Source organism: Phodopus roborovskii, unplaced genomic scaffold (assembly GCF_943737965.1).
Source record: "Phodopus roborovskii unplaced genomic scaffold, PHOROB, whole genome shotgun sequence".
Lineage (NCBI taxonomy): Eukaryota > Metazoa > Chordata > Mammalia > Rodentia > Cricetidae > Phodopus > Phodopus roborovskii.
This window is the reverse complement of record NW_026126408.1, coordinates 11,941,517-12,063,412: the sequence shown is the minus strand read 5'-3', so window position 1 is coordinate 12,063,412 and position 121,896 is coordinate 11,941,517. Positions and strand designations below refer to the sequence as shown.

Below are 121,896 nucleotides of genomic sequence, written 5' to 3'. Positions count from 1 at the left end.
TGTGATTTGTGCAGCATTGTGTCAAGAATGTGAGAGGGTTCATAATAGTCAAAACATGTTTTTAACCATGACATCAATTCTGACAAACAGGATTGTCTCCAATGAAAAGCCATTTGCTTCAGTTAAGCAATGGGAGAAGCATATTATTATAACAAGGTGGGATATTACATTCCTGACAGTTTCACAATCAACTGAAATAGAAGTTCCAAATGAGTAACTAAAGGCAAAGCTGCCCTTGAGTCAAAAGGGCTGACTTCTCCCACTAATAAAGAGACCACAAACAGTCCTCTAATCCATTTCTACTTTATTAAAGTCAACCAACATGGTATTTATATATCTAAGCATTTCAGTTTTCAGAGATGTTTAGACTATTATTTTTTCCATAGTAAGTTAATTTAGGCACATCGGTTTGTATTTTAGAAAAAATAATTATCTCTATGACATAGACAGGAACAAGGGGAATTGCAAATGTTACAAAGATGGCTTCGAACCTCAGCTAACCTCTCTTCAAGCTGCTACCAGCTATTAGTCTTTGTGACAGAGATAACAAGAACTGTGTGCACAACTGTGATACTCTGGGATTTAAAGAACAGAAGCTGAGATTATTGGAAAGCTTGGAACACTGGCAAGTCTTGATTGCAAAGTATTAAGAGAAGGCCACAGGTTATTTTCCTAAGAAGCACTAGGAACTACCGGTGTCACTTGTTGGTGCATTGAAATGGCATTGCCCAGTGTAGTGCTGCACACAGAGATCAGGTCACTTCCTTTAGAGCAATCATTTTGGATAAGCTTCCACTATCATAGCATGACCCTATAAAAGAAAAAAAAAGTTCAGTCAGCCTAAGGAAAGCAATGAAAGGTGATGAATTCAGCCAGCACGGAGGCAAGTGAACAGTGCAAACACCTTCCAACTACTGCTCCATCCTGGGAGAGCAACCATTCTGAACCCCCATTTCCTCTATAAAATGGAGTTCATGCTGCCTAGTTTAGGAAGATTTCATAACTGTTAAATCAGACAGAACCCATTACATAGACACACATGTATTTATATACATACAACTGGCTAGACACATATACACACATGGCTACATATATGCATTAGACTAAGTCTAATATAGACTGAGAGTCCTAGTAAATGCAATAAATGGTTGCTTTTATTTTTGTTTCTGTGGTTCTGGAGATTGATCCCAGGCGTTCTAGGCAAGTACTCTATTACTGGGCCACATCTTCAACCCAAGTAGGATTAAAAGGTTCAGTGACTAAGTCAGACCACAAAACCATTGTTAAGAAAGACCAGAACCCAAAACAGTTGTGAGGATTCTGAAGCCTGGGCTCAGCTCTTTATTATTCTCTGGTTAAGAAGATGAACTGAACATACATAAGGGTAGGAAGAAAGAACAATGTCCCTTCTCCAAAAATGCTGCTCTGGGTACTAGTTATGACTCAAGCTTAAGTCTGACATAAACATTAGGATTTCCTATCTGATAAATACAGTTATGCTAACTGCTGGACTGCCATCAAACCACTAAACAGCCTAATGAAATGTCCAGCTTCTAAGTTCAATCCAATTCCCATAAATATGTATTAAGAAACTATTAAGCCAGGTGTGGTGGTGCATGGCTCTAATCCCAGCACTCAGGAGGCTGAGGCAGTTGGATCTCCATGAGTTCAAGGCCAGCCTGATCTACAGAGTGAGTTCCAGGACAGCCAGGGCTGTTTCACAGAGAAACCCTGTTCAAAACAAAACAACCCAAACAAAACAAAACAACAATAACAAAAAACAAATTTAAAAAAGAAACTATTATTTATAAAGTACCAAGTTTAATACTATGGAAGTTTAAAGTTCTGATACAAGATCTTCATCTGGAATTTAGCATATTACATTAGTTCAGAAATTTGACAATGCATAAGCAAACAACAACAACAACAAAAAGAGCAGAGATCAGTTATACCTGTAACTAACCTGGGGGTTATCTAAAGGACTCAGGAGGCAGAACACTCTCAGCTTTACTTATAATGCATTATTTTCATGTTCCAACATGATCAGTGGTTATCAACTAGGAGAAATACCTCCCACTCTCTCCAGAAGACATCTGGCAATGTCTGGAGGTACTTCTATTTGTTTCAACTATGTGCCTTCATGTGGGCCAGAGTAGGATTGGCAAGAATTTGTTACTATTGGAATCTCATGAGTGGAGGCTATGTTAAAACATTCCACAGTACACAATCAACTGGGCCAGAACATTAACAATGCCAAGGATGAAAACATTGCTCTTGGGCTAGAGAGATGTCTTAGTAGTAAGAGTATCCAGAGGACCCAGGTTCAATTCCCGGCACCCACATGGCAGCTCACACCTCTCTAACTCCAGTTCGGGTTTCTGACATCCTCACACAGGCACACATGCAAGCAAAACACCAATAAACATAAAATAAAAATAATTTTAAAAACCTACTGCTTTAGATCCACAAAGTGAAGTTTTCTCTTTCTCTTTCCCTCCCTCTCTCCCTCCCTCCCTCCCTTCCTTCAAGACAGGGTTTCTCTGTAGCTTTGGAGCCTGTCCTGGAATTTGTTCTGTAGACCAGGCTGGCCCGGAACTCAGAGATCCACCTGCCTCAGCCTCCTGAGTACTGGGGCTATAAGCATGCGCCACCAACACCCAGCCACAATAGTGAAGCTGAGCTCCAATTTCCTAACCATGTTGGTGTCACTCTATTGGCTTAATGAAACCAGTTAGTGGCAAGTTTAAAACTTCTAGAAGAAAGACAGTGAATACTCTTCTTCAATCATTCACAAAATCACTTAATGTTACTTACATTCTATGTAATATCCATAAAAATTGCATCTAAAAGGAAGAGACTCTGTGTGGACTACATGTGAAACACTCTCCCTCAAGGGAGCAGGCAGAGATAAGAAGCAGGCTCTCACCTAAATATGCAAGGTTTCAGATGGGAAAGTCACCCAAACAGTAAACATTTCTGAGTTAGGGGACTATCCCCAACAGAACACTGTCTAGTACATGTGGAGCCCTGGGTTTAATCTCCACAATCACCAGAAAGTTTCAGGCCATGAAGCAGTATGTTTCAACTTTGTTGTTGTTTTGAGACAGGTTTCTCTGTGTAGCCCTGGCTGTCTTGGAGCTCTCTCTGTAGACCAGGCTGGCCACTAACTGACAGACATCCACCTGCCTCTGCCTCCTGAGTGCCGGGATTAAAGGTGAACTAGCAAACAACCCCATTCTTGAGGATGGTTTTGTTGCGGTGGTTCTAGGACTGAATCCAGGACTTCAAACCTGTGAGGCAAGCACTTTACCACTCAGTTAACAGCCACAGAGACTGTTTCTCTTAGAGTTTACAGATGAAGTATTGTAATTATTAGATGAATGAATAAAAGTGTATTGTTAAAGAAGAAAATACATTAAGATACTTCTAATGCTAGTACCTGGCAAAGAAGTTATAAATGGTTTTTTTTCTCTATATTGTACATGGTTTCCATAATGACCATACATTAATATTGTAAACAAGAAAAGTAAGCATTTTAAAGAAAAACAGCTTGGATTTACAGAGCATCTCCCTTTCAGTGAAGTATCAGAATTAAAATCAATAGTCTCCCCATCTTCCAAAAGAAAACTGTTGTTTTCTGTTGTCTGTCATCAGAAATAGAGCTTCAAGAATGTTTCAAACAAAACTTTCTTGGGATGTGAATTCCTAATGACAGTGCTGTGACGTACCTGTCCTCCAGCTGCACAGGCAGCCACTAAAGCATACTGGCCTCCATCCTTCCTCAGTCTGTTGGCAGCTGCCATGACCAATCGACAGCCAGTAGCTCCAAAAGGGTGTCCCAGGGACAGTGATCCACCCCAGATATTAAACTTCTCTAGAGGAGGTGATCCAACCTGGCTCCACAAAAACAAAGACCAATTTAGAGGAAATTTTACTTAAGACCAATCAAGTCAGGCTCTTCTTAAAGGAAACAAGCAGCCCAGAGATAAGTAACAAATGCTAACTACCTCACAAATCAGTGCATGGCATGTGAATGAGATGAACAGAAGACAACAAAAAGGCTTACCGTTTTCACAGGGAAATTCAAGCGTATTCTTTATTAGAAACTTACCTTGGTTTTCCTGCCCATGTAGTTTTGTGCAAACCAGTCAGAATCCATGGCTTTAAAGTTAGCCAAAATCTGACCCTAGAAGGGAAAATAATTCAAGACTTTATCAATGCTCTTGTGGGCTTATCCGAGACATAGACTTTGTAACTTTGAGCAAATCTTTACATCAATTCTCAGTGAAAGAGTTCTAAAGAAGTAATTTAACACTTCCTAATGGGCCTCTAAGAAACAGCCTCCAAAGGTATATTTTCAACACCACAAGTGTGACCCAATTCCCTGACCTAGCCCTCCCTTTAAAGAAAGCCACACTCCCTACAAGAATGGGCTTCATTTTTAATGGTCCTACTCATTTCAGATGTGTCTTAGAGACAACTTACTGAGAAGGCTTCATGAAATTCAAAAGCATCAATATCGTTCATGGTTAATCCTGCCTTTTCTAGAACTTTTGGAGTAGCATATGTTGGTCTGAAAAAGAAAACAAACAAAAGGTATTAGTCTAAAACTTTCCATTTTAACTTAAGCATTTCCTAGTATACTCCAAATTGAGTTTTATATTTATTCATTGGTTCTATTTATTTTAAAAGTACTAATTAAGTTTTAAGGATACAAAAAAGACATGTCCTTCATCTCCACTATATTGTAAAACTGGAAAAAAACAGATAATCAACACACAAACAATAAAACATAATTTAAAACTAAAAGGAAAAAAAAAAAAAGAACAAAATTCAAAGGGGCAAAGCAGTGGAAAGGTCTTGGCTAGTCTCAAGGTTTTAATGAAGCCAGTGGAGACCAATGGAGAAAAGAGAGAGAATTAGAGGCATTTATAAAAGACCCTGTGGGCTAGGGACAAAGCCCAGTGTTGGGAGCACATGTCTACTGTGAGTGAGGACCCTGTTCCAATACCCTGCAACACACACACACACACACACACACACACACACACACACACACGGTGGAGGTGTTAGCTAATTATATAGCACAGTGGATAGTGATATGAAAACAAAATGCTTATTATGCTAATTAAGGCTTCACATACTTTCAAACCTGTGTAAAAATGTGAGCAGTTGCTCCCTGGGCCCATATGGTAGAAGGAGAAAATCGACTGCTGTAAATTATACTCTGATCCCCTTCATACACACCAAATAAATGCAATAAAAAATTCAAATACTTTAACTGAAATCCAGAGATATGCACTGCTACTTACCCAAGTAAAAGCTGATCTTTTGGATCCTGGGACACATATATAAAATCCCTAGGCAAAAACAGAGAGGTTAGCACCAATAATAAAATAAAGAAGTCACAGGCAATTCATCTGAATATTTACTTTACCTCAAATATGCCTTTGGCTTATAACCCATGGCCAGAGCTTTCTCCTCTGACATGATTAGCATCGCAGAAGCGCCATCAGTCTGAAATGGCAACAGAACAACAATGTTACCTGGAGGTCTCTGTCCCTGAGTCCACTAACAGATCTACACAGACTCTATCTAACAAACCCACTTCCTACACCCACCATTAAGTCACAATTCAGCACACACTCAGCTACTTTGGGAGGGCAATAGTAGCAGGAATTGTTTATAAGACACCATAATTTATTAAAATATACTGGGAGGGGCAACTTTAGAAACAGGGACCCATGGGTTTTTGCTTCTGGTACAGGAAATGAATTTTTTTTATGAATTAAAACAGTATTTTATTTGCTTCAATTATTTATTTTTACATTTTCTGTGCTGATTCTTAGTTGCCTCCTGCCTGAAGCTTTGAGATTTAATTCTAGAGGCAAAATACTGGGAGAAGACACAAGTGGGCAAATGAGAACATCAAAAACATGGTTTTAAAACACACTGAACTTATCTCATATGTTTTTATCCCGAATAATAATCAAGAACAGGACAAAGAGGTACTGCTGGGGTTTTGTTTCTTGTTCCTAAAAAGCCCTTAACCATTACTTCAAGAAGGAAAGAACAGCTAGGTGATAGTGGCCACAGCTTTAATCCCAGCACTCAGGAGTCAAAGGCAGGTGGATCTCTGAGTCCAAAGCCAGCCTGAAAGAATGCCCTACACAATTACAAAGAAAATAAAACCTCCATATAGTATGCAAAAATCAAGTTCTGTCACAACTAATTATACATCTTCTTTTAAAAAAAAAACTGCAATCCTGAAGAGAGCATGTAGTCACTAGTAGCGTGGCCATAAATCTGGGAACATAGGTGACGATACATAAAAAATGGTTTTTGGATAGTACATTAATAGTATGTTCACTGCTGGGAATGGTCATAGAAACTGATTGGTTACACTGTCAAAGAAACATTGAGGGCTGGAGAGACAGTTCAGTGGTTAAGAAAATGTGTTCTTCCAGAGGACCAAGGTTTGGTTCCCAGTAGCCACATGGTAGCTTAGAACGATCTGTAACTACAGTTCCAGAAGAGCCATTGTCTCTTCTGGCCTCTATGGGTACTGCACATACAAAATTGGGTACAGAGACCACATCAGATTCACTTGCTACCTTTGTTGAAAAGCCTGTCTGATACCGACAATGGCTAACCTACAGCCACTCTAGTGCTTCTCACTCTATCACAACTGTCCTTTCCATTTTCAGGGCCTACCATGAGCAATGCAAGGTTGATGAATGGCCAAGTGTGTAAGAATGGCTTCTGTATAGTGAGAGACCAAAGACCTTAAAACTTATGTTAAACTTGGTGTTTAAACATGGTACATGCCTGTAATTCCAGCACTAGGGAGGCTGAGGCAGAAGGACTGTACTTTTGATGTCAACTTAGGCTACATAAGGAAATCCTGTCTCAAAACAAAACTTTATTTGTTGGATTTTTGAGACAGGATCTTGCATACCTAGGCTGGTTCCAAACTCTTGATCTTCTAGCTTCAACATCCTGGGGTTACCAGTATGTATTGTCACACCTAGTTTGTGTTTGTTTTCTAAATGATTTTCCTTTAACATTTTCTTTATAGTGAATAGCTTTATTTTAAGCCTCCAATCACTCACAAGCAAATTTGTTGCAGGCACTCCTACTGAGAACATAGAAAAACCACTATTAGACACAAATAGGACTGACAATTACCAGGAAAGAAGAATTTGCAGCTGTCACTGTGCCATAGGGTTTGATGAATGCAGGCTTTAGTTTGGCCATTTGCTCCAGTGAGGAAGGTCGGATCCCATTATCTTTGGTAACTGTGTCCTTTCCTATAAGAACATAAATTGTTCCTATAAGAACATTAACTCTAAGAAACTGTAAGCATTATATATCTTCTCTATAGCAATATGCTTTAAAAATGATAAGAATGGGTGGAGGGAGAGCTGGAAAGATGGCTCAGTGGTTAACACTTGCTGTTCTTTCTGAAGATCCAAATGCAGTACCTAGCATCCATGTCAGGCAACTCACAACTGTCTGTGACTCTAGCTCCAGGGAACCAATGCCCTCTTCCGCCCTCTAAAGAATCCATATGCAAGTGCATATACCCACACACAAGACACATGCACATAACTAAAAACTTAACAACAAATGGAATGTATGTATTATCTGTTAACTATGAAGAAAGCCTTTTTATTCTTTCCAGTGGTAGGAATCACCCCCCACCATCACCAGAGCCTTGGCTGTCCTGAGCAAGAACTATACTACTGAGCTGTATAGACCCTCATCTTAAAAAGAAAGCCTTTTATGGTTACCAAGACACAATCAAATTTAATTTTGTTTCCACTTATTTAGACACACACACAGACACACACACACCACACCAGGCATATCTAGTACTTTGGAGGCTGAGGCAGGAAGATCATTGTGAGTTTGAGGACATCCTAGGCTACATACCATGTATCAGGCCAGCCAGGATTACATAGTAAATAAAATCCTGTCTACAAAACAAACAACCCACCATCTTATTTCCTTAAAGCATCCACTCAAATTTTGCTCTTTTATACAGAAATCATAAGAATCAGGAATTCTAAATAGGCTTGACCTAGGCTTTGTGACTTATCCCTGTAATCCAAGCACTTGGGAGATAAGGCAAAAGGACTATCACAAGTAAGAGGTCAACTTAGTAACACCCTACAAAAACAAACATGGTCAGTGAGATGGCTCAGCAGGTAAAGGGACTTGCCACTCAGCCTAATGACCTAGTTTGATCCCAAAGACCCATACAGCTGAAGGAGAAAACTGACTTGTTAAACTATCTGACCTCCACTCATGGACTATAAACACGCACAACATACATACATACACACACACACACACACACACACACACACACACACACACACACACACACAAAGGGGAGGGGAGGAAGAAGGAGAGAGACCCCAGCAGTATCTGAAAGGAGGCACTTATAAAATTTAGGAAAGTTGGACATAATAACACATGCAAACAATCCTACCACTTGGAGGTAGAGGCCAAGGATCAGGAGTTCAAGGCCAGCCTCAGCAACATGCTATGAGACCTTGTTTAAAAAAAAAAAAAAAAAAAAAAACAACAACAAAAGGCCTGGCTGTGGTGGCGCATGCCTTTAATCCCAGCACTTGGGAGGTAGAGGCAGGTGGATCTGTGTGAATTCGAGACAAGCCTGGTCTACAAAGCTAGTTCCAGGACAGCCTCCAAAGCCACAGAGAAACCCTGTCTCAAAAAACCAACAAAACTGTTTTGTTTGTTTTTGAGACAGGGTTTCTCTGTGTAACAGCCCTAGCTGGAACTCACTTTGTAGACCGTGTTGGCCTCAAATTCAGAGCTCCACCTGCCTCTGCTGGGATTAAAGGTGTGAGCCACCATGTCTGGCAAAAAACAACAAAAACATTTTTTTTTTAAGTTTACCTGTGCAGGGCTGGACAGTTGGCTCAGCCGTTAAAGGCTAGGCTCACAACCAAAAATGTAAGTTTACCTGTGTTACAGTGTAAATTTAAAGTTGAGTCCATGTTGAAGAATAAAATATGAGTATTTTGGAGACATTATAGTCATTAAAATGTAAATGAATTATAGCACCACAGGGGCAAAAGCAGGCCTCTCTGTGAGCTCAAGGCCAGCCAGGACCACATAGTAAGAGTCTGTCTTTATGAGATTATCACCTAAACTGGGTGGTGGTGGCACACACCTTTAATTCCAGCACTCGGGAGGCAGAGGCAGGCAGATCTCTGTGATTTCTAGATCACATTGTGAATTCTAGGACAGGCTCCAAAGCTACACAGAGAAACCCTGTCTTGAAAAACAAAAATAAATAAATAAATAAATAAATAAGAAATTATAACTTAAGGTTTTTAAGTTTAGGATTGAAGAGATGGCTCAGTCAATAAGAGCACTTGCTTTGCTGCCCTTGTGGAGGATTCAGATCTGGTTCCAAGCACCCACATCAGTTGGCTCTCAATCCCTGTAACCTTGGTTCCAAGGGCTCTAATGCCCTCTTATGGCCTGTGTGGACACCTGTATGCACATGATGTACAAACATATACTAAAGTATATACATAAAACATAAAATAAAAATAAACAAATCCTTTTAAGTTTTTGGAGCAACTGAAACAGTTGAGAACACTTCAGTGAACACCACTGTTTACCTGGTACTTTGAAGGGTACAATATCTGAAAGATGTCCTTCATCCTGTGCCTTCTTGGCCAGACTATGAGACCGCAGAGCATATTCATCCTGTTCCATTCGAGAAACGGCAAAGGCAGCAGCCAGTCGGTCTGCAGAGTGGCCCATGGTCTCATTAGTGGAGAACTCAGCCACTGCAGGGAGCTAGCAAAGGGACATGAGGACAGTTACACTCTTCGGGCTGTTAAGAGGACGCTCCGGATTGCTCAGTGCTACTTAGAAAAGTTGAAATCTATTCATTGACTGGACTGAGGGACACATGCCTCTCTAATCCTAGCAGTCAGAAGGCTGAGGCAGGGGGATTTTGAATTTTAAGGCCAACTCAGCAAGACCCTTTCAAAAAAAAAAACAAAAAACAAAAAACAAAACAGCAATGAAGGAATAAAAGAAACCCAAAAATCTCTTTGTGAGCAAATGTATTTCTGAAGAGGGCTAACAGATACATGCTTGGAGACTGGTCTTATTACATAAATCAGGCTGGCCTTGAACTCATACAGATTCACTTGGTTCTGCCTCTGGAGTGCTAGGCTTAAAGGTATATGCTCAGGTTACATTCAATTTTTATAACAACTCCCCATCCCCACATGCTGCCCTGTAATCATGAGAATATATAACTATTAGAATATGTGTTATAGCTAACTGTAATTTAGCCTCAGGATGCTCTGGAAACCTATCTTTATTTACATTAAATTCACAAGTCTTACCTCAGGTGATAGAAAATTCAATCTGAATTTAGAGAGTAAGGACAGGCGCTGGCCCAGAGTCTTGGCTTTATTGAGATCAAGCATCATTTTCCTCATTTTTCTCGAATGACGAATAGGGACATCAGACATTAACTCAACACCACCAGCCACGACGACATCACACTGGCCAGAAGCTATCAGACCAACAGCTACAGAGCATAAAGTGTATGTGCATGAACAACTTTGTAAGACTAACAAACCGCTGAAATGTAAGCTTCTTCATTAAAAATCTATAGAGGGGGCAAGTGAGATGGCTCAACAGCTGAGGGCAGCCAAGCCTGAGGACCTCAGCTCCATCCCTAGAGCCTATATGGCAGAAGGAGAGAACCAACTTCCACAAGTTGGTTGTCCTGGAGTCTTTAAACTCAGACTCAGAGATCTGACTGCCTCCTAAGTTCTGGGATTACAGGTGTCACCACCACAACCTGGCCTGACATCAACTTCTAAATTAATTGATAATCTTTTATCTATTTTATTTTGTATATATGTGTGTTTTGTTTGCATATAAGTATGTAAACCACGTTTGTGCCTAGTGCCCACAGAGGCCAAGAGGGTATTAGATCTGGAACTGGAGTCAATAGCTGTGAGGTGCCATGTGGGTGCAGGAATCCATACCTGGGTCCTCTGGAAGAATAGCCAGTGCTGAGCCATCTCTCCAGCCCTACTCAAACAATATTCTAAACCTAAACATCTTCTGTGTATTATATGATCCCAGTCTAAGTTTTCAGAAAGGTCCCCCGCAGAGAATAACAATTTCCACTACATGGGGTGTCTGACTTCACAGATCTACAATTATATGGTAACTGGCATGCAATATTCTGTTGATTTAACTGGGAGCCAGTCACAAGCTTCTCAGTGGAGAAGCCCCCAACTACTACCTCTGGTATCATTCCCCACAACCCATGAACTGATCTGCCCAATCTGGTCTTGATATTATAATAACATTAAGAGCTAAGCCTGTCAAGTTTCCCTTCATTTCATTAAATAGAAATAGCTATTTAAATGTCCTAAAATTTTAGGAAAATTGTTATAAGCTGAAACACCATACAGATTGCCAAGGATGTGAATACAAAGGGAAGAAAAAAATGAACGCATTTTTGCATGTGTGAATGTGTGCTCTCATGTGTTGGGGCACACATGGGGAGACGTGTGTGTCTGTGTGTGGTGTGTACATGTATGTACAGGACAGAGACTGGTGTCTAATGTCTTCAATTGTGCCCCATCTTGTATATTGAGACAAATTCTCTCACTTGAACAGAGCTCACCAATTTGAACTGTCTAGCCAGCTTCTTTTGGGGATCCTGTCTCTACCTTCTAAATTCTGGGATTACAAGAAGGCTGTCACACCTACACATTTATGTAGATGCTAAGGATCTGTCCACTCTTGTCCTCATCCTTACTCAGATAGCTAAGCCATCTCCTCACCCCATGACGTAGACCACCTACAGCAGGGATTGACAACTAGGTTGATGTATGAGGGCTGTAGAACTCTGTCCCCATGGGAAAATGTTCATTCAGAATTACCTAAGCAGGATACACCTTGCACGTCCTCCACTGACAGTCCCAGTAACAGCCAGCCCAGGACTAAGGAAGAATACAACTGTCCCCATGGGCCATGAAAATTACTCTTGGAAATACCAAGTTTCATGTAATTTTATCTTTATAAACACACAAATGAAGAGCTCTGTGTTAATTACTTACTTCTCTCAGATTAATTAAAAAGAGTAAAATTAGAAAGCATCTTTGGATTCCATTTACACATACCTGTGGTCATAGCTTGGTTTGAAGAGATACAAGCCATGGTGACAGTGTGAGCAGGAGTCTTGTCAGAGAAGCCAGCACCAAGGGCAGCCTTCAGGGAATAGTAAAGAAAAGAAATACATGTGAGTGTGGCTCTGAGCCCTACTCTGCCTGGTAAATTATGAAGAGGGTTTAACATTCTACAAAGCAATGATTATAATAAGGTTAAGTCCATCACAAAATGGCTTATTAGTTTTGCTTCTAGATGCTGAAACACACTCTCTTAAATTCCTGGTAAGTTTTTTCTTTTAATTTTTTTTTACTTCTTTATTTGTTTGTTTGTTTGTTTTTCAAGACAGGGTTTCTCTATAACTTTGGAGCTTGTCCTGAAACTCTGTAGACCAGGCTAGCCTCAAGCTCACAGCGATCTGCCTAACTCTGCCTCTGGAGTGCTGGGATTAAAGGCCTGTGCCATCACTGACTGGCTACATTTAGTTACTTATGTATTTATTTATTTATGTGTATATGTGTAGGCACATTTGTATCAGGGCAAACCTGTGTAGGTGCACCATCACTGCCTGGCTATTGCTTAAGAGCACTGGCTGCTGCTTTTCCAGAGGTCCTGAGTTCAATTCCCAGAAACCACATGGTGGCTCACAACTACCTATAATGAGATTTGGTGCCCTCTTCTGGCATATAGGCACACACACAGACAGAACACTGTATACATAATAAATAAATCTTAAAACAAAAATAAAAACAATAAAACTGCATCTTGGGGTGGGATTTTAATGCATTCCTGAAGCTATAAAACCTGGCAGCAGAGCAAAAGCATGAAATGTTTCTACAGAACTGACCATTAAAATCACATCAAAACCTTGACCATTTATAAAGAGCCCACTCAGGTCCCTGCCTGCTTTACACTTAGCTCTCTAGGCAGACACACTATTGACCTAAAGGCAAAGTAAAATTAGAAAACTTGCCAAATACAGAAAGAGCTCTGATGAACACAGTTCAGGCTAGTTCACAACTACAACAGAAACTGTCCAGAACAAGGACACAGAAAGTGACTCCAATCAGTGCAGATTTAGGGGCCCTGAGAAAATTTAAGGTCCTCCTCGTTAATCTAACAAAAAGTGGCCTCTAATTTCATGACCCAGTCAAAGTCAAACATAAAACAAGGACATCTGTAATTGTTTTACACTGTTAGGAAAATTTATGTTGCCAAAACATTTCATTTTTGCTAATGTAAGGAATTTAGGTACATTTAGAAAAAAATATTTTTAATACTAAAGTTTTACTTTAGTGAAAAAAGTTCCCAACTCCTCCTACCCTTACTATGAAATTACAAGGAATTATTTTTAGTAGTCTTTATCATGAGGTATGAACTGTATTCGGATATGAATATTATAAATTCCAGATTAAACAGGTTCTGTGTGTCTTAGCTGACCTTTGCCTTTATATTTACACTGTGCTTGATACTATTTGCCATCTGTAGGAACAGACAGCTGTAACTTTGTGTAACCCGTATGACCTTATTCTGCTGTCTCCAGGGAGGTCTGACATTAAATACCTAAATGACTGTGCTAAAAACTACTTCCTGGCAACTGCACATCAAATTCTCAACCTAAACCAGTTGGAAAGGAAATCAGAAGCAGGTGTCAGGGTCAAAAGAAAAGACTCCACAGTGGGACAAGGGTAAGAGCACTCAGGTTGGAACAGCTTGAGCCTCACGAGGGCCATTGCAGCATGTTACCCTTGGCCCCAGGTGACCCAAAAGACTGACGGAGCTTTAAATAGAACTGGTGGCCCTTGTCCAGATACTTCTATTTAAAGACTGACTCACTTTCAAGGCAGCAAGGAGAAAGGAAGAAGTTAAGTTGAAGGAGAAATGCACTGAGGTCTTTCAGCAAAGTCAGGTTTCATAGAGGCACAAGACTTTTTAGGATTTCATACTAATATTAACACAGGTCTTAATGAAACCCTTTAGCTGAGTTTAGTTGGATTTTAAGTTCTACTACTTATTTTCAAAACTGTCCCATCAACTCTATCTTTCCCCTTAGCTACAAAAATTACCTGGACAGTCAGGCATGGTAGCTCACAACTTCAATCCCAGCACTCTGGAGGCAGAGGCAGGTAGATCTCTGTAAGCTTGAGGCCAGCCTGGTTTATATAGTGAGTTTCAGTCCAGCCAGGGCTTCATAAGTGAGACCCTGACTCAAAAAAAGAAATTATACGGAGTACAACATGACTGACACTAGTATGAAGTTGAGGGGGAAACTTCCCATGTCAGTCAACAGTTGAGATGCACATATACATGTAACACTTTCAGAAAAATTCATAGAAAGACAACATGGTTTGGGTTTGAGAAAAGAATAAAAATACAGAGAAGACTGAAACAGATTTAACATTTACCTTTTCAGTCTTATGAAAGTCTCTTCATATTCATTATACAGAAGTTGAAAATATTTTATGAACAGCTTGACGGCTTTATGCACCCATGAAACTCCTCTTTATAAATTTCATAACATGGTTTTTAATGGGCTAATAATATTTCATCATTCTGTTGAATTGTATTTTATTCGACCATTCATAGTTGAACAAGGTTAAGTAGTTCTTCCCAGATTCACCCCCTAGGTTTTTTTAATAGCCCACTGGAACTCTTACTAGGTATGTAAAATAATGTGAAGATACAGAGGAAAAGCAAATACTCTAGGAGAACAGCATCCTCTTCCTGCTCTCAATTCTCTTCTGCCCTCCAACAGCATCCCGCTGGTCACTCTGTGAGCTTGTGCACTGCTGGGACTTCAGCTGTTTTAACATTGTAAAAGTGTGAAAAAAACAAGTCCTTCTATGTTGGCTGACAGTGGAAGTTATTATCCTCACAACTATAATGGACATGGAAGCACAGACAAGAAATAAGATAAATATGCTTACAAGCCAATTTTATCCAAATAATTGAAACAAAGCCCAGAAGACGGGTTTGAACTATTCAAATGCCTGTGGGATACTCTCATTAGTTCCAAGGCCATGATTATCTCCGTTGCTCAATAAACACTAGATGGATGTGTGCCAACTAGGGTAAAGGTAAACTTGTATGGAAAAAAAAAAAAAAAAACCCTGCCTACGTGTCATTTAGTCTAAGGTAAATCATAGGCAAGGCTTCCTCTGACTACAAACGCAAGTTATGAAATAGGTACAAGATGATAAAGTTTAATTAAAGGCCATGATAGCTAGCATTGCAAAGTAACATCTGCCACTCACTGCTATATTGTTTCTCTAACACAAGAGACAGATAAACTAATATTTCCTAAAACCAATCAAATAATTGATCTGCCTTACAGCAAAATGTGGATACATAATAACAGCACACATCATCTGAATTTTAGTTAAATTACATATTTAGTTAATAGATTTTAAGATAAGAGTTTAATGACTTTAAAACGGTAAATTATAGGTTGGGGACATATCTTAGCAGTAGATCACTTGCCTAGAAATGCAAAGCCTTGGGTCTGATCTCTAGCTCCACAGGCAGACACAAACACAAAGAAATAAGTTAAAAAAATATTACTTCAAATTCAAGTTGGTTTTAGGGGAGGAGACAGGATCTCACCAAGTAGCCCTGGATGGCCTGAAACTCACAGATCTGCCTGCTTCTGCCTTCTGAGTGCTAATATTAAAGGCATGTGCCACCAAGCCCAGCTTTGTGGCTATTTTGGAGATAAGGTCCTACTGTAGCCAGACTGATCTAGAACTTACTACATAGTCCAGTAGGCCTTGGACTCCATGGCAATTCTCCTGCTTCTGCTTCCCAAATATAAATTACAAGCATCAGCCCCTATACCCAGCTTTATCAATCACTTTAAACAATATAAGTTTTGCTTTACTTACCTCTCTTGCCACATTGCTTGTTTTTACTTCCTGAATAACTGTGCCAAAGATGATATAATCAACAACATCCTTTGGAACATTGGACCGATGCAACAAACCCCTAAAAGCAGAAATCCAAAGAAAAGAAACAGTTCATACATGAAGGTGCCAGAGAACTGCACATAAAAACTACACATTTTTAAACAGGCATGCCCTGGGCTGGAGAGGGAGAGTGCTCACCTAGTACATACAAGGCCCTAGGTTCAATCCTAATCACCACAAAATCACAAACACAGGCCCTTCTCTTTAAAAGGCCAGACACAAACATTTGGCAGCCTATCAAAGAGGAAATGAGTGACAAATGATGTGAAGTCAATGTCTGATGGTGACTTGGTAATGAGACATTAAAAGGAACTTTTGGGGGGGTTGGAGTGATAGAAGCACAAGGCCCTGGGCTCAGTTCTCAGCTATGGTGCAGGTGGGGAGTAGTGAGGGGCTAATTTAGGAAGCTGGGTATGGTAATGCATGCCTTAATCCCAGAACTCAGGAGGCAGAAGAGTTCAGATCTTTGTGAGGCCATGGCCATTATTATCTACAACTCAACTTATAGGCCTGCCAGGGATCCATATTCAAGTCTGCCTCAATAAACAAAAAATGAATAGATACTTGGGGCCAGCGCAAAAAGTCAGGAGGGAAAGGACTCGGTGCATAAGCTAGAGGGCCCGACCTTCATAAGGAGGAAGAGAACTGACTGATACAGAGTTGCCCTCTGACCTCTACAAGCACATGTGCCTGTCTGAGCAAAGAAAAGGCATATACAAATAAACTAAAAACTAAAATAAATAAATAAAAATAGATTTTTAATAACAACGTTTGCTACAGAAATCAGTACCACAAGAAGAGAGATACAAAAGATCAAGTATAATTGTGGAAGTGCTAGATTTTAAATATCAATATAAAAGCATAATTGAAATAATATACATATATTTTAGTTCTGACCAGGATAAAAACAAGCAGCAGTAACTCTCAAGTAGGAATCAGCATATCATAAAGGCAGACTTGGAACAGGCATACTGACACATGCCTATGATCCCAGCACTTCATGAGTTTTTTTTGTTTGTTTGTTTTTGTTTTTAGCTTATGTATGTGAATATTTGCATCCATATATGTAGATGAAACAGGAAGGTTGCCATGAATTTGAATCCAGTTTGGCCTACATGATGAGCTCCAGGCCAACCTGAGAATACTATAATAAACACTAACCACATCACCATCAAAAAAAAAAAGTCACGTCAAATGCTATGCTATGTGCCAAACTTGCAAAATACAGATGCCTTCCAATCAAAGCTGTTCAAATTTAACATATGAGGTTAAAATAAAATTTAATCTTATCGTAGCACACTCTTCTAATCCCAGCAATTGAGAGGCAGGTGTAGATGAATTCTTGAGTTGAAGGCCAGTCTGGTCTATAGTGAGTTTCAGGTCAGAATTACATGAAAAAACACTGTCTTAAAAACAAACAAAAAACAAACAAAAACCCACAAACAAAAAACCTTGTAAAGCTAGTTAATACTTCTTGAAGCCAGGCAGTACTGGCACATGCCTTTGGGGGGGGGGGGGCAGAGGCAGGTGGATCTCTGTGAGTTCTATGTCAGCCTGTTCTACAGCGCAAGTTCCAAGACAGCAGAGAAATCCTGTCTCGAAAAACCACACACAAAAAAGCTTCTTGCCATACAAAGTTTAATATAACCAAGACATGAAAGTTCTATATAACATGCTACTTTAAATGCAAACACTAGAAAAACATTTTAAATGAAAGAACAGGAAACTTCCTTTACTTACGAAAGTGCAGCTCTAGCTAAGTCATGTGGCATTAAGTCTTTATAGCTAGGAAAAGAAAACAAATAATTTAAACCAAAAGCCTAGTGTTTCAATAAATTTTTAAATTATTTTTGAAATACATACAGATTATCTAAATATACTGCTGAAAAATGCACCTAATTGTGCTATCCAAATCAGTCCATCAGTTCAAATAAAGAAATGGTGTGACTTCGCTGTCATCTTTAAAAACCTGACAGGCTCTAAACTCCTTGAGCATCTGACAAAATAGATGTTCTGACAAAATAGATGTTCTAGTTGCACATGGTGTTCAGGCCTATAATCCCAGCACCCCAGAGGCCAAGGCTGGAGGATGCTCACAAATTTCAGGACAGTCCAGCTATAGCAGGAGACCCTATCTCAAAAACACCAAACACCCAACCCAAGGTAACATATCTTCAAGATGTCAAACCTTCCATGTGAATACATAAGATAGGCCTCATTGTTTTTAAATTGGAACTTAATATTTCCCAGTAAGTTTTTAATGCTAGTGACTGACTGTCCAAAATAAAAATATTAACAAACTAATACCATCTAAACGAAACAGAACTAATTCCTTGAACTTAATCAACAGAGTTCATTGTTAGCTTTTGTGTAGACTGAATAATCTCATTTAGAGGATAGAAAAGCCCAAGAAAAACAGCTGACTAAGAAATTATCAGGTTAGTGCAAAATACTTGGGGTTGAGTTATTTAGCTGTGTCAACTCCAAGTCTCATCATTTTCAGGACCAAGGCAGCAGATTCTCAACACTTCAGAATTTTCACAGGCCATCCTCGGCACAAACCATGCCTGCAGAAACAACATTCCAGAAAAGGACAGCCCTATTGGAAAAAGATGCTATCTGGATCCAATTAGGGCTATTTCAGGATAATACCACAGCAAGCTAGTTTATGGAAGGGATAAAATATTTTGCCATTATATACCACACTGATTTGACTTGTTCTGTACTGATTTTACATGAGTACTCTCCACATGGTCTCCCACTAATGGTACTATTACCTACAAAGACTACTTCAATAGTACCTTAAAAGAGAAATGACTAATATGATTATTTCATACTTACGAAGTGCCAGACAGCAGAAATGGAATGCGGACGCCTTCCACCACCACGATATTCTTTATATTGGGTTTTGCTAAGGTCTTCTTGGACTTGGTCTGGACAGCTTTAGGATAAAGTTCAAAGAACTATTAATTAAGATATATGAACACTTGCCTAGATACGTTTTGCTGTGCTTGTGCTCTCTCTCGAGTCTCCTATAAAAACAGTTGTCCTGTTTATAGTATCTGCCAATGGAGCAATCACACATGGTCATAACTCTAAATCCAAGGCAGAAACTGATCATATTTAGAGGGGGTATGCCAGGCCCATAGACAGATCAACAAAGTATTAGCACCATTTTGCTTTTTGTTTTTGGGGCTTTTTGTTTTGTTTTGTTTTTGGCTATAACAAAATACTGGAAGCTGGACATTAATGCATCTAAACTAACTACACAGTGCATGCTGAGGTCCTGGTGAAGGTCCACCTGGCTATATTATAACAAAGCTAAACATAACACAGCAAAGAAGCAGGAAGAAAAAATGGCTACGTTCAGACGAGGACAAGTACATGGAATGATCTCATTTTAAACCAAGCACTCTCAGAGACTGAGGCCTTGTAACAATGACCAAATTTCCTTTTGAGTTCACCTTCCCCCCCCCCCAAACAGAGAGTATTACTACATATCAAATTCACAGTGTAGCTCATGTTGACCTCAAACTCTCAACACTGCTACTACTTAAGCCTCCCTAGTGCTGGGATTACAGGCATGCACCACCACATCCAGCTTAAGTACCACTTCTTAAAGGTTCTACCACCTCTCAGTATTACCACAAGGACCAGACTCCCAGCTCATGACCTTTGAGTGTACACTCAGACTCTATAAGCCATAGCAATTAGTTATTCATGTCATCTGCAAACAAGTGATAAACTGTGCCAGGCCAGATCCTCTTGGGTAGGAATCCAAATAAAGAAACACAGTAAGAAATACCCATTAGCAGAGGCTGAAAAGATGCCATAACAGGACTAGAGTACCAGTAAACTGAAGTCACCCGCAAGCTAGTTATGGGATAGCACAAATCCTGAGAGCGAAGAAAAGAACAAGAGAGTAAAAGCAGACACGCAGAGAGATGAAAGGCCAAGGAAAGGGCACAGCACAGGGTGCAGGACAGAGGAGAAGCTGGCCAGGGGCTGCCTGTGCTTCCTGACATCTTCCTCCCTTCAGTACACACACCCTCTCAAACCCGAGGGTCCATTACCCACAATAAAGACAGCTTTGCAACTCCTACATAGAGAGGGCAAAGAAGCACAGAGAAAGAAATAAGCTTGGGAGTCATTAGAAGAATCAAAGAACATGATGGGGCTGGAGGGTAGGGACAGGCAACAGAGGCAATATAGGAAGATGTCTCCATCTTCAGGGAAAATGAGAAATAAAAACAGTCCACCAAGTCTGCAGATTACTTGTGATTGACCTTAGAAAGAAAAAGGTATTTTGAGGAAAAGCTAGATGAGACATTACTATGTTATGGTGCTTTTTAAAAAAGAGCTTGTTTATTTTATACAGCTCCAAAAAAATTAAAATTCTTATTTCTCTAATTAATTTTTTGCTCTGCTTCAGTGGTTCTCAGCTTCCTAACACTGCAACCCTTTAATAAAGCTCCTCATGTTGTGTTGACCTCCTACTTCATAACTATAATTTTGCTACTGTTATGACTCATAATGTAAACATCTGTTTTCCAATGCTCTTAGGTGACCTGTTATGAGCACCTTCCAGCCAGCCCTGATCCCAAAATAACACACAGAGACTCTATTAGTTATAAAGCTGTTGGTCAATGGCTAGAGCTTCTTATCAGCTAGCTCTGTCTTGTCAGCTAGCTATTTACTCATTTCTATCAATCTAAGTGTTTCAACATGGTCTTAGCAGGGAGGGAGAGGGAGAGGAAGAGGGAGAGGGAGAGGGAGGGAGAGAGAGAGAGAGAGAGAGAGAGAGAGAGAGAGAGAGAGAGAGAGAGAGAGAATGAATGTCTTATTCCTCTCATGGCCTACATCCATGACTCCTCTCTACTACATCTCCCAGAATCATCCTTGTCTCCTAGTCCCACTTATCTTGCTTTCCTATAGGCCAATGGGGCTTTATCATTAACCAATAAGAGAAACATATATACAGAATGACATCTCCCATCAGTGACCCCTGTAAAAGAGTCATTCAAACCCATAAAGAGGTTGTGACCCAGAGGTTGAGAGCCAACGTTCTACTTGGTTGTCCTAAAATATTATCTACTCTGTTCTAAATGTACAAGTTGAACAAACCCCCTGTCCCTTGCTCAGTTCAACTGTCTGACTGTTACTCAGGGGACATTTGCATATCCCCATTTCATTCAATTTTTCCATGAGTCTTGGGTTTATGTCACATTCTATCCTAATAAAGCTTTCTCTTATAACTACAGATACCTACAGTTCTGCCTTTGAACTTCTATACCAACCTTAGGAGAAAATAATTGGCCATTCCAAATAATGTAGTTCATTAAAAAGCAACTAAATTAATTCTATAAATCATATTTTAAAAATAATGCTGTTATTACATTATGTAACAGTGACCTAAAGAATTCCCTGTTTCATGTGCACACTAGCTCCTAGTCATATAAATTTCTCAAACACAAATAATACAGCTCCTTTACATATATTTAAAATGTGTGTGTGTGTGTGTGTGTGTGTGTGTGTGTGTGTGTGTATGTGTATATGAAGGACAAGCAACAGCAACTAATTCCAAGGACCTCAATTGAGAATAAAAATACTATGGTTTACATTCCTACTTTGTAAAAATTTATTTTGCAAATGTGCAAGCTAGACTACATAACTTGAAAATCTAGGATTCAAATGTTAACCAATGTATATTCTATACTCTATACACAATTAAAATCAAAGATTGAAAGATGTGTCATGCTTTACATAACTGTGTATGTGAAAAACAGGACTATAGACAGAGAAACAAAAATATAATCATCAAATCAGGCACCACGCACAGTTCATGAGATGACAGGACACCAATAAATCCTGTAATCATTTGCTCACATTTCTTCAAACAGCCCTATCAAGCAGCAATACTCAAATGAGTCAAGAGGAATTATATAGTTACAACACCATTGCAACCTAAAACCTGATTGGCACAGGCACATGGCCCTTCCCTACCCTAAAGCCAACTGGTCACATTCCTTTGCTTATCAGCTGCCTTTTGTGCCATTATCATCATCAGCGTTAACACAAACCACTTGTAAGATACTGTTTGACACTGGAGATACAAAACAGGCTTATGCCTCATGACTTCCAGAGCATAGGAAGAAAAAAAAAAAAAAAAACCAAAAAATTGGTTACTGAACAACAGAGAATAGTCTAAATGCCCAAAAACTGCTTTCTCTGCTGCCATCAGAATGACCTTCTACTATTTGGCAAGGGTCAGGACTACGTGGATGACTGTGCAAAGCAAAAGCCCCAGTGAACATTTAATTTAGGGGAAAGGTGACATAAGTCATAAAGGAATTATCCTTTATTAGTCTTTGTGGAGACAATAGAAACTTATATTCTGGTTAGAATTTAGAGGCTTTCTCTAGTTGAGATTAAGCAACAGATGTCTAAGAATACCATGAACACACTGACTTTAATTTACAAAGAGCTTCTTTTGGTTGTTTGCTGTTGTTGCTGCTGTGGTGGAGGTGGGTTGAATTCAGTGTGCTAGGCAAGTGCTCCACCACTGACCTGTGTCTCCAGCCCCAAATCTGTTGTGATTTTGTACTTTTTCTCCACTACAGGGTGGGGACTGACCCTTGAACATGCTAGGTAGGAACTTGACCACTGAGCTATATTCCCAGTGCTTAAAGAACTTAGAGATATATATGCTCACACCTATATAAGGCTGACAATCATAATTTTTTTAGGGATGTCATTTCAAAGCCGCACTGGCCAAAAAGATGCCAAGCTGGAAGAGAGTGTATGTCTTGACCCTAGAAGGTATTTCTATGAAACCACTGCACAAGTTATATATTAATATATAATAAATTTATATAATAAGTCTATAATCAGATATAAGTCAATAGAAGGCCCAGACAAGAAAAAAAAATGTTGACAATTTGTCAGGGGATTTTTGTACCCATCAGTAATTTGCTGCAGTGAAGAGGAGCCACATAACACCATCAAATCAAAGAATTTCCCTACTCCCTCATCTCATGACAGCTAAACATCTTCCTTTACTTACTAGTTTCCCATTCACGTCTATTTCAGAAACGGATCCTCTTGTAGATGAGATAATAAGATATTTAATAGAGAAGCCTACCACTATCTACAAATTGTAAAAGTTAAGGTGGGCCTTCACAATGGTTTCAAGACAGTGTGTAAGCTAATCTTTTCCAGGACTGACAGCCAAGGGCTACATAAACTGACCCAGAAAAGTTTATGGGACTATCATGACTCTATAAGTGCCAAAGCACAGGAAACAGCCTTCTCTTACCATCTTATGTTGATCATAAGAGGAGCAGAACTAACAAAATTAGTGTGAGTCTTACTCAGAATTCACAAACACAGAATTCTAACATTTAATGGAGAAATATTTGTTTTAAAATTACTGTACCTGGGGCAGATCGTAGCTGGGAAGAACAGCTCAGAGGTCTTACAGCTGGAAAAGAAGGTGTTTATCATTTAATAACTATGCACAATTCTTATAAATCTAAACTTTAAAAAGAAAGAAAAAATGAACTTACAAAATCTGAGGGCCCATTTTGATGTAGTAGAAAGGTTTTTAAAAGTGGAAGTCAAGATGGTAGACATTCTGAAATCTGCAAAGAAAAGAACAAAGTATGTCTTGGGTTACTTCAGCAATCTGTAGTGTACACAGTCTATGAATTCTGATGAGGTCATCCACAGCCACCATAAAATTCCATTCATTATCAACTATTCTTTTCTAGTAATATTATAACTATATTGACATAGCTTTCCCATTGTGTAAACAACTATTGTAAGCATTAATCATCTATTCCTCACAGTGAATAGCATATCCCTTCTAAGAGATTAGGAAGGTGAAAAAGAGATTTAGCGATTTGCCTAAATAAAGAGCCACTACCAGTTAAGTGTTAAAATTTGAATCTGAACCCAGGCAGACTATCTCTGGAGTTTGTGCCCTTTTTGCCCTTCTTATTCAACCCAAAGCAGCAGAGACACTGCAGAGCATACCCAGGAAATCACTAGTGTTATCCTCCTGATTTTGAAGGCTGTATTTTAAATAAGTAGAAGGCTTTATGGAATGCTGGCATTTGAATGGGATACATACTAAAATATTCAGAGATATCAAAATAGTATCAAGTCAACAATTTATTTGCAACTGTTACTAGAAACACTTTTAATTTTTATTTTATGTGTATGAGTGTTTTGCCTGTTTGTCTGTGCACTACATGTATTCACTGCCCAGAGTCCAGTAGAGGGACTCGGGTCCTCTAGAACTGTGTTTATAAGTTGTTAGCTGTCATAGGGTGCTGGGACTCCAACCTGGGACCTCTTGAAGAATAGCAGTGCTTTTAATACTGAGCCATTTCTCTAGCCTCCTAGAAAAATTACTGTAGAACTATACTTACAACATTTTTCTAAAATAATTTTATATCAAAATTACCTTTTAAATTATAAATTTGTAATATTTTAAATATATTAACAATGTCAATTTGGGGGGGGATGTTAAAGTCCTAACAATGAGTTCTTACTAATCAATATGAAGAAAACAGCAAATAAATGAACACAAGATATGAACAGATAGCTCATAAGAAAGGAAATACAAAGGGCTCTTAAATATATGAAAAAGGAGGCTAGGGTGATGGCTTAGTCAGTAAAATGCCTACCACACAAGTACAGGGAATGTAGTTCACATCCCCAGAACCCATATAAAAAGCCACAAAAATCAGCGCATGCCTATAACACCAGCCTTGGAGCAGGGCAGGGACTGGAGGTTCCTTGAAGCTTGCTGGTCTGATCAATAAGGTTCATGTTCAAAGACCCTGTCTCAGGAAGTAAAAGTGGAAAGAGATAAAGAGGGGGAAGGAGAGAGGGGCATTTCTTTGACTCCATTCATGAGAAGATTCAGATTAAAACCACAAATATACCATCATCTGTTAAATTAGCAAAAGCCCAAAGGTTTGCTCTATACTGTCTGGGCAGACATGTTCAAACACTCATTGCATCAAGGGTGTGAACTGGCGCAAACTATGCTGGGCAAGTCAGAATTATCTTCCAACACTATGTTTAACTTTTGACCTAACAATTCTACTTCCATGAACTTACATGACAGATACTATGCATAAGACCTGTCTGTATTGATTGTCACTATAATAGAAAAGACTAAAATAACAGCAAATAGAGAACTGGTTAAGTAGGCCATACCACAGCAACCAGTGAAATACTACACTGTATAGCCAGCCATAAAAGATAAGAAAATAGGAGCTGGAGCAATGGCTCAAAGGTTAAGAGCCGTTCTTCCGGAGATATCTGGGTTGGATTTCCTGAACCCACATAGCATCTCAAAACAGTCTAGAATACCAGTTCCATGACACTCAACACTGTCTTCTGGCCTCTGCAGGTGCCAGGCACTTAGTGTTGCATAGACAAACATGCAGGTAAAACATCCATATACATAAAAGTAAGTTTTTATTTGTGTGTATTGCATGCTATTACCCATTAAAGGGGGTGGGAACTTTATATTTCCTTGAGTACAATGTTAAAAACAACTGTTAGTCGGGGCATGGTGGCACGTGCCTTTAATCCTGGCACTCAGGAGGCAGAGGCAGGTTTCTACAAGTTTAAAGTCTACATGGTGAATTCCAAGCCACCCAGGCCCACATAGTGAGATCCTGTTACAAAAACAAACAGATGAAGAAAGAAATAATAGTTGTTAGGATGGGGCTAGAGAGATAGCTCATGTACTAAGACTTGTTGCTCTTTCTTGCAGAGGACCTGGGTTTAGTTACTAAAACCTATATTGTGTCTCACAACCATCCATGTCTCCAGTTCAAGGAGATCTGACTTCCTTGGGCACCAGGCACACTTGTGGAAAATACATATATGCAGGCAAACACACACATAAAATAAAAAACAATTCAAAACCTTGTTAGGGGCTGGTGAGATGGCTTAGCAGGCAAAGGTGCTTGCCATCAAGCATGAGGACCTGAGTTTGATCCTCAGGGCTAGTATGATGGAAGGAGAGAACCAACTCCTGTGGCAGCAGAGAAAGCCCTGAGTAAGTAAAGTCCTAAAACTAAAGTGTATTATTGACATCGACACAACCATGCCAAGGCTCTAGTGCCTTAACCCAGTAAGAGTGGCAATGCCTGCTCTGCGGAGGCTCGGAGGGATGCCAAAGCTTTTCTTGGGGCAGGGCATAGGGAGGAGTCCAAATGTGATAAATTGACCAGAGTGCACAAAAACTAGCAACCTCAGCTTCCTCCTCCTCTATGTTTACAACCTGAGACTGTTGACCAACAGACACCTCCTACAGATACCTCCTACCCAGACAAGCTGACCCCTCCCCCAGTACATAATAGACATGATGAGGTTCCAAGTTCTAGTGTTAGATAGATGTCACTTCAGAGGTGTGCACACCCTGCGTGACCCCAGCTTTTCTGTACGTCCGTCATTTCATTGTTCCTCATTTCTTCATTCCCTCACTGGCCCTAGACAGGGTTCCAGGTCCCAAGCTGCATGTTGGGTTCCAGGACCACAGTAAATTCTTACAAGATGTCTACTGATGGCCACGTGAGTGCCATGGACCTCCTTCCCAAAAAAAAAAAAAAAATTGTTAATAAAAATAATAACAGTTGTTATGTGGAGGGTGGTGAGTGCGCACCACAGCACACATGTACAAGTCACCTGAAACCTGTGGAAATTAGAGCTTTCCTGCTACCAAGCAGTTCCATGACTCAAGACAGAGCCTCTGACTTGGTGGTAGGAGCTTTACCCATGGAGCTATCTCACTGACCCAATGTCTTAATTTTTAAACATGTTTTTACTAAAAAAGCAAATAAGAAACTTAAGATTTACAAGGAGGGCTGTAGTAGCCAACCTCCAAGTTGACCTCAGTATCTGTCTCTCTTGGTTTTTGTTCTCTTGGTCTAACTGCTTCCCACACTGTACTACTCTGCCAGAAGAGATGGCATGGCTTCTGAAATCAAGCTATGAAAGACTGCAGCTTCCGTCTTAATTGTCACTGGCTTTCTGGAGAGGCCTGTATACTGATGCTTCCTGCCAACAGCCACGTGAGCAAGGCTTGGATGGAAGCTGACCCTCTGGCACAGTGACAACCACCTCCTAAGAAACTCTGAAGTCAGACAACCCCACCAAGCAGCCCAGATTCTTGACCCTCAGGAACCATGACATCTATGACAAACATATCTAAAGATATAAGAACTTATAGTATTATAAATAGTATGTTTAAAGTAAATGGAGGAAAGATGGCTTGATCAATAAATTTGCTGGGAAATGACTAATTGGTTGGGAAAACATAAGACCCATAGGTCACAGCATAAGTTTAAAAAATGCCATGTAGATAAAAATCTAAAAGCATTTAAAGATACAGAAATACTGGAGTGGGGCAAGATGGCACATGTCTTCAATCCCAGCACTTCAAGTAAAGGTAGGCAGTTCTCTATGGTTTTAATGTCAGCCTGGTCTACACAGTAAGTTCTAGGCCAGCCAGAGATACATAGTCTCAAAACAAAAAGATCTGAGAATATGTGGTGTGTGTGTGTGTGTGTGTGTGTGTGTGTGTGTGTGTGTGTGCATGGAAATGCGGGTGAGAGGTCAACCACTGCTTCACCTCACTTTTTGAGATACGGTCTCTCATTAAAGCTGGAGCTTTTCAATTAATTGGTTGGTCCGGCTGGATAGCAATCCCTGGATTCTCTTCTTTCCACTACTGTTAGGATTGCAGACCCACATAGCTATACATCCAGTTTCTTTTAACCCAGTTTATAGAGACTCAGTTTTCATGCTTACATAGCAAACACTTCACCTATTACATGAGGCCACCTCCCATTAGATGAGGAAGAGCTAGAAGCCATAAATTAAGAATTAACATATCTGATTACTAAAATATCTTAAACCTACACATAATAAAAATACTAAAATCGAGTTAAGAACAAAGAATACATTTAGACAAAAATATCTGCAACATATAAAGCAAAAAGGGGCAAAATCTAATTTTTTATCTATATTTTGCACTAGCATGTACTTCTTCACTGTGTAGTTGTCAGGGATGTTTACATAGGATTGAACCAATCAGAGTAATCGTAACTGCTACAGGGTTTAACGGTTCAGATGACCAAGGCCTACAGCACCTTACCTTGACCTTGGGTACTGATGTGGGGTGGTTTAAGTCAGTCTCATACAAATCTTTCCTTCTGTCATGGCTGTAGCTTTGCAAATATTAACAATGCTAATCAAGGACAAAGCTGACACCAAAAGAAGACAGCACAGAAAATTTTATACAGAAAAAAAAAATAACAAAAGCAGTAGCTCTGGTCAGATTCTATCTGAAACCCACCACTGATAGTTTGGGACCTAACAAACCCCCAATTTTACTTGCATTTTCTGTTATTTGCAACTGAACAGGTTCCTGTCTGATATGCAGACCACAAGCAAAATGAACAAATAAGCAGTTCACATAAGAAATTAAAGTGCCAGGGCCTTGAAGCACTGATCAGAGCATTTGTCAATTATGCACCCCATGTTTGATCCCCAGAATCAATCAATCGAATTAAAACAGTCACACTGACAAAAAAAAAAAAAAAAACCTTTAAATATTTTTAATTTTTTATTTATGTTTTTGTATCTCTGTGAGAGTATGCATATATATGGTGCCCATGGAAGCTAAAAAAAAGGTAGTCAAGACCATGGAACTGAAGCCTCAGGTGGCCATGAGTTGCCCATCATGGGTGCTGGGAATTGAACTTGGATCCTCAGCCAAATGCAGTGAGTACTCTTAACTGCTGAGCCCCCTCTCCAGCCCCCCCAAAATACCTTTAAAAATTTTTGTTTTAAAGCAAATCAGTGGCTAAATTCCATCTCCAGTGGGGGGTGGAGTACATAAAAATCAGTCAAACATAGTGCATGGGACTGGGGTCCATGGTGAGCTCATCTCAAAGAAATAAAATATAAAGCAAGTCACAATTCTGGGATTATCAGACAAATGAAAACTAAGTATATGGTTAATATACAGTGTGATAAGAACCAATTTAACTAAATTGGCTTTCCAATACACTAGCTGATACAAGTATAAATTGCTAAGGCCTTTTTCTACTTATTCATCAAAATGCAAACTGTAATTTTAAATTTTATTTTGAGACAGGGTCTGACTCTGTATGCTAGGTTGGCCTAAAATTCATAATTTTTCTGAATTAACCTTCTAGGTGCTTCGATTATAGGCATGTGCTACCAGTCAAATAGTAAACTGTCAATTTTTTCTTATTTCTAGGGTTATTTTGTTTGTTTGTCTTTCAAGACAGGGTTTCTCTATGTAGCCTTGCTGTCCTGCAACTCACTCAGTAAACCAGGTTGGCCTAGAACTCACAGAGATCCATCTGCCGCTGCCTCCCAAGTGCTGGGATTAAAGGTATGCAATACCATAGGCCGGCCTATTTTTAGTTTTTTTAGACTGGATCTAAATGTGTGGCCTTGGTAGGATTGGTATTTACTATGTAACCCAGAATGGCCTTGAACCTACTGCCTAGACTACTGAGTACTAGAATTACAGGGACAATCTACCATACATGGTTCCAAAATGTGAATTCCTGAATCCAATAATCCTCTACTTGATCTCTATAGGAAAACTCAAAATGCTCATTATAGTATTACATAAAGTTGACACTAATATAATTGGGAATCAATAGAAGTAGTTATACCATTGGGAAAAAGGAAACAAGTATGCATGTGTGTACTGATATGAAAAGATGTTCATAGTCAGTATTAAATGAAAATGCAAACTAAAGACTCACTGTAAGATTATACAGCCAGGCATGGTGGTACATGCCTTTAATCCCAGCATTCAAGAGGTAGAGGCAGACAGATCTATAAGTTTGAGGCCAGTCTGGTCTAAATAGTGAATTCCAAGACAGCCAGAACTAAATAAGAAAGAGACTCTGTATCAAAACAAACAAACAAACAAAGTATACTATCTTATGGATGACTAGCCTTTGTTGTCATTTACACAGCTTCAGAAATATAGAAATTTTGACAAAAAGGTATTCAAAACATGAAAATACCTGGGTAGTGCAGGTTAAGGTTTCATAGAGCCACAAAGGAAGAAAGAAGAGGGCAGGTAAAGCATAAAAAAACAAGATGGGGTGACTTAACCAGTTATCAAAGTTAAGAAGAGACTCCCAACACCCAAGTCCAAATCCTAGCTACACCCTCGTTGTAGGACCTTCAACAAGTTGCTTAACATTTCTGTTTCTGGACCTTCAGTAAAATGAAGACAATTTTAGACTTATTGAGAGAATTAAATACACACCTAGATACAGGTATATGTTGCCTACTATCTAGTAAAGTCTACTCATGTTTTTGCTGCTAGTGGGTGATAACATAAATACACTTAGCTCTCTTCTATCTGAGCCTTCGAATAAAGCATTAAGGAGCAAAATCACTTTTCATTTGATGGAATTTAAAATTTCACTGAGCATACAGGGACCAAAAAAAAGTGCTTTAAATCAGGCATTAACAAATTACAATCCAAAAGTCTCGATAAATCGGTTTTTCTTTTTTCCTTACTTTTTTTTTTTTTTTTTTTTTTTTTTTTTTTTTTTTTAGTACTAACAGGGAAGCCAGGAACTATGCTGAGCAAGTTCTCTACCACTGAGATACATTCCTAGCCGGTTTTTACATTTCAAAGAGTAGCAAATGGGTGGATGTGGATGTGTGTTTCAGCAGTTGGGTTTGTGTTTAATATGCACAAGGCTTCATCCTTAGCACAGCAAAAACTCAAAGAGCTGCAAGCAACACAGCACAAAGTGTGTGACAGCACAAAGTGGTCTCACAATACAAAAACGATTTCCTGTGTGGCCCTTTACAAAAAGTTTGCAACCACTGATCTAAGTAAATGTTATATGAAACCAGGTGCAGCAGAGAGCAAATGGGCAGAAGGCATCCTTCTTGCAATTTACTCCAAAGTGGTTGTCTAGCCTCAGCTTAGTAATCTTGGTGGTGCAAGACTGAGTCTGACTTGAGCTCTGAAACAGAAAGCTCCCTTCTTTCTTTTCATAACCATTTCAGCCATTTCTTGTTTCCTCTCTTGCAGAATAATCGGTTAAGTACTACTACGTGCCTGGGCTTGCCACAAATAAGAAATTTTATATCATCTTTCTGAGCCTGTCAAATCACCGCAAAGTGAAAACGATCGAAATGTGGGGATAGTGGGTATTAAACAAAATGGTACAGTGCCCCGGAAGCTGACGACTTTCTTTTGAAACCAATCAGTTTATTTCAGCATCAACGTTCCAGTACCAAAACAAAGAAAACAAGTCACAGCCAGCTGAGCTCTCAATTAGAAGTAGACACAGAGCTCTAGTCTAGTTCTATCACCTGTGGCTACCAGTTAACACACAGATTCAACGCCCACGGCTATTTTGGTGGGGATGTCCAGATGACCACTGGGTCCCCTTCTGGGTTAGAAAATGCCCGTGAACCCTGGATCACCAAGCAGGTGAGAGGACTGCCTCGCCTCCTCCCACACCAAAGGCTCGCACTTGATGACGAGTTCTCAATCTCAACAGATGCGGGATTGCCTAGACAGGTAAAGCAGGGGAAACAACAACGCCCTGACACAGCCCAGCGTCTCACACTCACGCAACTTGTAAACCCGAAGCATACGTGGAGCCAGGCGACACCGCTGCTGCGAGCTACCCTCCGCCCGTCTGCAGTCGGTTGGCACTGGAGGCCTGGGCCCCGCAGCCTGTCCCGCTCCGGGAGGAAGCGGCCGTGAGGATGGGCTTCAGGAGTCGGGAGGGAAGTGGGACCTACCTGTGGGAAAGTCGGAAGAAATCGCGCGCCACAGCACCTCGGAGACCGTGAAAGCTGCCACTCCCAGCAAGGTCAGGTCCAGAGTGACAAGCGCCTGCCCTCGCCGATGGGCGGCTCCCGCTCCGCGAGGACCCCTCTCACCCCGTCCGCAGCCTCCCCGGGACTTGCAGGCTGCCCGCTGAGTGCCTGACTAGAAAGTCAGACACTCCGGCCCCTCGTCTGAGGCCCTCGGTCTTCCTGCGGAGAAATCACCCTTTCGGCCCGATTAGTTGGGAGCAAGAGGAAGGGTGAGAGGGCCAGCAGCAGCTCAGAGCCTGAGTTTTAGTAAGGCAGTACATCGGGCACCCGGCCGGACAGGCTGAGAAAAGAAAAGTCCTCGGCTCCTGCGCCCCCGCTAGAAGAGCTTTCTACTTTCGTCCTCTTTGCTCAAGATGGTGGCATCACGGGCAATTGGCAGCCTCAGTCGCTTCTCTGCCTTCAGGATCCTCCGCTCCAGAGGTGAGGGCTCGGGAGAGTCTCGGAATGCCTACAGGAACTGGGACGGCGGGGAGCAGCGTTTGCACCCCCGCTGTCTCCTTCCCACCCCTTCCCGGGACCCCTGGAAACGGGGGTTACTGTCCCGGGACCCCATTTCCTGTGTCCTTGCGAAGGGACTGTCACCCCCCTCTCACCCTACTCCGGCGGTGTCAGGCTCTCCCTGACTTTCTGAGTCGTTTCCACTCAGTCAGGCACTAGGCGCCGGTCTCTGCCGCAGCCCTGCACTCACGCCCCCCTGGCCGTCCTTAAGTTTGTCTTGGCCCTGACCTTGCTAGATCAGGAGGGCTAAGACCCCTTCTGTCACATCTTCGAGGCACTGTTGCACCTTGGTCACCTTAAGAGATCTGTCAAGCTTCTTGGTGGCATTGACTAGCTTTACATATCACCGCCACTCCCTGGTCTCTATAGAAAATTGAAGCTGGAGTTCTCCAGCTTCGGGGGAAGAAATGTTTTTAAAATAGGGGGGAAACTTGATTTTTTTTTTTTTTTTTTTTTTTTTTTTTTTTTTTTTTGAGGAACGAAATGTTAGATCCTTTTAAGAACTATTTCTAGCCGGGTCGAGATGGAGCACGCCGTTAATCCCAGCACTTGGGATGCTGAGGCAGGGGAATCTCTATGAGTTCGAGGCCAGCCTGGTCTACAGAGCGAGTTCCAGCCAATGCCCAGTTGGGCTCTATGAACTTGCGTTCTTCCTCTTCAGACTGGTAGTGAAAGGGTTAAAGGGGTGGTGGTAGAAAAAATGCCCTTTCCCCAGACATCCCAAATCTGTAAGTGCTAATGTAACTTTAATTTATTGCATATCATAGTTGATACCGGTTACTTTGAGACTTTAATTTTCCTCACAAAAACTGTACCATGTACCCTTCCCTCCCAAGACATTTAATTAAGCGAATTGAGTCTTTTTCCAGTTTTTCTTTATTTTGTTTGTTTGGTTTTTGTGTGTGTGTTTGTTTTTTGTTTTTGTTTTTCAAGAAAAGGTTTCAGGGTCCTGGCTGTCCTGGAACTCACTTTGTAGACCAGGCTTGCCTTGAACTCATTGAGATCCACCTGCCTCTGCCTCCCAAGTAAGTGCTGGGTTTAAAGGCCTGCACCACCACTAATCTGCTAACTTCTTCTTCTTCTTCTTTTTTTTTTTTTTTTTAATCGCCACTCATAGATGTTGTGTAAACAGCCAAAACTACCACATTTCCACCATATTACCACTGGAGTGGTAAATCGGGTCACATGTTTTCTAGTCACTAGCTAGCTGTGTGACTTTGGCCAAGTGCTTTAATCTAAATGGGCTTTCTCATCTGTAAAATGAATGAGTGATTTTTTTTTTCCTTTGGCAGGAGAAGTAGTGTGGTGGTACAATTAAAGGTATTAAATATGAACTCTAGGTTGAATCTGTCTTTTACCTTCTGGTGACCTTGAGAATTAATTTCAGTATCTATTTTCATTGGTAAAATGGAGTCAGTCAATTACATGTAAGTCTAAAGAAATTACATTAGGAATAAAACAGCTTATCATGGGAATAAATTCTCAATAAATGTTATTGACTTTTCAGCCCTTAGAAGTAATGATTGTATATAGCTGAGAATTTTTAAAGTAATCTATCCATTTTACAAAGGTGATGAGCTAACAGCCAGATTTTCCTATACTTCTACATAGAAAAATATACATTAATATGTAAATTGAATTATGTTTTCATTAAAAAAGTGTAGTCAGTAGAGTCAATTTGAAATTAGCTGCACACCTGATTTGCCATTTAGAGTCTAGACTCAACAGGTCTGTCCTTGACCCTGGGAGTGTGTGCAGGCATTGCCAAATGTCCAATGAACTATGGCATTTCCTGGGAAAAAAGTAAACCTTCTAATTATTGAAGTTTTAGAACATTCCTGCTGTAAATACAGTACTATCATTCTAATATGACTATCAAATAAAAAACTTACAAATTGACCTTTTTATCTGTTTAATTCCTACTTCTCTTAATTCCCAAGTATGTAAGTGATAGAATTTCGAAGGAAATGAAAGGCAGTCGGTGGGTATCATGGTATTTTTAAATCTGACTTACTTCTTTGATCTATCCATCCCTTGTTCCAGGATTGGATTTTGAAAAAGCTATAAATTGGTATTAAAAAAAATAACATTTTCAAAGTTGTGTCAGCATAATTCTTTTCCGACTGATTATAGTTTTGTGTGATCTTGTAGCTATTTTCTTGAGTTACATATGAAGATGATTAAAAAGTAGGGCAAAGGTTTCACTTTTGCTGGCACTGGAAATATAGGTTAAAGTTCACACAGCGGCTGTAGAGTAAATTTTGCTGTTAGGCATAGGGTAAGGCTGGATTCCAGAAGCAAAGTTACTGTGTACTTCAGCTTGATTAAATTGACTGTGGTTAGGAATCTTTTTCTACATCTTTGTGCATTTACTGTTCTTTTTCTTTGCTTTTTGTCTCTGTTGATTGAGAAGAGGTTTGTGTAAGTGTGTGGGAGTGTGTTTACCCCAAAGAGAGGTTAGTGGGCAAGAATTAAAATGGCTTAAACAATAGGTTAATGAGCACCAAGTCTTGCACACAGGAAACCACACACACATTTTAGAGACAAGATCTCACTAAATAGATCTGGCTGGCCTGGAACTCTTAGATATCTGACTGATTCTGCCCCCACCCCCAGGTGTGCTGCCACACCCCACTTTCATCAACTATGTTCAGAGCACAAATACTTGGTTTTTAAGATACTGACTCTGCCATGAGTGGTGACAAGTACCCATCCCAGCATTCCACTGAGGTAGGAGGATCACAAGTTCAAGCCAAGCTGGGCTACTTAACCATAGCTCATCTCAAAATGAAGTTGCAACCAGGCTACTTTTGTAGGTTGTTGTTTTTGTTTTTGAAGGTTTGTTTGAGTTGGACTGGTTAGATTTCTTTGTTTTAGGTTTGCTTTAGCGTTTGTATTCTATCACTTGTGTCTGTTATTCTTAGTTTTTGTCTGACTTTCTACCTCATCCCTCACTACTTGTTTTTCCAGTTAGTCCATTCTTATTCCAATATACTTCACTATTTCCTAGTAAGATTATCTATCCTATGTTCCTTTCCCACTAGACTTTCTACTTTACAATTTGTTTTTCAGAACCTGGTCTTGTTATCCCAGTATCCTAGAAAGTTGCATGACATGTCAGGTTGCTGTAAAAACTTTTGCTAAATAGTGACTGAAGTTATATTGAAAAAGATTAATTATAACTTTGTTTACAAATGCAGCAGTGAAAACAAAATACTACATAATAATAAAGACCAACACGCAGGTAGGGAAGAGAAGGATTGTAGAGTTGAAATCTGAAAATGAAGTTCTGTGGGGAAAGGTAGAACCATGTACATGTTGTTGAAGATCAGAACAATATTAAGAAATAACTAAAAGTTTATATTGCTTTAGGGCAGTGGTTCTCAACCTTCCTGGTGCTGCTACCTTTATGTTGTGCTGACCCCCAGCCATAAAATTATTTTTGTTTCTACTTCATAACTGTAATTTTGCTACTGTTATGAGTCATAATATAAATATCTGATGTGCTGGGTATCTGATACGTGGTGGCCCCCAAAGGGGCCTTGAACCACAGGTTGAGAACCACTGCTTTAGGGTGTCTGCCTTTTGCTGCGTGTGGGTGTTTATACATATAACACCTACTCAAGTGATGACTTGTTTTTATTTTTGAACTAAGAGACAGCTTCCCTAGGATAGTTGGGCAAGTCTGGGACTTGCGAAAGGAGTGAAGGATTGAAGAAACGTTTAGAAGAGATGGTTTGAACCATGATGGAGGAAAGAAGGCTATTACGAAGAAGCTCATTAGCTGCATTTAGGGAATGTTGCCTCTGAGCTACTCTAAAACAGCCTGCTTTGCCACCTAGAGCTTTCCTGGAGCAGGGTACAATAGAGCCTTTATAATGGAGGGACCATAGAACAACGCCTCAAACAAATTTGGTGTTTGTCCAAAATTCCCCTTATATTCCTTATCTTCTATCTAGAGTCTGGGCCTCTCTTGTGTGCTTATACTCAAAATATCCGACCATAATCATTGTTACAAAAAGAAACCACTATGAGAACTGACTGCTACAGGTGGGAGGGGTCACGAAAGACAGACAGGTCTAGGATTGCCCACAGTGCAATTTCATAGCAACTCTGGATTTAGCACCTTAGCAAGACAAGTGGACTTCCTACACTCTAAGGCAAGAGGATGGGAATTATGTACTAAGACAGACAGAGTTGATCATAGCCAACCAGAATATAGCTAGCCTTCCTCAAAAACTGTTGAAATATCTAGTGTCAGTGAAGAGATAGTCTTGGAAACTAGAAGTAACTCAGCAATAGACTATTTCTCTAGCATATGTCCCTGGGTTCAGTAATCCTCATCACTAAGTGGTGAGACACACCCTTCATCTCTAGCAAATAAAGAATGTCTGTGAGTTCAAGGCTAGCCTTATCTACATAGCTGGCTCATCTAGGCCAGCCAGGACTATATAGTGACAATCTCTTTAGAGTCAGGTGTGTGGAATTCAGCTATAATCTTAGTGCTTGGGATCATGAATTCAAGTGGCCTTTTTTGTTTCTTTGTTTTTAAGGTTTATTTTCATTTATGTGTTGATGTGCAGTTGTTTTGTTTGTTTTTGGTTTTTTGAGGCATGCTTTCACTAGCTAGCCTAGAAATCACATCGATCCACCTGCCTCTGCCTCTTCAGTGCCCAGTTATAGTAGTCAGAGGTCCTTAGTGGGTCCTAGGCCAAAGATACATAGCTCTGTGGTAAAGTGTTTGCTTAGCATACATAGGCCTGGGTTTAATCCCACATGGGGAGCTAACAAGGGAACTACCAAAATGGGTGTCGTTAGGCTCATGAAGGTGTTGACAGGGCTCTCTGTTCTTTCTGAAGGCCCTGAGGTAAAGCCATTGCCTTGCCTTTTCTAGTTTCTAGAGACAACCTGTGGTCTCTGCTTGTGCTAATCTCCTTCCTTTAGCAACCTGGAGCCAGGTCATGGCCATGTGTCTCTGGTTTTCTTTGTGCTTATACTAAGCCCATTTAGATAATCCATGATACTTTCACTATATTAAGGTCATTCTTAATTCCATTTGCAGTCTTAGCCCTTTGCCATGTAACCTAACACATTCACACATTCTAGAATGTGATATGTCTTCCTTTTTTTTTTTTTTCTGGGGGAGGGGATCCTCTCCCTACCTTACTTATTATCTGGATAATCACTTGACATAATTAAAATGAGAAAAGTAATGGAGTAGCCACATAATGACCTAGAATACATTGTTATTACTTGGATTTTATTGGTATAAATTCTAGTTCTGCTGATCTGACAGATATTGTAGAAATTCTGTTTCACAAAATGATTTTGAAACATTCTTTCCTTGCAGGCTGTATTTGCCGAAGCTTTACAGTATCTTCTGCTTTGCTAAGTAAGTTGACTTTCTTGTTTATACACTTAACATTGCTCTTTATACTTTCATTTTGAAATTATAATATGTTACATCCTATCATCCATTCACTTTCCTCCCTCCAACTTCTCCAGAACACCTCTTGCTCTTTCTCAAATTTCATGGCCTTTTTCATTATTGTTTTGTGTGTGTGTGTGTGTATACATACAATATCATATATAATATGTGTATATATTACATATGTTTATATGCATATATACATAAATATATCATTAAGTATGTGTATATGCATATGTATTCCTAAATATGTGTGTACATATATGTGTGTAATACATATATGTACGTACATATATATCCCAATAGGTATGTATATATCCCTAAATATATATATATGTGTGTGTATACATATATCCCTAAATATATATGTGCATATATATAACAACAAAGAAAAAGAGGCCATGAATTTGAGAGAGCAAGGGAAGTACATGGGAGAGGTTGGAGGGAAGAAAGTGAATTGGGGATGTGTGTGTATATGTGTGTACCCTAAATACAACCTGCTCAGTCCAAATAGCAGTTGTAGTGAGATATTCACCTTGTCCGCACCTCCACCACCCATTGGGGGTGGAGACAGGGCCGGATGTGACCTGGGTGAATGAACTAAGGCTTAGGAGTGGGCTGGAAGAGCTTTCTTGCTTGCAGCACGGGATGGGGTACATCCAGAGTACTTGTATGATCTTAACATCACGTTGTAGACCTATTTTACAATAAGCATGTTTAGAAGCAAATTTGTCTTCTCTTTTTTAGCCAGAACCCATATTAATTATGGAGTCAAAGGGGATGTGGCAGTTATTCGGATTAACTCACCCAATTCAAAGGTACCTAACACTGTTGAATTTCAAAGGGTTTTGGTCTGTCTGTGTTTTGGTTTTGTTTTCTTCCTTTTCTTCTCAAAAGGTATGTCTGCTGCATAAACATATTTGTCAGTGACAGTGATTATGTGAAACTTCTAATTGAAACCCTGAGGTGTAGCTGCTTCTCTTGTAGGTAAATACATTGAATAAAGAAGTGCAGTCAGAGTTTGTAGAAGTCATGAATGAAATCTGGGCCAATGACCAAATCAGAAGTGCAGTTCTTATCTCATCAAAGCCTGGCTGCTTCATTGCAGGTGCTGACATCAAGTAAGTTTATCTTAATTACATATTTTTTGTTTGTTTGTATTTTGGTTTTTCAAGATAGGATTTCTCTGTGTAGCCTTGGAGCTTGTCCTACAAACCAGGCTGGCTCACAGAGCTCCACCTGCCTCTACCTCCCGCACACTGGGATTAAGGTGTACACCACCACCTGGCTTAACTACATATTTTTAAATAATACCTTCTTTAAAGAAGATGGAAGTAAATTCTCTGAAAACTTGTTTTTTGAAGTTAATTTCTGGTGTCTAATAAAGCTGATGAAATAGAGGGACTTGTTGCTTCAATATAGCCTTTTCTTGATTAGCTAAACCCAGTTTTCATTCATCAGACCAGCAAATATGTTGGTACAGCTGCTTTGGAGCACAGTTTGCCAGGATTTAATATAATCAAAAATTCAAGGGCTGGGGAGATGGGGAGATGGTTCAATGGGGGAAATAGCTGCTGCTAGGACAAGAACCCAACATCCACATAAAAGCTGGGGATAGTGAGTTTGATGGATCACCTTGTCCCAAAAAATAAGAAGTGAAGAAGCCACCTGACGTTGGCCTCCTCGTGTGCCTGCATAGGTGAGCAAATATGCACATACCCACAAACTCATGCTCTTGAGCACGTGCAGTGAGGTGCGGGGCACGGCAACACATATGTTCCAGCCACATACTCTTTATTGTCTAGGTGTATATACTAAAGAAATCTTACTCTCTATTTATAAGGAAGAATAGTCAGGCCTTTGTAAGTGGAGATAATGAAGCCTTTGAAACAGGCTGCAAGTCAGTGGGAAAACAGGTAGGCAAAGACTACAAACTAACGTAAAGAGATTAACTAGATCCAGAACATAACCTTAGAACTGTCTGATCTGACAGTAAAAATATTTACCAGATGATGTTCTTGTTAGAACTTTGTGGTCAATGATTGTTTTGGAAGCCAAATAAATTGTGTAACATGTTCCAATTTATGTTTGAAGACTCATTGCCAAATATTGATATATGCTGAGACAAGTATATATATACATATATAGTGGGTGAAATATTATACAAAATGAGATACAGTTTCATCTCTCCTTTTCTGTTGTTCTTTTTTGTGGTCACTACAGCATGCTAGCCTCTTGTACAACCCCTCAAGAAGCAACACGGATATCACAGGAAGGACAGAGAATGTTTGAGAAACTTGAAAAGTCCCCAAAGCCTGTCGTAGCCGCCATCAGTGGATCCTGCTTGGGAGGAGGACTTGAGGTATGAGTGTATTCCAGAGCTGTACAGACACTGTCCCGATTACCCTTAGGGCACTGTTTCTCCTGCAGAAGAATTTCCTGAGTAGAATCGGCTTTATTTTAGCTGTCAAACATCTGAATGAGTTTAATTCTCAATTCATGACAAGCCCAAAGTGCACAGAACAAATGAGCCAAGGAGTGCTGTTTCTATTTACAGCTGAAATTTGAACGGCACCTATGAGATCTTTCTCATGTCTGAATACCTGTTCAGGTCCACAGGACAAAGATTCAGAAATGTGACCTGTGTTCATGCTCTTTTTTCTTTTTTTTCCTTTAGTTTTTCAAGACAGAGTCTGTCTGTCTAGCTTTAGTTGTCCTGGAACTCACTCTGTAGACCAGGCTGGCCTTGAACTCACAGAGATCTGCCTGCTTCTGCCTTCCCAGTGCTGGTATTAAAGACTTGTGCCACCACCACCTAGCTGTGTTCATGTCCATAAGTCAGGTTAAGACCTTCAAAGTATAACATGTTTAAGTCTCCTGGGAGAGAGTTTCTTGTGAATAGTAAAGATAAGATTGAAGATAAGAGATTCTCTTTGTTTTTGTTTTTTTGAGACAGGATCTCATTCTGTAGACCAGGCTGGCCTCAATCTCATAGAGACCCACCTGCCTCTGCCTCCAGAGTGCTGGGATCAAAGGTTAACCTTCAGAAGATTTTTAACTTGGAAAGGGGTTAATAAATTATGAAAATTGGTAGAAAAGGTAAATGGTAGAGTGCCAAATGTCAGCCTAACAAATCATGGTTTATTTTGTGGTACATTCCTTCTTTATGAATAATAATCTTTAGGCCTGTCAGCCTAGGTGCTTAAATGTTAGCTACATTTTCTAACACTCTAATTTTTCTTTGATTTCTTTGAAGCTTGCCATAGCATGTCAATACAGAATAGCAACAAAAGACAGAAAAACAGTATTAGGTGTACCCGAAGTGTTGCTGGGAATCTTACCAGGAGCTGGAGGTACCCAGAGACTGCCCAAAATGGTGAGTTTAAGATGCCCCAGCACCATGACCTTGAGCTGAACCTAAATACCTCTTTAGATTACTCCATTTTGTACAAAGTACATAATATGGACACTGTAGAATTCAGAAACCAAGTAAGTTAGGAGTATAGAGGATTGTTGGAAGATGGTTCCCCCCCCCCCCCGATCTTTATTTTTTCAGTTCTACAGACTTGTTGATAAAAGGGTAAACATGATTAGCCTTACTTTTCCAGAACATTAATTTGTTCCTCTTCTCCCAGTATCTGTTTAATAGTTTTTCAGATCCATGGGTCATGATAAATATGAGCTTTCCCATCATTCTCTGATCTGGACAATGCCCTTGCTGTATTCAAAGAGTTCAGTGAAGAGAGTTCAGTAGAGCAATTGTGCTAATAAGTTCATACAAGTGCGAGTGGGGGGAAGGAGGGTTTGTTTCATTTGGTTGGTTTTGATTTTGTTTTTACAAGTTTCATCCTTTATCCTAGACTGGCCTCAAACTCTTGTTTGTCCCCTGCCTCACCTTCCCAACTGCTGGAATAACATACCAAAATTAATAATACACATTTCTCTTTAAGAATTGTCTAATGTCTCGACATAAACATTTGTCAAATTTTATTTACTTAAGTTGCCAGGAGTTCTTTCATTTTTGTTTTGATTGTGTTTTGTTGGTGTTTTTGGTTTTTGTTTGTTTTTAAGCCAGGGTCTCTCTATGTAGTCCTGACTATCCTGGAACTCTTATGTAGACCAGGCTGGCCTAGATCTCACAAGAGACCCTTTGCCTCTACCTCCTGGGTGTTGGGATTAAAGGCATGTGCCTCCACACCTAGCTGGTTTTGGTTGGTTTGGTTTTGGGTTTTTTATTGGTGTTTTATTCTGAGTCAGGGTCTTCTCTGCAGCTCAGACAGCCTTTGAGTCTGCCATTCTCCTATCTGAGCTTTCCAAGATCTGGGATTATAGAATAAACCATACACCTGGCTAGAAGTCAGTTTCTAGAATATTGTTATCAGTTGAGCTACAGTGTTAAACTAAAGCCTTTGTAAAAAAAAAAAAAAAAAATATCAGGTTTTCTATCTCAGAGTCTGCACTATGGTTACAGTATTGGAATTTTGGGGGATAGGGATATTAAGAATTGAACCCATGGTCTTATGCATGCCAGGCAAACACTCCATCACTGAGCCACATCCTCAGCTCTAGAGTTTTAAATACTGTATAACTGATAGAAAACAAATTGACAATGACATAGTCTACAATTTTAGTTCATATAAAATGAATTCTTTACCTCATCAATTTCTTATGCTATTGAATTTAAAAGATGGCATAAAGGCATTTTTTTTCTTCAGCTGGACATCTAATCTCAAAACTTACAAGTGTGTTAATATATATATATATACACAAGTGTGTTATTTTACTGATAAAAGAACGTAAAACTGATTTGACTTTTCTCTTTTCTTTTGGAAAAAAAATATTATGTTTATTTATTTATATTGGGTGTCATGTACACTTGTGCCATGGTGCACATGTGGAGGTCAGAGTTCATCTTTCAGGAGTCAGTTCTCTCTTGCTATGAGAGTCCCAGGAATTAAACTCAGGTGTCGGCCTTGACAGCAAGCACCTTTCTGTACCCACTAGCTCCTCACCAGCCCCACTTTTCTTCTAGTTTGCTGATTGTAAACTAATTTCCACCCTTATCTTCCCCTTGTACTCTGGCTTGCGTGTTAGGTGGGTGTGCCTGCTGCATTTGACATGATGCTGACTGGTAGAAACATCCGTGCAGACAGAGCAAAGAAAATGGGATTGGTTGACCAGTTGGTGGAACCCCTGGGTAAGTGCTAGCATGACTCAGAATTGGGTCTGATAGAGTTGCTTATTTCCTGAAGAACTAGCCCTAACCCTTGAATATTAGGATGAAATTCAAAAGTCTTCTAAGAAAGAAGAAACAGTCTTTGAGGAGTGACATTTGCTAAGAGCTAACACTAAATCATTTCACCCCATCCTGGTTTCTATTTATTCTACCAATTATTTGGATATCAAGAATATAAATATCAGTTCAGTTATTAGTGTTTAGTTTTAAATTACCTGTATTACTATCCATGTGTAAGTCTCCTTCAGTCCCCAGTGGGAAGTTCCTTGTCTTATTTGTTGTTTTTATTTTTGCGTGGAGTATGTGGGATCAAACCAGGGTCTTCTGCACCCTGGGCTGCTGAGCTACATCCCCTCCCTATGTTTTAATAATACAGTAAACACAGGAAACAGCCAACCTCAGAATGTTAACATACAGTATCTACTTATGTGCTACTTTCATGCAATTTCTTTTGGACATAGAAACCTCTGAAATGTACATTTGTCACCTCCTGGTACTTCTTAAATATCAGCATTAAGCTATTATTTAAGACTCAGTGTGGTGATTCATGCCTGTAATCCAGCATTTAGAAGATTGAGACAAATGAACCATGAGTTTGAGCCACCTTGGACTACATAGTGTAGAAAGTTCTAAGCCAGAGCTGCATAGTGAGACCCTACCTAGAAAAACAAGCAGTAGCTGTTGAGATGGCTCAATAGGTAAAGGCTCCTGTCACCAAGCCCATGGCCCGAGAGACTGATCTCTAGGACCCACGTGGTAAAAGAGCTGATTCCTACTGGCTGTCCTGTGGCCTTGTCACACTCATTGTGCCATGCATATGCACCCAGCACACACATTCAAATAAAATGTAAGGGATGACAGAAAGGTTTCTACATCCAAATTCAAGGTAGTATTTTACTTACTTTAAATTAGTTATGTAATTTCCCCTTTTCAATAAATACTTTGCTTTAACATACATAGTTATGTAATTGCCACCATAGTTAAAACAGTTCTAATATGTAGCTTTTTGTTCTTCTTTCACTTAGTATAATGCTTTTGAAATGCATTGTTGTTACATAGATCTATAAATAGCACACCATCAGAGCCATCTGCCCCGATTGATGTGCTTAATTTCTCAGCACTGTTTTATGTCTCTTGGTGAACATTAACATTTATTCCTAGGTATTTAATACTTTTAAGCTAACATGCTTTACCTTTAATTAAATACTTGTTTATAAAAATTAATTGACTTAGGGACGTAGACCTTAGGACTTGTGAGTTTAATATGCTCATTTATTAAGCCAAGAGCCTTTTTTGTGGATTCTTAAGGCTTTTCTACTTAGATGACCATGTCCTCCGTAGGGCGTCAGCATGGCTTCTTCCCTTCCTATCGGATGCCATTGTTTCTTTTTCTGGACTTACTGCTGTGGTTGAGATCTGTGCAGTGTTGGATAGAAATGGTGGAGCAGTTATAAGTTCATCCCCTATCCCAGAGGGAAGGATTTATCAGGAAGTGTGAGCATAGCTGTACGTTTGTCCTGAGTGCCCAGTGCAGGCATAGCTGTACATTTGTCCTGAGTGCCCATTATCAAGTTGAAGGTGTGCCCTTTTTCTCACACTTTGATAGAAGCAAGTATAATTTTATCAAATGCCTTCTTGGTTTTTATTAAGGTATTTGTGTGATTTGTTTGTTTTCTTTTTTAGTCTTTTTGTAATGTCAATCATACTGGATTCCCCCCCCCCCCCCCCCCGTTGAGCTAGGTTAAAACTCCCCTGGAATAAACTCCACTTAGATATAATACATTATCCTTTTATATTTTACAAATTGCTGGTTTGATCACCTAAAATTTTATAAGTGATTTTTATGCCTGGCAAAGAGAGTTAATGGTCTCATGGATAATTATGTTATCTCACAGTATTTGCACGGTGTTAGTATTAGGGCAATGCTGGCCTCATAAAATGAGTTGTAAAGTATTCCTTTTTCTTGTTTTGTAGAAGTGTTTGCATAGGATTTGTATTTCTTTTTTACTTAAATACTTAATACACTTAACCATAAAGTCATATATGACTTGGAGGGTTGTTGTCTTTTATTTTATTTGGTTTTTTGTTCTGGTTAAGATGGTTTTAGAGTTTGTTTTGGTTTTCTTTGTTGTTTAATTTTTTTGGTATTTTATTTATTTTATGAATGTTTTGCTTGTATGTATTTCTGTGTATGTATGTGACTAGTACCCACAGGGGTCAGAAGAGAGCATTGGATCTCATGCAACTGGAGTTATAGATAGTTGTAAACCGCCATGTGGGGTGCTCTTAATCACTGAGCCAGCTCTCCATCCCCTTGTTTTTGTTTTTGAAGGTTTTATGTGCATGTGTATCTGTGTATGAGTATGCCCATCATGTGTGCAGGTGCCTTTGGAGGCCAGAAGAAGGCATTGGCTCCCATGAAGTCAGAGTTACAGGGGGTTGTGAGGGGTCACCTGTCTGCTGAGGAAGCCTTGAACAGTCTTTATGGAGCCTGGCAGAAGAGATGGTTTGGAAGTAGGAGAAAGTATCTGTAAGATTCTTTTTTTTTTTTTTTTTTTTTTGCTTAGTACAGCTAATGCCCTAGGACAGAAAGCATCTGCGCTAGGAATGGAAATATGCATGAGAACATAGCCAGCCCAGGGGACCTGTGCCCTTGTCTGTACCTCCCTCAAGGACTGTGGTGTACTGGCCACACTCCAAGTGTGGTATAAGGAAGGCAGTATTTCCCATGCCATATTCCCAGTGTTATATTCTTACCCTCTGGGAGTACCTCAGCTGGTCATTCATTGTTCTTTACCGAATAGGATGACCTTCATTACTAAAAGGTGTGGGCCACCACAGCTGTCCTGTGCTGGCATTCTATAGTGATCTTTCCTGGCCTTAGTTCTCTTTCATGGATGTGCTGAACAGTGCTGGCCAATGCTAAGGAGTCCTCTAGGTAGACCTGTTGTGTGTCACATGCTCAGCAGCATTCTGCTTACAGAGTCTGGTGGCCTTAGCTGCCCTGACAGATGGTGATGCTGTTGACTTTTCTGGATTCTCTGAGTTTTGGCCATTTTGAAGTTAAAGGTTTAGTTCTGGTTCCCCCTTCTCCATTCAGGTTCAGACAGGACAGACGTCTTACTAGAGGGAGTAGTTCTACATTTGTAGTAAGCGCTTCCTCTTAAGATTTTGTTCCCTGAGTACTTCACGAGTGTGGACTCCTTTTTCATGGAGGCTTTCAGTAGAGTACCTGGATGGTGTCAGCTTTCATAGCCCTACAAATTCTGTTCTTTGATTTCTCAGCTTTGCCATTTCTTGTTTATTTGTTGTTTTTGGGGTGCTAAGGATGAACTAAGTCTCGTGCATGCTAATGATACACCATTGAGTTTCCTATGTAATCTAATTCCTGCTTCCAGCAAGCTCATAGGCCAGCAGATGCCATGAATGGGAAGTCAGTTGCTGTCTTAGTTAGGGTCACTATTACTGTGATGAAATACTGTGACCAAAAACAACTTGGGAAGGACAAGGTTTGTTTCTCTCACACGTCCATGTAATAGTTCATCATCAGAAGCAGTGAGGACAGGAACACATGCAGGACAGGGTCTGGGAGGAAGGAACTGATGCAGAGGCCATGAAGGGGTACTGCTAACTGACTTGCTCCCCATGGCTTGCTTAGCCTGCTTTTTTACAGAACCCAGGTTCACAAGCCCATGGATGGCTCTGCCCACAATGGGCTGGACCCTCCTCCATCAATCATTAATTAAGAAAATGTCACAGCCCCATCTTATGGTAGCATTTTCTTGAAGTTCCCCCTTCTCCGATGACTTTTGCTTGTGCACAGTTAACATAAAACTGGCCGGCATGATTACATATTGTTCAAGCCTCCTGTAGATAAGTCCTTTGTGGACCAGACACCCCATTGCCTTTCTGAACCAGCCCTGTGAGCCTCTCACTGCTGTTCCATCAGGGACACTGGCTTTGTTCCTCTTGCTTCTGACCTGTTCTCTGTGACCCCAAAGGTCTGAAGTCTTATTTTCCTCCTAGTGGCATACTTTGGCTCGAGTCAAATCCGGTAGTCCAGAGACCCGAGTGACCAACCATGGCCTAAGATAGGCTGTTTCCTCTCTAGAACTCTAGGCCTCAGGTTTCTGCTGCACCTTTACAAATAATTTTACAGCTTACTCAGTTCTTTATATTTTTTTTCTAGTTTTGCACTAGGAATCCAGGCCACACAAGACCCACTCCATCTGCAGAAGTAGAAGACAGACTGACAGTGTTTGGGGCCTTTCTTCCACTCAGCGCCCATTGTTGCACCTTTGTTCACAATTGTTTCCTACAGAGCTTACCCCTGTAGTGTGAAAGGAGGCCTGCATGGGAGGTTTTCTCTGCCTGGGACTGGCCCAAGCTTGACTTACATTCCAGTCCTTGCAATCATTTTGTTGTTGTTATTTTATTTTGTTTTTATAGGACCAGGAGTAAAACCTCCAGAGGAAAGGACAATTGAATACCTAGAAGAAGTTGCAATTACTTTTGCCAAAGGCCTGGCTGATCGGACGGTCTCTACCAAGCCAAGCAAAGGCCTGATGGACAGTAAGTGTCTGTTAGCACACAGCAGGACTTCTTCCTGCCTGAGCTTTACCTGGATTCAGAATGAACCTGACCTAGGCTGTGAGAAACCCTGCCTCAAAAAGAAAAGAGAGAGGGGTAAATGTATTATCTGTGCTGCATGAAGTCAGCCTCGAAGAGCACAACTCTGCCTCATGGTCAAATCCTCAACCTTATACTGGCTGCTAAAGCCCTTGTTTTAAAGGCTTGCTATTCTGGAAACCTTTAAATATTAATACAAAAGTAGATTATAATAGTGTAATAAACCTGCAGTCTTAGCCCAGATCACCTAACTGAAGCACGTTAAGATAGCACAGTGCAGAGGTTGGCATTACACTGTATTCCTTCATATGGCTAGACTTACTGTATTGCTGTAGAGTCTGCAGAATAAATGGACAAGGAAGCCCTGGTTTATGTCAGTGAATATCTAACCACATTTTACCTTACAGAGCTGACGTCATATGCCATGACTATTCCATTTGTCAGACAACAGATTTACAAAACGGTGGAAGAAAAGGTGAAAAAGCAGACCAAAGGCCTTTACCCTGCACCGCTGAAAATAATCGATGTGAGTCTGCCCTGTGCCCTCCCACACTCCTCCTCTTACATGGAACAGTGCTCCTTGCTGTGATTCTGAACAAGGGATGCCAGGACTTTCTGTCTGTATGTTTGCTTGTTTCATTTTGTTTTGTTTTTTAAGACAGAGTATTTCCCTGTAGGCCTGGCTGTCCAGGCTGTCCTCAAACTCACAGAGATCCACTTGCCTCTGCCTCCCAAGCACTGGGATTAAAGATGTGTGCCACTATGCTCAGCTAATGATAATTTTTTTAGTGATGGCTCAGAGGTTAAGAGCACTGGCTGCTCTTCCAGAGGTCCTGAGTTCAATTCCCAGTAACTGCATGGTTGCTCACAACCATCTATAGTGGGATCTGATACCCTCTTCTGGCATAAAGTTGCACATGCAGATAGAACACTCATACATAAATAAATAAATCTTAAAAAGAAAAAAAGCTCTGTATCATAAAAAAAGGTACATTCCCATTTCTGTAATTATTAAGACGACCCAATGATGTAGAAGCAGCATGAAAATATCTTTAATTTAAATCTAAAATACTTTAAATTAATTTAAAAGACTTTAAAACTTAGAACTTTTCAGATTGGGAAATTCAAGAACATATAATCAAAACTGAAGAATACAGAGCTTCATAAAGACTCTACCTTTAAAAACAAACACACTTACACAAAAGCCAGGTGTGGTGGTACATGTAATTCTAGAACTCTGAGAGGCAGAGGCAGGCAGAGCTCTGAGTTCAAGGCTAGCCTGGTCTATATAGGAAATATAGGACAGCCAGAGCTACATGGAGAGACTGTCTCAAACAAACAAAACAACCAAAAAACTGGTGAACAGATCCATTACATAGTATATTTCAAGTAGAAGACAGGAGACTACAGAAATATGAAACATGAGCTAAGGATGTAGCTCTGGCAGAAGTTTTGGCTGGCTTGTAGAAGCCTCTAGATTCAGTCCCCAGCAATGTAGAAAAGGAATGTGAAACATGACACACACATATGCTTTCATCTTAACATCTTGGCTGGACAAATATGTGTGGTAAGGCAGCTAGCCATACTAGATATGAAACAACAGGCAGTTGATGCACAGAGGAAGGGACAATCAGTGAAATGAAATAGAGGCTCATGGGACCTGACCTGAGAAGGGAACACAGAGTAAGTGAGGGGAGAGATAGGCCAGGCAGGATGAGCGGCATCAGGCTATTCAAGGAGCATTTAGTGAGACCCCCTTTTAAAAGTGAACAGTTGGGTGTCAGTCTCAGGCAGAACTTAGATTTGAGAAGGTTAGCAACAATGAATTAATCAGTTTTACTTTGCCCTGTACTCTAGTCATTTTCGTGCTAGTGAGTCAAAAAGGATTAGGAGGCAAAATAGAGCTACTCGTCAGCCTGTTGTCTTTTTAAGTTTGAGTAAGACTCTGAAATACAATTAAGGAAAAATAGAATGTCATAAGAAGCTTGCCAAAGAGAGAGATGATGAGTTTAGATATGACTGGAAATCACAGATAAATGGATTTGGGGTTTGTTTTGTTTCAGATCATTTGTTAAGTTTGGAGTCATTTTTTTTGTTGTTGTTTCTCAAGACAGAGTTTTTATGTATAATCCTCCCTAGCTGTCCTAGAACTTGCTTTGTAGACCTCAAATTCAGCGATCCACCTGCCTTTGCCTCCTAAGTAGTGGGTTTAAAGGGATGCACCACCATCACCTGGCCGGAGGGGGTCGTTTCTTTATTACATGAGATTATCACTTACCTCAGATGTAAAATTGCATAGAGTTCCATGTTAATGGAACTAACAAGATTGTGTATACACCAGGAAAGCATGGAGGAGCAAGCAGAGAGGGTTGTTCTTAAAAGAAGCGGGGTGAATAGCTTGAGGTCCCTTTCCTCCTAGGCTCATCAGCAGCTTCAGACAGCTGTTCAGTCTAGAGCAGCCAGGCATTCAGGTCCTGGCAAAGTTGGATGTGTGACCTATTCTTTGAAGCTTGATCACACTGGCTATTTTATTCAGCATTATTTTACATTTAGCTATTCTGTTCCAACACTGAACAACCGCATTTGTGGTTTTCAGGCTGTGAAGGCTGGACTTGAGCAAGGAAATGATGCCGGTTATCTCGCAGAATCACAGGTAGGATTACCTCCGATTGTAGACCCAACGCTCTGTTTAAAGCTGACAGTGTATATATGTAAACTATACTATATGTAAAAACATACTGTAAATGAAAGCTATTCTTCTGATTAGCCTCCGTGGTTGAATAAATGTGAGAGTGGAATGGTGTCCACTGGTGCTCGGAACTGTTCAGTAATGAGCGCGTAGTGGGAACAAGGAACAGCCAGTCCCTGCAAAACCTATCACTTAAGTGACTGTAGTCTGCGCTTGGGCTGATTTTGTCCCCATCACTAGACCCTGAAGTTCCACCTTTCCTTGTTCCCTTTGCCTTTCAGAAATTTGGAGAGCTTGCACTGACTAAAGAATCAAAGGCCCTGATGGGACTTTATAACGGCCAGGTCCTGTGCAAGAAAAATAAATTTGGAGCACCACAGAAGAACGTTCAGTAAGCTGCCCTGCCCAAAAGCCTGTGAATTTGCTTTGCACCAAGTGTGTAGGTGTCTGAGCATCCACAGAACTAGATTTGCCCTCAACCTCTCTGCTCAGAGCACAGGAGAGCCTTTACAGCTTTACAGTGCTTTCTTTTCTTAATTTTATGTGCATTGGTGTTTTGCATGCATGTATGTATGTCAGTGTGAAGGTATTGGATCCCCTGGAACTGTAGTTGCAGACAGGTGCTGGGAATTGAACCTGGGTCCTCTGGAAGAGCAGACAGTGCTTTTAACCACTGAGCCATCTCTCCAGCCCCTAAAGAGCTTTCTTATCTCATATGATTCCCTAGTTGTCTGGTTTAGGTCTCACTTCCTCTAGACCAAAGGTACCCTGCTGGAGCTGGAACGCAGCTCAGTTGACAAATACCATACAGGAGTCCTGAGTTCAGTTCCCAGGTGTGGTGATGTGCATCTGTTAGCCCTGCACTCAGAATGTGAGGCAAGAGGATCATATACGTTTAAGGTCATCCTGTGTGTGGTGAGTTCAAGGCCAGCCTAGGCTATGTAAGACCCTATCTCAAAAAAAACAAAGCCTAATATCTACTAGTAAGGAGACTGAAGTACTCTTACTAGGGCCACAGATTTTGGGAGAAAGGAGTATAAGAATGACAGAAAAGTTAGCATCTCTAAGAAGTTACCAAACAGTTCAGTCTTCAGGCAGACCTCTGCAAGATTAGACTTGGTTCCCATGAGCTTCGGGCACAGCTCAAAGTTTGGTAGTGTGTTGTTGGTTGTTTTTTACTCTTTAGCTCTTAGCTCTTTGGGGGTGGGGGGCGGCTACCACACATGGAGGCTTATTATTAGTTAGGAATACCTGGCCTTAGCTTGGCTCATTTCTTGCCAGCTTTTCTTAACTAAATTACCGTGTCTACCTTTTGCCTCTGGGCTTTTACCTTTCTCTATTTCTGCATATCTTATTTTCACTCTTATTCCATGGGTGGCTGGGAGGCTGGCCCCTAGCATCCTCCTCTGCTCCTTCTCTATCCTTCGATCCTCTTCCCAGAGTTCTTCTCCTCTTTTATTCTTTCCACCTGCCAGCCCCACCTATTTCTATCTCCTGCCTTGCTTTTGGCCAGTCAGATCTTTATTAGACTATCAGTTGTTTTAGGCAGGCAAAGTAGCACAGCTTCACAGAGTTAAACAAATGCAACACCTCTTTGTATCATTGAGACAAATGTAACACAACATAAACAAATGTAACACACCTTCAAATATTCCACAACAGTAGAGTTCCACCTTCACAGAAAGACCAATTCTTTACACTCAGTGAGTTTTATGTTTGTCTTTAAAAATTAAAACTTTACTGTTGATAATAATTATCAAAACCTCTTACACTTGTGCACAATGTGGCTGATTTATTGGATGACAGCAGCATGGCTAGTGTTTCCCAAGTACTAAAAGCCAAGATGTTCACCAGAATTGTTTGATCCTTCCAGGCATCTAGCCATCCTTGGTGCAGGGCTGATGGGAGCTGGCATTGCCCAGGTCTCTGTGGATAAGGGACTGAAAACTCTGCTTAAAGACACCACCGTGACTGGGCTGAGCCGGGGACAGCAGCAAGTGTTCAAAGGGTACGTTTGCTCTGTTTATTCCAGGAGTTCAACTGTTTGTGGGGGCAGGGTTGGTTGCTTTCTTGTTTTGTTTTGTTTTCCATCACAGATTCCTTTTTCCTGAACATAACGAGCACCATAATCTATAGTTTTACCAAAGTTTTCTTTGTTGCTTAGAAATAATTATTCTTTTACCTCTTTTTCTTATGAATACAATAGGACTTTCAGTGTTTTTTGTAAGTAGATATTTTAAATGTCATTTGTTTTTATCCTTTGAATGAAACTAGTCATTCTTGGGTGTCTGATTTGGCTGAGGTTTGCATGTCCTTGCCCCAGTGGAGTGGATTATGGAACTTGCAGGGCTCTTCTGAGAAGGTTGGGGGAGGGGGAGGGTGAATGTGTGCTGGTGAAGGGGCAGCACTCTTTCCTGACCAGAGTAATAGCAGAGCCCTTGCCTGGTCAGCCTGCGATGCCTGAGGCCTACATCTCTGCAAGCAAAACACCCATATACATAAAGTACAAATAAAGGTTAAGCAAATGCTTTAAAATAAAAACAAAGGGTGAGCGTCCTTCTGTCCCACCCAGTCCCTTCTCATGTACTTGCCACCATGTTCGCTGAGAGGAAATGGCGTCAGCTCAGCCACACTGAGGTTGTTCTCAACCCAGTATTCTTCACAGCCAAGATGGTAGCATTGGACCTTGCTGAGTGAGGGCATTGTGTTTCCTAAGTGGATTGTGTAGCTTGATTGCGGACTGTGTAGAGATATTTTGTGGTAGAAAGACTGTGCCTGGGGTCTAGCTTGTGTTCAAATGCTAATAATCTCCCTCACTAGCCCCAGTACCTCTGAGCAACTTGACTCCCTCACCCCCCCCCCCAAAAAAAAAGTAATGATGTAGCCTCACAGTTGTGGGCCACACAGCTACTGTGTGGACTCTGGTCTCTTGTTCTTCCACTCTAAGAATGTGTTCTTTCTAGGTTGAATGACAAAGTGAAGAAGAAAGCGCTAACATCATTCGAAAGGGATTCCATCTTGAGCAACTTGATTGGGCAGCTCGATTACAAGGGTTTTGAGAAGGCAGACATGGTGATTGAAGCTGTTTTTGAGGACCTCACAGTTAAGCACAAAGTGTTAAAGGAAGTAGAAGGCGTAAGTAAAAGTCTCATTGTAGTTGACTCTGGGAGGACAACACCGAGATTTGGGTCTTAGCGGGAGGGGAGACACATGCCAAAGAGCACGTGTGGAGGTCAGAGGGTAACCTGCAGGAATTGTTTCTCTTCTTCTACCATGTGGGCCCCAGGGATCAGGTTCAGGTTGTCCTGCTTGGTGACAAGTGCCTTTACCCACTGAGCGATTTTGCTGGCCCCAAATGTAAGTCTAATGTGAGTGCATACACACGGTATGTATAGAAAGCTTCAGTATCTGTTCTCCTGAGCACAGGGCTTATTAGCCTTAGCCATTGGGTGGGGGGTTACCAGCCATCCAATTAGCCTCATGGAGTACAGCCAGGTTTCTTGGGGATTTTAAAAAATTACTTATTTTTGGCTGTGATGTCTTCAGGTCTAGGTTACAGAAGAGAAGAACTAAGGAAGCTTTCTCCAGACAGTTTTGGCTGCTTATCTGTGGTGCCACTCCCTCGGTCCCTGCCCTTCAGTGCCCTAATTAGCCCAGTCTTTCTTAACTTCTTACTTATTCTTTGTATCTTTCACATCATGGATCTCCATCCCATTCATTTCTCTACCCCTTTGCATCTGCCCTCTGCCCTTGCCAACCCCCCCTCAAGATAAAATTTAAGAGAAAAAAGAAAACAAAGGGAAAAACTTAAAAACCTCATCATGGAAGCTACAGTGTGACGCAGAGTAACACAGTAAACCCCTTTGACCATTTATCTTTATTGCAAGTGTTCACTGCAAAGAGTCATTGGTCTGGTTTCTACTACACCATTGCTGCTGGGCCCTCACTGGGACTCCTCCTGGACCTCCTATTGTTGCCCTGTGTTGTAGAGATCCTGTGGCTTTGGCTCTGCAGGACTGGGCCCTGCACATGCCCCAGCAGATCACAGATGGGTGGATGTTGGGGTGGCCAACTCATAATACGGCCTGAGCCTGGGCCGTTGCAGGTTTGGTCAACCTGTCAGCTGTCCCCTGTCCTCACCACCAGAGTGAGCTCTCCAGCATTGCCCTGGCTAGCTCACCCTTTGCAGCCCTGAGCAAGGGGCAGGACCAGTTCTTCTGCATCTACACCATCATGGGCAGCTCTACTATGCTGCCCAGGCAAGGTGCAGGGACCAGTGTCCTGAGTGTTGCAGCTAGTAAGGGACAGGACAGCTTGCCCAGTCCTAAGAGGCAGTAAGGGGTGGGCCTAATAGCCCATTCTTAAGATGGAATGGATGACATGAACAAAATGTGTATTTGATACGGGTATAAGAAAGAAAAGTCTAAGAAAGGAGAACTGGCTGTAATCCAAGCATGAGAAAGAGCACACCTAGACTAAAGTGATACTGAGCTGGCTTTGCTGGTGGCTGTGGTGAAACAGGCAGTAGTACTAAGGTGACCTCGACTGCATGGTGGCTGGCAGTCATCTGAAATGGGATCCAGTGCCCTCTTCTGGTATGCAGGTGTACATGCAGACAGCACTCACATACATAAAGAAATCCTGAAAAAGAAAGTCCAAAACTTGAGGTGGAAGACAGCATCGTGCCGTCCTCTCACGTGGCCTTTGCTGGTTTTTAAGAAAATTTCAAAGCTGAATCTACTAGTGGTGCAGTTTCAAGTAGTCGTTTCTTACCCGCCATGGGACTGAACTGCTTCCTGTGTTCTTCTCAAGACAATTTCTAGATGCTTCTACCCTGCTGTCTCCATCATTAGTGTATACCTTATTGAGGAACTTCTCTTCTTGAACAAATCCTGTTTTCACAATTCTGTAGTGTGGGCAGGTTCTCTAGAGACAGCATCCTACACTCCATTGGTTTCAGGGCTTATGTCACTCATGGAAGTGCAGGCAGCAGGGGAGGTATACAAGCCAGGCTTTGTCCATCTAATGCCTATACAGTTCTTTGAGGTTTTTGTTTTTTACCTTAATGATTTACCTTTACCTCTGTCATAATTAACATTTTGTACTCAATTTTTCAGTGTGTTTTCTACCTTGATTCTCATCTAGTGTATTCTGTCTATGCCAGATTTGTACAATTTTTTTTTTTTTTTTTTTTTTTTTTACCCTGAGACAGAATTTCTCTGAATAGCACTGGCTGTACCAGAACTTACTCTGTAGCCAAGGCTGGCCTTGAACTCAGAGACCCACCTGCCTCTGCCTCCCAAGTGCTGGGATTAAAGGTGTGTAGCACCACTGCCAGGCTTTTTTTTTTTTTTTTTTTTTTTTTTGTACCAATTTAACAGAGATGTCATCCATATTTTTTCATCAAAGTGTCAGAAAACTTGAAAAAGTTGAGATTGTAGACAGAATGCCAAACATTCGGTATTAGAGACAATGCAGAGACAACCTGATAAATAAAACTAACGGTCAATAGAACTTGTGTGCTGCAGGCATAACTACAGTGGACACTGCTCTTCAGTGACCTATCACAGTGAAGAACTACATACTCTCTGGCTCATTTAAGGTGAGCAAGGCTAGGGAATGTTGTAATCTTCCAGACTCAAGAGCACATCCAAGTAACCAGAGGGGTGAACACCCATGCCCCACCTTTAATGAAACATAATTCAAGTCATCCTTTTGGCATTATCTAAGGCATCATGTGCTAAGATGCAGTCCCTGGGGCAGGACAGGCCATCACTAGAGGACAGCTCAGTTAAGACAACAAGGTCAACACAAAAGCTTGCAGCTTGCAGACGAGTTATGTCTGTGTTGTGAACGAGTATGGACAAGAGAGCAGACTGGGCCCGAGTGTCACTCAGCTGTGCTGTGGACTTTGTGTCTCTAGGCCTGCTTGACAGATTAAGGGCTTTCCCCCTGCAGGTGACTCCAGAGCACTGCATCTTTGCCAGCAACACCTCCGCTCTCCCAATCAATCAGATTGCTTCAGTCAGCAAAAGACCGGAGAAGGTAAGCCGGACAGAAAGCCCTCAGGTATCTGACCTCTGCAGACTTACTGGGTGACATTTCAGAATACAACCAGGGAAAGGACCAGTATAGATTGTGAGATGGATGAGGGCGGTTCCCAAAAAAGTCAGCACCAAAAACTGAATGCCAAGATCTACACACGTAGGAACTGGTGGATTACAGTAAATACACTTGGTGGCTGGTGTATCCCCATGGTGGCTATTTTTCAAGTTTAAGCTATTAAACTTACTTAGAATCAGGTTGTAAAGGGTGGGCCCTAAACCAAGGAACAATGTGCAGTTCAACTATGGTAGTGTGGTGAGGGTCAGACCCAGGGATGGAGGGTCAGGGCTGGGGACCTACAGCCTCATCCTGGACCTCCCACCTAGGACATGAAGGGACTGCATTTGGATATACTTTCCCTGACTGTTCAGGATGCTGCCTAGAAAATTATCTTTGCTCCAGCAAATTAATTAAGGAAGAATGCAGTCATTCATAGAGAAGTAAAAGACCAGTGGCTTCAACTGACCAGCCAGAGAGAGACTGGAAATCAAAAACAATCTCTAACAGCTAATCCTAAATTGATGTCTTTAAACCACACAAGCCTGTTTCCTTCTCCTCATGCTGTGGCAATGCCAGCACAGCAGGGTCAAGGGGGTGTGGCTTGCACACAGCAGGGTGGGTGTCAAGGGGATTTGGTGGACCTGAGAGGCCAGGCAGAAGAAGGGTCAGGGACAGACCCAAGCCTCTGGACTAGACTGTTGCATTCCTGCTGCCGACCTTTCTCTCCAGTGTATTCCTAGTGAACAAGGCATAGTCGGGTTCTCCCGGCACCACTGTAATCTTGGTTGTGCCCCCCTCACCAGGTGATTGGCATACACTACTTCTCTCCTGTGGACAAAATGCAGCTTCTGGAAATCATCACAACCGACAAAACTTCCAAGGACACCACAGCCTCTGCGGTGGCAGTGGGTCTCAAGCAGGGCAAACTCATCATTGTAGTGAAGGTGAAGCATGGGGGAGGGGCAGAGTTGTGTGTGCCGATTCTTGGGGGGAAATCCATGTTCTAGAACAGTGACCACTGGGTTGTCTCTGAAATGACAGTAGGATTGACTGTTCCTCTGAAATGGAGCAGATGCAGTAGTGTCTAGGCTCTGGCAAGTCCTCACCACTGAATCCAGACTCAGAGATTACATGAAACCCACACTGTTCAGGATGGCTTCCTTTCCAGGTGAACATTGAACATTCCGAGAGTTTTAAGTCAGATGAAACTGTGAAATGAAGTCTGGGTGTGGGCATGGGTAGTTCAGCCAAAGCAGGGCCAGCCATTAGCTTTCTTCCTCTCCTTGGCAGGATGGACCCGGCTTCTATACCACCAGGTGTCTTGCTTACATGATGTCTGAAGTCATGCGAATCCTCCAGGTTTGTATGTATTGTTCTGTGGAATGTTTGAGACCAAATCAGATCTTTCATTCTGTCCTCCAAGATGAAGATGTCCAGATGAGGGACAGGCTCCCCCAGAATATGCTTTTCCCTGGAGACCCTTTTGTGCCTCTGTTGGGGCTGAGACTGCCTGATAGGCAGAATGTTGGTGCTGTTCTGCTAGCTCCCTGAGCATTGCAGAAGCCAAAAGCCTTCCAGAGTGCACAGACACACGGCTTTTGTATCCCTGGGGTGAGGACCTTCAGACCTAGCCTGCTTTGCCTGGCTTCCAATGTGTCTGCTTCTGCTCTGCATGCATGTGCATGCAGACACACACTCCTACCTCCATGGCACTTCCCTAACCTCAGAATGCTAGCATTCTCAGTCCTGGTAGCCATGGCATCACCTTAGTCCTAAGATTCGGAATCACAAGCAAGAACTAAGTTTTCTTAAAGGGTACGGGAAAGCTTCCGAGTTTCTGCTTATGCTTTCCTGGGTAAAGTACTGGTTCTGAACCTGGTCAGGTGATGTCCAAGAAAAGAAGTGGGTTTCACACAGGTTATGTCTATGGGTCACCACACACAGCCCTGGTGTTGGGGGATAAGATGGCTGTGGGTTATTACAGGCAGCCTTTGCATTGGGATAAGATGGCTGAGCCCCTGCATTACTTCCTGTTCAGGAAGGAGTTGACCCTAAGAAGCTGGACACCTTGACCACAGGCTTTGGCTTCCCCGTGGGTGTTGCCACCCTGGCGGATGAAGTCGGTGTGGATGTGGCACAGCATGTTGCAGAGAACTTAGGCAAAGCCTTTGGGGAGCGCTTTGGAGGTGGCAACGTGGAGCTGCTGAAGCAGATGGTCTCCAAGGGCTTCTTGGGTGAGTGGCACAGGGGACAGGTGTGACAGTCAGTTACAGAGTGCTGAGCTGCTGCCTGAGAGCAGAGAGGAAAGCTTCCTCAACACAGAGCCCCGGACATGGGGAATCTCGGCTGGGTGTGTACATTCGGGGGAACGGCAGAGTCTAGGTTTATGGGGCTCTGCCACATATTCCAGATAGATGAGCATATTTCTCCTGCCAAGGTCTGCCACTGCAGGAGCAAGTTCTGTGCCCAGGTAGTCTGGCCACCCATGGGGAGTTCAGCCTTTCCATTCAGAACATATGGTTAAGACTGCAGTAAAATCACCTTTAAGGCCTAGGCCTCTGGTCTAAACACTCAAAGTCTAGGGTGGGGTGGGGTGGAGTTTGTTGTTCAGATCCAGATTTCCATGCACCAGGCACTGCCTCTCCTTGCCAGTTGGATTAAATGGCTCAGTTGGCTAGACACAGGCACTTAGCAGTGCAGCAGAATGCTAGAAGCTCGCGGTGTCCAGCACCCAGGCATTCTCAGCTAGGGTGAAGGGCAACGAATAATGCAGACTCTCTTCTCTCAGGCCGCAAGTCTGGGAAGGGCTTTTACGTCTATCAAGAGGGGTCAAAGAATAAGAGCTTGAACTCTGAAGTGGATGGCATCCTGGCAAACCTGAGGCTGGCTGCCAAGCCTGAGGTGTAAGTTCATCACAGTGACTGCTTACACAGAAATGATTTCTCTGGCAGCTCAAAGCTCCGAGGCCCCTTTTCCATTCTCTTTATGACCAGAAGCTGGCAAAACACTATACAGGTAAAATCCCTGCATGTGCCCTCAGCTGCAAGCGTCCAGGTGAGAGCGAGCCAAGCCTGGGATAAGCCTTGCCTGTGGTTTTTGTTGTCTTTTTTTGTTTTTGTTTTTCTAGACAGGGTGTCTCTGTGTAGTGCTAGCTGTTCTGGAACTCACTTTGTAGACCAGGCTGGCCTCAGACTCAGAGATCCGCCTGCCTCTTCCTCCCAAGTGCTGGAATCAAAGGTGTGAGCTCCCACCAGCCGGCTGTAAGCCTTGCCAGTGAAGGTGGAAGATGAGTTGTGTAGGCCCTGCGCCCTTCTTTCTCTTGCTAGCTTTGAAAACACACTGCTGTTGTTGATCTGTCAGGAAATGACCACACCTCTTCTGTGCCAGGCCATTTTGGGTGCTCTGTTTCACACCCCCTTTTCCAAGAGATTGGCTGTGTCATCTTTCAGAGTGGAGTGGTCCTTCCTGACTGCTGGGCTCCCTAGGACTCACCCGCACCCCACGTGTTGCATTCCAGCTCCTCCCGTTGATTCTCTAGCTAAATGTTCCTTCCTGTTCCTTCTCCTCAGCTCCTCTGATGAAGACATCCAATACCGCTTGATACTGAGGTTCGTGAATGAGGCTGTCCTATGCCTACAGGAAGGGATCCTGGCCACACCTGTAGAAGGAGACATCGGAGCAGTGTTTGGGCTTGGCTTTCCCCCTTGTCTTGGAGGTCAGTGTGCAGGTTGGGAAGCCGACTTCTTCTATTCTTTCGCTTGTTACTGTCCCTTTCACTGAAGTCCCGTCTCTGCTCTCTCTGTTCAGGACCCTTCCGGTTTGTGGATTTGTATGGTGCTCAGAAGGTAGTAGACCGGCTCCGGAAGTACGAGTCTGCCTACGGAATGCAGTTTACCCCGTGCCAGTTGCTCCTTGACCATGCTAATAGCTCCAGCAAGAAGTTCTACCAGTGAGCAGGCCTTCCCATCCATCCGCTCCGTCCGTGCACTAACCCAGTCCTAGCAGTGCCGCTTCTAGGCTGTGCTGTCTAGACTTACAGGAAGCAGGAGAAAGACCAGGCCTGGCCTTGGGTTTGCTCCTCCCTCACAGTGCCTTCAGCCAAACACAAAGTAAGAATAAAATCCAGACTGTGAGCTCTGCCTGCCCGCTCTGTTTTCTTGTCTTTCCTTCTGTTTAAGCACCCCCTTCAGTAATAAAGCCCTGTGTTGTGGAGCCACAACCGTGCTGGGAGATGTTGAGGCAGCTACTTAGGAGGGAGATTGTGATGCCAGAAAATGGACTTTGTGTGCCCATGCCTGTAAGCTTGGCTGCCTAAGAGCCTTGGCTGGGCTGCCTAGGACGCAGTTGCAGCCATGGTCAGCAAGAGCAGTGGGAACAGTAGGGACATGGTGTTCTAGGATGCAAAAGATACTTCTTTCCCCAAACTCATCCCTCACTGTGCCATTACACGCAGTTTTCTCTCCTTAGCATGCCTCATCCCTAGATGTCTGTGGGAGAGCCTGGTGCTTTGGAACCCTGCAACACTGGGAAGATGGAGGCCTGCAGATCAGCCCCACCTCAAGTGGTCTTCGTTCATCCCACCCTTGGTGGCAGAGTTCTCACTAATTCTGGGAACTGCCTGGTTGTAGAAGCAGTGCTAGGCTCTTGAGTTCCACTGAGTCACTGAGTTTGTGCTTGCTAATCCAGGTCCCATCACACTGCCTTTTAAACCCAGATAGTGCTGACTCCCGCCTCTGTCCTGCTTGTAAGGGGAACTTAACTCAGGCTCCACAAAACAGCTGTAGTTCACTGCCAGGAAGACCAGCCCTAAAGTTGAGTCATCTCAACTGGATTTTCAGATGGCCAGAAGGTAACCTGTGCACAAAGGCCAAGACCAGGTGTCAACTGTGGGACTCGGGTGCCTCGAGGGGGCCTGCAGTGCTGGCTCTTACACTGGGACCATAGGTGCCACTGAGCTGTGCCTTCTGGGTCCTCCCTGAGCAAGAAGGTATAGATGCTGATAAAAATTACTGAAGGCTCAAGATGGTGGAGTACACCTTAAATCCCAGCACCCAGGAGGCAGAGGCTGGATCTTTGTGAGTTCAAGACCAGCCTGGTACAGAGCTAATTCCAGGCCAGCCATGGCTACACAGAAACTGTCTCAGAAAAGAAGTGGATGAGAAGGCCTGAAGAGATGGCTCAACAGTTAAGAGCACTGGCTGCTCTTCCAGAGGACCAAGGTTCAAGTCCCAGCCCCCACACGGCAGCTCACAACGATCTGTAAATCCAAGGGTACAGTTTTACAGACTGAAGTGAGGGCTGCTTCCATGTGTATCTAGGAGTTTTAAGAGTAGGCCATACACACCATTCCATAGTCCTTCCCTGCCCAGAGATGCTCATATTATGCCCTTGGTCTTCACAACCCTCCACAAAAATAAAATAAAATCAGCCAATACCCAGGTCCCACACTTTCACTAGTCTGTGGTCTAGCCTTTATTTCCCTAATCCTTGAGGGTTCATTAGTTGTGAGAAGACAACCAGATTCCGTGTTCCCCCTCTGACAGGCACAGGTGTGGGCAGGGCTTAATTTTAACTATTGGTAAGGAAAACTCAAGAAATAAATAGGTCAGGGAAGGCAGACAAGAAAGCTGCCACCTCTGTCACCCCCACACCAGTGGGCATGAGGGGTGTGGTTCTTGTTAGAGGTGCTAAAGAAGAATGGGGGCTGGGCTTGTGCATTAGCCAGGCCTCTAGCCGTCACTCAGATCACCACACTTGAGACTAGAGGGCCCAGAGATTCTTCTGTGAACTGAGCTCTGGAACCAGCATCTTTCCAAACCACATGCCTCCCCTTCCCAGCCGCCCTGTCCTGTACCAGTGACAACCAAAGAAGACCCCAAGTATCCGTCAGAGCCAAACGCCTACAGTGGGAGACTGGCAGCGTGGGAATATCTGACCACTACTTATTCCTAGAATCAAAGAGCAGCTGGCCTACATCTAGCCACTGTCCCCTCTCCCAGGAACTGTCCTCAGACTGCCCCATGGAAAACCACAGGATAGCTATGATGACGTCAGAGCAAAGCCCAAAGCAGAGACTGGGTGCTGGGCATACATAGGCCTGTCACTGGTTCATCAGGGCCAAGGGTCAAGTGCCTAATCATGGGAGCAGATGGAAAGAGGGGACCTCATTGACTGAAGTGACACCCTAACTCTGGAGCAGCTGCAGGCCAAAACCCACAGAGCGTGAAGGAGAGGGCACTTTGGGGAAACTACACTGAGCCATCTTCCCTTGCTCTCTAACAGGAACGTAAAGGGCTGAGAAGTCTATGGCATCTGACAGGCTGCATTCTGCCACTATAGAGCCACCTATTGACACACAGGCCACCTTTACCCTTCTGTGAGGATGGCAGGAAAAGTCTCCCCAGGGCAGGTGGGGAGCAGTGCCTCCTCCCCAAGTCTTCTTCACAAACGTAGGGCATGCTCCTGGCTCTGTCCCGGAGGGCCACAGCTCCCAGTGGGTCTCCCCTGGAACACTCAGAACCTTCAGAGCAACCTGTCTTGGCCCAGATTTTCCCTGCGGGAAGGGCCTGCCCTGGGAGTGCTGTTTCTGGCAGACTCCATGGCCTCTGCTCCCAACACTCAGGCTGTGCAGCCGCTGGCCGACAGTTCAGATCTTGGGTCTCCAGCCTTTGATGAACTGCATGATCTTCTTGACCTGAAGCTTGGTGAGGTGGAAGTCATCAGCCAAGATGTCTTCACTGAGCTGCACGAAGATGCTTCCATCAATGCGTTCTCGGGCAAAGAAGCTCACCACGTCCTCTGAGAGCCCAATGAAGCGCAAGCTGCGTGAGACCTCTTCCAGGGAGAGGGCTGATAAGTCTGCCGGTGGCTGCCAGGAGGTGGCATCCCGGACTCCAGCCGCTGTGGCCCCCTCCCTGGGACTGCCAGGAGGCCCTTCCAGGCCCCCTTGGGTGAGAAAGAGTAGGGTCCCTCCTGCCTCAGGCCCCTGCAAGGCAGCTGGTGACAATGAGGCGGGGACCTGCCTCAGCACCAAACCTTCAGGCTCAAAGGCCTTGGGAGGACCAAGCGGTGAAAGGCAGGGTCCAGACCCAGATGCCCCCACAGCTCTGGGCTCCTGGCAGCGCAGCAGCTCCAGTTCAGGACTAGCCTGCCCCAGCTCAAATGGGTCCAAGGGTTCCAGCGCTGGCTCCTGCCACTCAGAGGAAGACAAGGAGGAGGAGTAACTGTGGCCCTGTGGGCCTGGGCCTGGGGAATGTGTAGGACTGGAGGAAACCAGGACACCAGAGGTGGATGTGGACCCAGAGGAAGAGGTTGCTGGAGCAACTGAAGGGTGGGCAGGCCCAGAGAAGGGGTTGAGGGCACCGAATGGAGCAAAGCGCTTCTGGGGGTGGGAGGGCTTGAACAGAGGTGGACAGCCATGGTAGTTTTTAACCACTGGGGTGTCAGCCCCTAGGAGGGAGGTGGTTCGAGCACTCAGGGGCTCTGCTAGGGCTCTTGAGACCTGGCTGGGCTGAGTGGTGGTAGAAGGCATGGGCCCTGGGGGCGGGCGACTAGAGGATTCGCTGGCTTTGCAATCTCCCCAGGTGCAAGGGTAGCAATAGAGGGAGTATGCATCCGGTGACGGGGAGCCACTGGCACTGCGGGATCCTGCCCTATAAGCAGAGACAGGCACATACGGTGTACACACAGGCAGAGAGAGAGGGAATTGACAGTCACACACCTCAGCAGGAAACCACCCCTCCACTCTCACCAAAGCTAGGGACCCCTACAATCCCAAAGCCTGAGACCCTCTTGAATCCTCAAAGTCCCCAAGTCATGTCAGAACTGAGAAAGCACAAACTGAAAAATAAGTGATCTCAACACTCTTCCTCAAGAGCTAGGTTCAATTCCCAACACCCACATGGTGGCGCATAACCATCGGTGACTCCAGTTCCAGGGGATCTGATGCCTTCTTCTGACCTCCATACATACATACAGACAAAACACTCATACACATAAAATAAAACCAACAAATCTAAAGAGAGAAAGAAAGAATGAACGAACAACGGTGCTTTCCTGTGGCAGAATCCCAGTGTAGGGACGACCACCCACCACCATGCCACCAATCTGGGCAAAGTCAAGGACCAATGCAGTGACTCACCCATCCTGCAGGCCAGAGGAGTAATAGGAGAGGCTGGAGCTGGGCGACTGGACAGGCTGCAGCTTGGGAAATCGGGGTGGCACTGGCGGGCTGCCCGTGAGCCCACCACAGCTGCTGCCACCCCGGGGAGGTACGGGAGGGGCATGAAGGAGGCGGCACTCTTCCTTTACCTGAAGACAGAACATGACTGCCTCACAAGGCAGGTGGCCCTCCTTATCTCACTTCCCAAGCAGGTGCCTCTGTGGGTCTGGGCCTAACACCTTATCCCACCCAGCAGGGAGACTGCCCTGTCTAGATAACCCAGCTATCCACCTGGCCCATCTACAGCCTGTTTTGCCCTCACATTCGGTCCACAATAGTCCCTTATTCCACCATAAATTCACTGTGAATATTAGTAGATGGGGGAGGGGCAGATAGAAATGCTCGGGAGGGGAGGGGATAGGGTTGGTGACGACAGACAAAAGGGAAGGACAGGACCTACCACCTGGGTCCTTCCAATTTAAGTTTCCCAAAGAATGTCCTGAAGACACAAATGGGGACCTGCTAAAAATCTTCCTCAGAGCAGAACATCTCAGAGCCTATAATGTGGTTCTAAGGGTTGCTAGAAGTCATTTCCTACATTTACAGCACACGGGAACTTCACCTTTGGGTAACCCTGTTTCCAGTTCACCCTTAATTCTCCTTGCCTTGCGTGAGTGCTCTAGTGTGTTCCCCTCTCCCTTTCCCTCTTAGCTCTGACCATCTTGTCGCACCGCCGAAGCCCGGGTGTCAACACCTTTGTGGCCCTCTAAAACCTACCCAAGTTCCCTCGAGCACAGAGCAGAGCTGACTCACCGCCTCGGATTTGGGGGGGACAGGAGGCGGTGGTGCCTCGGGCTCGTGACGTGGGGTCCCCACGGTCCCGAAGGAGATGAGGTCCGGCCCTGGCAGTGGCCGGACACGGCCATCGGCGAGGTTCTCGGGGGCCTGATGCACCCATAGCTCCTCGTAGGGAATCTCGGCGCACGCGGACTCGGGCGCCCCCGCCCAATCGGGGCTCACGTATTCCTGGTCGCCGTCGCCGGGCGCGAGCAGGGCCGGCCCGAGGCGACCCGGTGGTCCCGGGACTCGGACGGGCCCGGGGGCGCGCGGTGCGGGCAGACAGAGGCGCGCACGGCGCGGGCTGGCACAATCGTCGGCGAGCTCTGCGGGCGCCTCGCGCACCGCCGTGGAGTACTCGTCCGGATCGAAGCGCTCGCGGCAGTAGGAGGCGCTGTCGCGCACCAAGCGCTCGACGCGCGGGTCCCCGGCCAGCAAGCCCTGCGGCAGAGCGAAGCGCGGCGTGTCGGTGAGCAGCAGGAAGTGCAGCGGCGCCGGACCCTCGCGGCGCAGCGCCAGCCCCAGCACCACCGTCTTGGAGATGATGCTGACTAGCTTGTAGCAGTGGCCCTCCCGCACCGGGTGTAGGTCGTAGGGGTTGCGTGGCGGCCGGCTGGGCACCAGCACGTTCACCGGCAGCCGCACGCGCTCGATGATGGCGCGCACCGTGTGCTCGCCCTCCTGCATCTGCAGCTCCAGCGGGCTGCGCGTGCTGAAGCGGCCCTGGCACTGGAAAGGCAGGCTCAGGCTTTCGTTGGTGCGGTGGTTCATGCAGATGAGACAGGGCATCTTGCCTTTGACCGGCCTGGCGGCCCCGCCGCCACCCCCCGCAGCTCCCACGCCCCCGGGGCCACCCATTCCGGCCAGGGCCCCAGCGCGGCCAAGCTTGCGCAGCAGCGTGGTGAAGCGCGAGCGCTCCTTGGTGGTCTTGGCGCACAGAATCTCTGCCTGGCCCATGAGAGTGAGCTCGTCGCCCGCGTGCAATGTGAAGTTGTACACCTCGCTGTCCTCGCTGAACTCGCCTGACACCACCTAGGGAATCCCAGAGACAAGGTGAGGCTCGAACCAGGATCCCACAGAAAGTCACACACTGCCGAGCTCCAAGCTTCACAGTGTCTCCGGTCCTTTCCTGCAAGAGCATCTGACTGGCACTGGAGAAAAGCTGTGCGACTTTAACGTTTTCCTTAGGTCTTTAGTTACCTCATATTTGTATAGAGGTGTACTTTGAAAGTGCTTAATCATAACAGATTTTATTAAGTATAGCATTGCCTCACCCACCCAAGAAAAAGGAATTAATGGACAAGAAAGCCACCCTGAATGTTCTCATTGGGTGACCCCTCCACACACCATTCCTGCTTCTCTACCTTTCCTAGGAAGTCCTTCAGTCTGCTGAAAGCTTTTCTGGCATGGCCTGACTGTACCAAAGGGTGTATGGAAGCCAGCCTCCCTCCCTCCTTCCCTTCCTCCCTCCCTCCCTTCCAGATTTCTTCACACTCTAACCTAGGGGAAGGCGAGTTTGGGAAGGTCCTACCCTGTGCCAGGACTGACCTTGACACTGAAGGTGATGGCTTCCATCACAAAGATTCGGTCAGGAAAAACGCTGGCCACCTCCTCCACACTGCTGAAGTATCTCACCGGCTCTCGGACATCCCTAGCCTGCTCCAGGAGCTTGAACTTGCCTGCACAGGGGAGGGACACAAGATGCTGGGGAAGGCCAGGTCTCTGGCTAACTGCTATCTGAAACTCATAGTCCCTCTGGAAATTCAGGCAGGCAGAAGGCGGGTATACTGATATGCCATGTTAAAGTGTCTGTCTTGCCTCACCAGCCACACCCATGTTTGTGCAATCTACATGAGCTTAAGGACAGGCTGAGAAGAAGTCAGGCTTCACACTTGAACAGGAGAGGAACTAGCAGAGAGGGTGATGGAGGAAGGTCAGGACAGTTTCCCTGGTCTGCTGCATCCCCTCAGCAGAGTGCACTCATCTCTACAGCAGGCCGAGGATGGACAGACAGCTCTGTAAATGGCCTGCTCTCTTAAGAAATTCAAGCACAGTAGGTGAGACAGTGAGTATCCAGGGGTGACAGCGGGTGACAAGTCCTGAGGCACACCTGTGAGAAAAGAGCTCCAAATGAGAGACCTGCCCAACACGATGTGGGGGGAATCACCAAAGCTTCGCCTTTCAAATGAAAGGGACTTTCCAGGATGGGTTGGGGACATGGCCCAGAAGGAAAAGTGTTTGTGGTGCAAACCTGAGGACTGGAGTTCAGATCCCCGGCACCCACAAGGAAAGCTAGGTGGGCATGGCTGACCTTCTGCAATCCCAGCTTGAAGAAGGCAGAGATAGGAAATCCTCAGAGCAAGTTGGCAAGTCAAACCAGCAGAACGGAAGAGACGATGCCTCAATGTATAAAGTGCAGAGTTACCAAAGAAGACACCTATTGTCAATCTTAGGCCTCAGCACACATATACATGCACACACATGTGCCCACATACATTCTGACATACAGACTTGAATGACCATCACATACACATGCATGTGTACACACACACACACACTAAAACCTGGGGGGGGGGAAATGGATGAGGTCCCCTGGAGAAGTTTGAGCAAGGAAATACAGCAATCCAAGATGAGCTCTGGCAAGACCCAGGCAAGCAATCCAGTAACAAATCCTGGAGAAGACCCAGGGAACAGCACAGAGTGAGCAGACCATGGGTTACTCAGGAGAAAGTCTCCTTACAGCCTGGTGATACAGGAGGGAAGTCATATGCATGGCTAGCACACTGGTCACTGTGGGGATGGCCGACTCTCCCACGCTGGGAACCAAGAGGAAGATGGTAGAGGCAGATCCCGAAGACCAACAAGGGCCTGAAGAGCCTCCGGCAGGGCGCCATGGCGCAGTGTCACGCAGTGTCACTTGTATATGTGGGGACACCGGTGAGAGCAACAGACTGAGGCACCAGAATGCCCGTTCTGTTTGGGACAGGGTTGTTAGGAAGTGGGGAAGAGAGTCTTAACCCTTTGGGGACCCATGACCCAGAAAAATGCCCACACTGCCCCTAGTAAAAACACAGTGAAGAGGGTTACCCACTCCCAAAGCCCAACCAGAGGCGAAGGGTATCTGGAAGCTGCTGGCCAATGGTGTGGCCTGAACCATCAACACCCAGCATGGAGTAAGGAAGAGGAAGGAGGACAAGCTGGAGTGAGGGTCCTGGTCCATCCTCCACCTCCCAGACACTAAAGGAAGAGATGAAATGAAGAGGGGCCATCGTCAAGGTGAAGGAGTCTGACACTCTCTAACCTGCTGCAGTCTCCTCTGTCTCTGTATCCACACAGGAACCCCCACACCTCAACCACAAGCCAGGGCCCCCTGTGGTGAGATTTGGAGCCCAGTCTGGGTTAGATTAAGGGAGGATGTGGCAGGGAAGATCAATGTAACCATGGTATCCACCACCACCCCCCTCAGCCACGCAGCTGGTCATTTCTGCAGGGAGGAAGGAAAGGAGACCTCCTGGGAGTCATGCTTTGGCCTCTAGAAACCTTCTCTACCATACAGCTTCCTCTCCTTCCTCCCATAACAGCATCAGCAGCAAGCAAGGTCTACAGGATCTGGGGACCATCACATTCTGCAGTCTCAAAACACATTTGCACTATGCTGACCATCCTTTCCAGTCAGATGTGCCCTGCAGCTGCTCCCAAGACCTGACCCACATTGAGCACTGGGTGAGGAAGGGCAGAAGGGACTCAGTTGCTTCTGCCTAGTTAGCACAAGTCTGGATTAGGTAACTGCAGCTGTTAGGAGGGACGGAGCACAGACTTAAGACAGATGTGACTGAGTCTTGGCTGTGCCACCAGTTGCCATGTGAAATCATTTGCTTTCTGGACTTTGGTTTCTTATATGTAAAATGGATACATACTATTCTGCAGAGTCCACGGCGAAGGTTCTGGAAATAGCCTGTGCTTGGGGAAGGTGTCTGGACAAGCAGCACTGGCCTGGATTTCTCTAGACACCAAGTCACCCTGACTCCCGGCAGACTGGAGACAGAGGGCAGCCACAGTGGCAGCACCCCCAGTCCCACCCCTCCCCCGCTAGCCAAGCCTGGCCACAACCAGCCTGGACAGTGCCATTATTAATTCATTGGAAGGGCTCAGCATGGAGCCTGCACTCTGAGCCTCTTTGGATGCCCAGCCCCCTCTTTCCATTCCCATGAAGTGAGTGAGGCATCCAGCGGAAGAGGGAGCTGGGGCCCCCAAAGGCCCTGCAGGCCAGCTGTCACCCTACTGTCCTCTCATGCTCACTAAGGAGACATGAAAATGGATTGGGGAAAAGGACTGGGGGCTTTCCTCCCTCCATTTATAGCTTGCTGGGAGCTCTGTGACTTGGTTTCCCAGGATTTTAAAGATGACAGTGAATGGGAAGGCTTTCCCAAATTATTAGCCCAAAAAGGTAGGGTCAATGCCAGAGGCTAGAACAGGCACCAAAAGCCTACAAGCAGGACAGAACCCCAAGTCAGCCAGACCCTTGGGGCAACTTCCTCCCCAGAGTGTTGGAAATACAGAGGCCAGCCCTAAAAGTGTGCAGTAAAGAGATCAAACTTGAGGCAAGGTTTAATTAAGCCTTGTCCCACTGACTCGAGGGAGGCCCAGGCCAGAGAGAGCAGTGGTTAGGCCAGGGAAGGAATGTGAGCCTTCCTGGCTCCTAAGGTTGCAGCCCTTATTGGGGGCAGGGCCAGAAGAGCTGCACAGGAGAGAAAAGCCCAGAATTGGAGCCTCACTCTCCAGTTAAAAGGAGTAAAATGATGAGAACAAAATGATGATGGCCAACCCCAATCCAAGATCTGTATGTAATGCACTAGCTGTAGCTGCCCTGGGCTTGCATGGAGACATTTCTGGGTTGGCACTGGGCTGGTACTTGAGGACAAAAGCTGGCATGAGGACAAAACCAGAGCCCAGTGGTTAGGACACCTGGGTTCTGACCCTGACCTCTCCGAGTGGCCCTGTGCCCCAAGACAGGTCACTGCCCTCCTGGGGCTTTGGTTTTGTTACCTGCAAATCCAAGTGCTATATACTTCTTTTAGCAGTAGATCCCATTTTCAAACAAAACCTTTCATAAAACACCAAGAGCCAGGCCTGTTGGCATGGTGCAGGCCTGTAACCCCAACCCACTCAGAAGCAGTACCAGTTCAAGACCTGCCTGTATTACAGAACAAACCTAGGCAACTTATCAAGACCATGCCTCAAAATGAAAAGGTAGCTGAGATGGCTCATTGGTAACCTTGCTTTGCAGCCAAACCTGAACCAAGCCTGAAGACCTGTGTTTGGTTCCTTCCCCACATGGTAGAAGACGAGAATCTGCAAGCTATTCTCTGATTTCCACATCTGTTATCACACACACACACACACACACACACACACACACACACACTGAAAGAATAAAAATCTAACAAAAATTTAAAAGATAGAATGGGGATGTACCTCAGTGGTTAAAAAAAGCACTTGCTTAGCATGCATGAGGCCTTAGTTTTAACCCCAGTACTTCAACTGAATAATATATATATATATGAAAATAGGTAGTTAGCACATTCTTAAAAAGCTAAAACTTCATCATTGCTTAAAAAGCCAGTCCAGGGGTCTAGAGAGAAGGCTCAGAGGTTAAGAACACTGGCCGCTCTTCCAAAGGTCCTGAGTTCAATTTCCAGCAACCACATGGTGGCTCACAACCATCTGTAATAAGATCTGGTGCCCTCTTCTGGTATGTAGGCATGTGTAGGCATACATGCTGGCAAAATATACATAATAAATAAATAAATCTTAAAAAAAAAAAACCAGTCCAGGAAGACTATAAGTTTAACACAAAACTGGAGCAGGGGAGGGCAGTATCCAAATGGACAGGCAGCCACAAGTTGCTTTCAGCAGTCCTTGGTACTGAGAAAGTTCTAGCAGGCATTCTCTTTGTTTGCACTTGAAAAAGTTAAAGGCAGCTTAAGGCACAGCCTTGAAGCTCTCCAATTAGGGATAAAGTTTGATTTGTAGTGGCTTAAAGATGTAGGTGCATTTTGATAACTGTGGTGATACACACCTCTAGTCCCCAGCACTTGAGAGGCAGAGGCAGATCTCTATGAGGTTAGGGTCACTCTGATCTATAGACTGAGACCCTGTCTTAAAACACACACACACACACACACACAGAGAGAGAGAGAGAGAGAGAGAAATCCTGTCTTGAAAACCCAAAAACAAAAGAAATTAAAAAATTATATCTTTAATAATTACTTCAAAATATATTTTAAAACATAAGTAAAATGTGACCTAGCACAATGGCTCTGGAGGCTAAGGCAAGAGGCTAGACATAAGTTCAAAGGCAGACTGAGCTATATGGTAAAAAAAAAAAAAAAAAAAAAAAAAAAAACCTGTCTAAAATATAAAGTAAGAATCTAAAGTCTGTACACCTGAGTGCCACCTCTTCAGAAACGGGTCTCTATAGACAGTACTGAAACTCCTAAGCCCTAACTCTAACCATGTCATCATCCCATGAACATGTCCTAGCTCATCCCTGAAGCTCCAAAGGAAGGTGACCCTTGATGGCTTCTGCTATACATTCCCCCTGCATCCTTGGTCCCTGTCTGTCCTGCCTCCCCATGCTCCAAGATCCTGAGTCATCTGGCCCTAGCTGGGCACACCTGGGTACTGCAGGGGAATGTCAATCTTGGGCCCAATGACGTAGTGGCCCTCCTCCAGGGTGTGGGCTGTCACTGTTGTCCACTGGCGGCAGGAGTGGATCAGCAGAATGTCACGCTCACTGACGCCCTCAGCATACTCCCCTGGGAGGGAAAGACAGAGAGAAAGAAGGGAAGAAGAGGAACGGTTAGGAGAGGAAGAAAGAAAAGACTGGGTGACCCCCCCCCTCAGCAAGTCCCTGCCTGAGGATTGTGCCTCAAGATCTCTGCACTGCTCAGCAACACTGGGGAGGGGCAGTAGTGGGCAGTCAGCTATGGCCTCTGGGCTGTGAGTCTGGCCTGAAACTCAGAGCTCTGACTCCCTGTGGGGCCTCCGCAACTGTGCATCACGGCATCTCATTCATCATTCCACTGCAGTGTCTGCTGTCCCAGCCCAAGCTGGGGCTACGGACTCCCAGCGGATGAGTGTGGGCCAGCCAGCTCCTGCCCTCCAGGCATGTTCAGGCCTCAGGAGGTGGGGAGGAAGCAAGTTTGAAGCACTGAGCTGAGGGCATAGGACGTGGGGGAGGGGGACATCATCAGGCAGGGGTGGAATAAGAAAGACTTCACTCTTGAACCAGGCAAATTCATACTAGCACAACCCTGCCTAGTCAGTGCCCAGGCTAGGCAAGGCAAGAACCCAGGGGGATCCGTCCCTGTGGGTCCTGGCTAGGAGAGCTCACAAAGTCACTGTTAGCTTAGAGTGGCAAGCCCACAGGAGCCCACTCCTCGATCCTTCCGAGAGATACTTTCTCTCTCCACCCACTGCCACTCAGTCTCATAGTCACAGGACCTTAAAGGATGGGAGTGAGCCCTGGACACCCAATCTCACCTTGAGAAACCATTCCTTAAAGTTGGGGTAGGGTGTGCAGGGCGTTTAGGAAACAGAGTCGGGGAGGATGAAGGAGGGGTCTGGGCCCAAGAGGCTCCATTCCCAGCAACGGTTTCCAGGGGAGCAGGACTAGCAGCCCAGCTTCCAGGAGACTGATGAGGCGTATCCTGGATGCAGCTGGTGGGTACAGTGGGGGTGGGGATGTCTCCTTCCCAGCCTCCCAACACACACACACACACACACACACACACACACACACACACACACACACGGGAAACAGTTAACTCTAACAGTGCAGGAGGTTTATAAAGCATGTCCATATGCCGTGTATGAATGGGTGCAGTATCCGGGGCCTTCAAGTGAGGATCTGCCACTCTGTGTGTGAGTATGTGTGTACGAGATCATCTTGCCAGGTTTGTCTGAGACTTCCTTCTCAGCTCTCAAGCTCCTGGAAGAGATGAAGGTCTGCTCCCTTCAACTCTATAAGCTCTTTCTAGGCCTAACCTAATAGACCCCACCCACTCTTCCATAGGGACACAAGCCAAAAAGCCACACAAGTATACACACCAATAGCCAGGGATCACCATCACTAAGGTTCAAATGCTTGCCACCTAAACAGTACAACTGTCTCAGTATCCCACCAAGGGATGATTCCTGAATGTATGGGGGGGGGGCGCGGCGTCAAGGACACACCATTTCAACTACACATTCATCTTGTAATGGTGACCACAGTCATAACCACATGGTCACTGACACCAATGCTCATTCATTCATTCATTCATTCATTCATTCGATGAATGAATGTCCATGATCTTTGTCTGGCCCTCCCCCAAAAGCCAGGAGTCCAGTGGAAGACAGGAAACTACGACTACAATGGGATGCACAGGTGTCGGGGAGCGAAGAGGAGGCCTAGCCTACACAGAAGGGCTCAGAAAAGAACTCAAAGAAAGGGTGTCAAAGAGATGCGTGGGAAGTGAGCAGGAAGAACCTAGGGCAGAATTTCCTATTCACATGCAGACACAGCGCAGCTGCACACACAGTCTTGGGATCACACGCTGAACGCTGAGCGTTGAGTGAGGTCCGACCAGAGCTGGGCTGCCAGGTAGTCCTGCTAATGGACCCGGACACCGATGTCCCATAGAGCCTGTTCCAGCCTGCCTGGTGCCCACTGTACCCAGTTCTTGCTGCTGCTGGTCAGAGGAGGGGCTGCCAGTCCAAGAAGACAGCACAGGAGTCCCATTAGCATTCAGGGAAGCGAGTGTGCCAACGCAGGCCAAACCTCTATTCTTCTCACACACAAAACCCCCCGGGCCTGGCTGCCAGCCCCGGCTCCCTCTCCTCCCCCAGCCACACAGCTCCCCTTTTCCCCAACATTACAGTCCTCTCGCTCTCCCAAATAAGGTCCTGGTCCCATCATCAGAACACCGGGGGACTGCTGGAGAAATAGAATAAAAGGTGGGGGAGGGCAGAGGGTCCTGTGCTGGGGGGGGGCGCCTAGTGGGGCCGCTCACTCAGTCCTCTCCTGAGGGTAGCCCGCCCTTAACAAGGATGCCAAAGGACGGTTCAAGAAATGTCTCAAAAAAAAAAAAAAAAAAAAAAAAAAGGACTAGCGGGTGATGGTAGGGGAAAGACTTGGAGAGGCCCAAGGGATGCAGGAGGGTGAAGGTGAAAGGCTGAAGACAAAGGGATCAAGGGGGTGCGGCCGGGGCAGGGGCCTACAAGCTCCAGGAAAGTGGGGTGCACCGACGGAGCGGCCCAGAGACTCAGCAGCGCTCCTGACTCCAGAGGGGACTGAAAACTTTGTCCCTGCCCTGTAGCCAGTTTCTAACCCTGTGTCCAGATGAGGTTCAGAAAGCGCCCTCCCCCCGCCCCGGGCTCGGGGGCTCCGGTTGTCCCGGGAGCTGTCCTAGAAGGCAGAGGAGCCTCCGACCGCTGGGGACAGGGGAGCAGGGGCCACAAAGCATGCTACTGTCCGCGCTCTCCCACCCCACCTCTGTCCCCTCCCTGGACACCCCGTACCTGGCCCGAGGCAGGCGAGCGTGGGCAGGCGGCAGCGGCTGACGATGAGGTCGAGCGGGAAAGCGCCCATGCTCCAGCGCAGCCCGGCCAGCCCGGCCGCCAGCTTCTCCATGGCATCGGAGCTCTCCAGGGGCCGCCGTCCCGGAGCCCCGACGGCCAACCCCGCGCGGCTCTGGCTCCGCGCCCGCCGCCACCACCCGGGACCTTAGCGGCGCTCCCCTCCGGCAGCCCGGCCCGGCTGCGGGAGTCACGTGGCCGGCCTCCTCCCACGGGGCGCCGGCCCCCGCCCCCGCCCCATCCCCGCCCCGCGCCCCGCCCGCTCGGCCCGCCAACCCCCCGGAGTGCCCAGGTGACAGCCGGCGACCCCGCGCTCAGGATAAGGAGTGGGAAGAAGAACCAGGGTCAGTGGGGTTTTAGCCCAGTGTCCAAGGTGTCGTCCCCTTGTGCCACTGCTTCGTGGAGTCCGGATCCATCTCTGCTGCGGTACCCACATCGGCTACTCCAAGCTAGCGGCTAGAGGGCGGCGGGGATGCTTAGACTGGGGACGAGCAGAAAGGGCAGGTGACACTTGGGATCTAAGTTGCCTCCGAATCTTTGTAAGAGCGACTGGGGTCAGTGGTAGAACTCGTTTTTTCATCTTCTCCTTCTTTTCTGCTTTCCCCATCAACTTTCATTCCCTCCTGGCTGCAGCTCAGGAGTTCCCTTAGGGGACAAGCCTTTCCAGAAGCTATGGTGGCCATGATGAGCACCCAGCCTGAGGCTCACTTCACCTCAGTGTGCCTGCGGCGCCCTCTGCGGGTGCAGGCGGGTCGTAGCTGAGTGCCCTCCAAGAAGTGGACCTTGGTCCCTAAGCAGGTCCTTAAAAGACTCCATGGACTCCTCCGTGCCCTCAGGAAACTTCTATTCGTGTATACACGAATGTCTGATGCATTTGACATTTGGCCTTGAACCGCAAAGGAAATGGCAGAAATGGCAGTAGATGACACCTTTTCTTTATTTTTGTTTTGTTTCTTCTAGACAAGGCTGTGTGTGTGTGTGTGTGTGTGTGTGTGTGTGTGTGTGTGTGTGTGTGTGTAGTCTAAGTTGGTTCGTTGGCTCATCCTCCTGCCTTAGCTCCCTCAATGTAATATGCATTACAACCCTGAGCTTCAGTGTCTAGAGCAGACACCCACTTCACCCCATCCCACCCTTAACCCCCACCCCGCATTTTCCTTTTATTTTTTTTTTTTTTTAGACCCAGGGCCTGGCACATGTCAAATAAGCGCTCTAGCACTAGCATTGAGATATATCCCTAGCCCTTCTTTCACTTTCGGTCTTCAGACAAGTCTCAGTAAGTTGCTCAGGCTGGCCTTGAACTTCCTGTCTAGCACAGCCGGCCCTTGAACTTTCCAGCTTTCTGCCTCAATTCCCCAAGGAGCTAGGATCTTAAGCTTATGCAATCACACTGTAAAGGAACAAAGCCTGTCAATAGTTCCCAGTGCCCAGCTGACTGATGCCATTACTCACCTGGACCCAGACACCACTTGTAGGCACCAAGGAAGTCTTCTTCTGTAGGATCAGCCTGTTGAAAGTACTCTTTAGCCTCCACTTGCCAGGAACCACCTAGTGAGCCCCAGGAGTGCATCCAGATTATTTTTGAGAGCAACAAGTGCCCTTCACTGCCAAGCCAATTAATGTAATTTTTGAAACGAAAGCATTTGTTAAATATCTTTTCTAAAACTACTTTAGAGGGGTCGGGCAGACAAAGGGGTAAGTGATGAAAGTTCCCTTTTCTACCTGGTACAGGGTCTCTCTTGAATAGTGTGACCATATGTCTAGTAACAAATTCCTCTAAGATTAAAACATTCCATTCTGCAGGGAAGCTTCTTGAGCAGGGAAGGTAAACAACTCAAAGACTTCAGGAAGTCCCTCAAACTGACCAGATTCACCAGGATCCTCCCCAAAGCCAAGCTGCAAGGAAGGCTCAGACCAGCTGCTTGGAAGAAGCAAAAACCAGTGGAGAGTGGGGTAGTGGTGGCGCAGGACTTTAATCAGGAGGCAGAGACAGAAGGATCTCTGTGAGTTTGAGACCAGCCTGGTCTACAAAAGCTAGTTCCAGGACAGGCTCCAAAACTATAGAGAAACCCTGTATCAAAAACCAAACCAAAACAAAACAAAACAAAAAACAGTGGACGTTTAGACCAACTGAGGCACCTGGGAAGGACACCATCCAATCTGCTGAGCTGCCTGCAGGCTGTGCACTGTGCTGCAGGGTCCCAACTTAGTGAGCTGTCAATGCTGGGGTGACTCTGGTGATGCAGTTGTCTTTGAGTCATTTCTGCACCTATAAGTAACTCCTTACCTTTAGTCCTGTAAGTAACCCCAATAAAACTCATGGTTCACCAAGCTAAACTTTGGTGGTATCTGTAGTTAGGTTTGTCCTGGGTTCCATGAGTAGATGTGGATGTTGTGTTTCCCCAAGAAAAGTTTTGTAACATGACACCATATGACAGTTCATAGTGTAAAAGCCAGGCCAACAGGTATAGCCTTGACTCCAGACAGCTGGTGTGAAAGGACATATGGTTGCATGACTGCCAAACATCTGTGGTAGCATTTTCCTATGTCTTCTTTGCCGTGCAGAATGTTCAGATATTCCAAGTGCACATTATGTGTTCTAGCCCAGAATCTGGCATCAGCCATTTCTCCTGTGACATCTGGCCCTTTTAAGTGGAAAAAGTCATTCTGAATTCACACTCTGGGTGTTGGGGTGCTCGATCTTCGGGACCAGGTATTGCTTCTAAGCCTTTTCAATGAGCAGAGCCAAGGATGTAGGAGTGTGTATGCATGTGCCTGTGTTGAGTGTGTGTGTGTGTGTGTGTGTGTGTGTGTGTCTGTCTGTCTGTCTGTCTTTTGTCTATGTGGAGTGTGTGTGTCTATCTGGAGTATTTGGTATGTAAGTGTGTCATTGTGTGTAGAATGTGTCTCTCTGTGTGTATATATGTTATTTGAATGCGAGGCCTTGCACATGTTAGATAAGTGATATACCATTCAGCTACATCACTATGTAGCCCAGGATGTAGCAAGAATTACCTCAAATCCCTCCATCTCCTCAGTGCTAGGATTATAAGTGTGCATACAATAGTATGCCCAGTTTGGTTTTTTGTGGGATAGGCATTAAACCCAGGTCTTTGCAGTTTCAGTTTCTAAGCAAACACTATCCTAAGTTCCATCCTCAGCCCTAATGTCAGGCTTTAAGAAAGGAAATATAGCACACACCTTTGATCCCAGCACTTAGACGGCATGGATGATCCTATCTCTGTGAGTTCCCTGGTCTACATAGTTCCAAAACAGCCAGAAAGACCTTGTCTCAAGAAAAAAAAAAAAAGCTGGGGCAGTGATGGCATGTACTTTCAGTCCTAGCACTTAGGAGGCACAAGCAGGTGGATCTGTGTGGTTTCTAGGCCAGCCGAGAAATATGTAGTAAGATCATACTTGACAATAAAGGTAATCTTAATTAAGTTCTGAAATTAAAGGCTGTGTCTGCCTGTGTAGCCCACACTCAAAAGTGGCTGCCCCACTGTGCTGCCTCAGCTTCCCAAAGGCTGGAAATACAAACATGCATTATCATGCTCAGCTTCATGTATTTGCCCGTGGCTGCATTCATGCATGCATCTGTCTGTCCATGTGTACATGCATGCTGTAGCATGCATGTGGAGGTCAGAGAGCAGCTTTTAGGAGTTTGTTCTCTCCTTCCTCCTTTGGTTTCAGGTTGGCTTGAGGCTGCACAGAGAATGAGACTACTAGAGGCACTGTGAGGCTGAAGATAAAGGTTTTATTTAAATTAGGAACCGCCAGTCTCCAGAGCAGCACCAAGGGGAGATGGGGCTTTACAGAGTGATGTTTTTACTTGGGCAACAGGGACTGCAGTAAGCAAAGGTTTGCAGCAGGGAGGGATCCTGGCCATTAGGATAGCAGGGGCTGTGTTCAGCTGTCCTGCCGAAATGAGGGGTCGACAGGCTTTTAGAAGTACAGGGTGTTTTGTTTCCCTTTGCCTGAAGGAGCCGGGTCCCCCACAGGTTATTCATCTCAGGGTCATAGGTGACTCCATCCTGGAATGAAGAACCAGACAGAAGCTATACCCTCAAGCTTATGTGCTGTCACCTGTGAAGCCATCTCCTGGTTCCTGAGACACCTGTAAACTGAGACTTCACCATCTTTTGTAGCTTGTTTTTAAGTCAAATTGCTCTTTTCAAAAATTTCATGATCTTAAAATATTGTTTCCCAATGAAATGCTTTATGTTATTGGTCTTCCAGAACATCTCAGAAGGACACTTGCCTGGATAGACACTTCAGGTGGACTTGGAGTCATTTGGACCTCCATGACAGCAAATGATGAGGCAATAACACAGTAATTTCTTGGTTTATCTGACATGAACCAAGCCGATGAGTTGGTGAAGGACACAACAGATTGTTGTTTGCTGACCTAGACAGACTTCCAGTGGGTGTACCAAGGTAACCAATCATTTATCTATTCCATGTACAATGTTCTGTCTGCATGTATGCCTGCAGGCCAGAGGAGAGCACTAGATCTCATTACAGATGGCCGTAAGTCACCATGTGGTTGCTGGGAATTGAACTCAGGACCTTTGGAAGAGCAGGCAGTGCTCTTAACTGCTGAGCCATCTCTCCAGCCCCAAGGTAACCAATCTTTGACAAAGGACCAGAGGTAACTCAGCAGGAGGTGCTAAGACAAACACCACTGAAAACATGAATACATATATATATAAAATGTAGGGTGATGGTTGTCGAGTCTACAAGGAAACACAACCACGACTCTTCTTCAAGCAGTTTATTCAGGAACCTTGTACATCAGCTTCTGCTCCTCCCAGCCCCAGCAAGCCCTTAAATATGCGCTTACTGACTAATCAGCTCATGCCACCTGGCGATCCCAGGTAGGTCACAGAAGGAGGAAGCACACCAGATCCATCAAGCACTTCCAAATAAGGCTTATTTACAGCTAAGCTCTGACTACCTGGCATCCAGCCAGGCACCACCTTGGGGCTGTGGCTTCCCACAGATGGTAACAACTTTGATCCCAGTACTCCGGAGGCAAAGGCAAGCAGATCTCTGTGAGTTTGAGACCAGCTTGGTCCACAGAGCAAGTTCCAGAACAGCCAGGACTGTTACACAGAGAAACCCTGTCTGAAAAACAAAACTAACAATCAAAAAACAGACCTGAATGCAGAACTCAGACCACAGAAATTAATTCAAAATGGGCAACATAGCATAATATAAAATGTGAAGCCATCAATCAACTAGAAGAAAACATAAATGAGGCCATAAACAGGCTTGTGCTGGATGATGACTCCTTAAGATAAAATGATGCTGAAAGCTGGGCTGGAGAGATGGCTCAGAGGTTAAGAGCACTGGCAATTTTTGCAGAGGACCTGGGTTCTGTTCCCAGCGCCCACATGGCAGGCTCACAATTTTCTGTAACTCCAGCATCAGGGGATCTGATTCCCTCTTTTGGCCTTGAGGGCACAGCTGTGGTGCACAGATATATGCAGGCAAAACCCCATATACTATATATACTGACTTGACATGGTGATGACAGCAACAAACTCTAGGTGCTGACATCTGCTGAGCCATTTAAACCAGGAGAGGAAGTAGAAAGCGGAACATGGAATTGTTCTCACTCCCAAACAAATAAGCAAAAACCCCACAACACAGACAAATATAATCAGACAAGAACAAATTTGTCCTATTTGCCTGGTGTGCCGTTATCACAGGGCCTGCTACCACTAAGCAGGGGACCTGGCAGCAAGGGCCAAGAATAAGTGACTGTTGAGTATTCAGCCACAAATGGGACATCTACACCAACCTCCCACTCCTCCCAGGGGTCAAGAACCACCACAAACGATGGGGACAGAATGAATGAATGAACTGGAGGATGGCTGTTGTGAAATGCTGTCCTCTGGGCACCATGTATATTGCTGTACTCACAAACTCAAGCAGCTGTTGTCACCTGTACTTTCCAGTGTGGTTGGAAGAGGGTCTCATGAAGCTCCGCTGAGAAGCTAATGGCAGTTGATGGTTAGCAAACATGGACATCTTAGCTGACACTCTTACGATAAGTAAATAGCAACCGTTACAATGCGGGCAGGAAAGTTATAAATGTCTTCCAGCTCTGCAGGGGCGTATGTATAAATGTGGCTCCCCAGATTCATCAAGATGTGTGACTTGCCTTCTGTTCTAGTTTCCTTCCTGTTGTAGAGATAAACCAGTAGCCAAAAAACAACCAGGTGAAGGAGGGGCTTGTTTTAGCTTACAACTTATACTCCATTATTGAGGGGAATCCAGGCAGGAATGGAAGGCAGGAACCAGGAAGCAGGAACCTGTAATATTTTCTTTGGGTTCTGGCAAATAAAGCTTGCCTGGATATCAGAAGCTGGAGCTAGCCACCAGTTAACAGATTGAAGGTCTGCACAGACAGACAGGAAGCGACAAGGCAGGGTGGAGACAGGGTCTTGGCCCCTTCAGTCGCAGGACTTGGAGAGGTGAGACGCGGCCGTGGCTGCTTCTTTGCTTCTCCCATGTTTCAGCATTTACCTCAGTGTCTGACTCTGGGTCTTGATTGATAAGACCATTTAGGATCCTGCTTCTGGAACTGAAGGCAGGAACTGAACCAGAAACCATGGAGGAGTGCTGCTCACTGGCTTGCTTTACATGGTTTGCTAAGATTGTTTTCTTATACGAGCCAGGCCTCTTGCCCAGAGGTGCGCCACATTAACATGGGCCCTCCCATGGTAGTCATTAATCAAGGAAATGCCTCACAGGCCAATCTGACAGAAGCAATTCCTCAACCGACGGTCTGTCTGTCTTTCCAGCTGACATGAGTTTGTGTTAAGTTCACAAACCTAGCCAGTGTACCTTCCTTCCTTCAGGGTTTTGTGTGTATGCTATGTGTATGTGCACAGTACACTCACATCTGCAATGCAGAGGTCAACACTGTATCTTCTTTGTTCCCTGGAGGCCTTGCTTTTAATTTTTTATTTCAATTAATTAATTAAAAACTTTTTCAATGGACTGGAGAGATGGCTCTGCAGTTCAGATCACTGGCTGCTCTTCCAGAGGTCGAGTTTAATTCTCAGCAACCACATGGTGGGTGGCTCACAACCACCTATAGTGGGATCTGATGCCCTCTTCTGGCATAAAGTTGTACATGCAGATAGAGCACTCATACATAAATAAACCTTTTACAAATTGTTTTGAGACTGGGGGTTGAATATAGAGCCACATGCAAGCTAGACAGGTCCTGGCTAACTCCCACCTTATTTTCTATAGGGCCTCTCATTCACCCTGAGCGCTGCATATGCTTTTATAGGTGTGCTAGAGACTGAACTCAGGCCATTGTGCTTGAATAGCAAGCACTTTGCTGACTGAGCCATGTTCCCAACCCCTCTCTCTTCTTCCTGGATAACATATCCTTCTATCCTGCTCTGATAGTCCGCTCCTGAGGTGAGCCAGCTGCAGCTCCTTCCTGTTTTCCAAATCTTCAAGTTTCCTTCCTCTTGGTCTAGGTTCCATTCTGTTGGACTAGATTCTGAGAGGAAAATGTCCCTATCTCCATATGTGGTTGCTTATTTTCTCATTGATGAGGTCACTTGAGTGCGTGCTGACTTTGAAGAAAACACAGTCATTCCGACTCTCATTCTTAGATGAGTGAGCATTTCCCCTGGGGTTGGCATGTGTGTACAATGCTGGGGACTGAATGAGAGAGGCACAGGCTCCAGTGTGGAGCTATGTCCCCAGACTGTAGATAGGAGACAACAATGGGCCAGCAAGATGGCTCAGCAGGTAGGGCACTTGCTGCAGAGTCTGACTGAGTTCCATCCCTGGAAGAGTGTGGTAGAAGGAAAGAACTGATTCCCACAAGTTGTCCTCCAGCTTTTAGTCATACCCACAGTGAAATGGGTACATACTAAATAAAACATAAAATATCCCAACAAAGCAATAACATAACTCTTTTTCTTGTAGTTCTGAAATGCCAATAAAAATGCAAAGAAGATGGCATATGTAATCTTCCAGGTGTGTGTGTGTGCTGTGTCTAATTTTAAGACTAACATCACTCAATTCTTTCTGTTTTATGTTGCTGTTGCAAAATACCACAGGCTGGATAATGTAGATAGAACAGAAATGTACTCTCACTTTTGGAGGCTGGGAACTCTAAGTTCAAGGTGAAGTTGTTTCCTCAAGTGGAAAGCAAGGCAAAGGAAAGTTCTCTTCAACTTTCTTTCCTTTTGTAAGGCCCCCTAAGCCACCTATGAGGTCCAGCTCCCACAGCCCAATACCCTCTCTTAAGCCCAGGCCATAGCACACTGCTTTCCTCTCTATTTTCAGCTACTCATTTGACTGTGTATGTTCTGAGACAGGGTTTCTCTGTGTAGCCCTGGCTGTCCTGGAACTGGCTCTGTAGACCAGGCTGGCCTTGAACTCAGAGATCCATCTGCCTCAGCATTCTGAGTACTGAGATTAAAGGTGTGCCCACCATGCCCAGCTCTAGTTACTCCAAGTTTTAACCTTTGAGTTCATCTTTGCTTTTTGCTTTCTCCCTTAAAATTATGTTTATGTATTTATGGTGTGTCTGCATGTGTGAATACACATACCATGGCTTGCACATGGAGGAGCTCTTCTTACGCCATGTGAGGCCCCAGGATCAAGTTCAGGTTGTCAGGCTTGGTGCAAACATCTTTAGCCACTTTATCTGTGTAGCAGCTCACTCACCTGTCTTTGTTTTCTCTGCTAACCTCGCCCTGGTTTCCTCCAGTTAGTTTTGCTCACTCCTTTGCATTAGCATGAAGAACTGACTAGGATGGGGGGGGGGGTGTTCAGTGCATGCCTGTAATCAATCCCAGCATTTGGGGATAGGAACAGGTGTGGCTCAGCTGGTAGAGTCCTTGTCTGGCTTGATACACATATCCTAAATCCTCAAAGAGGCTTTTAAACTCTACGTTATCTAACTTTATTTTTATGTGCATGAATGTGAAGTTGTCAGGTCCCCTGGAACTGGATACAGACAGTTGTGAGCTGCCATATGGGTGCTGGGAATTGTTCTTCCATTCCTCTGGAAGAACAGCCAGTGCTCTTAACTGCTGAGCCTTCTCTCCAGACCCCCACCTCTCTCTAGCCCCCTTCTCAATGTGTTTAAGGCAGCAGTTCTCAACCTAGGGGTCAAGTGACCCTTTCAGAGTTCACCTAAGACCACAAGAAAACACAGGTATCTATGTTATGATTCATAACAGTACCAAAATTATAGTTATGTAAGAATGAAAATAACTTTATGGTTGGGGATCACCACAACATGGGGGGTGGAACTGTATTAAATCATTAAAAAAGTTGAGAACCACTAGTTTAAGACCAGTGTTTCACTGAGAATTGGGCATTAGGAGTGCAGTTCCCAAAATGATCAGCAGGTGGCATGGTGGCTCTATGGTTAACTTTACAGCTCTCACCTCCACAGTGGCAAGCCCCTAAGTCAAAAGAGTTGGGGTGTTATGAGTCTTGTGTGTCAAAGAAAGAACCCTCAGAACTAAAAAACATTTGTTAGATTGAGTCTGATGGGACTTTCTAACCTACATTTTATTTACATTTTTCTTGAGTGTATGCATATACATATGCAAGAAAATGCCTAGTTCAGAGGACAAACTTTAGGAGTTATTTCCCTCCGGCTTGTGAGTGCCAAGATGTAAGGCATGGCAGCAAGTGTCCCTACCAGCTGAGCTGCTTCACTGGCCCCTTTTGAGATAAAGAATTGAGAATCTACAGGAGTCAACTAATTTATCCAGTGGCTGGCAGTAGTTTAACTGGACTGTGGCTTGCTTGGATTTTAAAATTGCTTTAGAGTTAGAATTGAAGCTGCCATTAGAAAGAAATACAGGCTGAGTGCAGTGACTCATGCCTGGGACCTTCAAGCATGATGACACTGTACTACATCCCTAGCCCTAAGGTTATGTTTTTCCCTCTTTCCTTATGTGATGGAGATAGGCTTTATTGAAGAAGAAACTGCACTGGTAGAATATTATTTTCAGGTGTGTGACCTTTGTTTATGCTGCATTTTGTGTAACCCTGTGACGCTGTGATTCTTTGCCTGTCTAAACACCTGATGGTCCTAATAAAGATCTGAACAGCTAATGGCAAGGCAGGGGCAAGGATAGGTGGGTGGGGCTGGCAGGCAGAGAGGATTTTAAACAGGAGACCCGTGGAAGAGGCGCAAAGAGTGAACAAGAGGAGGAGGTCCTCTGGGGACGGCCACCCCACCTGTCACGGAGAAGAAAAGGAAAAGCCCAGAGGCAAAAGATAGACAGGATAATTTAAGAAAAGCTGGAAACAAACAAACTCAGCTAAGCTTGGGTATTCCTAAGATTAAGCTTTCATAGGTGAGTTATTGGGAGCTGGGTGGTGGACCCCCCAAAAAAGCCAAGAGTAAAACATCGCACAACACTGCATTCTCCAAAATAGGCATGGGCTCTAGAAAGCCGGGACAGGGTAGAGACTCAAAAGCAAGGGTACATTTCTAACAAGCTCCTGGGAGGTTCTGAGGCAAGGCACACTCAGTAGTAGGGGTGCAGCTGCAAGCTCATGGGCTTGACTGCTCAGGGTCTCACAAAGGAAGTTAAAACAATGAAAAACCCAGCAGTCTTCAGAAGGGCTGGGTACAACGGTGGTGTGTGTGCTTTGTTGTTTGGCTGGTTTTGAGACAGTGTCTCAGGTGGCCCAGGCTATCCTTGAACTGGCTCTGTAGCCAAGGATGATCTTGAGCAAGGATTACAGGCATTCATCATCACACTTGATTTGTGGGGCTCTGGGGAGTGAGTCCAGGTCCTTGTGCATGGTAGGCAACACTACCAAGCTGAACCACCAGTCAGGGATGGGCATTAAGTTGACTTTAATTTAATTTGCCAGGGAGTGTCTCGGTTACTTTTCTATTGCTACAAAAACACCATGAGCAAGGCAACTTCTAAAAGACAGTGTTTAATCTGGCAGTAGGCAAGCAGACACGGTCCTGGAACAGTAGCTGAGTTCCCATATTTGATCCACAGGCTTGAGCAGAGTGCTGAGAATGGTGTGGGCTTTTGGAGTCTCAAGAGACACCCCAAATATCACCTAAGGCCACACCTCCTAGTCCTTCCCTCAAAGTTCTACCAACTGGGGACCAAATATTCAGCTATATGAACCTACAGAGCCATCTTCATTCAAACCACCACAGAGAGTGATTCATTCCTGCCAAGTGTGTGGCAGTCAGAGCACAGCTTTCAGGAGTAAGGTCTCCTTCCACATGGCTTCAAAGGACCACACAAGTCACCAGGATGGTGGCACACACCTTTAATCCCAGCACTCAGGAGGCAGAGGCAGGCAGATCTCTGTGAGTTCAAGACAAACCTGGTCTACAAGAGCTAGTTCCAGGACAGGCTAAATTAGAGAATCCCTGTCTCGAAGAACAAAACAAAACAAAACAAAACAAAACAAAACAAAAAAAGGTCACCAGATTTGTACACCCAGGTAAGCCATCTCACCGTCCCCCAGGGGTGAATTTTTAAAGATACTGCCTGCTGACATATTCCATTGCTTGGAAGTCAAGACACATACCCTTTCTTTCCTGCTTGCCTGGCACCTGATCTCACAATTTGGGTTTCATCAACCAATATAACCACGGGACTCTGAAACACAACCACTGCCAAGCAAGAAATGTAGGTCACACAGCCAAGGGCTTAGGCTCTGGTGGGAGCCACACAGCTCTCAGAGGGGCAGTAGCTATCCTTGAGGCTTGGTCACAGATAACCAAGCATACCAATTTCTATGTTCCTAGAGATGAGAGATTGTCATACACACACACACAGGCCCTCCTTTGGGTATTTTTGTATTGTTTCAAACAGTCTCTGTTGCCCTGGCTCAACAGGAACTCGTTGTGGATCAGGTTGGCCTCCGACCTGTGTTATGAGCCGCTATTCCTACCTTGATTACATTTATAACTCACATAAGTCAAATGTGTAAACTAGATGTGGTGGCACATGTCTGTGATCCTAACACTTGAGAGGCTGAACTAGCCTGGAATACATATCAAGACCCTGCTTCCAAAAAAAAAATTACAAAGTATAGACAATAAACTGTTACAAAGCAAACACCCTAGGGGTGACATCTATGCCAGAAGACAGACTCTGGCCATCCTGGGGACCCACACCAACCTGACATTTATACCTCTCCCTCTTTGCTATCAGCCTCACCCTCACTTTTGGGTTAATCATTGCCTGAATTTTTGTTTTTTCTAAATGCATTTCTATTTCATTTACTTACCTTTCTCTCCTCATTGCAATGAAATCATTGGAGAGGCTGGGTCAAAAGTCCTATGAACTCTTGCCAACCTGGGTTTGGATTGATGTGCTTTAATCTGCTCCTCTGGCCTATTTCCTGAAATGTGGCATTTGGAACCAGACTGCACATTTGATCTTCCTGTCTTGGCCTCATAAGAAGTATCTAGTGGGCCAATGGGTAAAGGGCTTTACACACACACACACACACACACACACACACACACACACACACACAAACACAATAATTTTTTTAAAGTATTTATTGGCATGTACACACAAATAAATGACATTCTTTTCTTTTAAAAAAGAAGTATTTATTGTACTGCCCAAGAGGGGGAGGGTCACAGGAGCCAGAGGGGTCAAGGACACACAGCCCACAGAATCAACAAGGTAGGGCTCATAGGGGCTCAGAGAGACTGGACCATCAAGAAGCCTGTATGAGTCTGACCCAGGTCTTCTGCATGTTTGTTATGCTTGGTGTACATACTTGTGGGACTACTAACAGTGAGAGTGGGGGCTGCTTCTGACTCTTTTGCCAGCTTTTGGGACCCTTTTCCTCCAGGGGTTGCCTCATGCAACCTTAATATGAAGGGGGAGAACCTAGTGTTACTGTAACCTGAAGGTTGTCATGGTGGCACACACCTTTAATCCCAGCACTTGGGAGGTAGGTGAATCTGAGTTCGAAGTCAGTCTGGGCTACATTGTGAGTTCTAGGACTGCCAGCGCTTTACAAGGAAACCCACAGCTTTACTTTCTGCCACAAGATAATTTAGACAAAACAACAAACCCCGATAAAACTTCGTGACAGGCACTGGAAGTTCCCACACCTAAGTAGGTTCACAAAACCCTGTTATGAGTATGTTTTTCCGCCATTCTGGTCCTACAGCTGTGCCAGCCCCAAATAGCACAGAGAGACGCTGTATTAGATATAAAGCTGTTGGCCTGTTACTAGCATTACTTATTGGCTAAATCTGTCTTTAATATTAACCCATTTCTATTAATCTAAGTATTTCCATGTGGTCTTATCTTACAGGAGGATCCAAAGTTCTGCTCTCTAGGCCCTACATGTTGAATCTCCTACTACCTATCCCTGAATCTTCCTAGTCCCGCCTATCTTGCTTTCCTATTGGCCAACAGTGCTTTATTCATTAACCAATAAGAGAAACATATTTACAGAATGACATCTCCCATCACCTCTTCACTAATCCAGTGCCCTGTCAACATTTTAGGCTGGTTCCATTCAACAATTTCTGACCTGTGCAATTCATTTTCCTTATCCAAAACACACAGATAAGTTTTTCTGTTGTTTGGGGTCTTTTGGGGGGTGCAGTAGAAGGATTGCTTCTTTTTCTTTTTTTTGAGACAAGGTTTCTCTGTGTACTCCTGGTGTTCACATTTATAGACCAGGTTGGCCTCAAAGAGATCCACCTGCCTCTGCCTCACTAGGATTAAAGGTATAAGTCAACATTGAGCAATTATTTTTATTTATTTATTTTTTTTAAGTTTTTTTGAGACAAGGTTTCTCTGTGTGTAGCCCTAGCTGTCCTGGAACTTCTCTGTAGACTAGGCTGGCCTTGAACTCACAGAGATTTGCCTGTTTCTTCCCCAGTGCTAGGGTCAAAGGTGTGTGCCACCACCACCCAAGAGCAATCACTTTTTGAGAGTGGGCCTTGTATAGTTCAGGCTGCCCTAAACTTGCTATAAAAACAAGGCTAGCCTTGAATTTCTTTTTTCTACACCAATTTCCAATGGTCAACCACGGGCTTCACCCTACATATCAACAGGAGTATGTTGGGGGTCAGGTCAGGAAGAAAGGGGCAGGGGCAGGGCAGCACTGAAAAACAGAGATGATTCTTAGAAACCACCTAGGAAACACCTTGCTCAGCACGATTCTTCAGCAGAAACAAGCAGCTATACTCTGTTACTGACCAAGACTTAACATGGGATTGAGCACTGCTTTTGCCATTACCTGGGCAAGGTCAAGTTGTGATTCATGGAAAACTGTTAAAGTTAAGCCACTGTTTGTAACAGGCCTCACCATCCTTCAGGACTGAGAGCCTACCTGGGTCTCCTGGGTCACCAGTGGATTTCACTTGGCTCTTGGCAGTCATCCTATTATCAGGATGACTCTGCTTACTGTCCTAGAGCTCCTTGTGGGTTTAAAATACAGTTTGCTGTACAGTTCTTTCTATGTGCTAATAAAATGGTTTCTCTTCTATCTTTACCATGCTTAACAGGATGCCCTCATGTGTTGTTTTCAGAAGCAACCCTCCAACTCCAAAAATAAATGAAAACCAAACCACACAGTTGGAAATCAAGTTTTGTTTTTATATGAACAGAAGTAGACCATCTAGAAATATTTCAGTTTATTTAAATTGTTAAGTAGAGTATGAAACCGAATTTGTAGCTAGTACCAGAGAATGGACTGAACTGTTGGTGTTTGATGAGAACAGCTTCTACACAGGATCCCAAGAGACTTACAGAAAGGGGACAAAGCCCTAATGGTAAGCAAATAAAACTCAGGTTTCAAACAGATTATACAAAAATTGATTTATACTCCATTTCCCTTTTTTTTTTTTTTGATATTCAGAAAGTGCAGATTTAACAAAAGGTACCCATATCCTTTCTCTGTACAATGCCGATTATAATTATGCAAACAACAAAACTGTCAGTCTGTTAGCCAAAATCCCAGTGTGTAGCTCCAAACCTTAAGTCACTGAATTCAAGAGGGTTTAAAGTAAAGCGGCAACTGCCACATTCCAGATAAAAGGAAGCAACACAAACTACAAGGACTAACGACAGCAGGTATAACCTACAACTTCAAAAGCTTAAACATTGCATTTTTCAGAGTGGAAAATCAGGGATTATTTGGCAATGCTGCTTTTTTACTAGTAAACAATGATAAAGTCAAGTGTGTGTGTAGAGGGGGGACTAAGAGCCACCAGTGAGGCATATAAAATTGTCTTCAGGGCACTATCTGGAAAAATTCATGGGTTCTCTTAGCAGATATGTCCCTATATTGTTTATGGGAGCCAAGAGGTCATTAAAATGCACATCACAGAAATCTTGTCAATGGAAGCTGCTGTCCTAAACTCAGCCTCTGTTCGAAATGAATCATGCTATTCACAATTATTTCCACAAAGGTATCATCTTAGGATGCTAGCAGCATAGGGAACTTAGCCTACCCTGTCCTAATGAGAAGCAATGAAGCCAAACTAGAAAGAGGAAGAGAGGCGAGGGTCAGAAAGCCAGAGATCTCAGCTTTACATGAGAAGCCTTTCGCTGTCCTTTGTATTCTTTAAAAATCCACAGTAGTAGTTTTCCAAGAGGAAGTAAAGATAGGACTTGAAATTAATAATAATATAATGTATTTCTAAATCTTACAGTAAAGACAACTTAACACTGAAGTGTTCTTCAGAAGCCAAATCTCAATACATTTGGCAAATGTTACTAAGATCCACTCCTCCTTCCTGCTCTTCAAGTTTATTTCAAAACCAGTCTTTCCTGGGCTACAGAACTGTCGGAGGAGCTCCAGAGTGGAAACTACACAAATTCAGGTTAAGAAGTTTATTCTAGGAAAGTGAATAGGATATATACCTAATTAGAAAGACAAACCACAACACCCTCCAAACACTAGTGCATGCAATTAACTCTTCCATTTCATAAACTCAATGGATAGACAGGAAGGGAAAGGGGGAGGGAGAGGAACAGAAGCCAGACAGCGGGACAGGTTTTAGGAGAGAGAGTAAATGAGGGGCCAACACCAATTTAACTGAATCTGATAGTAGGCAGTTAGAATTATCTTTCCATTTACTTAGCAAGGTAAATCAGTGCTTTACATTAAACTCGACAACCTTTCATCTCTAGATAACTCATACCAGGAGGAGTGGGGGCAAACAAAGCAGCATGCAGGAAGATGAGACGCAGGGACAGAGTGGCCGAGGGACCTGGTGGCAGGAATCGGTTTAAATATCAAGGCCACTGGAAACAGGACTGCAAATCAAGTATCACTTCTGCATTTCCCTTTGTCCTCAGTTAACTACTGTGAAAGTTACAGCCGAGCAAACCACGAGCATCTGAACGGGTTTATGTTGGGATGAAATGTCTCCTGCACATGCTTCCACCAAAACAAAAACAAAAACAAAAAAAAAGAAAGAAAAACCAAAGAAGTTCCTTTCCACATAAGGCACAGGACAAAATTAACCCACGTACAGATTCAAGGCGAATGAGTGTTTTCCTGGCTTTGTTTCTTTGCTATCACATCTATAGATTATAGGGACTCAAGCACATTATTCATGACAGATAATCCCACTGTTGTACAAAATAAAATTGTTAATTCTAACTTTTATTCTTCTACAATTTTGCAGAATAGAGTTGAAATGATTGCTAGTTTAATGCTGATAAGAACTGGACTATAATACAACTGAAGTGCAGTGGTGAGCTGAGCAAGTACATACATCTGAAAATGGAAGCAGACATGATTTTTCTATACATTTTTTTGTTTGAAGAAAATTATAATAGTCCGCAAGCAGTCACAGGTGAAAGAACAAATAAAATAGGTGGACTGAATAGTTAAGATGAGGAACAAAACATCTGTTTAGAGTTAAAAATGGACAGAGTGTTTTCTTTTGCAGCAAGAAGAGAATCGGATGGTGGATGGCAGCAGATGGACAGGAGAGTGCGCTCAGCAGCATTTGCTCTTCCAGCCCGTCACACCTCCTCCACTGCTGATGTCTACGTTTTCACTGTTGGGTTCTTTTACAGGGGTCTGTAACAACACAAGCAAGCAACCCATGAGGAAACACATGGATGAGAGAAGACTCAACAGTAGAATCACATCAGTGTCAGCTACGCAACGAAAGGCAGCCCCTGCAGTCTCTACTGGGGAACTGTTTCTGGTTGTCTGAGGTGGGACAGACATTTGGAAAGCACCTCAGACCATTCCTCTTTTGAACAAGTTTGTCATCTCTTAGCCTTCACCTCTCAGTATTTAGCATTGTTACACCGAGCCTGGTAGCACAAGCTCATAATCTCAGAACTCAGAAGACAGAATATGGATTCTAGGTCAGCCTGAGCTGCATAGCAAGACCTGTGTTTCATTTTGAAAGACAGGTGACAAAGTTCAGTGTGTAACTAACTACCTGTTGCTAAGCCTCATAACTGAGTTTGATCCTTGGGATGGAACAAGAGAATAGAGGCAACTCCTGCAGTTGTCTCTGAGCTAAGCACACTGTGAAACCTGGGCAAACCCTGCCCTCACCAAATAAAAAATATTTACTTTATAACTCACAAAAACTACTGTTAGGTCATGTCAAATATTAGAGACACTAAGAACCTTTCTCTGTTCAGTTATTTGCCTTTTTGGACAGGTTTGTATTACTGTACCAGTACTTTTAAAGAGGCAATCTTCACAGGTGGTGGTGGCACACACCTTTAACCTCAGCACTCAGGAGGCAGAGATGGGCAGATCTCTGTGACTTTGGGGACAGCCTAATTTTTAAAACAAGTTGCAGGACAGCTGTCAGGGATGCACAAAGAAACTTGTCTCAAAAAAAAAAACAAAACAGTGATCTCAACCATGAGTAAGTGGAAGAGGAGGGGACAAAAGACTTAGAAAAATGTTAACTGTTTAACGGGGGTGGGAGGGTGGTTGTGGCTTTCTTCTTTATATCATTCTGCATTTCTCCAACATCCTGAACATGATTCTTAGAATATCACAAATAGAACTTTAAAGACTAAGGTGTGTGTGCCTGAGAACTTAGCTGTTTATTAAATGTTCTAAAGCCCAGGCAGCCCTCGGAAAGCCTAGTAAAACCTGCAGTGAGACTCCTGTTTCATTTAGTTCACTGCCTCAAGATGAATCCATCCCTGCACATATCAGGGAAACATGCTGCTGAATAATAAGACTGGTCCCCAAACCCATGAGCATCCTGATGACTTCTGGGGTTTCTTAGACAACATTCAAGGAAAATAAACAGAAAGTAAAGAGGTGGCTCAAACCAAGAAAACACAATGGCACAGGAGTTCGCTTTCTCCAGGAAAGTCACTCCAGGGTAAGTGGGATTCAGGTTTACTCATGGCATCTAAGTCTGGCTTTCTCTAACTGAGACCCGTGTAGATCTAGACAAAGGAGCACCTCTCTGAAAAACACTTTAAAGTCTCAATAAGAATTCAGTTTATGAAGCAGACTTTAAGCTGGCTCTCTGCCAGGAAAAAGGTTCTAACCCAACAGAAGAATTAACAAGGCATTCTTTAAATTTGGGGAAATTATTACTGTTGTTATCATTGAGATGATATTGTTGTTGTTGGGACAGAATCTTACTATATATGTAACCCTGGCTGTTCTGGAACTCACTCTGTAGACCACGTTGCCTTTTCACAGAGACCCACCTGCCTCTGCCTCCCGTGCTGGGATTAAAAGCATGAATCACTATGCCCAGCAGTTTTTTGTTTGGTTGGTTTTTTTTTTTTAGGAAAGGATTTCATTGTGGTACTTAGTCAGATAGCCTTGAATGCACTATGCAATTCTGCCTCAGCCACCAAATGCTGGATCAAAAGTGTATGCCAATGCTTTAAAATATTCTTTTTCATCTTTTAAACAGATTAGCTTACAAAGTAGGTTTCTATGGCCTTTTCATGTACAAAAGAGCTATAATTTTCTTCCTTTTCTGAGATAAGGTATCTTACTGCATATCCCTATCTGCCCTGAAACTATGCAGACTGAGACAGTATTGAGCCCAGCGCCTTAGCATGCCAAAGAAGTGCTCTGACACTGATCTGTTTTCCCAGCCCCAATAGTCAATGCAACAAAACAACAGCACGTTAAAACGTCTGCAAAATTGAAAGATTTTTTTAACCTACTTTTCCAGATCTTTCTTTGATATATGTAGCCTTTGCTATATGAAATACATCTGTTTGGTATTACATAATCTTTCTAAATGAGACCATTATCTTGACTTTTTTTTTTTTTTTTTTTTTTAATTTGAGACAGAGTATCTTTATAACCCAGGCTGGCCTCAACATGTGAGCAACTTGCTTCATCTTCCAAGTTCTGGGATTAGACATGAGCTATCATGCTTGGCTCTAACTTGCTTTTCATTGCTCAATACACTGCAAGTAGCCTTCATATATTTGCCTACTTCCCTCGTTCTCTGAAAACCAGAGATTGAATTTAGGGCCTCCCACATACTAAGCAATCAATCTTTCCACAAATGACCAATACCAGTGGTTCTTAACCTTCCCAATGTTGTAACCCTTTAATTGAGTTCCTTCATTTTGTGGTGACCCCCACCAGAAAATTCTTTTCATTGCTACTTCATAATGGTAATGTTGATACTGTTATGAATCATAATGTAAATATTTTTGGAGACAGAGGTTTGCCACAGGTTGAGAACCACTGATCTACACCTTCACTTGTTCCCAATTTCACTTGTTCTTGTAGGTTTCACCACCAACATCACACATACAGATACAAGAAGCTGCAGAGGGAGCCGAGATCAGACAGCAAACACCAACAGCTGCCACTGACTACCTCCTTCAGGTTGCCATATGTTTTCTAGCGATCTAGCTCCAAGTTCCTTCATTGTGGATGATCAGATATTGCTAACGGGTGACCTTTTAGGAACAATAGCACCAAAACTTTTTATGTGAATATTTAAGGAGACAAAGACTAGAAGGTGGTGGGGGTAATCCCAGCATCCAAAAGGCTAAGACCGAAGGAATAAGAGTTACAGGCCAGCCTGAGGTACATGTAAGACCCTGTCACAAATAAAGCAAAAAGTACTAGCCCTATCACTAACAAGACAAAATAATTCAAAAGCATCTCTGCATAATAAAGGAACTTACCTTTCGGAGGATGTCTTCAGCTAATGTGAGGAACGCCTTTTCGATGTTTATATTTGCTTTTGCACTAGTCTCAAAAAACCTAATACCATGCTCCCTTGCAATCTAAAATAGAAGCAAAATAACATTATGCAACTACCAAATATGGGCTTCCAACTGGCATAACATGCTAGAGGAAATAATAATTTTACTCTGAAGATAGTGGTGTCAACTAGAATATGTATGTAACACAGACTGTTTTAATGAGTCAAGACCTTAAAAAGAGAGGTAAGTAATAAAAACAACCCTCTGTACCTCAAGAGTTCATTTCAGATATTCAAATCTGATATTAATTAGCTTCTTATGTTAGAAGCTCCTCATGATAAATCTAATTTCTGCTTGCCACAGTCTTTTAGTTGTTCAACTTTAATCTTAATAAGTGGCCCATTTCATTAAATTCTAAGATTAAAACAACAACAACAGAAACATATAGCTTTTTCTGTATAGCTTACACAGAGCTAACATAGTTAACAAATATAAGGCACAGAGGCGGAGTCACACGGTGGCAAGCATTCTCTCACAGGGTAAGCACTTTGTGTAGAGCCAACAGAGCTGCTCAGTGACCTCACCTGCACTGCAGCAAGAGCTCTGTCACCACCACAGTTCACTCTTACCTGTTCTCCTTTGCTTTTAGGAACAACTCTCTTATCATCCATGTCACACTTGTTTCCTAGTAACATTCTTTCCACATCTTCATTGGCATGCTGAAACGGGATTAAGATTTCACTTTTGCACAATGACATGGATTATGACTTAATATTTTCTAAACATGACTGTGTTCCTTAAGCTCATGTCCCTTTCCATGTATCTGTGCATGGGATAAGGAAGGGAAGGAAAGAGCTTGTGCCTGGACCAGCTCCCCACTGTGTGCTTTAAAGTGCTACAGAAAAGACCAAGAGTGGCAATGCCCAGCAGGGACCCACTGCTTATTTAGTAAATGCACATTCCTATCAATGTGGGAAAGCTATGATCTTGGCTCAGGCTTCCTTCCTAATTACCATCCTTTTTTATAAGAAGATGTATTTATAGCAAAGCAAAGAAGAAATGTACCTAATACCTGCTTCTCAGCAACCCCCCTACCCCAATTTTTACAAGTCAAAATGGCATTAAAATTTTTTCATTCAGGCTGAAGAAATGGCTCAGAGGTTAAGAGCACTGGCTGCTCTTCCAGAGGTCCCTGAGTTCAATTCCCAGCAATCACATGGTGGCTCACAACCATTTGTAAAGAGACCTGATGCCCTCTTCTGGAGTGTAGGCATATATACAGACAGAACACTATATACATAATAAGTATTTAAAAAAAAAAAAAAAGAAAAGAAAAGAAAAAGAAATCTTCACTCATTAAATTAAATCTAAGCCAGGGTGGGAGAGCTGGCTCGGCAGTCAAGAACACTTGTTGGTCTTGCAGACCAGCAGGGTTGATTCCCAGCATCCACACGGTGGCTCACACACATCTGTAATTCTAGGTCCAGGTGGTAGCATTAACAGAAGTGGGGGCTGCAGACAGAGCTTCCTGCTGCCTGAGCAGTTTTCAGAGACCTCAAACTTGGCTTAAGGTGGAGCTTTAATTTCACTGAAGAAATTAAACACACACACCACACACACACACACACACACACACACACACACACACACACACACACACACACACACACACGGTATCTACTCATACAGGTACATCCCTATAAGTAAAAATGATTGTTAAAAATAGAGAACCCCAGGGCAAGTCAATGTGAAACAGCTGAAGTTTATTAAGAGATTTTAAACATACATCTAAGCACAGAAGTTAATAGAAAATGGGGAAAGAACTGTGCACAGTCAACTGTGGGCATGATTTCAAGAGTCACACTTAAGATCTTAACAACCATCATACATATGACTTGTGGCTTTTTTGAAGACAAGGTCTCACTTGTGTAGTTTGGTAGCCTCAAACTCAGAGATCTGCCTGCTTCTGCCTCCCAAGTGCTGGGATTAAAGGTATGCATCACCATTGAAAATTTTTGATGGCTTTTAAAATTACTTTGTTCTAGGGGATCATCCACCTGTTTCTACCCCCTCTTTCAGTGACAATTTAGTGAAATGTCAATGTTAGAGGGCAGCAACTGTGGCATGATACAATTCCAACAGGAAGCCTCAAAGATGTAGTAATGAAATAGGTACACTTTGATACATAACCAGCTTATGGGAAAACTGTTACCTTCACATACACTTGGCACTATTTCCTTTTGGTTAGATGTATTGTCTTTATACCTAAATATTTCAAAAAGTCTACAAACAATATAACTTTTCCATAATTTAATAATTAAAAAAAATTTAAACTAAACCATTCAATAAAGATTCAGTAAGAAATAATTAACTTGGAGAAAAGTCTCATAAACAACACAGGTAGTTCTTATCTTATACATATAGAATTATTAAATTGCTCAGACTGTTCAGGAGAGAGGATCATGTACATCCTAGGTCTTACCTCATCTATGTTTCTAAGCCACTTGCTGATGTTTTCAAAACTTTTCCCATTGGTGATGTCATACACTAGCATGATGCCCATTGCTCCTCTGTAGTAGGAGGTTGTGATGGTGTGAAATCGTTCCTGGCCTGCTGTGTCCCTGAAATATATAGTCAATATTGTATTAAGCATTTTAATATCACTGCACTTCAAATAAAGGACAATGTAGACTAGTAGCAAAAATATAGATTAAAATTCCCTATTACCCACAAAGGAAAAACAAAACAAGCACTCATTTAACTCTTTTATTTGAGCAGACTGGCCTCGAACTTGCTAGGAAGCCAAAGAAGGCCTAAGTCTCCAAAATACTTGTGGCATCAGAGAAATGCTCAGTTCCACACTTCATAGTTGGAGGCAATTCATGACCTACTCATACTGAGCTGAAAGAAAAAAACAGTGACAAAAAATGTTTTGCAATTATTTAGTAAATAACCATAACCCATATAAAAACTCCTGGATCCCTTTTATTCAGGTTTTTTGTAGACAGGGTTTCTTTCTTTGTATTGCTTTGGTGGCTGTCCTGGAACTCACTCTGTAGACCAGGCTGGCCTCGAACTCACAGAGGTCTGCCTGCTTCTGCCTCCCAAATGCTGGAACTAAAGGTGTGTGCCACCAATGCCCAATGCCGGGCTTTATTTGGTATCTTAATTCCATGATATATAACACAAAACATGTTTACTAACTCACTCACTGTAGCCTCACATAGGGTCTTGCACAAGCTAGCCAAGTAATTATCACTGTATTACTTCACACCTCCCCTTTCCACCTCATTTTATTGACTTTTTAAAAAACATTTTTATTTTTCTATGTGTTGAGTGTTTTGCCTGCATGTATGTCTGTGTACCACATGTGTGTCTTGTGCCCATGGAAGCCAGAAGGGGGTATTAGATCCCCTTGGCCTTGAGTTACAGATAGTTATGAACTGCCACAAGAATGCTAAGAATTGAACCTGGGTCCTCCAAAGTAAGAGAAGCCAGTGATCTCAGTCACTAAGCCATCTCTCCAGGCCCCCTTTGTGTATCTTCATTCTTCGTGTTTCTTCATTTTGTTTTATGTAAATGTGTAAGGGTTTTGTTTGCATCCATGCAACACACTTACATGCTTGCCTGGTGCCTTTAAAAGACCAGAAGAGGGCATGAGATCCAGTGCCTACATTACTTACTTACTTACTTACTTACTTACTTACTTACTTACTTACTTATTTATTTATTTGTAAAAGTAATTTTTTAAATTGTTCATTTTTATCTTGTGTGTATCAATGTTTTGCTGGCATACATGTTTATGCACTGTGTGCATATGCCTGGTGCCTGTAGAAGCCAGAAGAGGGAATCAGATCCCCTAGAACTAGAGTGAAGAACAGTTGTAAACCATGTGGGCGCTCTAAAGAGCAGCAAGTGCTCTGAAACAGCAGAGCTATCTGCCCACCCCTACCTCATGCCTCTTTGAAACAAGGCTTCACTACTTAGCCCTGACTGGCCTGGCCCTTGCTATATAGACTAGTTTGGCCACGAACTCAAGAGATTCTTCTGCCTCTGCCTTCCAATACTAGGATAAAGGTGTACACCACTATTCCTGGCCCATAAATCCAAAGGTATCAACTGTGGTGTAGAAGCAAAACCAGAACTTGACATTACTATTACCTAAGACAGAGTTTAGATTTCACTCTTGCCTTTTACTTACTTGTATATATAAGTAGTTCTCTGCATTTTTACTACATGTCGGGGTTGGCAATACAGGTCAGCAGTTAAGAACACTTGTTGCTCTTTCAGATAACCCAGGTTCTGTTCCCAGCCCATATTACAGCACACAACCACCTGTAACTCCAGTACTAGGAGATCTGACACTCTCTTCTAACCTCTACAAGTACCAGGCATGCACATGGTATACATATATACAGGAAGTGCCCCCCACCCCCAAAGTATCAATTTTTAATCTAAAAATTTTTTTAAATTATATTTATTTATTAAATGTATGTATGTATGTATATGAGCATGTATATACTATAGCATATATGTGAAGGTCACAGGACAATTTTCAGGAGAGGATTCTTTCCTTCCACTCTGTGGGTCATGGGATCAAATTCAGTTGTAGCTTGATGGCAAGCACTTTTATTCACTGAACTAGCTTCCTGACTTATGTGTCTATGCCTTCCTCTTTACCACAGTCTTGCTTTACTGTTGCTAAATAAAATGCTTTAAAATCATTGGGTAAGCCAGGTGTTGTAGCCACACCTTTAATCCCAGCACTAGGGAGGCAGAGGCAGGTGGTGGATCACTGTAAATTTGAGGCCAGCCTGGTCTACAAGGAGTTCCAGGACAGCCAGAGCTGCTACAGAGAAATCGTGTGCGTGTGTGTGTGTGGGGGGGGGGGTTGTTAAAATCATGTGACTGATTCTTTTTAGTGCAGTTTGTCAAAACTATTTAGCTATACTAGTCTACATAATTTTAGAAGAAGCTTGCCTATGTTTAAAACACAACCAAACCCTCTAGCAAACTTCTTTATTTGTTTGTAGTGTTAAAAACTGAACTCATGGTTTTAAGTATGCCTAACAGGGATCTACCATTGAGATACATCCCACCTACTCCTTCTCCCCTCAGCAAACATCTATAAAGACTATCTGTAGTTACTGTTTTTCCATATACCTTTGTCAGTTAATTCATGGGAGGGGGTAGGAGTGTTTGCTGGGGGTTGACCTAGGCAGGATCTCCCATTTGGCTAAGCACACTCTCTCAGCATTGAGCTACACAGAGAGACTGTTCCAAAAGACCTCCAGTAACTTTCTTGTCATCAATTCGAATCGCCATCCTTTTCTCTGTATCTTAATCACTAAACAGAAGACCATGTCATCTAGGATTACAGCTAGCTTAGACTAGCCTCAAACTCACAATCCTGTCTCAAGTTCCCAAATGCTGCAAATATAAGTGTGCCTTCTAAAAGTGATCTTCAAGTCCATGGTGCTCTGCTTCAATTTTCCAGTCACTTAAATGAAGAGTAGGTTTTTAACCATATGCTGGAACTTTACATTCTCATACAAAACAGCAAAGCTGATCCCCTAACTCATACAAAATTAACTAAATTCAGCTCTACGAACTAACACTCCAACAAATCTTTAGACAATCTAAAAACATGTATGTAGTTCAAAGGCAGAACACTTGCCCAGTGCACATGAAGCCTGGGTTTAATTCCTAGCACTGCACATCACAAGAAAATAAACAAACAAAAAAATCTCCTAAATAATAAGGGCGCCGATATACCTTCATTCACTTCATAAAAGTGAAAACCTCACTTTTTTTTTTTTTTTTTTTTTTTTTTTTTTCCGGTGCTAGGGATCAAACTCTGCCCTTGTTTCCCTACCCCTCCATTTTTATTGGAGATAGGTGCTTGCAATGTGGCCCACACTGGCTCTGAACCAGCATCCTCCTAGTTCAGTCCCCTCAGAGCAGGGATCAAGGATGTACTATCATACCTGAATTTACTGCAAGTGGACATAATAAAGACAGACAACCCACATAAAAATGTGTTTACAAAGGGCTTTGTGCATGCCAAATAGTAAAAAACAGTCTTATCTTCAAAAACAAAAGGACAAATGAACAAACTTAAAAATAAGCAAAAAGGGGTACAGAGGCTAGATAGATGGCTTAGTGGTCAAAAGCACATGATGCTCTTCCAGAGGTCCTGAGTTCAATTCCCAGAACTCACAACAGCAGCTCACTTTGACTGCCTATAATGTGACCTGATGCCCTCTTCTGGTGTGACATGCATGCAGACAAAGCACACATATACATAAAATACATAAATTTTAAAAATAAGCAAAAGATATTAATGCATTTTTACAAAAAAAATATATGCTTACATGGACTATAAATAATTAAGAGGTCCAACATCATCAAGCAGAAATGAAAAGTAAATCAAAACCACAATGATACCACTTCAACTCCTCTAGGGTGGCTATAATAGAAAAAGGCATGCTGGTAAGGACCTACAGAAAATGGAACCCTCACCTGCTATTGGTAACAACATAGAATTATTTGACATTTTAGGTAAGTTGGCCTTTGTTCCAAACATTAAACATGGGACTGGAGAAATAGCTCAGCAGTTCAAGACTGTTTGCTGATGCTTTCAAAGGACTCAAGTTCAGTTCCCAGCACCTGTATCAGGTGACTCACAAGTGACTGTCTATATGCCGTCTCACTTCCTTGGGCAATACAGACAGACAGACAGACACACACACACACACACACACACACACACACACACACACACACACACACACACATACTTCATACTAGCCCAGCAACGGAAAGATGGTGGTTCATATATACATGTATAAAATAGATGACTTTTGATAACTAGCTAAGAAAAACTGCAGCTAGTCACAAACTATCAGATATTACTATTACACAATCCTATATATAAGAAATTTCTAGATTAGGAAAAACCAAGAGACAAACTGCAAACTAATAGGGCTTGGAAGAACAGGTTGTGGAAGTGTGGAGTTTCTTTTGAGAGTATTCTAAAATTGTGATGACTGTAGTGAGATATTCACTCTGTCAGCACCTGTTGCACTGACCACGCCCATTGGGGGGTGGGGACAGGTGAGGATGTGATCTGGGGGAACTAGGTCTGAGGCAGGGACCCCAGAGTGCTCTCTGACTGAGAGCATCAGGGGCATCCTTGGGATGGGAGCCTGCTGGTGTTCATCTGGTCTCTGTTGTAAGTTATTTCTCCCTGAATAAACATCTACTCGGCTTATCTGTTTTTCCAGATCCTTATTATTCCACAATATCTGGTGTTAGAAGTGGGATACAGATTCCCACGGATCTGGGGGATGTCTCACCCAGGCAGGAGTACATTGCTGTGCTGCTTCTAAGTGCTCAAAGGCATCTGCACAGACCTGAAGGCTGCAGCTACCACGTCCAAATTTCCTTCCCTGACCCTCTGACGAGATGCCGTGCACAGTGCTCTGGGCGCCACCTCCTGAAGCCTTTTCCCTCCCAAGTCAATCTTGTGACTAAACTAAAAACCACTGAATTAGACACTTTAATTGGCAAAATGGCATCTGAATTATGTCTTAATACACTAAGAAACAAACCAAAACCACAGGCTTAAAAACCTGCATTTTTTAAAAAAAACTTTAAAGCAGGGCATGGTGGGAGCTACAGAAAAGGCTCAGAAGTTAAGAGCATGTACAGAACTAAGGTCAGTTCCTGTTGAGTGGCTCAAAACCACCTATAAGTCCAGGGGGACTGGCACCCTTATCTGCTGGCATAGCACTCTCATGCACCTACCCACACAGACATACATCCACATAATTTAAAATTTAGACCACACTGAATGCCAGAGAATGACTGGTAAGTGTCAATGAGAAAAAAATAAAGGACCAGAGAGACTGGGGCTCTTCCAAGGGAGGAGTTGGCAGCAGTGACTGGCTACAGAACATATGGAGACAAGATCAAGACCAAGGCTATCAAGGTCCTGGAGGAGATGGATCCCTTCTCCTTATTCCTCAAGAAGCCATTCAGTTTTTTCTGGGGAAACGGGGTGCCTTGAGGGGGTCCTGTTTTTTTTGTTTTGTTTTCTTCTTTCTTTTCTTTTCCTCTTTTTGTGTGTCTGTGATCTGCATGAATGTGTGTGGAGGTCTAGGGTTGATGCCCGGCCTCAGCCCTGACTGATCTTTACATGACTCATCGAGATAGGGTCACTGAAGCAAACCCAAACTTGTCAATATGGCTAGTCTCCATAGCCAACTTGCTCTGAGGACTTCTCTACCTTTCTAGACTGGAGTAACAGGGCAATGCTGCCATCACTCAGTATTCATGTGCGTTCTGGGGAATCTTAACTCTGGTCCTCTTGTTTGTGTGACAAAATCTTAACCATTGAGCCAGCTCCTTGGCTTCTTAGGGATGACAGTGCAGGAACACGCCAGGTTCAAGGCTTTTCTTTTCTTTTTCGGCCACGAGGAACTGCAACAATCATGCTCATCTAAGTGTTGAATGCTCCTTTAGCCATTGTCAACCATAGAGCCATTTTCCTGATCAACATTTCCAACATCCTCAGGCGCCTGGAGTCTTTTGCAAAGTATTTGGTCACTGCAACTCTGCCCTGGCATGGCCTTATCTCAGCCTGTGTCCAAGAAATTCCTTCTAACCGTTTGTATCAAAGACCATTCTGTAGGCCAGATGAACACAACACTGTTACCCAGCAACTTTGCCAAGGTCACTTGAAACACTATTTCCAAGACCCACAGCTACTTCATTGACACCCCCACTCCTGCCCCAGGGACTGACCAGAATGGAATCCAACTGACCACCCTGTGAAAAGTCACACCAAAATCTCTAACAGAGGGCTGGGGCTGTACCTGTAGCTACCCCCAGAGTATTTTTCTGTTTGGGTTTTCGAGACAGGGTTTCTCTGTGTAGCTTTGGAGCCTGTCCTGGCACTTAATCTGTAGACCAGGTTGGCCTCAAACTCACAGATTTGCCTGCCTCTGCCTCCCACGTGCTAGGATTAAAGACGTGTGCCACTAACACCCAGCTCACCAAAGTATTTTTATATAAGAAAAACAAACTGCTCTGTTACAAGAGCTGAATTAGAAGCTGGTAACAGATAAAGACAAGAAGGTAAAAATTTAAATAATGGGGTGATCTATCACTGTGAGTTAGGGAAATAAGCTGCATCAATATACAGGAAACAGTGTTCTAAGAAGGGAAGAGGATAGGAATTTGTGACAAACAGGGCTAAATTATCAACTCCCATTTCTGTTAGAATAACCCAAGTTAATTTTTCAAAGTTTTTTTGTGTCCCATTTTAATTTGTATACTCTATACATTTATGCTCTTCAATATAACTGACCTAGCTCCTTTGTTTTTAAAATGATAGCATGTAGCCAGGGTTCTCCTGGAACCTGGTATGTAGCCTTGAGTTCCTGATCACCTTGTCCCACTTCTCCCAAACTGGGACTACAGACAGCATCCTGGTTTCAACCTGAGTTCCTCCACTTATGCCATCCTGAGCTCCACACATGGATTTTCATTACATTACCCAGGACACCAACCACTAAGGCAGTGAATGATATATCTGCGCGCGCACGCGTAGGGTGTGTGTGTGTGTGTGTGTGTGTGTGTGTGTGTGTGTGTGTGTGTGTGTACACCTGTAGAAGCTAAAGGTACCAAAATTCCCCAGAACTAGGGTTACAGGTGGCTTAGGAGCTGCCTGATGTAGGTGCAGAACCTCTCACAGACACACAAGCCCAAGTCTAATCCAGTGCTGTAGGTTCAACCCCCAAACAAAACTGATGTTAAATATCTGAAAAATTGTTTTCTTTACCAGTCTAATTAGTATGATCAAGGTTCTAAAATTATGAGTCAGTAACAGAATTTTCCTGCATAAAATAAAAGATGCATAGAGGAGAGAAAGTTATAAAATACTATTATTCCCAGTGACACACCATAAAAGGACCACTACACTCCCCAGAATCAAAACAGCTCCTTCCCTCTCAGGTCCACATGTGGGCTGGTAGAGCTGTGTGCTCTGGGCACTACCCAGAATTATATAGTCTAGGCACAGACAATGAATGCACTGTGACGTCAGTAGCAATGTTTTACTTCCTGAAAAATCACTGGTTACATGTTTTAGAAGGGCAGTCTAGAAAACACTAAACAAAAGGCAAAGGGGAGTCTCACTGTAAACCTTAATCAACTGATGCCAATATATGACATAAGCTTGTCACTTACCATATCTGTAGTTTGATCTTCTTTCCTTGTAGTTCAACTGTTTTGATCTTAAAGTCTATTCCTGTAACACAGAGAAGGTAAATTGTAATTGCTGCTTTATACTTGACAACAATAAAATTTTCTAAAGCCAAATGCTTATACTTTTGAAACCTGCTTGCTTGTCATATACACTAAGAGTAAATGTCTACACATGAGTATATGTGTCTGTAACTTGAATTGAGTAATATTAAATCCAGCCTGATAGGAACAACAACTATATAGAAAGAGCTCCTGCAAGCCAGGAAATAAGAAAAAAAATCAAATACTTAATACTTTAGTTTGAAACTTGAACACCTATTTATTTAACAAAATTATTTTTAATAATATAGACAGAAAAATCCCTACTTGTTCACATACCCATATACTTTTTTTTTTTTTGCCTTTGAGACAATAGTCTGACTATGTTCCCCTGACTGGCCTTAACTTGCTATATAGACCAGGCTAGCCTCCAACTCAGAGCTCTGCCTGCCTTTGCCTTCCAAGTGCCAGGATTCCACACTCTTACTTACAGTACACAATGAACAGGTATCACAATAAAACATGTTTACATGTATTGAAATCATATAATGTTTGTGTTCTGGTTCCATAAATTAAACTGGAAACCACTAACAAAAAGGCACCTGAGAAAATTACAAAACATTCAGAAATTCATGAGTCAAAATTGGTCAAGATAAAAAGATCACCCTGGGGGTGGAAGGGACTGGCTGCTCCTCCAGAGGACCCACTTCAATTCCAAGCACCCATATGGTAGTTCACAACTGTCTCTAACTCCAGTTCCAGGGGATTTGGTGCCCTCTCCTCACCTCAGGCACTGCATAGATATGGTGTGTGTGTGTGTGGGGGGGTAAGGTTTAAAAAAAAACATACACATAAATAAAAAATAAATACATTTTAAATACATTTTAAAAAGTTAAAAAGCAACAGCACCTTAAGCTGCTTGAATTTCTTTCAAGACCACATTTAGTCAGTATCCACCACTAGCTCTCTAAAACTTAAAGACTCATCAAGTACAGCATAAAGTATGACTTATGCAAAGACACATTACAGAAAACACCTGGGGAAAGCTTGTAAGTGCTTGCACAGAACAAAACCAACCAACAAACAAAAACCTAAGTCACTAAAACACAATCCTAAACATCTCAAAAGCAGCACAAGAACCAGGGAGCTTGGTGAGTAAATGGCTTGCTGTGTTGGCCTTGGTTCATGCCTGCAGCTGTGACAAACACCTGACAGAAAGCAGGAGAAAAGCTTACTGTAGCTCACAATTCTAGGTGACGTCGATCACAACAGTCTCAGTCCAAAGTGGAGAAACATGTTTGTACACTCCCCACTTGCTCACTTGCTTAGCTCCAGTTTTACACAGCCCAGGATCTTCTGCCTAGAGAATGGTGCTTCCCACAGGGCTGGTCTCTCTGTGTCAATGGAATGACATGTACACAGGACAGTCCAATGTGGACAGTCCCTGATTCAGACTGTCTTTCCAGGTGACTCTAGTTTGTGTCAAGTGGACAATTAAAGCTAACATCACATTGTGCAAGGATGAGGTCCAGAGTTCAGATTCCAGGACTCAAAATGCCAAGCGTAGCAGTACATGTTTGTAGGCCCAGCACTAGCGGGGTTAGGCGCATGGGTGATGCTACGAGGAACTCAAGGTTAGTAAAAGATACTCTCAGACATAAGAGACAGAAAATAATTCAGTTTCTCAGAGAATGGCACCATAACAGAATGAGCTGTAGAAAGTCTGAGAATTGAGAGCTCACTAACCTTTTCCCAGAAGAAATTCAGCCTAGCCCCACCCACAGCAATGACAGCAAATAATCAGGAAACTGTTCACACACGGGAGGGAAGAAACATCAAGCTACAGGTCTCCTGGCCTGCAGGACAGACAGGACACTCTGGAGAAAATGATCCACACCCAAGAGTTTAGCAGCAGGAGACAGCCTGCTTGGAACAGAGCTGACTCTTCACTTTCTTTGACTTGTCACCAATACCAGGCATAAAACCTTCTCACCAGCCATTTATGGCAAAAATAATTTTCTAACACTAAATTCCCGGCAGCTACTTTCCTCTCCATTTCTCCAAAGGACATTAACACTTCAATCATCTGACCATTCTCTGAATTTCATATTTCATATTTCTCTGTGGCTCTGGCACACATGTGCACATGTTTATCTTTGGGTTTCCTTCTATTTGATTATAAGCTTTCTGAGGCAGTGTGAATTTCTATACACATAATTTTACCAAACCAAGAAAGGGGGAGATAGGTAGTCACTATCAGTGATAAAAAGGACAGATCAAATTGGCCTGACACAATGAATGAGAAGTAAATCATTTTCAAGAGGGGTACTCCACACTATCAACCCTGTACTCAGGAAGCAATAGAGCCTCAGCTACATAGCAAGTTCAAGGTCAGTCAGAGCTACAACAGACGTGGGGGAGGGGGAGTATCTACTGGGCCTAGGAGTGGACTATGAAAGAGAAAATAGCAATGCAATCTACAAAAATCTAAGTGACTATAAAAAAGAAGGGACACTAAACTAAAGGTTATCTAAGAAAAAAAATGCAATTACAGTGCACTACTTGGTTAAGTACTTCACCAAAACATTTGTGTGTTTCTTTTTTTTTGGGGGGGGGGGTTGGTTTGGTTTTTTGAGACAAGGTTTATCTGTGTAACAGCCCTGGCTGTCCTGTCACTCTATAGACCAGGCTGGTCTTTGAACTCACACAGATCCACCTGCCTCTGCCACCTGAGTGCTGGGATTACAGGCATGTGCCACCACTACCCGGCATTCATTTGTTGTTATTATTTGACAAGGGAATAATGAGGTGCCAGGAACATCTAGTGGTACTGAACACTTATGTTCCATAACAGGAAGAATGGGTTCCTGAAAGTTTTGTTTTTTAGGTTATAGAAATATAGTCTAGTAATAGAAAGAGCCAAAAAATGTCTGAGAAAGGCAAAATAAGGTGGGCATGGGGTAAGGATTTGTTGTTGTACCTGCTACATCAACAGAAATAAAAATTAGGTTAACCAAGAAGGCATACCTTTTCTACCACATGTGAAATGTCAACTAGATCATCACTGTATATAAACAAAGATACTCAAGCTAGGTGGCAGTGGTGTATGTTATAAACAAAGATACTCATGTTTCTTAGCATGACCATTCCAATTTTCCTCCTGTAGTCACAAACTGATATATTTTGTTTTGATTTAGGGTCTGGCTATGTAAAGCTCACACTGGTCTCAAACTCTCTATCCTCTTGCAAGTGCAAGGAGTATAGGCATATGTCACCATGAACAGCTAGCTTACAAAGACAACTTATAGTTCTTAACTTTTTCCTAATACTTTTGCTATACCGGCATGTAGTTTTTAATATTCCCATATATGCCCAATATAGAGCTAAGCATGGAAAATTAAGCAGAAAGGCTTAGGATAAAATTTAGGGATCAAGACTCAGAATTGGCTAACAGTTAAGAGTTGGGGGTTTGATTCCCAACAATTCATATAGCAGGTCATGACAGTCTGTAACTCCAGTTCCAGAGGTCCCAATGAGTTCTTCTGACCTCTGTGGGCACTAAGCACACATATGATGACATACATGCACAGGCAAAAACACACATGCATATAAAATAATCATCTTTTTTTAAAATTTAGGGACCAGAGCAAAAACTAGTTTAGCTGCCTAGAGAAGACAGGAAAACACCAATAACCCTCTAAGATTATGCCAAGAGGAATAACCAGATTGTACTACAATCCTGTCATCTGCTGAAACAAATTCAGGATTTGATCCAATGAGCAATGGCCCCCCTCCCACCCACCCACCCACACAACAGGTTATGCTTATGTAAAAACACACTCACAGAATTTCTACTTTCTGTTCATTCCTGAGATTCAGTTTAAAAGAATATTTCATTTACTACAGTAAGTATGTATCAATATCCAGCTACTCAAGAGAGAAACATTATCAGAAAACATACCCGAGCTGTATATGGTGGTCCATGCCCATAACAGCATTGCTAGGGACTCAGAGGCACATTAAAGGCCTATTCAACTTCAATGTCACACAAGCACCATCCAGTGGCAAGAAGACTAAGTGCCAGTCACCTGTGCAATAGCTCAGCGAGCTTAAATTTTATCAGTTTACAAACAAATTGTCAACATTTATGGTTTTTATCAAGTACATCAAGAGTATCTGGGGATTAAAAACCAAATACAGTCACCTTTGGGTGTCTCCTGGTCTAGAATTTAAGAAACCAGGTTCTGGTCTTGGTTCTTTTACAAACACTATTTCAAAAAGGTCACTTTCTAATATGGACATTCTTTTTTTTTTTTTTTTTCCCCTATATGTGCATACAAACAACTGTCTTGACAGGATATCAAAGGATAAGGATCCTTTCATTAGTCAACATTTCACAGTATGCTTAGCACTGCTCCAAGAATCTCTATGCCTAGGTTACCTACCACTAAACCCTACTCCATATTACTATTCCCACACTATAAATGAAGGAAAGAGTTGGAAGGCATAATTCAGTTGTAGAGTATGTGCACAATGTACAGCCCTGTTTCGGTTCTACCAATTTAAATAAGGGGGGAAATGCCAGGTAGTGGTGGCACACGCTTTTGATCCAGCACTTGGGAAGCAGATGCAGGAGGATCTCTGTGAGTTCGAGGCCAGCCTGATCTATAGAGATAGTTCCAGGACAGCTAACTACACAAAGAAACCTTGTCTACAAACAAACAAATAAAAAGTAGAAGATGGAAGCTTATCCACACTGCTCAAGCTTGATTCTTCTTACTGTTTTGCTTGCCCAGACCCCCCAGCCTCTTCTGTCTTTGTGGGTAGATCACACCACTAATCTGGAACTTCATAACTCTCAGCCTCAAACTAGGGCTGTATCATTGACCCCTTTTGCTTTGAAGTGTCCAGTTTTCTGAATCAAGTAGTTACTGGCTTCTCAAGATTTCCAGGTAGCAACTGTGATATTATGCAGTCTTTGATATAGACTAATCTAATAACCCATTTTTTAACTGTATATGCTGTTCTTCTGAATCCTACAACTGCTTTCTTCTCCTTTGTTAATTCATTTGTACTATAATTAGGATAATTTCCTGAGTTTATTATTATTTTTGATTTTTAAAAAAACAATAATGTTATCTCAGTCCCTCAACACATCATTCTAACCCCATCCTACCTCACCCCCCTCTGCTCCACCCCACTTTATTAAATTTTGATTTTGAGGCAGGGTCTTATTGCCTAACCCAGTCTAGTGTTGAACTAGAAATCCTACTACCTCAATGTCTAGGTGTCTACCATCACATGTGGCTTATATCATTCCTATTTATTTTTAAACATTATGAACACCATGTTCATACCTGGTACCCATCAAGGTCAGAACTGGGATTAAGATGGTTGTACAAGCAGGGAGGTGGTGGAGCACACCTTTAATCCCAGCACTTAGGAGGCAGAGACAGGAGGATCTCTGTGAGTTTGAGGCCAGCCAGCCTGGTCTACAGAGCTAGTTCCAAGACAGTCAGAACTGTTACAGAGAGAAACTGTCTTGAAAAACCAAAACACCAAAGATGGTTGTAAGCAACCATGTGGATGCTAGAAATAGAAATAGGGTCCTCTGTAAGTGCAACAAGTGCTCTAAAACACAGAACAATCTCTCCAGCCCTATACATTCCTTTTAACCTCTGATTTCAATAATTTCTACAGAATGTGTATTGGTGCTCTTTTCTTTGTATTCATCCTACCATGGTCCATTAGCACCTATAGGCTTTTAGTGTATTTGAAAATTCTTCAGCCATTATTATCAAACACTTCTCCTGCAAACCACCTTTTTCCTGAATTTCTACAACATGTGTATTAGATTAGGGATATTGTCCCAGACATCACTGTCTGGTTTCTGCTTGTTTATTGACCTGTAAATAGTTTCTATTAACTTTTCTTTCTTTGTCTTCAAGAATGTATAACTTGCTAGAGAGCCCTGACTGAACCTTTCCTTTCAGATCCCAAATCTTTCAGTTTAGAAGTTTCACTGGGTCTTTTTTCTTATCCCTTTCAATCATGTCTTGATCTGGCTTTCCTTTAAGTATTGCACCACAACTATCATCTTTTTCATTTCTGGATCCATCAACTCAGTTTTCTCTAGTCAAAGGTTATATTCTCACATTTCTTTAACTATCTATTAATATGGGGTTGGAAACTTATATACTTTGTAATGACCTTTAACTTTAGAAACGATCTCAACATGCAGGCTGGCCTTGAACTGGGTTACCCTTAACCCTCAAGATTATTGTCTCAGACTCTCATGCAGCCAAGGCTGGCCTTGAATTCTTGATCTTCCTGCACCTCCCAAATGCAGGTGTATACCACCACACCTGGTAATAATGGTATACAGGCCGTTTTCATGTTGGGTTTTTGCCCTTGTGGCAGATAATTGAGAATTGGCTTAATCTTTTTGCTTATGTGACCCTGGGAACAGAATCCTGCATGGCACAAAAGTACTTTACCACTCAACTGCCCCTCAACCCTACCTTAATCTTCTGAAGGCTCATCAGCCCCCTTTTCTTTTTTCTACCCTTCCCACTTCACCTTTAGGGTGGGGCTAAAATGGTCTTTTCTTAGGGTTACTTTATCCTCCTTAATGATAAGGATCTCCTTAGCATATTACAAACTGGACCATCTTCCAATCTGTAGGAGCCAATAACGCCTACCAAGTTCTTCACAGTAGTTATCTCCCCAACCCATATGCCTCAACCAAAGTCAGCCAGACAGAAAGGGGCTCTTCTGGAGATTTCTAAAACCTCACTCTTTATCTTTTATGATGGTTGGCCCTACAAATTCCTGCCTTGCATCCAGCCTGTACTTTGTTTTTATTCCCTTGGCCTGAGAAGACTGCCTTTCTCTGCTTGAACTGTGCACTGGAATCCAGTTTCAGACAGAAACCTGAGGAGATTACAGGGCCTAATTTATTTACTTTTTTCTTCCTTTTCACAGGGAGCAGTTGTTTCATATGCTTTGTCCAGTTTCCTAGTTATTTATAGCTAGAGTGATGGTTGTGTACTTTGTATTGATCACAACTGTAAGTCCTCAAACCCTTTTGCTTTTAAACGTTAAGCAGTTGGGATAGTGAGATGGCTATGTGAATGAGAAGGAGCTGAGGTTCAATTCCCTGCACCCACCCAATTGGCAGCTAACAGCTCTGTAACTCCAGTCCCAGGAGATTCAACACACCCTCTTCTAGCCTTAGCAGGCTGTGCATACACACGGTGCACAGACATACATACAGGCAAAACACTCATGCATATTAAAATAAATTTTAAAATAAAAAGAAAATCAAACTTAAGCAGTTTTTTACTCTTTTGGGGAACACTTTCTCACTGAAAGCCCATGAGTGTCATGTATCCTTTGCCCACATCCTTTACCTAAAAATCTCCTAGATTTAGGTTCTCCATTCCAGATCTCTTGTACCCTAATACTCCAGCATCTATCATTATTTCAAGTTTTAAAGATAATTTTTATTTACTGAAATTTTTCAAGCTAAGATAAAAGTACTTAAGCCAATGAATATTTTCTTTAAAAGAAAACATCTTATCCCTATTATCATTAAGAATAGAGTACAGTGGTTATGGCACATGCCTTAAATGCCAACACTTGGGAGTCAGAGTCAGGAGGATCTCTGTGAGTTTGAGACTAGCCTGGTGTACAGAGCGAGTTCCAGGACAGGCTCCAAAGCAATACAGAGGAAGGAGGGAGGTGGGGGGAAGCAGAGAGGGAAGAAGAGAGGCAGGGAGTGAGGGAGGGACACTAGAGTACAAAGTTAAAAAGCAAACCAGATGTTTTCTTCTACAAATGGCAGTATTTTTCACATGTATGACTACTTTGAAACAGTCTCTCACAATAAAGCTCAGAAAGGCCTCAAACACACTATACATTGATTATTTTCATACTGTAACCAAAGAAATAACACTAATGTAATCTGGATTTTATACCTGAAATTTCTTCCTATTTAGCTTTCTTTCTTTGTATTTTTTTTTTTTTTTTTTTTTTTTTTTTGTTTTGTTTTGTTGTTGCTGTTTTTGAAGCAGTGTCTCTCTATGTAGTCCTCGCTGTCCTGGAAGTTGCTATGTAGACCATACTGCCTTCAAACTCAGAAGAGAGATCCTCCTGCTGGGATTAAAGGTGTGTACCAGCATACTCCACCCTATTTTGGGCTGGGGAGATGGCTCAGTTAATAAAGTCCTTGCCAAGCAAGCATGAGGACCTCTGTTTTGTTTTGTCTTTGAGACAGGGAACCCTGGCCTCCCTGGTTGGATTCAAGGTGTGTATCAACACTATAACTGTATTGAATAGACACCCCACACATACACTTTTTGTTTTGTTTGTTTTTCGAAACAAGGTTAATAGATTCCCTTTTGTTGGCTTTTTTCAGCATCATTTTTTACATGACCTTTTCATATTGTGTCAGTTGTTTCTACAGAGAATAAACTGAGTTATGAATAGAAAGGACCAGTAACTATCTAGGCTATCTACTTTCTCCTACAAACATATAGAATATACCCATGAATAAAATCACCCTAAGCCTTGTCATTAATTCTCCATCTAATTCAATACTTCTGAAAGCACATTTCTCATCTTTTCTAGATTCTAAATTTTACAATCATCCGTTTCAAATGCCAACTATACAATTTCACTAGAGATGAGAAGTTTTAAAATGTTCTGAGTCACCTCTGATTTGCTTTCAAACCCAATTAACAATCCAAAGTCTTAGAAAACAACAACAACAAACCAGTCCTTAGTAAGATCAGTGTTCCTGTCATCCCATCATTCCATGCTCAGACTAACAGCCTCCAAAGCCTGGCTGCCCTCTTGTTTCATGCCCCATCTCCCACCGTCTCGCCTTCTAATGCTGTATGCTGTTCCCTTTCATTATGCCAAATTCCACTGCCATTTTTCACAGCTCTCTTTCTAAACTCAGTGTATCGATGCCAGTGAGATGGGTCGACACAAAGTGACCTGGAAACCAGAATGATTCCTTGAATTCAGGCAAAACCTATCCTCCACCACACACATGCACACTGTCATGCACACTATCCGAACATAAATAATAATAAACCGAATGTTTAAAGTGCAACATTACCTTTATAGTCAATTCCCCTACTGCAACCTCATTTTGTTCATACTGACCCACTGCCTGAAAAGCTCTCTCCAACTCTATTAAATCAAAGCTGGAGGTTCTGACCATAATCTACTACCATTTTTGGCTCCCTTCATATACTTTAGAGCTCTAACCTGTTCCTTCTGCAACCAGGCTGGATGGAGTTTGCTTCATTGGCCCCAGCTCCTCGATCACTACCATTTACTCCTGCCAAGTAAACAGAATTACCCTTAGCAGCAGCAACAGAAGTTTCTGGAGGCGTGTGCTGACTTGGTCACAGGGGTAAAGGGAAAGAATATGAAAGTGAAAGGATCAATTCCCATACCTGTCAAGATTTGCAAATCACTACAGCAAAAACACCTTCTGGTGAAGGTTCTAGACAGAGATCAAATAAGAATCCTCAAGTGATTGTTTGATTGTTAAGATTACTTCTCTCTGTATTGAGTCAGGAGTAGAGCTTGAAGTCATCACTGAAGAGGTCTAGACAGCTATTTTAATAAACTGATTAATTAGTTGGTCTTTGTAAAGATATTTCTTTGTGTAGTTTTTAATTGTGGATATCTACATGTGGATATATGCATGTGTGAGTGCAGGAGGAAGCCATTAGAGTTACAAGATAGTTGTGAGCTGTCTGACATGGGTTCTAGGAACAGAGAAGTTAGTCGGGTCCTCTGGAAGAACAAGCAACAAGTGCTCTTAACCACTAAGCCATTGCTTCAGGCACTTAATCAAAAAAAAAAAAAAAAAAAAAAAAAAAAAAAAATATATATATATATATATATATATATATATATATATAGAGAGAGAGAGAGAGAGAGCGCTGGGAAGATGGGTAAATGGATAAGAATGATTGATGTACAAGATTGAAGACCTGGGGCTGAATTCCCAATGTCCACATAAAAGCTGGCTGTAGCTGCATGTATTTGTACCCCTCACTGAGTGGAGAGGATCAGTGACAGCTCCAGAGTTTACTGGCCAGCCAGTTTAGTTGAAAAATGGCAAGCTCCAGGGCCAGAGTGATAGTGTTGGCAAGACAGCTGACATCTTCCTCTGGCCCCCATGTGTGTGCACATGAGCATATGTGCCAGTGTGCTTACAAGTGTGCTTGTACATGTATGTACATATGTACACACACACACACACACACACCAATAAATGAAGGAAAAAAATTCCCTGAAAACCCACTTTACCTCTTAACTGTATGAAGCTCTTAGTATCATATCCTGATTCTCATCTACAGTACCAAGCTCTGAAAGTCTGGTTCTGGATAGCAGAGAATGAAAACAAACAAACAAAAAGCAAGCATGTGATTCTGGTAGTAGCCACAACAGACCCAGTGGCTCTGCCTTTATTCACAGGCAACAGTAGTGGGCAGTCCAGCACAGGGCACTGATTCAACAGTAAGTCAGTCACAGCAATGAAAACAAAAACAATGTCTCTGTTTTAAGACCAAGCCTTGTCCAGGTTGGTCTTGAACTCACAAGCTCAGTCTACAGATATGAGACTCCAAAGGAGAAAGGATACCTATAACAGTACAGCAAGAGGTCAATTAAGTACATGCTTAAGAGAAGAGCTGCAGCCCACAGAAGGTGGTAGCTCTGCTTTGTAGAATAACCCTTCTCCCATTTGCCCTTCTACCCCAGGATCTCCATCACTTTTGAAACAATCCCACTCTTAACACACTATTAAATCCTCTTTTATTTTTAGGTTTTTTTTGTTTTGTTTTGTTTTTGTTGTTGTTGTTTTTAAAGTCTTTTTGTTGTTGTTTTGAGGCAGGGTTTCTCTGTGTGCAGCTCTGGCTATTCTGGAGTTCCATCTCTAAGCCAGGCTGTTCTTTTTAGTTTTTTGACTCATGATCTCATTACAGTCTGGCCAGTCTGCTGTGTATACCAAACTTGAAACAGTCATCCTACCTCTACCTCCAGGGTGTTGCCACGCCCAACCTTCTTCTTTCCCTTTAAAACAAACAACTACCCTCTAAATTAAACCTAGGATGGTGTTTGTTTTCTGATGGGACACAGACAGCACAAACCTATCTCTCAGGAACATTTCACGACCTCAACGTGTACTGTACACAGAAAGAAAGAAAAGAGGCATGTAAACTGTTTCTCATAATTTTTGTTCTGTCCTTTACATCCTCAAATTACTGAAGACCCAGTTAAGCTTTTGCCATGTGTTTTATTCCAATTTGTATTTACCATACTAAACACTAAAACTAAGAAAACTTTAAGCACATGACTAGCACATTTGGAAGAAATAAACACACTGCATATTAACATAAATAATATTTTCATCAAAAAATAACATTATCCAAAACAAAAATAAACTTAGTAAGAAAGATGGTATGATGTTTAGGTTCTGTAACTCTGATATTTACCCTGACAGACAGCAGTGAGGTACTTCTTTGTTCAGTTTGTTACAGTATGCTTGGCTGAAGCATAAAGAATGTAAGGTCACTGAGAAAAATCTAGTTGTGTGCAGATATGTATCTGGAAAGGGGAGAGCTTTGTATTTAGATAATTATATTTTTCTTAGCACTATAAAACAGACCAGTCTGGCTTCTAGGCTTCTAATTCGAGTGGTATAGTCCCAGCCTCCTGAGTTCTGCTCCACCATGCCCAGTGGTATGTGCCCCACACACACACACACACCTCTCTCTCTTTCTTTCTTTCCTTAGATACAGGGTTTCTCTGTATAAAAGCCCTGGCTGTCTGGGAACTCAATTTGTAGACCTGGCATCGAACTTACAGATCCACCTGCCTCCACCTCCAAAGCACTGGAATTAAAGGTATGTACCACCACTGCCCAGCTTAGTGGTCATTTCTTTCTTTTCTTTTTTTTTTTTTTAAAGAGCTCTGATGGTTTTATTAAAGGAAGGCTTTTCTGGTTTACTACTTCTCACCAGTCTGTTCTGGCATGCTTCTAATAATATCAGAGTCACCTGGGTCAATGATAGCCAATGTGCATCTCTGTAGTACTTTCCATATGTTGTGCCTGCTGTTCTTTTGATATAACTATTGCCTATGAAACACAAGCACTAGACTTAGCGCCCACGTGGAGTTTATTGAGGGAAGGGAGAGAAGGGGGGGGTAGCTGGTGGCCAACCGAAAGCAGAAGGGGGGAGAGAGAGCAGAGAGAGAGAGCAATAGAGAGCAAGAGGGGGGCCAGAGAGAGAAAGGGGCGCACTTGCTTTAAAAGGGGGGCTTGCACATGCATAACTGAGTCCTCTGGCAGCCAGGTAAAGCTTGACGTAGTGATGACATGGCCATGAGCGTCCTGCCCGTCGTTGGGGGCGGGGATCAGCAGGCTGCTGATTCCTAACAGTGCCCAATTCAATGTTATTACCACTGGTTTTAGTCAACTTGGCATAGCATTCTATTTCAGATTTCTTCAAAGCCGGGCACTTGTTGACAAGGATAACCAACTTCGTTTTGCCGTGTCTGATCATTTTGAAAGTCTGTTTGTACATACTTCCTACTTTTCATAACAAGCTGGAGCCTAGAGTTGATTGACTTGAGGGACTTTTTTCTTTTTTGCAGCCATCTTCCTGCCTTAGGTGCGGGACAGCCCCCAACCAAGAGCAGCCACCAAGCTGGCCGGGGAACAAGAAAGGCGGTCATTTCTTAAAGATAGTTTCAATCTAGAATCTGAAGCCCTATTGCTGAACTTTTCACATACTACTACATTTCAGCAAGTGTTAAGATTACAGGCATGAGCCACCATGCATGGAAGGAGAAAATTCAAGTACTGGGGAAATATGCCCTCTAGGGATCACACAAGGTTTCCAAAATTGTAAAGCATGAATTTTATCAGCAGCATCAAATGCTGTCGCTTGAATCATTTGAGAAAGCATCAGCTAAGTCCTCAAGTCTGAATAACCATTGTCATCACCCAAAAAAAAAAAAAAAAAAGGTTAATTCCAAGTGTTTCAAAGGTGCTTTTCCTTGAAAGATGTTCTGCTGTCTCACAATGAGGCAGTTGTTTCATGATGACTCCATGTACTCATACAAAAACAGGCACACAAAGGTTAGGGCTCACCACAGACCCATTTTTTCCTGGGGTTGGTTTTGAGGCCAGCCCATTTTGCTACTTGGCATTGGCATGTAAGACAGGCTGGTGGGTGGCTGGCCTTGAACTCACAGTGTTCTCCCTGCTTTAGTCTCTTAAGTGCTGGGATTACAGGTGTTTGACACCAAGTCCATCTCACGGACATTCTTTGGGGTACAAGCAGTATAGATAATGAAATTTAAAATTTAGGTGAAGCCAAACTAAGCCTAAATGTCTCTAGTCCCAAAGCTTTCTATGGCCACAGTCAAGGCCTGGCTATGGTACACTTGTCATGTGATCAACACTCTTACACCTGTGTAATGCCTGTATTTTGCCCTCTTCACTACTATGTGAAAGGAGTACAGAAGGAAAGAAAAAGCAATCCAGAAATTTCTAAGTATTCCTAAACAAACAAATCCAAATGGAAACTGAGGCTCAACATAATACAAACTATTACATGATTATAAAAGTTTTTATGTCCATTTAAAAAGAGGCCAAACCTAAATAAAATTAGATTTCTTCTATATCTAGTACCTGATCCTTAGCCAACCTTTCTCTACTATACTCGAAAACCTAGCATCCTGCAGCAAGTTCTCAATGTAGGAAATCAAAGGTGTATCCTCTGTACATTGTTAAAAATCCAGGAGACCATGAAGGCTGAATCCTATGATAAAGACAAGGATGCATAATTTCAAGCCCAAAAAGTTCCAAAATAAAAATATATAGCTGTGAGCCAAGTGTTGGTGGTGCACACCTTTAATCCCACTACTCAGGAGGCAGAGGCAGGTGGATCTCTGTGAGTTTGAAGCCAGCCTGGTCTACAAGAGCTAGTTCCAGGACAGGCTCCAAAGCAATACAGAAAAACCCTATCTTGAAAAACAAATACACACACACACACACACACACACACACACCTACCTGTGTGTGTGTGTGTGTGTATGTATATATACATAATACACACATACATACATACATATCTTAATGTAATACCAGTGTAAAGAATATATCTTGTCTGACCATGCTAAATGTGGTGGCTCATGCCTGTAATTTGTAATATCAGGATTCACCAAGGAGGCTGAGACCTAAACCACATAGGAGTTCCAGGCTAAAGAGACCTTGTCTCAAAACCCCCAAATAAAGTCAAGTATGGTGGTACTTGACTTTGATCCCAGCACCTGAGAGATGGAAGCAGAAGGATGAGCTACACAGCTGAATTTGAGGCCAGCCTGGGTTACATGAGAACACCTCAAAAACTGAAAACAGAAATTGTTGTTGCTAACAGACTGGAAAGTGGCCCCAGAGCCACACACATGCTAGACAGATGCTCTATCAGCTCTATCTCCAGCCTATTTTATTGCTTCCTTTTGAGACAGATCTCCCTGAGTTGCTCAAACAGGCACTGAAGTGATATATAGCCCAGACAGACCTTGGGCTTGAGACCATTTAGTCCCAACTTTCCAAGATTAAAGGTATCTGCAACAATGACTGGATAGTTAAGATTTTTTGAATACCTTGCTATTATTCTCTAGCTATGCTCAAAAGTCTTAAATTATTATTACTTTTTAATTCTGTAGGGGCTGGAGAGATGGCTCAAAGGTTAGTACATACTGAACTTACAGAGAACTCAACTCCAGTTCAGTTCCCAGCACCCACATTAGGCAGTTACACTGTACAGGTCACAACCTTCTCCTCAAATTTCAAGCCCAAAGTATCCAATGCCTCTGGCCTCCACAAGCACCTGCACATATTCATACACGGGCACACATGCACCCCCGACACACACATACAATTACAAATAAAATTAGGCCAAGACATAGCTCAACCATTAAGTGAATGTATTGTTCTTGCAGAGGACATTTTCAGTACAGTTCCCTGCACTCATGTCAGGTGGCTCAGAACTGCCTGTAAATCCAGCTCCAGGGTCTATATACACATGTTCACAGGCACATACACATAATTAAAATTAATCCCAGAACTCGGAAAGCAGAAGCAGGTGGTTTTCTCTTGAGTTTGAGGCCAGTATGGTGTACTATAGGGAGTTCTAGGTCATCCAGGGTTTTACACACACACACACACACACACACACACACACACACACACAGACACACACACACACACACACACACACACACACACACCCCTACCTCTCCAGATCTATATATGCAGTTCACAACCATCTGCAACTCTAATTCCAGGGATTCTAATACTCTCTTCTGGCTTCCATAAGCACCAGGCATACACATGGAACACAAACATATATACACATAAAATAATTTCTAAAAATACTGAAAGAAAAAGATTTGAAAATTTTATTGATGCAACTAGCTAGGGGCCTGCTACTACTGCCGAAGAAACCACTACCCTCAGATGGTTCAACTGCAGAAAGTATAAAGACATTTGCAATCCTAGCATGAAGGAGGTTAGGCATGTTACAGGCCATCTGAACTATAAAGTGAGTGAGATTTTTTTGAAAAACTGGAGGTGGGGGCAGAGACACAAGAAATAAAATATACATGAAATAACACCAGAAGAGGTATGGGGTATCATTAAGTTTTCTTAGCTGGTTTTAATTAAGCCTCACCCACACAGTCTGAGAAAATGACTCAGCAAGACTCAGCCCATATGTGAACTAGAGTTAAGCGATTAACACAATTAAGTTAAACACATGGTTCTTAAATTTACAGATAAAGAAGCTCACAACTTAAAAGACTTGATCAAGTTTAAGAGCAAATTAACTACAAACAGAATCTGACCTCAGGTTCAATATTTTGCTAAATGTATTTAGCTCTTAGAGGCCATTTTAAAAACCGTAATTACTACAATCACTGATATTACTGATAGTCATTTTCACATTTAAAGTAATCCTTTGAGATTAAGCCATTCACTGTATCTCTAGAAGTTTAAAGACATCTTTGTTAAGTCTCTAATTGGAAATTCCAATTGCAACCT

General features: G+C 43.1%; 4 protein-coding genes across 6 annotated transcripts in view; 1 reads left to right on the top strand and 3 right to left on the bottom strand.

Moving 5' to 3' along the window:
- Positions 1-287: 287 nt before the first annotated feature.
- Positions 288-32,105, bottom strand: Hadhb (hydroxyacyl-CoA dehydrogenase trifunctional multienzyme complex subunit beta). The gene is made up of 16 exons (XM_051181744.1): positions 32,007-32,105; positions 23,720-23,794; positions 23,590-23,634; positions 18,996-19,095; positions 17,895-17,939; positions 16,074-16,173; positions 12,207-12,294; positions 10,404-10,591; positions 9,663-9,843; positions 7,189-7,310; positions 5,438-5,517; positions 5,313-5,360; positions 4,486-4,573; positions 4,112-4,186; positions 3,729-3,893; positions 288-811 (listed from the first exon to the last, which is right to left on the bottom strand). The coding sequence occupies exons 2-16, from the start codon at positions 23,784-23,786 to the stop codon at positions 776-778; spliced, it is 1,428 nt and encodes a 475-aa protein (XP_051037701.1). The 5' UTR covers positions 23,787-23,794; positions 32,007-32,105; the 3' UTR covers positions 288-775.
- A 231-nt stretch (positions 32,106-32,336) lies between these two features.
- On the top strand, positions 32,337-60,800 carry Hadha (hydroxyacyl-CoA dehydrogenase trifunctional multienzyme complex subunit alpha). The gene is made up of 20 exons (XM_051181743.1): positions 32,337-32,504; positions 37,933-37,974; positions 38,758-38,828; positions 38,998-39,131; positions 40,234-40,372; positions 41,267-41,386; positions 43,105-43,207; positions 47,696-47,818; positions 48,283-48,401; positions 50,472-50,528; positions 50,846-50,955; positions 52,438-52,572; positions 53,528-53,699; positions 56,523-56,609; positions 57,473-57,613; positions 57,960-58,028; positions 58,708-58,903; positions 59,458-59,572; positions 60,239-60,384; positions 60,477-60,800. Exons 1-20 carry the CDS (start codon positions 32,438-32,440, stop codon positions 60,620-60,622), a joined length of 2,292 nt encoding a protein of 763 aa, XP_051037700.1. The 5' UTR covers positions 32,337-32,437; the 3' UTR covers positions 60,623-60,800.
- Positions 60,801-63,142: 2,342 nt separating this feature from the next.
- On the bottom strand, positions 63,143-75,472 carry Garem2 (GRB2 associated regulator of MAPK1 subtype 2). 3 transcript variants are annotated; one of them, XM_051181739.1, is made up of 6 exons: positions 75,232-75,471; positions 72,345-72,485; positions 67,216-67,346; positions 65,644-66,699; positions 64,810-64,979; positions 63,143-64,321 (listed from the first exon to the last, which is right to left on the bottom strand). In XM_051181739.1, the coding sequence occupies exons 1-6, from the start codon at positions 75,341-75,343 to the stop codon at positions 63,316-63,318; spliced, it is 2,616 nt and encodes an 871-aa protein (XP_051037696.1). In that variant the 5' UTR covers positions 75,344-75,471; the 3' UTR covers positions 63,143-63,315. The 3 variants fall into 3 exon arrangements, with proteins under 3 accessions (XP_051037696.1, XP_051037698.1, XP_051037699.1); XM_051181741.1 differs by lacking the exon at positions 75,232-75,471 and adding an exon at positions 73,213-73,280; XM_051181742.1 differs by lacking the exon at positions 72,345-72,485 and having other exon boundaries at positions 75,232-75,472.
- A 14,413-nt stretch (positions 75,473-89,885) lies between these two features.
- Positions 89,886-121,896, bottom strand: part of Rab10 (RAB10, member RAS oncogene family) — a 52,253-nt gene continuing 20,242 nt past the window's right edge. Inside the window, exons 2-6 of the mRNA XM_051181738.1 lie at positions 105,699-105,759; positions 97,927-98,065; positions 96,074-96,163; positions 95,424-95,525; positions 89,886-92,346 (exon numbers count right to left, since the gene is read on the bottom strand). Coding sequence (XP_051037695.1) covers positions 92,263-92,346; positions 95,424-95,525; positions 96,074-96,163; positions 97,927-98,065; positions 105,699-105,759 — 476 coding nt within the window. The 3' untranslated portion in view covers positions 89,886-92,262. The remainder of the gene's footprint in view (positions 92,347-95,423; positions 95,526-96,073; positions 96,164-97,926; positions 98,066-105,698; positions 105,760-121,896) is intronic.

Bases quoted from the DNA above. Each gene is read 5' to 3' on its own strand.
- Hadhb (XM_051181744.1), bottom strand. From the start codon at position 23,786: ATGTCTACCATCTTGACTTCCACTTTTAAAAACCTTTCTACTACATCA. The intron at 19,096-23,589 runs GTACAGTAATTT...TTTATCCTAAAG, and splicing joins CCAGCTACGATCTGCCCCAG to CTGTCCAGACCAAGTCCAAG. The intron at 4,187-4,485 runs GTAAGTTGTCTC...TTTCCCTTCTAG, and splicing joins AATTTCATGAAGCCTTCTCA to GGTCAGATTTTGGCTAACTT.
- Hadha (XM_051181743.1), top strand. From the start codon at position 32,438: ATGGTGGCATCACGGGCAATTGGCAGCCTCAGTCGCTTCTCTGCCTTC. The intron at 39,132-40,233 runs GTAAGTTTATCT...TGGTCACTACAG, and splicing joins ATTGCAGGTGCTGACATCAA to CATGCTAGCCTCTTGTACAA. The intron at 53,700-56,522 runs GTAAGTAAAAGT...TTCCCCCTGCAG, and splicing joins TGTTAAAGGAAGTAGAAGGC to GTGACTCCAGAGCACTGCAT.
- Garem2 (XM_051181739.1), bottom strand. From the start codon at position 75,343: ATGGAGAAGCTGGCGGCCGGGCTGGCCGGGCTGCGCTGGAGCATGGGC. The intron at 64,980-65,643 runs GTGAGTCAGCTC...TTCTGTCTTCAG, and splicing joins TCCCCCCCAAATCCGAGGCG to GTAAAGGAAGAGTGCCGCCT. The intron at 64,322-64,809 runs GTGAGTCACTGC...CTCTGCTTATAG, and splicing joins TCCTCTGGCCTGCAGGATGG to GGCAGGATCCCGCAGTGCCA.